This window comes from Oncorhynchus tshawytscha, linkage group LG13 (genome assembly GCF_018296145.1).
Source record: "Oncorhynchus tshawytscha isolate Ot180627B linkage group LG13, Otsh_v2.0, whole genome shotgun sequence".
Classification (NCBI taxonomy): domain Eukaryota; kingdom Metazoa; phylum Chordata; class Actinopteri; order Salmoniformes; family Salmonidae; genus Oncorhynchus; species Oncorhynchus tshawytscha.
In genome coordinates, this window is record NC_056441.1 from 66938006 (window position 1) to 67059901 (window position 121896).

General features: G+C 40.4%; 1 long non-coding RNA gene across 1 annotated transcript; it reads left to right on the top strand.

Annotated features, from left to right (window-relative positions):
• The first annotated feature begins 11033 nt into the window (after nt 1-11033).
• Nucleotides 11034-106235, top strand: LOC112265968. The gene is made up of 3 exons (XR_002955866.1): nt 11034-12290; nt 75301-75352; nt 106117-106235. It is a non-coding gene; the product is annotated as an uncharacterized LOC112265968 (long non-coding RNA).
• The last annotated feature ends 15661 nt before the right edge of the window (nt 106236-121896 follow it).

Below are 121896 nucleotides of genomic sequence, written 5' to 3' on the forward strand. Positions count from 1 at the left end.
TACAATAACGAATTATGTTGGCTTACATTTATGGCACTTCCAAGGCCATTTCATGATGATTATTAAGGTCATATCAATCATGTTATGTACTTAGGCTGTTGTAACAAGGCATATGCCAGCATTGTAGGCCTACTGCCTCTGCCCAGAGGCCGACTGGGCTTTCATGTCAACGGCCGTTAGAGCTCACTTTGCTACGTATGAGCTCTGGTTAGAGTCCCTGTTGCAGCTTTCACTTTCTTCCGCTACATTGGTGGAAGTGTTGGGATCACGCCTAGCGCATGTCTAGTTATGTGATCTAGTGGTGAGAAGCATTCTGTTTTTCAACATTGTGTTGGGTTTAATTACATTGATATATCTAGTGAACAATGGATAAGCAACAATGGATAAGCAACAATGGGCATGAAGGATAGAAGTAGTCACTACAGATGTGATCAAGCCTTACATCAAAGTTGTCTGAAGCTGAATGGAAAGTGCTAAACCCTGACCAGTTATTCAGAAGAAAATCCTCTGTGACATTCTAATTTACATAGTTGATTAACATACCAGCATGGACCCAAAACAAACACATTCTACACATTTACAAACGATCTGTTTAAAGTGTTATTACAACCATGGTGTTCTTTTGTTACTGAAGCTTATACATCTAATAACCTGACAATGATCCACATCATATGAGTAGACAGATAATGTAAGTGTGTTACGCAGCAAAACACAACTAGCCTTTTTTTAGGATGCAAACCAGTAATATGTTGGTCCATCCTGTTCTGATCTAATGAGATGGATGTAGGATCTTATATGGCCTAGAATCAAGTCCTTTCCCAGTCATAAAGGACCAAGCTAGGCCCCTCTTGGTTGGCTAAAACTGAACTCAAGTTAGGGGTTATATGTCAGACATTCCTGTACCACTTTACCCAACATGTTATACCCCAGAGGTTGTAAATAAACCATTTTTAAGCTGATAGAACTTGTATAATTATTATAGGGCTGTGAAACCCATAGTCGAATGGCTTCAGACTGAGCATTTCTCACCATTCATTTACGAAGAGCAATTTCCGTTTTATAACAGGTAGTGTTCATTTAATTACAGTAGTGTGTTGGTTAATTATTACTTTCTTCAGTGGATATACAGAATATGTATAAAAATGTAAAATATACCAAAAGCCAAATCAAGCAGAGCTTTACGACTATTTAACCATAGTATTCATTACTGAAACATGCAAACTACAAACATTTAACCAGTTAAAGATAATGAATACATGGCAACTAGATACAAATATTTTGTTAAAAATAATTCATAAAAAAGTCAAGAGTAGGCTATAACATGAGTATAAAACATAGTGGGTGCGTGTATATGTGTGTAAGTGTTTGTGTATGTGTGTGTGTGCATTATGGTGTGTATTATAATTTCCCATCCTAAAAATGTATCTCCATTTCCCAATCAAATACCTTCATCGATAACACACAACAAAAAAAACGATATTTTTTCTCCAATCTGGCAACCCTCATAAAATTCGACACATACTTGTATAAAATGCATTATGAAAGAAATTGTGTAATGTACATGAAAAAGTGGAGTCTTGTATTAAATACATTATGAAGAAAATTGTGTAATGTAGGCTCCACGAAATCTGAAATGCTTTATGAAGAAAATCGGGTTGGCCTACTGTTGCCTACACGAAAAAGGGCTTTGCTGACTACCAGCGCACTATTATCCTGAAATATTAAGTGAAAATAAGCATAGAAAACAGTATTGGCGTTAATTTAAAAAACAACAATGTACGGTTACTATTATAATTTTTCTGTGACAACCTGGTTGATTAGCAATATTGGGTTGTTAACATGTTTGTTTAAATATCTAAATAAATGTGGGACACAAAAAAAGGCCATGTAGAACACCATTGCCCATCATGCATAAAATACTTTTGTACACATTTGGACGAATTGAGTATGAGATTGTGCCTGGCAGTTAAAAGACAGAAAGATCCCAAGAAAGCACTATTTTCTGGGTGTGTGAAGCAGGGTACGTTTTATGACTGACTAGTATTTCCATAGCAGTGATGGTGTAAAGGCCTCTGAAACAGCTTGTCTCTCTATTTGAACAGCTGAACTAATGGAACCATGCATAGTCTAATGTATTACCAGGCAATTACTAGAGTAGTAGTTTAAGAGAGCGCTGTCTATAAGCCAGTTGAAACAAGACAAATGTCCTTTCAAAATCTGTAGTACTCCATACTGTAGTACTCCTGTAGTTCTCCATACAAGCTCAGTGTAAAAATAATAAATGTGCTCGGTTACCACTCTTGTAATGTTTACAAATGACTGTGAGAAGGTGAAAATGGTTCACTGGCACCTCTATTTCTGTACACACGATGAGCACAAGAATATACTGAGTTATGACTCCAATACCAAGCTTGAAAAACAAGGAACTGTTTTTGCCAGGAGTTAGATTTCAACAGATTTCATGTCTTTCATAATTGTTTACACTCCCACAATCAACCACAGGAAGCTTGTTGCTGTTCACAGATTACTCGTCTCATTATACACTTGCTTGATTTGATTTTGCATTGCATCATTGAGCGTTAGTAATGTATAAACCACAGCCTTGGCCCAGGGGGGATAAAGTCACCATCCCCCACCCTCCTCCACCCGTTCTTCACCCCTGAGCTTTTCCCCTGTGATTCAGTTTGCTTTGTCACTTACCCACTTGCCCTCCTAGGCAGAGGAACAGACTAGTGGCTGTAACCTTTGCTCAACCAGTGATTTAGCCTGCCTGCCTGCACTGATAACACACTCCTCCATCAGAGAGTCATCCCTGACCCTGACTGGCCGCCTGGGTCCCGGGGTGGAAGAGATCAGGGCTGCTCTGCTCCCAGGTAGGGCCCTCTGTCACTGTAGCATTCCCCTGTGTTAGCCAGCATCCTCCTGTACCTTCACCTTGCTCCCCTCTATTCCATACAGCCACTGAACCCTAACAATAATCTATTCTACTGGTCCATAAAACCAGCACCAGGAACCTTAAAGCTCACCTCCACCAGCTCAGTATATAGGTAGCCCCCGCAGTTATCTAATCAACTACAGATATAGGATCTTAATTTGAGCCAGTTTGCTACAGCAGGAGAATAATCCTGCAGTAACAAGACATTTGAATTATTATGTGGATTATTATTAATGGACATTTTTGTAGGCCTTGATACATTTTTCTTAAGGGAAAATTAAGTCTGAAATTAAAATGTGAAAATTCCAAAGTTCAGAAGCCTTTTTAAACCTCAAATGCACTACAAGTTTTACATTTCCTGCATCAAATTAAGATCCTACACCTGTAACCTTTCTCTCACCCTCCAGCTCAATCTGAGATTTTAGGGAAGAAAGTTACGTAGCTCACTTATTAGTAGCGCCTCTCTGAGCCTTAATACCATTTGGATTTTGGAATTTTTATGAGATTACATTTCATTAAGATGTGGATTTCCTCTCGCTTTTCTGCTCTGACCTTAAATTAGTTTTCTCAGAATTTTGAGTTAGCAGATAATAAGCACTTAACTAGAGGGTGTAACATAATTTAAATATTAGAACTGTTAGCTTCAACTGTTACAATTACATACGACCGTAGAAGACCTGTTTTCACTGTGGGTGGTGCAGCCAAGTAAATGCAGAAATGCGCTGTATTTTGGTGATCTTGAAGAAATGTTACTGCAGGTATGAAAGTGATGGGATGACACGGTAATACAGTAGGTATCACTTATTTGACACAAGGCCCTACACTCTCTTCACGTATCATCAGGCGTACATATTGATGCCACCTTCAATCCATACGGTATCAGTATGTTAACTTCAATGCAAATGAAATTGTTATGGACATGACACATGAAACAACTGTTCATCAATGTTGACAAATGCTAATGCTGTTTCCTGTCAAAATCTTTATGGAGGGGGACTTTTAGTAAGCTTGTGTTTCCACTGAAGAAGTCATCAACTGATAATATTCAGCAGAGGGTTGTGTACTACTGACTTGTGTAAAAGATGTTTAAATTAACCGTGGGTGTGTGTGATATTTGTTCAGCCGGCTCTGTGCTGACAGACGGTCTCTGGATCTCAATGTTGTGTGTGATTATTTTTGTCAAGACAACGTTCTGTTTGCCGAGCACTGAGCAGTGAGATTGGATGGGCAAGAGAAGGGCTGCCCAAGATAGACAGCTGGACCGTTATGCTGATAGCCACTTCCCCCCAATGCGATGTGAAATTGAGTTTCTCAAAAAGCACTGCCTGGTCCCGCCCATTCACAGTAGCATGTGCAGGTTTTCATGCTGCAGCAATGCCAATCACATCTCAGTATCCACCTTCCATCGCTATGCTAACGCTTCAGTTGCTGTCTCAGTGTACTTGATGCAACAGCAGCCTGAACTGAGTACTTCATCTAAGGGAAATAAAGATGATGCAGACTTCGTTGACAGAGGGACTATTGCAATAGGATAAAAGGAGAAGACATCAGTGTTTTTGTTAGTCCAGATAAGAACTATGGCAAAATACTTATGTATGAAATCAGGCTCTGTTGCTGTTTCAATTGGGGTAACAAATGGTCTCCCTTGTCATCAGCATCTCCTTCCCTGCTGGTCTCATCAAAATTCTTTTGACTGCCCGGTTGCCATGGTACTCAGAAAAATGTAGTGCTGAGATTTTTCCCTCAGATAGTGATCCTGACTTCTTCTTTCTGTCTGCCTATTTCAGAAACAGACCTTTGGCTTCAAGTTGGGAGGCAGAATTAAAACACAATATGCGAGGAAAGGTAATTAGAAACAAAGTCATTGATGAACCACACCATCAACCGAATACACCTTCTGTTGCTGTTTCCTTATTTAAAATGAATGAGGTATATGTATATGCATCAACATTGTTTGACTGATGCATAAAATTAACATAAATCAACACTTGATTAGAATTATGGTTTGTTAAAAAACAGCACATGGTGTCACTGTGAGGCAGCGTTTATTTAATGTAATTGAGCCATAATCACAGAATCACACAATTAGTAACACAATAGAAGCAATCAATTAACAATAGTAAAATACAAATCTATCAAACCAAGAGAATAGTTCAGACAGTGCTTACAATGTGGTCCTCTGTAGCTCAGTTGGTAGAGCTTGCTTGCAACAAAAGGATAGTGGGTTCGAGTCCCGGGACCACCAAAAAAAATGTATGCATGCCTGGTCCCCGCCCATATAGCATGTGTAGGTAAGTTGCTTTGGCTAAAAGTGTCTGCCAAATGGCATACATCCTCTAAATGGATGCAGAATGTGTTATGTATCTTTTGTGGGTAATTTGTGTTGCAGTAGCTATAGTTTTAATTGGTGTGTATGAGTCATTATCACTATGTCACATGGTTATTCCCAGTTTTAGACACAAGCTAGGAAACCCTGTTGACTGACCGTACACATCAAGCATAATATGGGTCATTCGCATTTTATTGATCCTATTGAAAAACACAATTGAGCTTTTTATTTATCCATCAGGGTCTTGAGGCATGTGCTAACCCACAGACGAAAATCATCAGGACACAATGGACCACATCCAGTAAGGTTGACCATGGAGGATACACACTGTTCTGTTCTCTCTGAGGATGTATTTCCTCTGGGTGTGAACATCGCTGCTGACAAGCCAATTACAGGCTGTTATAATGAAAAACACAGGGAGGCTGCATGCTCTCATCATTATGATATGAGGTTTATGTTGCATTAAGACGAATATCTAACATCTCGCATAATGGGACAGTATTTTGTAGGAGTGATTAAATAGTGTGCTCACTGAGATATAGAAATAGACACATGACAATCACCACCATCTAACGTACTGTAATGATGTTTCTGTTCCTGCAGCTCCTAAACAATGGCTCATCACAGTATTATTTAATAGTCTATATACCTGAATAAAATAATGCTGATCATCATTCAAGCCACAAAGGCCTACACAGGAGAGCATGGGCACAGGAACTGATGCATCTGATTAGGACTCCTTTTGGCTCACTCACCAGGAAGGAATAGGGGACTACAGTGTTCTTAATGGAAATTGATCGAGGGCCACTATGTTGTGTCAAAAATGACATTTTGAGCTGGACCCATATCCATAGACATTAAAAACATATAGTGATAGAGCTGACGCCCTCCACGTATTCCTATGGAAAACTCCCAATGGCGCATGAAGTATATGAATTTGAAACACGCCATATTGCTGAATGAGGCTGAATGGCACCAAAAATCGCTAAGGATCATGGTGAAAGTGGGCCGTAACTAGCAAAGGATCATGGTCGATGTAGATGTTTTCATCCTGCCTGAGAGAGTCAACCCAACACTCCTAGATGATGCCTGAGTCAATACCGGAAGCCTTGGATATAAACAGTCGTGGTTATCCTGTGTTTCATACAGATTTATCACATGGTATGCGATAGTTACATTGTTCAACAGATGTTACCTGCGTTAACATTAATAAAAACATCTAGCTATATCCTATATTGTCTCCTGAGCAGAGCGGTGAGTGGCACAAGGCTCCTGTGTAGTCAAGTATAGTAGTCACAATGGATCACTATTTCATGACATTTCTCAATTTGTAGTGAACTTTAAAATAATTAATAGTGGGGAGGTAACTTGATAATAATAAGCACATTTTAGAGGCCAAAACGGCCATCTAAAAAACATTTGTTTGGCCTTCCTGGCAATCATAAATTACATAGGCTTTCAAATCAAATCAAATCAATGTTTTTTTGTCACGTGCGCCGAATACAACAGGTGTTGACCTTACAGTGAAATGCTTACTTACAGGCTCTAACCAATAGTGCAAAAAGGTATTAGGTGAACAATAAGTAAGTAAAGAAATAAAACAACAGTAAAAAGACAAGACAGACAAGCCCAGATTCACAAAATACTTCTTATGCAAAAACTTAAGAAAAACTTTAAAAAATATAACTTTAGACGATAGTTCGTAAGTGTAACTCCTCAACAATATCTTAAGATTTAATGATTTTCTTACGAGCTTCTCAAATATCTTCTTAGAATGTTCTTAAGATGTGTGTTGCAAGGCAACTGTTTTAGATAGCAATGGCAATCATGTTAGCATATTTCGTACTGTTCTAAAACATGTTCTTTGGTTTAAAATAATCAATACTGAAACTTTCAGAGTAAGTTTGTGAGTGAATTACACATGTTCAACTGCTTCCATGAGCTTTTTCTCTCACTGCCCTGAGTTTAAGACAAGGGTTTAGCTTTGTTGGAATTAAAAACATTTCCAAGGACTTTATTTTCAAGAATCCAATTTCTCCTTAACTTTTTTCTTAAGGAGAAACATAAGAAACAGCATTATTTTCCAAGAACCTTTTTGAGGAATAGCAACTTTGCTTAACTTTCTTCTTAAGTCTATAGTTAAGGAAAAAATGGCAGTTAGGAAGACATTTCTTCTTTAGAAGGTTTTGTGAATCTGGGCCTGGGGCTTTTGGCACCTCTAGATTGCTACGCAGTAGCCGACCTGCCGAGAATGCCCATATCAGGCACATGTGCACCTGTACCCGGGCCAGGAAGCATCAACTTCTAATATGTTCCAGAACATTAAGCACAGCCTCTAAGGATATTAGTGTCTTGGTGGTGAGTTCTGGATCTGTGCGTGTGTATTCGCCTCTTGTATGATCTGCACTTTAGGAAATGGCAAGTTTCCGCATTAGAATAGATGGATAGCACTGACCTAATCTGCGATTACGCTTTCAAAGATCAGTGCACAGTAATTTCATCACGTTGGTGAGTGAGGACAGTTCAGATGGACAATCTCTCAATATCATACCAATCAATCACTTTTACAGTGCATTATGGGGAGAGGGAGCCTGGCCTCATAGGTTGCAGCCTGACAAACGGTGGATTGACTTTCCTTCTTTGCTCTCTTTCTATTTCTATCAGCATGCAGTGCATGAGCCCTATGCATTCATCTACACCATGAACACACATATATTCATGGACTTTAAATTCTGCAGGTTATACAGACTCTGAGTATGCAGATGATGAAAGGATCTCTCTGTTGGTAAAGGTACATGCATGTTAAATCATGCTGGGTTTGCTCTCATTTACAACATTTCATTATGAACAATTAACAAGTAAACTAAAACTGTGCAAAATATCCCAGTATTCAATGGCGCAAATGATTGTTGTTGAGGGATATTAGGTTGTTATGGTTAGATCACTGTGTGAGTATGAGCAACACACCCCACATGGTCTTTCTTGGATTGTTAACATTGGATCTTTCTTTTGAAGTCAATTATTGAAAGGTTATTATAATAATATTTTAGATAAACACCCTTTATACGAAAACATAATGACCACAACGTGTCAAGATGATACTGTAGGTAAATACACAATCTCAAATGCAGTGAAGTATTGTTATAAAATGTCTTATAAGCATGACCTGATGTCTGTCATAATATTTCATGGCAGGTACAGTTAAAGCAGCAAGCCTTTTTGATGAATCCATCTGGCAACAGTGGTTTTTTGTTGCCATAATCCTCGACTTGGGACTTGGGTGTCGAGTTCTGTGGTAAATGACTTTAAAAAATGTATACACATAAAAGACTTGAATAACCACCACAGGAAACACTCCCTCAGTCAGCACTTTCTCCTGTCCCATACAGTTTGTGACATTTAGCTGCTTTACAGGTGAAAAATAGGGGTAGGGTTGTAGAGAATCGATGGAACATGAATGTAATAAGAAATCGTTGGTGCCGGCTTAAGGCCGGTAGCAACCACCACAGAATTTACGGCCAGAACAAGGATGAGGCTGATGACCAAGTTAAGGGGAGTTTAATGGAAGAATGGAAGAAGATGTCCACATTTACACATCACACACACATCTGACCACTCATGGTTCAGACAACTGAAAATCATGTTCGGTGAGAACAGACATTAACTATATGTTCATTTAGATGCATGCACAGTCCACAGGAGGAAAAGTTCAGAAGGAGGGAAAACTGTGGAAGTGCTCATCAGGATGGGGAAGACACGTTTCTGGCCACACAGCGTACTGGGGTCATAGACCAACTGAAACTGAAGTCCCCGAAATCAAGGCTGCTGATAGGCTGAACGAGATGTGGTAATAAGTATGTGAAGTGACCTTGACCAATAAGACACTAACAAAAGCGGGGGTCTTCTGAATAGGAGACGAAGCTGCCCAACTTGAACTAACCATAAAGGATGGCTAGAATCAGTTGACTGAAGCTGGCCATTTTAACAACAGGCATCAATAGCCTTTCCAGATGCAGTTCTTTAAGTTGGACAGAATAGTGTTCCTCATCTTACAAAGAGTGTGTAGAGAGCACACAACTATACATGCTCCCAATTCATTTCACCATGAGATGATGTGGCTGGTGGTATCTCACTTTGCAGCCCTGAGTGGATTACCCATTGTTTTTCTGGTGGGTGGATATTCACGAGGTTGTCTCTTCATGCACTGTTTGGCCAGTTTCATTGATCCAGCACAGGACTGAGTGTGTCAGGAACTATGAAGTGTCTTAGGGTATTTTCACACTTGGTCCCTTTAGGCCAATTTTTGTGAACTCAGTGCGGTTCGCTTAAGGAACTCGGACCCCTCAAAAGAGCCCCCGAAGCGAACCGAACTGAGACCATCTCGAGAGGAGGTCTGGGTCCAGTTCCCTTTTTTAGGGCAAGGTGAACGCAAATCTCCCCAGGTGCGCTTGTCCTTTCTCCCGCACCACACACTAGACTACTGCAACATTGTTTCCCCTTCCTAAACCGTCATATTGGTGCCACAATAGAGAGAAGATGATAATCTGCAGGTTTGCGGGAAAAGAATGTGTGCTGCTTTTGGATATTGATTAACGATTGTCAAGGGTGGTCAAAAATTCCAAAATGTGTGGAGGATTTAGTTCAGATTATTTGTTTACAATATGTGATCTTTCAGCTAACATATCTTCATAAACTGTTTATTGACTGTGGATTTTGAATCATGTGAATAGACAACCTATTTGGTGAGAATCACAACATAAGTTATAACATATATTCTAGCTCTTAAAGGGGCAGTAGCCTACATTGGGTATACAATTTCCAATTACAGCATTATTTATCCTGCAGTTGTTCTGTTGCTATTTATTCTGTTAGCAATTAAATGTACACTACTGTTCAAAAGTTTGGGGTCACTTAGAAATGTCCTTGTTTTTGAAAGAAAAGCACATTTTTTTGTCCATTTAAAATAACATAAAATTGATCAGAAATACAGTGAAGACATTGTTAATGTTGTAAATGACTATTGTAGCTGGAAACGGCTGATTTTTAATGGAATAACTACATAGGCGTAGAGAGAAATTTCTATGTGACCCCAAACTTTTGAACTGTAGTGTACATGTTAATAGTATCTTCTGATTACAATTAATATGTCCCATATTTTAATGAAATGCAATCTATTAGCTTCCAAAATGTAAGTAGCTGTCTGATAACACATTCTGATTGAATGGCTTGTCCTGCACTTTGTAAAAACTAAGAGTGCATGTTGGAAAAATACCTTGGTTCCTTTCTAAACACAGAAATGTGAAAACAAAGAGAACTGAGTTATTTCGCTTTATACCCCCCCCCCCTTCCCCCGTTCACTGTAAAGAGGACTGAGATCGGTTATTTTAAAGAGGACTATATGTGAAAACACCCTTAAGAGAGCATTATGGGGGTGTCAGTGTAATCCTGATCCTGTCCGACATACTTTTCTCAACCACATTTCCATAGGGGTAGGTTTACACCTGTAAAATAAAGATGATGTGTTCTATTTGTTCCATCAACATTCCATGAGATATGGATTAGGTGGAGAGTGACGAAGAAAGGGATGATCATCTGAAAACGAATACTTTTACAATGTGCAGCTCAACTGGCATTCAGACAACCCCCCACGCAGTATCTCATTATGTACTGGTCACAACAGCCAGCCCATCCTGAAGTCCCATCCCATGTCACTTTGGCATCCCACCAATACGGATAAACTCTCCAGAAATCAGAGACCTTAATCAGCATCCCATCCGAGACCAGAATACGCAATGTTTGGTGTATTACCTTAAATTAAATGACATCACATTGCTGCAATGCTGTGCTTGTCATAGAGAATATGTCGCAAAGTAATGTTAACATTAATTCGTCTGTGGGCCACTTTGTAAATATTTTATCTGTTCTGCATTTGTTCAAGACATCATGGTGAGGAAATATCTATTCATTTGTAAGCCTATCAGTCGTGATCCTCCTATTACGCAAGTGTTATGCTGTTGAGTAGAGACGCATTGCAAAATCTTGCCTGCTCGCTCTATGGAATGAAGCAGGATTAATTCTGCCACTACCCTGCCCGGAAAAATCGACCGCATTGTTTTTGCAGAACGAGTGGACAAAGAAGCAAGCCATGTATGAAAACTAATTGCTCGCGTGGGTAAGCATATATTGGCTATCAAGAGAAATACACGCTTTAAACTATGCGTGGGTGGTGTTCCTTCAAACGACAAGGGAAGTTAACGGCCAACATTATCAAGGAGAGCAGGATGTTTGGCAACCTTGATTTGATTATCATAAAATAAAATAAATAGTGGTTATCTATTCTAGGCTGTCATTGTAGTCGTCGACCTTCACAACCATCTCAGACTTTTAGATACGCAGAATATCAGAAACGGTGTGGCTGAATGTAACACCAATCCCAATGCGTCTGTTTCAATCGCGTGTCCGTTCAAAAACACTAGCCTGACAACCCATTGCTTCAAAGGATCCTTAACTGCATGGCTTTCTACCTTCATCATTCATAATGGCAATATTGGTACATGCATATTGCACTATATGAATATACCTCTAATGCAGCCCAACGTGTCTTATTCAAAGCGGCAAGGCTCACTTGACAGGCTACTCATTTGACAGGCTACACTTTCCTGGGACGATAGCTGGATTTCGGATTTGGTTTTTCGTTTGCATATCTTTTTCAGTCTCACTTGGATTGTATTGGGATTAAGGTGGGGTTTTAACCCGATGCAGGTATCAGGGATTTATCTTTCCCATGACATCTGCCTCGGTCACTGGATTTTTGATAATTATGGTTTAAGAAAGGACTTCGCCTAACAATTTGTCGACCAATTTCTGAAGTTAAAGTCAACCCGTTGTTGGTTATACCTTTCTCGTCAATTTCACTCCTCTTCGGCTAAAAATGCTCCAGTAAGACAATGTTTGAACAGTGGAAATAACGCCCATGTGCCTACCCATAAACATCCGCGGCGTATCCTATTAATAACACCCGTAAAGGTAAGTCAGTCATGTATTTTATCTTTGATCACAGCAATTGCATGCTCAATAAATGGCAAATTAGTGTTGTGCTATACACTTTTTTCGGCCTCACACGTTGGTGGATGATTTGATATTGTGTGTAGTGTTTACAGATATCTTGATAGGTATTTAATGTTCAGGTGATGCTAACAGAAACTGCTCTGCCATTTGTCAGTATAGACTATAGGCTATTAATGCGTGCATGCCGCATAGGCTATTCAATTTAAAGTAGTGTCTGACTAATTGCATTATGATATAAATAGCGTCTGATGCTCTGGACCAGTTTTGTTAATTGATTTTGCTGATTTAAGTCACGTAGCCTGTAACCTACATCTGTATAGGTGCAAAAGCGTCCTATCAAGATGATAAATAAGGATGATAAATAGTAGGCTGTTGCCTACAACTAGTGCTGTGAGACAACGGGCAGCCTGGGTAAAGCAACCAACATAATAAGATTGTTGTATGTTGATAGATGACTCATATTAATTTTCATATGAGATGGTTGACATTGTAGCCTAGTAACACACAAAGATTTCAATTGACCTTTCGCAGTATTGGGTTATTCACCTGGTTTGGAATTTAATCTGTGTGGTGGAGAGTCATGCAGCTGCCTATAAGGATATTTTCCTAAGGAATACTTACCCTTATATGGATTCGTTGTAATGGACCCTAATTAGGCTATTTCTACGTGATGTGTGTAATCAAATTACCAGAGGGAACAAAGTCAGATAATAGATTGGTTCAAGGCCGGTCTGTGTCTGTAGAAGCAGCATGCATTCTGCATTCATTATCATATGTTTGTGTTGCTTGGCTACAACCACTGAAGCTGTGTGGGCATTCAGGTCAAAAGGTGCTTGAATACAGAACACATGGGCCACACATAACTACGTCAGTTGAATCCTCCATTGAAGTTGCCAATGTTGGTTGAAAACACAGACCAGTCTGTTTGGAGCGCAAGTGGCACGGGCGTGTCTGCATCAGCACAACGTCGACTTTCTCAAGTTAGCAGCAGCACTGGAGAATGTGTATCACTGTAGAAAATCCCAATGGCCGCTTGGGGACACTGACTGCTAAGCTACAGCCGTCTATTATTCAGTTCAGTACCGACTAATCGAATGCATAAGGAACGAATGTGAATGTTCCGATTTTTATCCATGGGTTGCAAATCAAGGCATGCTTTTCTCATAGACTTAACGTTACCCATAGGCGCGACGTTGAGAAGGAAGCGAAGCCCAATGTAACGGCATTTTTTCTATAAATATATATATATATATATATTATTAATGATCATGAGTAGACTAGAATGCTACAGTGCGGCAGCAGAGCTGACCCTGTGTATTACGGTCGCTGTCCACTGGCCAGTGGTGCTGTACTTCATAATTCGGTATTCCGAGCTCATAGCTGACCATGGTGCTGATTCTGGTTGTAAATTTACAATAGCGCCACATAGCCTTTTCCCACGTAACAAAGTAGCCATAGGAAACTACAGGTTGTATTAGGTAGACTCCTGAAAGCGGCGTTACTATACAGGACAATATGCAAATTAATTAGTTAGCTCACCAATTAATGTGCTCATAAGTGATGCAGTCTTTGAAATGTTTATTAAGAGTTTGTATGTATTTAGTTCAAAAGAGAACATAGGAAATCAAAAAGTAAGTTATTATTTTTTTTTTAATTTTTTTTTATTTAACATTTATTTAACCAGTTAGGCCAGTTGAAAACAAGTTTTCATTTACAACTGCGATCTGGCCAAGATAAAGGAAAGCAGTGCGACAAAAACAACAACACAGAGTTATGCAAACGTTAAAAAACAATGGCAACACAATATTATCTCTAGCAGCTAGCGAAGGTATTATTCACTGTCCAACCACTCTGATGGACCTCAGTTTGAATGTAGTCTTATGGTCAAAAAGGTAGCCATTTTTTTAAAGGATTATTTAAGGATTATTTTCTCCTTTCTCTTTTTCAGGCATTCAATATTTATGTTGTTAGTTTCTGGAATAATAGGCTATGTCTCTGTAGGCAGTCTCCAGAGATAGGAGGTATTTGTGTCCTTGCCAATCCTAGTCTTCAGACTCAGTAGAGGGCTCAAAGAGGTCAGCATGTGGGTTTCATAGGATTATATATTTTGTACACTCAGGCAATGTAGATGGGAGAAATAAGGTGAGATGTCAGATGTAAACAGTGTAGTAGTGAAGGTTGTACATCCATTAAAGAGAGATGGAGGCAAAATATCAAAACACTTACCATTAAATGAGGCATACATCCCCTCATATTTAAATCCGTCCCACTCTCCTTTGACATACCAAGGGGAAACTGTGTACATCGATTCGCTGAGTTGCTACATCAGTAGTGCAGTATGCCGCATGCATTTTACATAGAAGCTTGCAGTGCCACTCCACCACTGGTTAGTACCGTTCACCAGGTGCAGCTGCGTTATCTGCTCATCCATCTCAATCAGGAATGGGACTCCATGTTCTGGCACATCAGGGGCACCACCTCTCCACAGCTGCCCAGCCTGCCCAGTGCAATGAAGTGCTGAGACGGAGAGGAGCTGTCACATGGTTTATGTGTTGCAATGGCCACACCCTGTTGGACGGATTCCTTCAAAGGTGAAGATAAGAGACACACATTCATCACACAGATAAAACAACCTAGCCATGCGTGGAGCAAAGTACTGGGTCCTTTATGGGTATGAAGACTACAACAATAGGAATCAATAGCCCCAGGTTGATAGAGTTTAGGATATCTATTGCTTTGGGTGTGCATGTTGAATATTTGAATGAGCTGTTGAAGCGTTTGTTTCAGTCAGAACCATTGACATTTGAAGCTGCAGCACCAGGTTATGTATTTTAAATACGTGCTCCATGTCTGTACATAATAAGGGCCTGCTATAAGTGGCTTGTAAAGATATCTGAACACAGAGGTTAATGAGGTCTATTCTTAGTTGCGTTAATACGCTTGAGCCCTATTGGATTAGTGTTATGAATAAATTAAACAACAAGTGCAACAGGCCTTCCCACTGGGCAAAGACATAAATTCCATGTCTATTCCACGTTGGTTCACCCTCATTTTATTGAAATGACTTGGAAACAACATTGAGTCAACCAGTGTGTACCCAGTGGATTGTTGTGTATTTAGATTTGGACTATCTATGCAGCAGTTGGGGTGAGATAGGCTATCACCCCTTCTCTTGCTTGTCAGTGCATTGGACTGTGTTACAGTAGATATCCAGGGTTCTGGTGCCATGCCTTTGCCTAATGAAATCAGCCATCATGAGAGCCTCATTATCATACACATTATCATACATACTGTTGAAGTAATATGGCTATAGGTTCTTCTTTCACCGAAAGCCCATTCTTGTGGGAAGCTGCTATAGACCAAAAGCTTGATAATGTATGTGATATCAACAGAGAAGTATATTTTCTGGGTCATTTAAATATTGACTGGCTTTCATCAACTTGCCCACTCAAGAAAAAGCTTCAAACTGTGATCAGTCAACCTATCAGGGTAGTAATAAACAGCACAGGAATGAAATCATCAATATGTAATGATCACGTTGAACTTACTAGCCCCAAGTCGTTATATGTTATTTTTTTCATGTGCATTTTGCTATTTTGCTATTTGCCTCATGACTCCTGCATACTTTGTGACTACAAACTTTCTTTACCCAACCGTGGGACAGTGTCACGTTCTGACCTTTATTTCCTTTGTTTTGTCTTTATTTAGTATGGTCAGGGCGTGAGTTGGGGTGGGCAGTCTATGTGTGTTTTTCTATGTTGTGGTTTTGAGTTCAGTCTAGTATGGTTCTCAATCAGAGGCAGGTGTCGTTAGTTGTCTCTGATTGAGAATCGTACGTAGGTAGCCTGGGTTTCACTTTTGAGTTGTGGGTGTTTGTTTCCGTGTGAGTGTTTGTCACCACACGGGACTGTTTTGGTTTCGTTCATGTTCACATTTATTGTTTTGTATTTCATAGTGTTCAGTTTATGTCTTAAAATAAACGTTATGGACACTTACCACGCTGCGCATTGGTCCTCCGATCCTTCTCGCTACTCCTCCTCAGAAGAGGAGGAGGAATCCCGTTACAGACAGACTATGTTTGTTCTCACACTCGGGACTCTGACTCTCTATTGGCTACACAGACTTTTGGCCTCCAATATAGTAGCCATATCTAGGAAAACCGAAGTTCCAAAGGCTGGGCCTAATATAGTGTATAAGAGGTCATGCAATAAGTTTTGTAGTGATTCCTATGTTGTTGATGTAAATACTATTTGTTGGGCCGTGGTGTGTAATGAGCAGCAAACAGACGTTGCACTTGACACATTTATGAAATGATTTATTTCATTGGCAAGATTAGCAAATTTAGGTATGACATACCAGCAACATCACTGACACTACACATCTAAGTATATCTTACCAAATTATGAAAGACAAGAACTGTAATTTTGAATTCCGTAAAGTGAGTGTGGAAGAGGAGAACAAATGATTGTTGTTTATCAACAATTACAAGCTCCTGGGGTCTGAAAACTTGGATGGAAAATTACCGAGGATGATAGCGGACTATGTGGCGACTCCTATTTGCCATATCTTCAATTTAAGCCTACTAGAAAGTGTGTGCCCTCAGGCCTGGAGGGAAGCAAAATTCATTCTGCTACCTAAGAATAGTAAAGTCCCCTTTACTTGCTCAAATAGCCGACCAATCAGCCTGTTAGCAACCTTAGCAAAGTTTGGGAAAACAATGTGTTTGATTAGATACAATGCCATTTTAAAAAACAAATTGACAACAGACTTTCAGCAAGTTTATAGGGAAGGACACTCAACAAGCACAGCACTTACACAAAAAACTGATGATTGGCTAAGAAAAATTGATAATAAAAAGATTGTGCAAAATCTTTCACTAAACCCTAAACCTCAACTAAATATTGTGTTAAATAATGTGGAAATTGAGCAAGCTGAGGTGACTAAACTGCTTGCAGTAACCCTGGATTGTAAACTGTCATGGTCAAAACATATTGATACAATAGTAGCTAAGATGGGGAGAAGTCTGTCCGTAATAAAGTGATGCTCTACCTTCTTAACAGCACTATCAAAAAGGCAGGTCCTACACTCTTTAGTTTTGTCACACCTGGACTACTGTTCAGTTGTGTGGTCAGGTGCCACAAAGAGGGACTTAGGAAAATTGCAATTGGCTCAGAACAGGGCAGCTGGCCCTTGGATGTACACAGAGAGCAAACATTAATAATATGCATGTCAATCTTTCAAAGTGGAGGAGAGCTTGACTTCATCACAACTTGTATTTGTGAAAGCATGTTGAAAGCACCGAGCTGTCTGTTTAAATGACTAGCACACAGCTCAGACACATATGCATACCCCACAAGACATGCCACCAGAGGTCTCTTCACAGTTCCCAAGTCCAGAATAGACTATGGGAGGCACACCGTACTACATAGAGCCATGACTACATGGAACTCTATTCCACATCAGGTAACTGATGCAGCAGGATAATCAGATTTAATAAACAGATAAACATACACCTTATGGAACAGCAGGGACTGTGAAGCAACACAAACATAGGCACAGACAGATGCATCCACACACATGATAACATACGCACTATACACACACATACACATGGATTTACTGTTGTAGATATGTGGTAGTGGAGTAGGGGCCTGAGGGCACACACTTAGTGTGTTGTGAAATCTGAATGTAATTCTAATGTTTTTAAAATGGTATAACTGCCTTCATTTTACCGGTCCCCAGGAAGAGGAGCTGGATCCATAATAAATACAAATACTGACTACATGGATTTGATATTGATACATGAATACACACAATATCAAGAAATATGTGAGAATGATTTCAAATGACAATAGGGAATAGTTAAACAGATCCACAAGCAGATAGGTGGGAAGGCTGCTGCTGCTTTCTAGGTTGGCAGTATAGGCAGCAGGGTGAGATTAATCTAGCCTCTCTGGCTTCCCAGTCTGTTGCATTGTGTTACAGCAGCTGCTCTGGTTGCTGCTATCATGTGTTAGCATTATGAAATCAGGGCTGATATGGGTTTTATCAGTCACTGCAGAAACGAGAGGAAAGAGACATGCCAAAACCACCATATCTGTATTGGGAGAATGAAAGAAAATCTGGATTTGAAAATGATTATGCATAGCCTACCCACTGTAGAGCTGTACTCAATGAGGTCTGGATGTCAAACAGCTGTATAAAACAATAACATCTGTTTTGTTATGTGTAAGATAACTTCACAGGAAGCAATATAGCCAAATTCATTCACTATTGTACTACTGCTCATAATAGGAGCAGGCACAGTAGATTCAGTACACATTTCATGAAAAAGTACCCATTACCGGCAACTTCTGTTAGAAAAGTGTTAACATGGGCCTCCTGAGTGGCGCAGCGGTCTAAGGCACTGTGTAGCAGTGCTGAAGGTGTCACTACAGACCTGGGTTCGATCCCAGCTGTATCACAACAGGCTGTGATCGTGAGTTCAATAAGGCGGTGCACAAATGGCCAAGCGTCTTCCGGGTTAGGGGAGGGTTTGTCTGGTGGGACTTTCCTCGGCTCTAGGGACTCTTTGTGGAAGGCAGTACCCTGCAGGCTGACCTTGGTTGTCAGTTGAACAGTGTTTCCTCCGACACATTGGTGTGGTTGGCTTCTGGGTTAAGCGGGTCATGTTTCGGAGGACGCATGACTTGACCTTCGCCTCCTGAGTGTTAGTGTTAACAAAAATGTGCATACTGTTAAACTAAAGATTAGTTATGAAACATTGAAACTAGATGATGGTGCTGTTTGACTTGCTCATGTAAAATGTGGTATTCTAACTAAGCAAACAACCTTTAGAATGATCGGTCGGTTGATAGATATTATACCTAAGGGCTTTCCTTTAGCCGCCCCCAAAGTTGAGCTTAAAATCTGAATAAGGGGACATTTCTTTTAGTACCCCCAGGGGACCTGGGTGATGAGCATAGGCCTGGAGCGTGCATCTCGTCCTGGGGCAGACCAGGGTCTCTCTTGGCATTAGCAGATAAACCAGGCTGGGTCCTGGGGCTGGGGAGCCAAAGGGTTGACTTGGTACATGTGGCATGCAAAGCATGAGATGTAGGATGGAGCTCAAGGGCAGCAGAGAACACAGCTGGTCACCACAGTCAGCAGGGAGGGAGCACACTGTAACAGAGGAGCAAAGGACCATTGGATGGAGAGAGGCAGAAACACATGGTGTTTAAAGAACAGAAATCACCTCTATAGCTTGATGATGAGAGTGAGCAGTTGATTGAAGGGAAGCGAAGATGAGGACTCAAGGTAAAACCAGATGTACAGTACCAGTCAGAAGTTTGGACACACCTACTCATTCAAAAAAAAAAAAAAATTGAAAACTACTTTCTACATTGTAGAATAATAGTGAAGGCATCCAAGATATGAAATAACACGTATGGAATCATGTAGTAACCAAAAAAGTGTAAACAAATCTAAATATATTTTATATTTGAGATTCTTCAGTTGCCACTCTTTGCCTTGATGACAGCTTTGCACACGTGACATTTTCTCAACCAGTGTCATGAGGTAGTCACCAGGAACGCATTTCAATTAACAAGTGTGCCTTGTTAAAAGTTAATTTGTGGAATTTATTTCCTTAATGAGTTTGAACCAATCAGTTGTGTTGTGACAAGGTTTGGGTGGTATACAGAAGATATCCCTATTTGATAAAAGACCAGAACAGCAAGAACTACTCAAATAAGCAAAGAGAAATGACAGGCCATCATTATTTTAAGATATGAAGGTCAGTAAATCTGGAAAATGTCAAGACCTTTGAAAGTTTCTTCAAGTGCAGTTGCAAAAACCATCAAGTCCTATGATGAAACTGGCTCTCATGAGGACCGTAACAGGAAAGGAAGACCCAGAGTTACCTCTGCTGCAGAGGATAAGTTCATTGCAGTAACAAACACGTCTCAAAATCAACTGTTCAGAGGAGACTGCGTGAATCAGGCCTTCATGGCCAAATTGCTGCAAAGAAACTACTTCTAAAGGACACCAATAATAAGAAGGGACTTGCTTTGGCCAATAAACACGAGCAATGGACATTAGACTGGTGGAAATATGTCCTTTGGTCAGATGAGTCCAAATTTGAGATTTTTCGTTCCAACCGCTGTGTCTTTGTGAGATGCAGAGTAGGTGAATGGATGATCTCTGCATGTGTGGTTCCCACCGTGAAGCATGGCGGAGGAGGTGTGATGGTGTGGGGGTGCTTGGCTGGTGACACTGTCTGTGATATATTTAGAATTCAAGTCACACTTAACCAGCATAGCAACCACAGCGTCCTGCAGTGATACGCCATCCCATCTGGTTTGCGTTTAACAGGACTATCATTTGTTTTTCAACAGGACAATGACCCAAAACACACCTCCAGGCCGTGTAAGGGCTATTTGTCCAAGAAGGAGAGTAATGGAGTGCTGAATCAGATGACCTGGCCTCCACAATCGCCCAACGTCAACCCAATTGAGTAGGACTGCAGAGTGAAGGAAAAGCAGCCAACAAGTGCTCAATATATGTGGGAACACCTTCAAGACTGTTGGAAAAGCATTCCTCAGGAAGCTGGTTGAGAGAATGCCATTTTTTTATTTCACCTTTTTTTTAAACTAGAGTGTGCAAAGCTGTCCTCAAGGTAAAGGGTGGCTATTTTGAAGAATCTAAAATCTAATATATATAACTCTTTTTTGTTTTCTACATGTCTTCACTATTATTCTACAATGTAGAACATAGTAAAAATAAAGAAAACCCCTTGAATGAGTAGGTGTGTCCAAACTTTTGACTGATACTGTATTTCCAATGACAGGTAAGGTCAAGTTGAGCTAGGTTTATTAGAATCCTGATATCCTGATTCAGATGGAAGATGGACATATTGACCATGTCATTTTCTTTGGAGCATCTCATACTGTACCTTCTGCCACTGCTAAAGAGCATTATTACACCCAAGCTACAAATCAGCCTCCCAGCCTCTCTGTTGACTCTATGGAGCTAACAAGATAACAAGATTACAGGTGGCACCTGTCTCCTCCAAGAACCGCTCCTCTACAATGTGGCTGTTCCTCCATTGGCACAGCCTTAGACTACTGCTACAGGGCATAGATGTCACTGTCTTTATAAGGGAATTACAATGAAGAGATATGATATTATTATCCACACATGAACTAATGTTTGCTGTACTGTAGTCGCCAGCCAAGCCAACCAGTCAAGCTCTTAGACCATATCTGCTTTTTGAATCAAGGAAGGTGACATTGATCTGGATATTCTTTCAGTAGCTGCATCAGATGATATTGATTAGGCTGATATCCCAGACTAGCACTTCTCTAAGCTCTTTGCAGCTCATTCACTGAGGCAGGGGTAGGCAATTCAATTAAACTGCGGGCTGTTTTTTTGGTGGTGCGCATGGTCGGGGGGCCAGAACATTATTACAATAATTAGTACACTATAAATTGACCACAACTAAGCCCAAAGGGAGATTTTTTATCCGTTATTTAACTGGATAAGTCAGTTAAGAACAAATTATTATTTAAAATGATTTTAGTATATATATTTTTTAACTAAAAACTAAAATCCCAAAACACTTTGGGGGGTCAACAAAATTACTTACAGGTCAGTTTTGGCACACGGGCTACCTGTTGCCGACCCCTGCACTAAGGAGTTTGTAGTTACTATGGGCCTTAGTGCTAGGGAGAGCAGGGCTCAAAGCTACCTAGTAAAGGCCCACTAACCTTGACGTCCATGATGCATAAATTGCTGTTGTGGGAATCATCATTTGCAAACACTCTGCATGTTTTATGCTCTCTAATATGTTTGGTCAGCTAGGACTCCTTCGGCCCTATGAGTGCTGCATTGATTGTTAGCGCCAATAGAATTTGATACTACAGTATTGCCTTGAGCACAAAGTAGTGTTGTAGTAAATTCTGTAGCAGACTTTGTAGCAAACATCTCTGCTGACCCTTCCCTGCAGTCAAACCAGAAAAAGCATGAACTATTCTGGGTCAACCAGCCCAGCAGCAACTGTCCGGGACAGCACAACCACTTAATTTCCTCTGTTTGGATCGGATGGCTGTTTGATGTTAAAACAGTAGCCGGTCCAATCTGCCTGTAGAGTTCTTCAGCAGGATAGAAACGACCTCAATAATCTATGCCACTTGCCATACTTTTGCTAACCAATCGTCTCAAATGTGCCCGGTAGTTGTACTGCCTCATCTAATGCAGCTCAGCACACTGAATGTGTTCATACCCACAACAAGAAGTGTTGTTGCTGGTTGAAGGACATGTATAAAGAGATACTAATAAGCTTTTCTTTCATAGTCCCGCCATGTTCTTCATGATTATTCCTTCCTTTTTCATCTTTAATGAAACAGCACATTAGAGTTTGAAGTAGAGGTTGTCAGACTGAGCTTGCATCTTACTGGATAATTATAAAGATTGTTCTAAAATACTCTCTGTAGAGCAAAAAGTATACTTGTGTATATTATGAGTTTACAAGTGCTGTTGCATTGCTGCTATGGACATGCTGTCCTCTGTGGTACCCCATTGAAGAATGATGCCAATAGGCAATTAGTGGATTTGACAATTATAGAGAGAATGCATGATGTAAGGGAATTGATAAATAGCTCAAAGGAACAGTCCTGGAGTGGAGACACTTTTAGCGTAATAACTGAATATTTTTAACAGACCCAAATCCATGTAATGGGTTGTACTTAGTGTGATGTGTTGATGCCTGTATTACTTGATATGTATCTAAAATGCACTTAAGATTCTCCAGCTGATCATTTATTGCTTATAGGAGTGTAGAAACAACAAGCTTGCTAGTTCAACACGCTCTCAGTTCCTAGATGAAGGGTCATGTTTCAAATAAAAGCCTAGAGCTGAAGATCATTGATCAACTGTAGACTGAGCTCATATATAATAGTAGTGTCACGTCCTGTCTTTAGTTCCTTTTTTAGGTCTCTGTTTTAGTTTGGTCAGGGCGTGAGTTGGGGTGGGCATTATATGTTGTGTTTTCTAGGTTTTCTATTTCTATGTGTTTGGCCTGGTATGGTTCCCAATCAGAGGCAGCTGGCAATCGTTGTCTCTGATTGAGAACCATACTTAGGCAGCCTGTTTTCCCACTATGATTTGTGGGTAGTTGTTTTCTGTCTTTGTATGTAGTTTACCAGACGGAACTGTTTTGGTTGTTCTTTTTGTTACTTTGTATTTTTAGTGTTCAGTGCTATTGATTAAAATGACGAACACTTACCACGCTGCATATTGGTCCGATTCTTCCTACTCCTCCTCAGAAGAGGAGGAAAATCGTTACAAGTAGTTCATTTTGTTGCATGACTAACATTCCAAATGTGAATATACAGTATTTTTTAGATACCTACCGTATGAGTGTCAGAAACAAAGTGGCAAATCTTGAAATAAACGCAAGATCTTGGGAGAATTTCAAACCTGTAAATATGTACTCAGTGAGTGACATTCTTGTATTTGATGTATCAGTCTATAGGGAAAGAGTGAGTGGTTTTAAAAAACGATCCTCTCCGTTTACAGGGTACCAAGGGGCTCGAACACAACAGGGGGGATGACATTGACTTGCATGAGATGTGAAATGACAAAACAAAGCACCAACCACCAACTCAGAAGGAATACGCTTTGGAATGCAAAACAACAGTGGCATAACAGGCCCTGTCTGCCCACAGCAAACCTGTCTCTCAAAATGCATTGAGACATGGCAAGCTACCAGTCGTCCCTGTCAGGAGGAAATGTGTGGCTGAATACTGACAAGTATAGGGTCAACCATCATATTGATAAGAGTGACACAAGCATGTCCGGGAGCACACAAGCTTTGTGTTTAGACACCTGAAATTTCTCTATAAATACTTTCCATTATTAGAATACCAAAACCAGAGCAGTCTATATGACATTCAGAACCAACAAATAGTTAAAGATGTGCTTAAAAAGCTGCCCTATGATTTATAGAGGTATATCATGCCTTTTCTCAGAATTGATGGTTCTCTTTGAGATGATTACTTTTTTGTCCAATAAATGACAAACATCCTCAGTAGAGATGCTGGGTGAATGATACATGCACTCAGTCAGTGTTGATGGGCTTTTTATTCACTCACCAGTCCAGTCGTCAGACCATATTTCTACCCCTGACTGGGAATATGGACCTCATTAAGGGGATATATATATGTCCCAAATGGCACCCTATTTCTATATAGTGCACTACTTTTGATTAGGGCTCTGGTCAAAAGTAGTACACTATATAGGGAATAGGGTGCCATTTGGGATGCGGAAGGGTGACCAGGATTAGCAATAATACCTTCTCTCCACTCCACCACACTCCACCACAATCAAACCTACTATTTATGATTATCGACAGGCTCATTTAGTTATTTTATGTTACTAAAAAACGATTTAGCATGTTTATATATTTTTGAAACAGATAATAGATGCATTCTATTTGACTGAACGAAAGGGTTTATAAATTGTCAACAAACTGTTAATGAACTAAACAACTTGCCAACAATTCACAATCAATAACAGCAGTTATTCTGTAAACGTTGTGTTTCCCCAGGGCAATACAGTTTCCTTTAATTGTAAATGTTCCCTCTCCCTGTACATTTCCTCCTATAATTTAATTGCATTGCATTTGCACGTAGCTGACATTTTACCATACACATGATGAAGCAATGGTTCACAATACTGTATGCTGTTTTAGAGAGTCATTGTGAAAATCTATACGTCCTTGAGAAGATGAATGTTCCCAAACAGAAATGTCTGGCTTATCCAGTTAATGTTCTCTCTTCTTATACAGCAGCTGCTCTGTGTTTAGTTTGCTGGATGATTGGATGCCAGGCTGCAGTAAGCTTCTTTATGATGAGAAAAAAGGCTTTCCTACAGGATAAAAAGGAGCTAATGGCAGAGAAATCCTCTAATGGGACTGAGCACGTGGCATTAGCACAGTAATAGCACATGGATACCCCTTTGATGCATGGTAGGGGTGGAGAAGTTGATTAAGTGACCGTGATAGACATGCAGCTGCAGAGCCCCGTCCCTTTATTTTTGGGACAGGCAGGCACGCTGATAGCATTGTTTCATTACCTTTTCTACAGGTAAATTACATGTACAAACGTTGAAATCAATCAATCCACCATTATTAACACAATGGAAAAATCAAATTATGTATTTTTCAAATAATGAATTATCATGTGCGACCAATAAAAATATATTGCTACAATTTAAGGCCAAGTGGCAACAATAAGGCAGTCACTAGGGATGGGGGTGTGAGCATGCGAGTCTGGGCAGATGAGATGTAGTCATTGTCTGTGTGCATTTGTGCAACAAATCAAAATATACTTTAGATTCTTCAAAGTAGCAAGGTAAATGGTGGCTACTTTGAAGAATCTAAAATATAGTTTGATTTGTTGAACACTTTGATTTGTTGAAACCAAAACACTAGTTTTGGTTACTACATGATTCCATATGTGTTTTTACGTATTCACTATTATTCTACAAAGTACAAAAATAGTAAAAATAAAGAAAACCCTTGAATAAGTAGGTGTGTCCAAACTTTGACTGGTACTGTAGGTTGACAAGCAATGAAAACATATCAAATATCTAATGATGGTCTAATAAATAAACTATTATGCACTATTTACTAACATCGTTTTCATGGTGGTCAACCTTTGTTTCTGCTCAAGCTAGCTATGTCATTGTAATGCACAGAATAATCACATCATGAAGCTCTGAGGCCTCTAGTCTGTAAGTGTCTGTAAAGCATGTTGACAGTTCTGCAGAACTTTGAACTTTGACATGACAGTTATCCTCAGATCAGCTAACTGAAGGAGGAAGACACTTGGCAGTTGGCTGTCAGCCCAATAGTTTTAGGGGGGAGAGTCTTCTGCCGATGAGACAGTGAGATCTGCTGTGCATTTTATGGTCTTCAAAGATGCCATTTATGTGGAAATCAGTGTGAGGAGAGGACTGCTGCTTAGCCATCCAACATTTCTATTTCAATATCTCAGGTTTGAGGCATCTGCCTGGGAAAAAAATACTTGAACAATGCGTATCCCCTGTAGCCCTTTGAAATCTACATAGAACTCAGGTGCAATATCAAATTATTCACAGAATAGCAGCCGGTGAAAAGGAGTGGCCACATCTGGGACAAGCTGCACATTATGTTGTGACTGCTGCTCTATAAAAGGTCTGAAGAGAATCAATGCCATTTTGGCTTGATGGATTCATAAAAAGATGACAGATGAAATAATTAATCCAGACTCTTTGGTTTTGGTCAAAAGCCATTGTTGAGTAGCCTCGTATACCACACTGAGCTCGCGAGCTTACATAAATTATACGCTATAAGGATCCGTGTAGCGAATCATTTATGTAAGCTCGTAAGATCAATGTAGTAGTACGAGGCTAAATGTTGGGTGGTCTACCCATTAATGAAGATCATTATTTTTAAGAGCTATAATTTCTATTTTAGTTGCATGTATTTTAAGGTATAGAATCTGTAGATGTATAAATCATGCAATATGATTTGTGATTCTGCAGGTTTTTAAATGGACTGTTTTAGCTACGTACCATTACATTTTGTTTGTTTGATTATAAAAGCTTTTTTTTTTCAAATTATAACCTACTAAAAGTATTGATGATTGTTGTGCTGAGGCTGTAGCAGGGGCAGTGGAAGAATCGTTAAACCTGGTGTTTGCAGGTTTACAGCATAACATCAAACCAAATCTGCCTAGGCATTCAATCAATCATAGACTCTCACTGTACTGCAGGAGAGTGCGTTCTGAGTAGAGGATTTTGGAGCTCTCAGATGGTGTAGCCAGGCTTGCAGGTAGATTACCCATTTTAAAGGACAAGTGAAGTGCTTTTAACAAGATATTGGGGATGTGCATCAGGAGAGATTGTTGGGGTATTTGAGCATGCATAGAAGCACAAACTATGAATAATACATAAATACAAGGTACTACCTTTTATTAAAGTATATTTTCAAATATTCCAGAAGTTTGTTAGTACAGTATAACCCGAAAAGGAAACCCTTCCTGCGTTTGGGCTGTATTTCGTTAAAATCAGCCATTTTATTACATGATTGGCAGTGTGGTCGCATTGAAATTTAACATGACTCATTTCTGAATGGATGCTTTGTTTTAAATCAATTATCACGCTAATGTTGCTAGTTGTGACTAAGCTGATGCCTTTTGAGAGGAGGGTACCTGTTGGTTAGCCAAGTGGACACTTGAATGAATTGTCCCCTTGAATCAGATAAGGACGTTGGAAAGATGTGAAACAAACCAAACAAAAACAGATGGACCTCCATATTTTACTTATGGGATGGTGTTCTTCTCAGCAAGGCTAAGTCCTAATCAGTGCTCTCACCATATGGCTGATGAGCCCAAAGCGACATCATTTTTGCCTGAGCACAGATACGAACACAGCACGGCACTTTTTGGCTTAAATGAAAATGTAGCTTGGTCATACTGCCCTTGTTTGTAATGGGCTCTCGAAAATAGCTTCTCTTGACACTCGGATAACAATAGCTTCCAGTCTCAAGTCAGTCTGATCTCCAGCTTTAGTGTTTGACATTTACATGGTATTTTTTGAGACATTGTTCAGTGACAAGGCAAGGCTGGCATGGAGCTCCTAGACTTTTAGCTTTGGGCTAGATTCAACATTTCAAACCAACTTTTCAGACACATTGAACATTAAATGATGTATACCATACCCTGTGAAAAGTGGTATTGGACTCAAATTATAGAGCTCATCAAGAAACAGCTCTATTCCACCGTGGATGATCAAGAAACAGCTCTATTCCATGTGGATGATCAAGAAACAGCTCTATTCCATGTGGATGATCAAGAAACAGCTCTATTCCATGTGGATGATCAAGAAACAGCTCTATTCCACCATGGATGATCAAGAAACAGCTCTATTCCACCGTGGATGATCAAGAAACAGCTCTATTCCACTGTGGATGATCAAGAAACAGCTCTATTCCACCGTGGATGATCAAGAAACAGCTCTATTCCACCATGGATGATCAAGAAACAGCTCTATTCCACCGTGGATGATCAAGAAACAGCTCTATTCCATGTGGATGATCAAGAAACAGCTCTATTCCATGTGGATGATCAAGAAACAGCTCTATTCCATCGTCGATGATCAAGAAACAGCTCTATTCCACCATGGATGATCAAGAAACAGCTCTATTCCACCGTGAATGATCAAGAAACAGCTCTATTCCACCGTGGATGATCAAGAAACAGCTCTATTCCACCGTGGATGATCAAGAAACAGCTCTATTCCACCGTGGATGATCAAGAAACAGCTCTATTCCACCGTGGATGATCAAGAAACAGCTCTATTCCACCGTGGATGCCAGTTCATATATTTCCTTCTGACGTGACTTTCTTTTTTCTGCATCCCACAGAAAATTGTATTTTGCTTTCAGTTTTCTGATGATGAATGGCTTTCTAAATATATCTACGGTAGATGCCAATTTGTATAAATACTGTTACCATTTTATTCATTAAATTTAGTGGATAAGAAATTAGACTGCCTTTCAGAGATGCTTGCATTACAAATAAGCACATTTTCAAATGATCTGAGCAAAAATATTTTACAGTCAAGTGTTTTAGAGGAATCGTGTTACTGTAAAAACAATTTCACAAGGTTATGAAAAAATATTTATTTCCCCCCTTATTTTACCAAGTAAGTTGACTGAGAACACATTCTCATTTACCACAATGACATGGGGAATAGTTAAAGGGGAGAGGAGAGGAATGAGCCAATTGGAAGCTGGGGATGATTAGATGACCATGATATTATGAGGGCCAGATTGGGATTTTGGCCAGGACACCACTGTTAACACCTCTACTCTTACAATAAATGCCATGGGATCTTTAGTGACCGCAGAGAGCCAGGACACCCGTTTAACATCCCATTAGAATGACAGCACCATATACAGGCCAATGTCCCCAATCACTGCCCTAGAGCATTGGGATATTTTGAAAGAGTGCCTCCTACTGTCCCTCCAACACCACTTCCAGCAGCATCTGGTTCCTCATCCAGACTCACAAATATATAATAAACAAAAATATAAATGCAACATTCAACAATTTCATTGGTTTTACTGATTTACAGTTCTTATGAGGCAATCACTCAATTGAAATGAATTCATTTGGCCCTAATCGATGGATTTCAAATGACTGGGAATACAGATATGCATCTGTTGGTCATAGAAACCTTTAAAAAAATGTCACAGTATTTTTGTGCATTCAAATTGCCATCGATAAAATGCATTTGTGTTTGTTGTCCCAAGCTTATGCCTGCACATAGAATGGCACCGGAGGAGATGGCTGCCATTTATTGGGCTCCTAACCAATTGTGCTATTTTGTGAATTTTTTGGCATTGTCTGTATGTTGTTGTACATAATGTACATTATGTTGTACATAATGTTTCTGCCACCGTCTCTTATGACCGAAAAGAGCTTCTGGAAATCAGAACAACGATTACTCACCTCGAACTGGACAAATTATTTACTCCAGATACCCAACCAGGCCCAAATCCCCATCATTCGCATCCCCATTATGCCGCCCCATTCGCATCCCCATCATTCGCAAATCCGCAAATCCCCATCATTCTACCTAGTGGTTAGAGCGTTGGACTAGTAACCGGAAGGTTGCAAGTTCAAATCCCTGAGCTGACAAGGTACAAATCTGTCGTTCTGCCCCTGAACAGGCAGTTAACCCACTGTTCCTAGTGGGTTAACTGTTCCTAGGCCGTCATTGAAAATAAGAATTTGTTCTTAACTGACTTGCCTAGTTAAATAAAGGTAAAATAAAAAATAAAATAAAAAGAGAAGATGCTGAGAATTAGTCGGCGAGTTGGTAACCCGCCTATCCTACCAACGGCACATTAAAAACGAATATCTTAAGTTTCACCAAGTCGTGGCTGGTTTTTATATGCATCGGGAAGATATAACATCTGCCTCTGATAAGACAAGGGGTGGCGGTCTGTGTCTATTTGTAAATAACAGCTGGTGCACGAAATCAAATGAAAGAAGTCTCAATGTTTTCTCATAATAAGTTATTTTTTAAGGTCCCTGGCCACTAGAAGTGGCGCCTCTGGATGAGCATTTTTTTGTTTGCTTTTGGCTTTATACAGGTCATTAACTGCGGTCATAGTGCCAGCATCGGTTTGTGGTGGTAAATAGACAGCTACGAAAAATAAAGATGAAAACTCTCTTGGTTAACAGTATGGTCTACAGCTTATAAGATGTTTGCAGTTTTAAGAAAAATAAGAGTTAAGAAAAATATATTTACTAAATAAACTAAAGTAAAAAATAAAAGAGCAACAATAAAATAACAATAACGAGGCTATATACATGGGGTACTGGTACCAAGTCAATGTGCGGTGGTACAAGTTAGTCAAGGTAATTGAGCTAATATGTACATGTAGATAGGGGTAAAGTGACAATGCATAGATAATAGATAATAAAGAGTGAGTAGCAGCAGTGTAAAAAAAGGGGATGCAAATAGTCCGGGTAGCCTTTTGATTAGCTGTTCAGCAGTCTTATGGCTTGGGGGTAGAAGCTGGTAGGGAATCCTTTTGATTAGCTGTTCAGCAGTCTTATGGCTTGGGGGTAGAAGCTGGTAGGGAATCCTTTTGATTAGCTGTTCAGCAGTCTTATGGCTTGGGGGTAGAAGCTGTTAAGAATCCTTTTGATTAGCTGTTCAGCAGTCTTATGGCTTGGGGGTAGAAGCTGTTAAGAATCCTTTTGATTAGCTGTTCAGCAGTCTTATGGCTTGGGGGTAGAAGCTGTTAAGAATCCTTTTGATTAGCTGTTCAGCAGTCTTATGACTTGGGGGTTGAAGCTGTTAAGAATCCTTTTGATTAGCTGTTCAGCAGTCTTATGGCTTGGGGGTTGAAGCTGTTAAGAATCCTTTTGATTAGCTGTTCAGCAGTCTTATGGCTTGGGGTAGAAGCTGTTAAGAATCCTTTTGATTAGCTGTTCAGCAGTCTTATGACTTGGGGGTAGAAGCTGTTAAGAATCCTTTTGATTAGCTGTTCAGCAGTCTTATGGCTTGGGGGTAGAAGCTGTTAAGAATCCTTTTGATTAGCTGTTCAGCAGTCGTATGTCTTGGGGGTAGAAGCTGTTAAGAATCCTTTTGATTAGCTGTTCAGCAGTCTTATGTCTTGGGGGTAGAAGCTGTTAAGAATCCTTTTGATTAGCTGTTCAGCAGTCTTATGGCTTGGGGGTAGAAGCTGTTAAGAATCATTTTGATTAGCTGTTCAGCAGTCTTATGGCTTGGGGGTAGAAGCTGTTAAGAATCCTTTTGGACCTAGACTTGGCGTTCCTGTATCGCTTGCCATGCGGCAGCAGAGAGAACAGTTTATGACTAGGGTGGTTGGAGTCTTTGGCAATTTTTAGGGCCTTCCTCTGACACCACCTGGTCTAGAAGCCCTGGATGACAGCAAGCGTGATGTACTGGGCCGTGCACACTACCCTCTGTAGCGTCTTGCGGACGGAGGCCGAGCAGTTGCCATACCAGGTGGTGATGCAACCAGGCTCTCGCTGGTGCAGCTGTAGATCCTTTCAACAATTGGATCATGGTAATCCGTCTGGCCCTGTGGCCTTGTGAATGTTGACCTGTTTAAAGGTCTTACTCACATGCTCTCACACATGCTTCAGTGTTACCTGCCTCAAAGCGCACATAGAAGTCCTTTAGCTCATCTGGTAGGCTCGTGTCACTGGGAAGCTTGCGGCTGGGCTTCCCTTTGTAGTCTGTTCCTTTAAAGCGGAAGCTCTACCCTTTAGCTCAGTGCGGATTTTAGTGTCCCTGAAAATTGAAAAAAAGGGGGGTATCCCTGTGTAATGATCATGCTGTTTAATCAGCATCTTGATATGCCACGTGGTCAGGTGGATGGATTATCTTGGCAAAGGAGAAATGCTCATTAACAGGGATGTAAACAAATTTGTCCACAACATTTGAGAGAATTAAGCTTTTTGTGAGTATGGAACACTACTGGCATCTTTTATTTCAGCTCATGAAACATGGGACCAACACTTTACATGTTGCGTTTATATTTTTGTTCAGTGTAGACGGCTCTGTAACTCTTGACTACAGTGATACTAACCATGAAAGAATCACTGTGATCCACTTGTTTTAGCTTGACTGATTCATCAAAAACACTCACAATTAATAGTAGCCTAACGCTAATCGAATTCTCATACCAAAAAAAGACATATTACATGATGTGATACATGTGATAATTGCGTTGTTTGCTCTATAACCTGTTAATTAATATGCCTTGCGACTGTGATATACAGTATAGGCCTAAAGGTCGAGATAATAAGAAGAGACAGTGGCAGAATAAATTCAACCACACCTTTGACTTATTAACTTTTATCACAAAACCTGATAACAACCTCTGTCCAGTGAATTCCACCAAGCAAATTGCATGTTCAGTCACATACAGTTAGTTACATGACCTACAGCATGGTCAAGCAAGTTAATGTTTCCGACAGTTTTGGGCTACTAAACAACTATTGATTTAGAACCCCAGAGTTACCGCAAGTTGCAATGAAAACAGAAGCTGCCTCCACTATTCCAGCACCATTTCAACTTCAACATTTAAATATCATCAAATCACCTCTGCTTAGTCTATTACAGTGACAACTAAAATATTAAAAACGATTTGGTCCAATCAACGTAAGCTAAATATGATGTGGCTGTCCATGGTTCTGATTTCTGTGTGCGTGTGTGTGTGTGTGTGTGTGTGTGTGTGTGTGTGTGTGTGTGTGTGTGTTTGTATGCGTATGTGCAAATAGAAAAACATTTTGACTCACCCCACTTGTAGAGAAATGCCAATGCCATCCTCTTCTCTTTCATGCTGATGAAACTGTCTATCAATCTGTCATACAGTACACACTTTTATTTTTGTTGTCCTAGGCTACCTGGCTAAAATTCTTGCTTGCTAGCCTAACTTCCATTCATGGGTAACGTTAGCTACTTAACATTAGCCTTTTACATCTAGCTACATATTGAACTTCAATCCTCTCAGTCCAGAGTCACAATGTATGAATTAATGGCTGGATCAGAATCACTGTTATAATCATTGGCCAGTAAGGAGAAGTAAGTAAAATCCCTATTTACATCCATGGCTAATTTAGAAAAAAAGTACATTTTAGCTAGCTGGCTAGCTATCCACCAGAGGACAACAAAACGAGATGCAACAATCCCATTTTTTTTCTGTCAATGACGTATCCTCTCAATGAGACTGACGCCCAATTCAAACTGGCTTCCCTTGACAGTTTTTTTGGTGTGCCAGGACCATTCACAGTTGAGCTCACTTTAGCTAAAGGCTGATTGGCACATTTTTTATACTTTTTTGTCAAGGGAGGCCAGATGCTCGCTGGCTTCCCTTGCCTTCAATGCTATGGGCGGAAACAATGTCATACTCGTTTGGACCAGACAGCATCAGAAAGATGGCCTAAACGTAGAGAGACAGAGAGGCGCTGTTTTGCTCACTTGGATGCTTTCTCCTGTCAGATACTTTCAGCCTCTTACAAATTGAAGGAAGATTATGAAACACAGAGAGATAAAAGGTAAATTATTTTATGTAAAATAAATCTTGGTAAATGTTTTTGGGAAGCATGTCTTCCCTTGGCATCCATAAAGACACACCACTGTATAAATGTGAGTTATAGATCTGTAATTCTTATTGAAAGCAAGTCTAAGAAGTTTTAGATTTGTTCTATGTGCTCTATTTCTATGCTTCACGTTCTTAAGTTTCATTTTTGCTTCATTTACTTTCGGTTTTGTACACCAGCTTCAAATTGCTGAAATACAATATTTTTGGTTATGTAAAATATATTTCACAGTGGTTTAGATGGTACGATGATTCTCTACAGTTTACTTGCTTGTTTTGTCACATAAACTGAAATTATGCAAACTACTAGAATTTTATCAAACAGGAAATGTCGGAGCGATTTCTGCTCAGTGCGCCTTTAATTTGCCTGATTGACTGCATAATGTTTAGGCATGGCAGCAATGTTCAGTCCAAGCTGCACGAGTGCGCACAGTAGCCCGAGACTTCTGCTCAGAATAAAGCAGAATAAATACTGTATGAGCCCCTCGAGAGAAGCACGAGATTGAACTTCACTCAACTTTTTAGAGTTTTCCTTGTTACAGTGCCTTCGGAAAGTATTCAGACCCCTTGACCTTTTCCCCATTTTGCTACGTTACAGCCTTATTCTAAAATGGATTTTTTTTTTTAATTCCTCAGAAATCTACACACAATACCCCATAATGACAAAGTGAAATTAGGCTTCTAGAAATGTTAGCAAATTTATTACAAATAAAAAACAGAAATACTTTATTTACTTAAGTATTCAGACCCTTTGCTATGAGACTCAAAATTGAGCTCAGGTGCATCCTGTTTCCATTGATCATCCTTGATGTTTCTACAACTTGATTGGAGTCCATCTGGTAAATTCAATTGATTGGACATGATTTGGAAAGGCACACATCTGTCTACATAAGGTCCCACAGTTGACAGTGCATGTCAGAGCAAAAACCAAGCCATGAGGCTTCTTCCATCATTCTTAAATGGAAGAAGTTTGGAACCACCAAGACTCTTCCTAGAGCTGGCCGCCTGGCCAAACTGAGCAATGGGGGGGCCTTGAACCCGATGATCACGCTGACAAAGCTCTAGAGTTCCTTTGTGGAGATGGGAGAATCTTCCAGAGGACAACCAACTCTGCAGGACTCCAACAATCAGGCCTTTACGGTAGAGTTGCTGGATGGAAGCTACTCCTCAGTAAAAGGCACATGGCAACCTGCTTGGAGTTTGGCACCTAAAGACTCTAAAGACCTACGAAGCAAGATTCTCTGGTCTGATGAAACCAAGATTGAGCACTTTGGCCTGAATGCCAAGAGCCACGTCTAGATGAAACCTGGCACCATCCCTACTGTGAAGCATGGTGGTGGCACCATCCCTACTGTGAAGCATGGTGGTGGCACCATCCCTACTGTGAAGCATGGTGGTGGTAGCATCATGCTGTGGGGATTATTTTCAGCAGCATGGACCATCCAACCTGACAGAGCTTGAGAGGATCTGCTCTCCACATTCAGGTGTGCCAAGCTTGTAGCATCATACCCAAGAAGACTCAAGGCTCTAATCACTACTAAAGGTGCTTTAAGAAAGTACTGAGTAAAGGGTCTGAAAATGTATGTCAATGTGATATTTCAGTTTTTTATTTGTAACTAATTTGCAAAGATGTCTATAAACCTGTTTTTAATTTGTCTTTATGGGGTATTGTGTGTAGATTGATGAGGGAAAAATAACAATTCAACAAAATGTGGAAAAAGTTGAGAGGTCTGAATACTTTCCGAATGCACTGTAATTAACACTATAAACGTTTCCCTTTACTCTGGCAATTGGGATCGAATCAATGCAATATTAGCCACTTTCAACGCAACATACCGAAACTAAATTAACTATATAGCCGATTTTGTTGTAGGCAGAACGCATCGGAGTAGGATTCTATTGCATTGACATGCGTGACTCAGCCCATACCCTACACAGACCGGTGCGGCATAACCAATCAGAGCTGCAGTAGGCCTATATGCAAACAGACCATTGCCATATATATGGAACTGTGCCATTTGCTTTGATCTGGACTGTCTTTACAGCTGTGGTCATAAGTAGATGTGCTTGTTTTGAGACATTGAACACCACACATTGGCTGCTACTGTAGGCTGAATGACAGAGCAGCTGTTAAAATGTTATAAGATGCTTTTTCTCCATTGTTTTCTATGTTAGGCCACTCTGATAGGCCTGCAGCATGGTCAAATAGCCACAGTAACCTACTTGGCTACTACTTAAACTGTAACTTAAAGCGGGTACAGCCTCAGTGTTCACAGTAAACGAGCACTGGAAGTTGCATAGAACTTTCACAACGTTCAAGTTTGTGCTCAGCAGATGTGAAATGTGCTCAGTGCCGTGAAACATTTGAGGGAACATTGCATGGCAGTATATATTACATACAACCCCACCTCCATGTGTTTCTTCTCCAGTGATTTTATGCAGAAACTTTAATCTACCTCTTAAAATGCAAAATCATTATCATGGTTTTCACATTTTTTCCATACCTTTTTCCATCACAAATGTATGGTTAGGTTCCCGAATAGGTCTGAGGCATACAGTTTCTGCAGTGGGGACATTGTATGCCAGTCCATCCAACACAGTCCACTCATCCTGAAGTGCAGTCACATCACATCAGCATGCAAATGACTCATTTATTTTGAGATCACATCACATGTAACTGCGAGTACGTCTTCATTTTAAACCCTTCATCCTTCGAGTGAAATTAGTTTAACCTGGAGTTTTTGACAATTGCATTCACTTGGCTAGCTAGTGAGCTTCACAATGAATCCTAATGTTCATATGGGAGTTTATTAAATAATCAGGTGATGACCACATTGAGCTGTAAATGTGGCGGCATGACAACTGATAAACTACCTAAGCAGGTAATTCAGTGAGAAGAGGGAGCCTGATATTATCATTGTTGTATGGGCAACGTGACCTGACTGTGAATCTATTCACAGCGACTATGGTGATTTGATTTTTGACTAAAGCTCCAAACAGGCTCTGAGTCTCATTTTCTTGTTGCTTGGGTCTTTTACATGTATTTTCCTAATTTGTGACATGCACGCCAAGTTGTGTCTACCTCCCACCTTTGCTCAGAGGCATATCAGTAGAACATCTGAGTAATTATAAAAGACTAAATGTAGATGTTCAGCTTCATCATGTTTAATGTGTGTTGACTGGATGAAAACCAGTAATTGGTGGTGGTTTCATTTGATTTGATCCATCTACCACACACGTTCCTACAGTATATTTATTCTCTGAAAAGATCTACCACTTCCATCCCAGACTTCTGTGTGTACAGTATTGACTGGGGGGACAAATTGATGACCATAGCACATAAGGTAACCATAAGATTCCACAAGGTCATGCCAGGTTGCCCGTTTAAGCTCACCCTGGGAAGTTCTTCCATCCAGATAACAGTATTTAAATGTCTGGAGCTGATTATGGCAACACATTTAACCAGCAGCCATATTTATGCATCTGATAGTGGGTTGCCATCAGCTAAAATTAGATATGAAATATATTATTGATGCAATGTACCAGTGAAGATCAAAAGTAATTAACTTTTCAAAAATCTCTCTCAAAATGAAACATTGAAAATAAGCAAACAAGCAGGCTAGTGCAAATTCCCAGACTCAGTATTCGGAGTCTATTTGATTTGTGTTGTCCTATCGGATCAGTGATGAGATGGGAATATGTTGAAATGCAAAGTCTTAGGGCCGAGCTAAAAACTCAGTCAGGATACAGCAGATTAACCCATACCAATGTTCATTTTAGCAAAAGTCATTTTGTCCCTTTGAAACAATTGAGATGAAAGTAACGGACTAATGTACTCAACTTTAACTTTTTAAAAGATCCAATGCTGCTGTTTTTATCTCAAGATCAAATCAGTTCTGGGTAAGAATGAACTATCGTACTCTCTTTCTTATTGGTCTATTAACTCATTTAGACCTGATGATGTAACCAGGCAGGCCAAAACGCCATCCCACCAAAACACGCTGACATTTCAGGTGGTCGTTTCAAACACCTCTTACACTAAAAGGGTATTATCATAATTTTCATAGTTATACAGTATTGACCTCATAGTGTGGAAATACAATCACATTTTTGACAGCACTGGGCCTTTAAGGTGTGCCTCAGTTCAGAAAGGTTTTGCTGTGAGTGTGTGGAGTTTGCGAAATACTGTAGATCATTTTAAAAATCTATGTTTATTTTCTAAATCTAGAGGAGCTCGATGTTAGAGACTCACCATCATCAACCAGAGATGAGGGCTGTCCGTGAATAATTAGCTTCGTTTTGAGATTACATGTTAAGAAGCTTAGAAAGGCTATAAGCTACAGCATAAGCTGGCTAAGGGAGGTAAGTCTTGCAGACAAACTATTGACCACATGTTTTTTGTGGTTGTGAGGGTCTATCTATATATTTTGTGTTTTATTGGTGTCTGTGTTATGATCATACATTAATCCATTCAATTGATTAAATATTTGTACTCCGAGTCATGTAACCATGCAAGTGACATGGAAAGGATAGATAGTATCCGAAGGTTTGTGAGTTAGTGACCCCTGCAGTCAGACTGGCTAGATTGAGTTGGAAAAGTAATCAGGGTGAGATTTGTTAAGTGACCCCATATGACTGCAACCCCCATTGCCTTTTAAAGACATCTAGATTTTCCAAGCCATTAAATTTGAGAGATGGACACCATTTGGAGGGTAAAATATCCTGTTGAAGCCGTGTTTCTGGCTTTCCCTCCAGTATCGACTGACACGGAAGGTGCCCTTGTTTTTGTCAGTAAATCAACATTGGCCTACGTTGCAACTGTCTGCTCATGAAGGGGATCATTGGCACATCCCACCCTCAGGTTTCCCTTTGTCCTCGGTGTAGTTGACAGTGTTCAAATTATGGCTCAGAGTGTCAATGACTTTAGTGTGGAATATTTGGGAATATTTGCCATGTTACACAGACTTTTTATGTGTAACAGGCTGTAGACTGTTCCATCGCATATGCAATGACAGTTTAGCTATTGTGTTGTAAATGCAACAAGGTTGGTTATGTTTCCACTTGACACTGCAGAAATATGTATTCAATGTTGATGTATTCATATTGGTTGGTTGAATTTACATATCAATCAGGTTTTATGCCATTGGTCATGCTTGCAGATAGTGGAAGATCGTGAAAGTAAAGTCTTTCCAATCTGATATTGACATTGTCATGCAAGCGGCAGGTCACGTTCTGAAATACTGTATTCTATTTTCATATTTACAATGTGTACAAGTTCCCTATGTACATGTCCTGATGTGTATAATATGTGTACGGTACCTGTTAGATAGTTGGCGCATCCTGGGATGTGTTTCATACGTTATTGTTGTAAGAGTGAGTTAGCTAGCACACTCTGAATGTAATGGTCACATTATCTCCCTGCTGATTCAATGTTATTTCCATGACAACAACATACTGTTGTCCTGCACATCTAATGTGCTTCCTTCTGTCTATCATCAGAATAAACACCAATCCACTGGGATTGCTAGCTGGACAGTCTTTTTTTTTAAAGACAAAGCAAGAGAGTTTACGAAGTACAATCACATCTGTTACACTGGTGCCAAGACCAGTCTTCTTGTCTTCGCTGGACAGCTGTTACATACAGACTAGATTGACCAAAATTGGAACTCATTCAACAGAGTTGCATATGTGCCTCTTTCAGAGTGTAATGATGCTTGGATCATTTTATATACTGTCATATAATTGGTGCATTTGACATCCAAATAAGCAAAAGGAAAATGTATCTTTGAGTAAAGTCATTCATGCAAGAGATTTTGAAATAGCAAACAAAGACCATTGCCATCACTGATTGGTCCATCAGTGATGGCAGTGGCAATGCCCCAGAGAGAGTAATGTTTAGAAGATCATTTCATAGATCTATTCTACGACATTTGGTGCAAGTTCAGTTACTAATTGTTTAATCAGTGATATGTGACTTGTGTTTGTTTTCATTCTCAAAGTTTGTTAAGTGTTTTAGATGAGGAAAAATCCTCCAGGCTCCAGCTAATGTCTGTAGCTAGCTCATTTATTTATACACAACATGGAGTATTTATTTATACACAACATGGAGTATTTACATGCTAACTATTACCATTCCCCTCAGACTGTATCTTTTCCAATATCACACTTAGGAATAAATTATTTCCTTGCTTTCAGCACAGTGTCTTATCAGTCGACTGCACAGCCCACCAATGAAAATGCATCCAGGGTGGGAGTGACGCAGATAGTGCTGCTGACAGAAGACTTGTTTCTGTGTGCATCTAAATTTGGAACAGGGCCAAGTTGTCTCTGTTTATGAACATGCATTAAAGACATACAGGCTCATAGTAACAGGTTTTAACTGCATTGTTGCAACCCACCCACCAATTTGCCTCTCGTTAGCAAAGCCTAGTGGTTAGAGCGTTGGACTAGTAACCGGAAGGTTGCAAGTTCAAACCCCCGAGCTGACAAGGTACAAATCTGTCGTTCTGCCACTGAACAGGCAGTTAACCCACTGTTCCTAGGCCGTCATTGAAAATAAGAATTTGTTCTTAACTGACTTGCCTAGTTAAATAAAGGTAAAATAAAAAATTATTTAAAAAATACAGTAGACTGACAATAATGTGAGGAATCTCTTTTGTACTCTCTGACAATGTCAGAATGTACTGAATGTACAGCAGTTTATTCCATTGTTTGAAACCCCCTAAAGAGTGGGTAAAATGTCAGCGGTTTAGAGAGGACGGTTATTTCCTCCTGATCGTCATAACTGACTGAGAATGGATCCTGTGTCTTTCCTTTAGGATGCAAGTGGTTTCGGGGAGGCTGGCTGCAAACAGTTGTGATTCTTTGCAGCATCTATGGTATAAACTATTAATACCTTATCACATTCCACTGATGTCCTATATCCTGTTGCAGAACCTTTGGGGAGGATAAATTTAACATGACAAAATGTGTTTTTCACGGGAAAGTTGAACGGCACCTAGTCTAAATCTTAGATGGAGGATCAAAATGTGTGTTTGAGCTTGCAAATCCAGTGCTATGATTCAGTGATTTGCAGCTCTGCCGCTCACCCCAGCCATTGGCATATTGTGGCCCTGCATTCATTATTAACCGTATGGTTCTGAAGGACAAAGTCTGGAGGAATTAGCATGCAAAGGGTGCTAATATCACTCACAAGCAGTGGCTCTAATACAGCTGCATAAAGAACAGGACTTTGACTTTCTCCGTTCATTGCTCATGGTGGGTATGGGCTAAGAGTGTTAATAAGGTTGGGTTGGTTAATCAAAGGATTTAATAATATCACTTGTACTTTTTAACATATTCTGGACCCATAAAGATAGAGACCATCATTGTCTGGCTGAGTAAGACTGACCAGGTGAATCCTGGTGAAAGACATGATCCCTTATTGAGATCACCTGTTAAATCCACTTCAATCAGTGTAGATGGAGGGGAGGAGACAGGTTAAATATGCAATATTAGGAAGGTGTTCTTAATGTTTTGTACACTCAGTGTATATGATTATGCATTGTGAGTTGGGGTAATAGACTTTACTAGATGGATCCACTATGATGACTGATTATAGAAGGAGCCATCTATATCAAAATGAACTATAGGCTAAAAGCTGATTTATTGCATGTGGACCAGTCAGCTGAAGTGATGTATGCTATTTCAAAATGACAAGCCATCCATATAGATAGGCCTGCTGGAGTCTTCTTAAGTGTGATTATGCGAATATTTTAAATTGTGAGAGGGCAAGAGGTTCGCAGAACATTTTTTCAATAGAGTTCTCTATCAAAATACGGGAAGTTATTAAATTACAGTGTGGCTGACATGGGTCTAACTAAAGGTCGTATTTCATGTAGAGAGCTTACGTTAAAAGCCAAGGCCCCGTCAGTACACACACTCAGAGGATGACATTCAACTAATGACTCGTCAGTCCATAATATATTCATCACCCGGGTGTTGCTGAGAACATATTGGACACACACACCAGGGGATTTATCAGTCAGCCATCTACACCAACATTACAGAGGTGGGCAAAAGGTGGGCAAAAGGAACGATACCACCATTTTCAAAAAGGAGTGGACACACAGCTAGGAGGAAAGTTTCAGGCTCCAGCCAAGGCACTGCAGTATTAACGGCAGTGTGACATCACCATAGCCCCTCTCTGTGGAAATGGAGTCAATAGAACAGCAGGCAGCAGGGAGGGATCTGGGGGCTCAAGGAAATAGTGCTCTGAAGTCCTCCCTCCAATAGAACTTGACCTAACCCTGAACCTGGTGTGGCACTTAGAGCCGCTCTAGACCCACCCAGACAGAGAAGCACAACATCACATGGTGAAAGTATCCTTTATCCCGTTGAAGATGGTGTTGTCCCTGTCGCCTAGATAATGCCAGCCATCCCTCCCTCCACTGTGCATTTCCAAAAGAGGGGGCATAAAAACTTTTACCTTTCAGGGCTAAATGTACTGCACTTAGTGGTCTTTTGTGGTTCAAGATTTTCTGGAAGGTGGGACCTTACTAAACTGCTTTTACAGGACAACCTCTGACCTATGGCAATTGCAGCCACGGCAGCTATACAGAAATAATCATCTTGGCATTCACTCTGAAGTAAGGTAAGGTTGCAAAATTCCAGGAACTATCAATAAATTCCCTGGTTTTCCTGAAATCACGGTTAGAGGCTTCCCGGAATCAGGAGGGAATCCATAGGAGATCTGGAATACTCTAACCAGGATTTCTGAAAAACCAAGGAATTTCTTTACCATGTTTTTGCAACCCTCCTCTGTAGCCTGCAGTGTACAGTATGTGTAATGGACATCTCGATAGGGAGGGACATGAAGTAAAAGGCATCATGCCATGCAGTAAATCAATTAGATGTTTATTATTAGGCTGAACGTAGCCTTCTGGATACTGTAGAGCAAACATAACCAGAGGAAACTGCCATCTGTCACCAGAGCTGTGTGTTAAGTACCTCAGAGAAATAAGCTCCACCCAGAAGAATCTGAGCTCTGAGAAATCCCCAGTGTTGACCCATTTAGACTCACCATCAACCACTGATTGCAAAGTCTTTGAACTAGCTTCAAAATATATATTTTTCTTTAAGTTGCTTTAATGGGCATGGTACTATTCCCCCCTTTTTCTATTTACTCTAATTAATTTTGAATGCGAGATGGGTTCATTTCGTTTTGATCCAGATTAAATGACTCACTGCTTCCCTCTGCTAGGCTGTTGTGACATTCTGCCCATTTCCTTGTATGATTGGCTCATACCTTCACAGTCTGCTATACCCCACCATGGAAGGACAGAGTTCTCTTCTGTTGCATGTCACCAGGACTGAAGTGGTCACCGGGGCTGGTTTTCTACTTCAGGGAAGGGACTCGTTGCCACTCCAAAGGCCTGTTGGGTGTTTGAGGGTTGCTCTCTGCCTGGTGGCACATACTGTCGCTATGCCCTCCAGCGCAAGACACTTAACCTGGCCAGTTAATCAGGCATGGTAGTGATGTCTGTAGAGAGCTCATATGCCATACATGAGAGAGGACAGGGATGAACAGCTTTCATCTCAGCACCACAGTCAAATCTACATTCATGTCATGGGCCAACTGTTGGCCACTCATTCTCTCAAATGATGGGATGTGGGTTGACTATGAAGAGGGATGCTTCTTCTGGCAGCACATTTTATTATTCCATGATGTGGAATGTTCCATTCATAAACATGGCACGCCAAGCATTTGTAGTTGTAATTTTAGTTTTTTGTGTCTTGTATTTGTACTTTTGCCAAACCTGAATTTGAAGAGTTTACTTACAAAACGCAATATATTTTTCATCAGAAAAACCTTCATGTGTGTGTAAAATATTACTGTTATCGGAATTTTAATGAATAGATTTTAGGAAAATGTTTTTTTGCAAAACGATATACTGTACATCCATTGTTTAGCTGGAATGGAATGTTTGTATCCTGTATATTTGACTGTGATACAGTGGGGCAAAAAAGTATTTAGTCAGCCACCAATTGTGCAAGTTCTCCCACTTAAAAAGATGAGAGAGGCCTGTAATTTTCATCATAAGTACACTTCAACTATGACAAAATGAGAAAAAAAATCCAGTAAATCACATTGTAGGATTTTTAACGAATTTATTTGCAAATTATGGTGGAAAATAAGTATTTGGTCAATAACAAAAGTTTATCTCAATACTTTGTTATATACCCTTTGTTGGCAATGACAGAGGTCAAACGTTTTCTGTAAGTCTTCACAAGGTTTTCACACACTGTTGCTTGTATTTTGGCCCATTCCTCCATGCAGATCTCCTCTAGAGCAGTGATGTTTTGGGGCTGTTGCTGGGCAACATGGATTTTCAACTCCCTCCAAAGATTTTCTATGGGGTTGACATCTGGAGACTGGCTAGGCCACTCCAGGACCTTGAAATGCTTCTTACGAAGCCACTCTTTCGTTGCCCGGGCGGTGTGTTTGGGATCATTGTCATGCTGAAAGACCCAGCCACGTTTCATCTTCAATGCCCTTGCTGATGGAAGGAGGTTTTCACTCAAAATCTCACGATACAAGGCCCCATTCATTCTTTCCTTTACACAGATAAGTCGTCCTGGTCCCTTTGCAGAAAAACAGCCCCAAAGCATGATGTTTCCACCCCCATGCTTCACAGTAGGTATGGTGTTCTTTGGATGCACCTCAACATTCTTTGTCCTCCAAACACGACGAGTTGAGTTTTTACTAAAAAGTTATATTTTGGTTTCATCTGACCATATGACATTCTCCCAATCTTCTTCTGGATCATCCAAATGCTCTCTAGCAAACTTCAGACACTCCTGGACATGTACTGGCTTAAGCAGGGGGACACGTCTGGCACTGCAGGATTTGAGTCCCTGGCGGCGTAGTGTGTTACTGATGGCAGGCTTTGTTACTTTGGTCCCAGCTCTCTGCAGGTCATTCACTAGGTCTCCCCGTGTGGTTCTGGGATTTTTGCTCAATGTTCTTGTGATCATTTTGACCCCACGGGGTGAGATCTTGGGTGGAGCCCCAGATCGAGGGAGATTATCAGTGGTCTTGTATGTCTTCCATTTCCTAATAATTGCTCCTACAGGTGATTTCTTCAAACCAAGCTGCTTACCGATTGCAGATTCAGTCTTCCCAGTCTGGTGCAGGTCTACAATTTTGTTTCTTGTGTCCTTTGACAGCTCTTTGGTCTTGGCCATAGTGGAGTTTGGAGTGTGACTGTTTGAGGTTGTGGACAAGTGTCTTTTATACTGATAACAAGTTCAAACAGGTGCCATTAATACAGGTAACGAGTGGAGGACAGAGGATCCTCTTAAAGAAGAAGTTAAAGGTCTGTGAGAGCCAGATATCTTGCTTGTTTGTAGGTGACCAAATACTTATTTTCCATCATAATTTGCAAATAAATTCATAAAAAATCCTACAATGTGATTTTCAGGATTTTTCTTCTCATTTTGTCTGTCATAGTTGAAGTGTACCTATGATGAAAATTACAGGCTTCTCTCATCTTTTTAAGTGGGAGAACTTGCACAATTGGTGGCTGACTAAATACTTTTTTGCCCCACTGTATGTGGCTGTTTCACCTAGCAACCTTAAGATGAATTCACTTACTGTAAGTCTCTCTGGATAAGATAATCTGCTAAATTACTAAAATGTCACATTTAAATGCTTCACATACAGATCTCATATTACTGTTTTGAAATATTTGTGGAGAACATGTTTAAAATATTGACATCACAAATGTATAATTTGTACAGTTTTTTATTACAAATGTAGTTATTTGCTACATTTGATTGTGTAAAGCCTAGCAGTAGTACTTATTTATTTACAGCATAGTGTCCCGTTTTATGACATCCACCTTGGTTTGTAATATACTTTTTATTTTATTAAAGCGTCTAATAAATAATATTATGGCTTTGTCCCGTCAGCATCAAACAATGCAATATTCACATAATCTCTTAGTGTGCTTCATTTGATCTTAATGTACTCATTCCCTGATCTGTTTCACCTGTCTTTGTGCTTGTCTCCACCCCCTCCAGGTGTAGCCCTTCTTCCCCATTATCCCCTGTGTATTTATACCTGTGTTCTCTGTTTGTCTGTTGCCAGTTCGTTTTGTTCGTGAAACCGAGCAGCGTTTGTTCCCCTGCTCCTGTCTGTTTCTTGCTCCTGTTTTCTAGTCCTTCCCGGTTTTCTAGTCCTTCTTTTGTCTCTATACTTCACAACTTTGGATTTTTTTTTTTTTAAGTTTAGAAATTGCAGCACTTTTTATACATAGTCCCCCCATTTTAGGGCAGCAAAAGTATTGGGACAAATTCACTTGTATAGTAAAGTATTAAAAAGTTATGTATTTGGTCCCATATTCATTGCATGCAATGACTACATCAAGATTTGATTGTAAATACGAATAGAATATGTTTCTAAACACGTCTACATCAATGTGGATGCTACTATGATTACAGATCATCCTGAATTTTATTTTTACTTATTTATTTTACCTTTATTTAACCAGGTAGGCAAGTTGAGAACAAGTTCTCATTTACAATTGCGACCTGGCCAAGATAAAGCAAAGCAGTTCGACAGATACAACGACACAGAGTTACACATGGAGTAAAACAAACATACAGTCAATAATACAGTATAAACAAGTCTATATACAATGTGAGCAAATGAGGTGAGAAGGGAGGTAAAGGCAAAAAAGGCCATGATGGCAAAGTAAATACAATATAGCAAGTAAAACACTGGAATGGTAGTTTTGCAATGGAAGAATGTGCAAAGTAGAAATAAAAATAATGGGGTGCAAAGGAGCAAAATAAATAAATAAATAAAAATTAAATACAGTTGGGAAAGAGGTAGTTGTTTGGGCTAAATTATAGGTGGGCTATGTACAGGTGCAGTAATCTGTGAGCTGCTCTGACAGTTGGTGCTTAAAGCTAGTGAGGGAGATAAGTGTTTCCAGTTTCAGAGATTTTTGTAGTTCGTTCCAGTCATTGGCAGCAGAGAACTGGAAGGAGAGGCGGCCAAAGGAAGAATTGGTTTTGGGGGTGACTAGAGAGATATACCTGCTGGAGCGTGTGCTACAGGTGGGAGATGCTATGGTGACCAGCGAGCTGAGATAAGGGGGACTTTACCTAGCAGGGTCTTGTAGATGACATGGAGCCAGTGGGTTTGGCGACGAGTATGAAGCGAGGGCCAGCCAACGAGAGCGTACAGGTCGCAATGGTGGGTAGTATATGGGGCTTTGGTGATAAAACGGATTGCACTGTGATAGACTGCATCCAATTTGTTGAGTAGGGTATTGGAGGCTATTTTGTAAATGACATCGCCAAAGTCGAGGACTGGTAGGATGGTCAGTTTTACAAGGGTATGTTTGGCAGCATGAGTGAAGGATGCTTTGTTGCGAAATAGGAAGCCAATTCTAGATTTAACTTTGGATTGGAGATGTTTGATATGGGTCTGGAAGGAGAGTTTACAGTCTAACCAGACACCTAAGTATTTGTAGTTGTCCACGTATTCTAAGTCAGAGCCGTCCAGAGTAGTGATGTTGGACAGGCTGGTAGGTGCAGGTAGCGATCGGTTGAAGAGCATGCATTTAGTTTTACTTGTATTTAAGAGCAATTGGAGGCCACGGAAGGAGAGTTGTATGGCATTGAAGCTTGCCTGGAGGGTTGTTAACACAGTGTCCAAAGAAGGGCCGGAAGTATACAGAATGGTGTCGTCTGCGTAGAGGTGGATCAGGGATTCACCAGCAGCAAGAGCGACCTCATTGATGTATACAGAGAAGAGAGTCGGTCCAAGAATTGAACCCTGTGGCACCCCCATAGAGACTGCCAGAGGTCCGGACAGCAGACCCTCCGATTTGACACACTGAACTCTATCAGAGAAGTAGTTGGTGAACCAGGCGAGGCAATTATTTGAGAAACCAAGGCTGTCGAGTCTGCCGATGAGGATGTGGTGATTGACAGAGTCGAAAGCCTTGGCCAGATCAATGAATACGGCTGCACAGTAATGTTTCTTATCGATGGCGGTTAAGATATCGTTTAGGACCTTGAGCGTGGCTGAGGTGCACCCATGACCAGCTCTGAAACCAGATTGCATAGCAGAGAAGGTATGGTGAGATTCGAAATGGTCGGTAATCTGTTTGTTGACTTGGCTTTCGAAGACCTTAGAAAGGCACGGTAGGATAGATATAGGTCTGTAGCAGAATCCTGAATGAATGAATGAATCCTGAATAATGATTAGTGAGGAAGTTTCAGACGCACAAATTTCATACGCCCGCAAAACGATATTTGTGCGTCTGTAACTTTCTTACTCATCATTATTCACGATTCATTCAGGACGATCCGTAATCATAGTAGCATCCACATTCGTATAGAAATGTTTAAAAACATTCTTATTCACAATAAAAGTGACTCCAAAATACCACAATACATTATTTACCATTAATTTCAACTGGGCACAAAATAATCTGAAACACAACCAAAACAAAGAGCAAATACTTCCTAAAAATGTGTCCCAAGCTTGATGTAGTCATTGCGTGCCATGAGTATGGGACCAAATACTTCATTTTTTACTACTTTAATACACAAGTGAATCAGTCCCAATACTTTGGTCCCCTAAAATGGGGAGGACTATGTACAAAAAGTAGTGTGATTTCTAAACGGTTCACCTGATATGGATGAAAATACCCTGAAATGAAAACTGACAGTCTGCACTTTAACCCCATAGTCCTTGTTTGATTCCAAATCCAAACTAGTATAGTATAGATATATAGGATAGAGTATAGATTCTTCACTGTCCCAATAATTACGGAGGGCACTGTACATGTCTGTCATTGAAAATCCTTATGCCGTGATTAGATATTGAAAAAAACCACTATTCTCTTTCATAATTTATTTTAAACAATAAAAGCTCATTTACCAACATTTCTGAAATTGATATGTAGTGTTTTGCCAAAGCCACACACAACTCAATTGAAAGGTATTTTGAATGTAAGACCATGCAAGTGTAGCTTGAAATACCAATTTTCCAAAATAACATGTTTGGAAAGGATACAACGTGCTCAGTGTTTCCATGATTCAGTATGCAACAGAATGCTCAATGCGTTATCACTGCTGCAGAGAAAGGGGCTTAAGTATAGCTTGTAGTGACTCGGATCAGAGCCAAGTTGCTGTGCATCCAAATGATAAGGTTCTGCTTTTCTCCATTTAAAAAACACATTCATCTCTGAATGAACATTTTATATTCGCCTGCTTGACGTTAGTGAGTCTAGGCTATTCCGGCTCATTTTCTGTTTCCTTGGGTTGACTGATCCAGTCATACAAAACCCATGTACAGTATCTCCTCTCACAGGGCTGTCATTACATTAGCTAAAGTTACAGGGGTTACACCTTTGAATCTCATAGAATTTCTACAATCGAAGGCCTAAATGCCTTCTTGTAAGAAGAGGTGAGGATGACATAAAAGAAAGAATAGGTGCTGTCAGGCTTTTGCTAATTTACAAGTTACATAAAGCTTTATGATAGGACATCAAAAGGTCAAGTTGGTGGTGCTTATACCTGTCCTGTTTCACTGCATGTACAAGCAGGTAACCTACACAATTGTGAGGTGTGATTTTTGTTTGTTTTTTGCATAGACAAGCTCCCGCTGAGACACCCACAGAGAGTGGGGTCAAGGCCAGGGATCAGCCATTACTGACAGCAACCCTGGAGCAATTAGGGTTAAGTGCTTTACTCAAGGGCAGATTGACAGATTCTTCACCTTGTCGGCTCAGAGGTTCAAACTAGCAACCTTTCGGTTTCTGTACTGCAACAACACAAGGTTCTAATTTGTTTTGCAGGAACCTCACACAACATACAGTCAAGTAACACAGAGTGACTATGTGAAGTAAGCTACTTATCCACTCGGATTCCTTTTAATCCCAAAGCTTTTCGGTACTCAGTGCTATGATTCTCACACTTAATGTTAAGTTGACCGAATTACAAATAGTTATATGAGATTCTAGGTCTTGGGTAACCATGATGTAATTACTTGCAATGACACAGTAATTATAGTACTGTATATGCACCAAGTTCCTACCTTCCTTCACTCATCTGGGTAATTGCACCCTGGTTATAGAGAATGCAACGCAACCTCCAAAGATATGATGGCACCGAATAAGTTATACAGAACACTTATAGGCAATATCATAAAGGAAGATGCAGCGGCAGCACCAAACCATACTTTACGCCAGGCTCTCCGTGGACCATGTACTGTTTGATGCTGCCACCAAATAGACTATGGACATTTGAATTGAAGTAATGCCTTACTACTCATCATTTTGTATTACTTGGTTTCAGTCTAGAGTCCCATAGTGAAGATTTGGGTGTCCAGTTTGATATCAATCATATCTTCAGGCACAGGAAAATACTGAGGTCAGGACACATAGTACAGTATACAGTATACTATATTTCTATTGTAATCATGTGCTGTCCAGTCCTGCCATACACTGCCAACATATACTGTTACTTGGTTTTGTTGTCACTGTAAATTCACTGGGCCAGGAAGCATCTTTGGCACCCGTACTCACCAGTATAACCCTCACCTCTGCCTCCTCACTCCCCTTTGTCTCTGCAGGCAGCATTGTGTTTTCCTTATTCCTCTTCCACCATGCCATATCACATCCTCTCCTCTTCCTGACTCTCATATCACCTAACTAACTCCCAAAGTTTTGACTGGGAAGTAAAAGTAAAAAAGTTCCACCTCCTCATGTTTTTGTTGTTGTTTTTTGGGTGGGTCAAGTGCAAAATAAAATATAGTAGAGTTGGGGAGGATATGCCAGCCAGAGCTGGTTTCTATGGTAACTGTAATCCTGAATTTAGTGCAGTTTTTTTGTGGGCCCTAGCTCTCTGTTATCCACCAGCAGCAGCAATGAAGAGGGAGGACCATCCCCAAGGGGCTTTGCAACATATCCCATCACTGTGCATCAAACAAAATCTCACAGCTTGGAAAGGGATAATTGTATGAATGTCCTGCCATGTTTGAATAGATTCAGACAACAGACACACATAGGACAACAGGATTGTACAGCAGACATGATCAAATATGTAACAGACATCTTGTCACAAGGCTGCAGACACAAACACTTAACGATGTGACCCCAGCACATAACAGTGCCATTACTGACACTTGAATAGTGCTGTGCTCTGAATCCTCTAACAGCACTGTAAAATGCTGCAGCAGATCGGAAATGCAACATAAATAGGCCTTTTCTATTTAGTTGTTTCTGTTGAAATGCCATGGTGTTCTGCATTTTACTCAATGGCTGTCGCTGTTGTTAAACCAACGTGTACACATGAATACTCGGCCCAGGATATTCCTCCAGATAATGTCTTCCGTTTGATTTATAATGAGTGAATTTATAAGGGGCGTAATATAGTTTTGAGGAGCTCTGGGCTGAGGGCAGGGCTGTATGACTGTGAATAAACCACCCCCAGACTGCAGTGCTGCCATTAATCAACAGGCCAGGCTGACAGGGCTCTGCCTCTCTCTGTGCTGCTCTCCCCTCAGACATTGAATATTTATGTTGATTGTATGCAGCTCCTCTCCTCATCCCCCAACCCACCTCATTTCTCTCTGTCATTAATTAAAAGCATGTAGAGAAACGGGAGTCTTAGCTCCCCTAAAACATTCATGCTAATTCCCCCATAGGGCTGTTTTCAGCTGGCATGCTTTGGCGACTATCAGTCTCATTCTGTGACAAGACTGAACATGCCACGAAAGACACAATCCAATTCTCTTACAATGAGACGCTGGATGACCCCACCACTGCGGCTGAGAAATTAATATATTATTTATTGATGGTTGAGAGACTAACCGTGTATGCTTTGGCAAAGCCTCGGTCTAAATTCTGGATTCAATACACATTGTCATCATCAAGGGATTGCAGTAGCCACTCAGCTTATGGGAGGTGTGATGCAGTGTGCTGAAATGAACTACATTGGCCTGGGTTCAGGGTAAGAAGGAGTGGGAAGACTGTTGTTATATAGGACAAAATGGCTAAAGGAGATGTGTATGGAATGGATGGCTGCCGTGAATAGCTGGAATGGATAGCTGCCATTTTACAGACACCTGACCAAAAACGTGCTATTTTGTGTGATTATTTGCACTGATAGTAAGTTTTTTTATACATAATGTTTCCGCCATAGTTTCCTATGACCGAAAAGAGCTTCTGGACATCAGAACAATGATCCTTAACCTCGATTTGGATTACAATTTCTACTTCAATGAGTCGGCGGCGCAGGACATACTGCTCACCGCGGAACAGGCTCTAATACCAGAGACTCGGAAGAGAAACTACTTTGGCTAGTAAATAAATCGCCTCTACCTTCTGTTCTATTGGTGAACGTACAATCACTGGAGTACAAACTGGACAAGCTTTGTTCAAGATTATCCTACCAATGGGGCCGGAAGAACTGCAATGTCCTATGTTTCTCGGAGTTGTGGCTGAAGGACATGGATAATAAACACAGAGTGTACAAAACATTAATAACATTAAGGGTGAATGGGCAAGGCAAAAGATTTAAGTGCATTTGAACGGGGTATGGTAGTAGGTGCAAGGTACTCCGGTTTGACTTTGTCAAGAACTGCAACGCTGCTGCGTTTTTCACACTCAACAGTTTCCCGTTTGTATCAAGAATGGTCCACCACCCAAAAGACATCCAGCCAACTTGACAAAACTGTGGAAAGCATTGGAGTCAACATGGGCCAGCATCCCTGTGGAAAGGTTTCGTCACCTTGTAGAATCCATGCCCTGACGAATTGAGGCTGTTCTGAGGGCAAAAGGGGGTGCAGCTCAATATTAGGAAGGTGTTCCTAATGTTTTGTATACTCAGTGCATAGACAGGTGTATTTCTTTCTAAATCATGTCCAAACAATTTAGTTGTCCACAGGTGGTTTCCAATCAAGTTGCAGTAATATCTCAAAGATGATCAAAGGAAGTTGGATGCATCTGAGCTCAATTTAGAGTGTCACAGCAAAGGGCTGTGAATACTTATGTAAATTAAATATTTCTGTATTTAATTTTCAATAATTTTGCAAACATTTCTAAAAACACGTTTTCACTTTGTCATTTTGGGGTATTGTGTGTATTTTTTGTATTTCTTGAACTAAGCAAGTCATTTAAGAACAAATTCTTATTTACAATGACGGCCTACCCCGGCCAAACCCTAACCCGGACGACGCTGGGCCAATTGGGATGCCTCTCTGAGATGCAGTGTCTTAGACCACTGTACCACTCAGGAGCCCCAAGTGGCGTAGTGGCTTGTAGATGGGTAAGAAACTAAATCAATGTAATCCTTTTTGAATTCAGGCTGTAACATAACAAATGTGGAATAAATAAAGGGGTATGAATCATTTCTGAAGGCACTGTACATGTTTCAAGCAGACCACCATAGTCCCTATGCCCAAGAATGCCAAGGTAACTTGTCTAAAGGATTGTAATCCCGTAGCACTCACATTTGTAGCCATTAAATGTTTTGAAAGGCTGTTCGTGGCTCACATCAAGACCATCATCTGAGCCACCCTGGGCCCACTCCAATTCGCATACCGCCCCAACAGATCCACAGATGACGCCATCTCTATTGCACTCCACACTGCTCTCTCCGACCTGGATAAGAGGAGCACCTATGTGTTAATTAATTACAGCTCAGCGTTCAACACCATAGTGCCCTCCAAGCTCACCACTAAGCTAAGGACTGAACACCACCACTTACCTACCCTGGGACTGAACACCACCCTCTGCAACTTGATCCTGGACTTCCTGACCGGCCACCCCAGGTGGTAAGGGTAGGTAAGAACACATCCACCACGCTGACCCTCAAAATGGGGGTCCCTCAGGGGTGTGTGCTTAGGCCCCTCCTGTACTCCCTGTTCACCCACGACTGTGTGGCGGCGCATGACTTCAACACCATGGCGATGATGAGACAGCATATGAGGAGGAGGTCAGAGACCTAACAGTGTGGTGCCAGGACAACAACCTGTCCCTCAAAGTCAGCAAGACAAAAGAGCTGATCGTGGACTACAGGAATAGGAGGGCCAAGCATGCCCCCATTCACATCGACAGGGCTGTAGTGGAGCGGGTCAAGAGCTTCAAGTTCCTCGGTGTTCACATCACTAACATGATGACCACACTGCCTCCGCGCGTGCGTCTGCCATCGTGTGTGTCTTGATTTTGTCTTTCCCAACCAGACGCGCTCATGACAAACAGGTTAAAATACCAAAACCAACTGTGAACCAACTATATTAATTTGGGGAGTGGTCGGAACACATAGAGTGCATTTGGAAAGTATTCAGACCCCTTAAGTTTTTACACATTTTGTTATAATACAGCCTTTATCTAAAATGTATTAAATTAAAACATTTACCCATCAATTGACATACAATACCCCATAATGGCAAAGAGAAAACAGTTTTTTAGAAATGTTTGCAAATGTATTACAAGTAAAAAACAGGAATACCTTATTTACATAAGTATTCAGACCCTTTGCTATGAGACTCGAAATTGAGCTCAGGTGCATCCTGTTTCCATTGATGATCCTTCCACCTGTGGTAAATTCAATTCATTGGACATGATTTGGAAAGGCACACATTTGTCTATATAATGTCCCACAGTTGACAGTGCATGTCAGAGCAAAAACCAAGCCATGAGGCCAAAGGAATTGTCAGTAGAGCTCCGAGACAGGATTGTGTCGAGGCACAGATCTGAAGAAGGGTACCAAAATATTTCTGCAACATTGAATGTCCCCAAGAACACAGTGGCCTCCATCGTTCTTAAATGGAAGAAGTTTGGAACCACCAAGACTCTTCCTAGAGCTGGCCGCCCGGCCAAACTGAGCAATCGTGGGAGAAGGGCCTTGGTCAGGGAGGATCAAGAACTCGATGGTCCCTCTGACAGAGCTTCAGACTTCCTCTGTGGAGATGAGAGAACCTTTCGGGAAGGACAATCATCTCTGTAGCACTCCACCACTCAGGCCTTATTGGTAGAGTGGCCAGACGGAAGCCACTCCTCAGTGAAAGGCATGACAGTCTAATTGGAGTTTGCCAAAAGGTACCTAAAGGACAACGACCATAAGCACACAGCCAAGACAACGCAGGAGTGGCTTCGGAACAAGTCTCTAAATGTCCTTGAGTGGCTCAGCCAGAGCCCGGACTTGAACCCAATCTAACATCTCTGGAAGGACCTGAAAATAGCTGTGCAGCGACTCTCCCCATCCAACCTGACAGAGCTTGATAATATCTGCAGAGAAGAATGGGGGAAACTCCCCAAATACAGGTGTGCCAAGCTGGTTGCGTCACATCCAAGAAGACTCGATGCTGTAATCGCTGCCAAGGTGCTTCAGCAAAGTACTGAGTAAAGGGTCTGAATACTTATGTAAATATGATATTTCAGTGTTTTTTGTTTTTACAAATTAGAAACATTTTAAAACATTTTTTTTTGCTTGTGTGTAGATTGATGAGGGGGGGGAAATAATCAATTTTAGAATAAGTTTGTAACGTAACAAAATGTGGAAAAATTCAAGGGGTTGGAATACCTTCCGAATGCACTGTATGAAACATTTGTGGACATTTAGCTAGATTGCTGTTGCTAGCTCATAAAGGATTGGGTCTCTATCGGACCTTATGAAACTATGTTATCGTAAATGCAGAATCTTATGCATTCTAAATAACCGCCCATTCGGAAAAGGAAAATGCAAGAAATATATTTACTCTGAGCTCGGCTTCGATAGATTGGTCGAAGATGGAAGGCTGGGTTGCCCAGCAGAGATCTCCCTTGTCCTTTGAAGAATATTTCCGGGCAGATATGTTGTAGTACCCTGTGGTCTTGTGGTAGAACGGATACGTTGCAGTACCGTCGCCGTGTGGTAGAACCGATACGTTGTATTACCCTGTCATTCTGTAGAGATTGTTTGTCCTTTCCTAGGCCACGCACATTTACAGCTGCTGCTGACAACTCGACGTCTAGGATGTATCACTTCTTAGTGAATAAAAGTTCAAAGTTCATACCAAGTTGACAAACTATAAGCTCATGTTGTGTTCTGGCTGGTCAAAGTCGTCCTTCCAGCGTGGCGATCGCCACCTCCACGTTGAAATTCGCCCTTCTAAATGTATGGACATCAGTCCTCACATCATCGGGAACACAATGTTAATTTTGTTAGGTTGTAGTCGTTCAACCATTCGCAACCAGAGCGCACGTTGAGGTTGGCTTAGTTCGCCGTGAATTGGGTCACGGTCATGTAAAAAAGGGGTTGGTTCATCATTTCCAACCAATGCCTATTCACATGGGCGTGGACACTGATTGATCATATTTTACTTATGAAACCAATTCTCTCATTTTAAAAACAAAAAATGTATTTAATATTTTCACAAATAGTTAAAAATGTAAATTACACAACAATTCCATGTGAATCTGATAACTAGAATGTGTAGACTTTCCAAGATACACTTTATGTCGTCCTATCATCAGTAATCAGTAATAATGTCTCAGACGACAACCGATCTGACATCATATACACAACATTTACACTTTCAACTGGTTAGATTACATAAAGATAGCTCTTTTCCCAACCTTTTGATGTTATAATAATCTCTCTATGTTAACAAAGGGCTTTCCAAGAGTCCATTCTGTAAAGTGGAAAGAAAAAGAGGGAAAGGTATTTATGGGGGATTATAAACCTCCCCCAACAGGGCAACCTCATGATAGGACAGATGCCAAATCTGTTCAGTCTCCTGAGTGGGAAAACATGTTGTTGTGCCCTTTTCGTGACTGTCTTGGTGTGTTTTGACCATGATAGTTCGTTGGTGATGTGGAAACTCTCGACCCGCTCCACTACAGCCCTGTCGATGTTAATGGGTGCTAGTACAACACTCTAACCACTAACCACTAGGCTACCCTGCCACCCCAATGATGGTGTTGGAGTCGTGCATGGCTACGCAGTCGTGGGTGAACAGGGAGTATAGGAGGGGACTAAGCACGCACACCTGAGGGGCCCCAGTGTTGAGAATCAGCGTGGCAGATGTGTTGTTGCCTACCCTTACCACCTGGGGGCGGCCCGTCAGGAAGTCCAGGATCCAGTTGCAGAGGCAAGTGTTTAGTCCCAGGGTCCTTAGCTTAGTAATGAGATTTGTGGGCACTATGGTGTTGAACGCTGAGCTGTAGTAAAAAAAAAACAGCATTCTCACATAGGTGTTCCTTTTGTCCAGGTGGGAAAGGGCAGTGTGGAGTGCAATTGAGATTGTGTCACCTGTGGATTTGTTGGGGCGGTATGCGAATTGGAGTAGGTCTAGGGCATCCGGGATGATGGTGTTGATGTGAGCCATGACCAGCCTTTCAAAACACTTCATGGCTACCGACCTGAGTGCTAACAGGCAGTAATCATTTAGGCAGGTTAATTATAAACGGAAAGCTGAAATGTCTTGAGTCAATAAGTATTCAATCCATTTGTTATGGCAAGCCTAAATGTGATTAAAACCTATTTGGGATAGGGGGTGTTATTTTGACGTCCGGATGAAAAGTGTTCCCAAAGTAAACTGCCTACTACTCAGGCCCAGAAGCTAGGATATGCATATTATTAGTAGATCTGGATAGAAAACACTCCAACGTTTCAAAAACTGTTAGAATAATGTCTGTGAGTGTAACATAACTGAAATGGCAGGCGAAACCCTTTTGACATTACAGAGTATGTTGTGTAGATCATTGACAAAAAAAAGGACTATTAAATACATTTTAATCCCACTCTGTAACATATCAAAATATGAAAAAAGTCAAGGGGTTTGAATACTTTCTGAAGTCACTGTAGTATCCCTGCACAGCAACTCTGAACTTGTACTCTGTGTATATGTCCGAGTTATCGTTGTTCACGAAGCATGTGACAAATACAATTTGAATTGATTTGTAGGCTGGAGGCCATCTGGCTATCATAGTATTCAAATAAATTAATTAGAAAGTTCACATAACAACCAAACTCTAGATGATCAGAAAGAACAGACCTAGTTCAATAAATTGCTCAAACCCTTCTCCGTCTAACAAGAAGAGATACCAAACAGAATACCAAACAATCAAAAAAGAAAGGCTTGTAATCGTGTCGTATTGTAGTTCATGCAATTCACAAACCTCTTCTTCATCCAAAGAGAGTGTGAGGTCAAAATGCAACGGAATAACTCTTTGTGGCTCACTCCTATCCACCAAAACACACTTGGAAGACATTTCATTAGTGAGTACTTCCTTTGTATGCAGGTTGTCAAAAAATGATCTCTCTTTGTAAATCTTGAGTGCAGTAATGAATTCGGCATATAATGTCAAATGGAACTCAGACAGTCAGAGACTGGTGTGGTCTCATTCAGAGGCTCCATGAGGTCCCAACCGTTTTGACACCCCTGTGTGAATGTGGCATAGAATGTGGATTATGTGGCAAACAGATGCCAAGTTACATCCCTTTTATATTCTACAAAGAGACAAAGTAGGCTTAAGATATAAATTCAAAGTGAAACTGTCTAGCCATCTCTTAGGATATCAGCATAGCATATAGATGCCACAGTCACACCTTAAAAACAACTTTTTCTTTTCCATTTTAAAATGGAAACAAATGTGTTTTGGCACCTATATGTTCACATTGTACTATGATTGACTGATTGATGTAACATACAGTATGTGATAGACTAGTGAAAGGCTTTGATTTCGTGTCAATAGATATGAAGTAGCAGTACAATTTACAGTAGTAATCATATACAGTACTATACTAGAACATTTCCTGAGAAGAGCAACAGGGCTCTATTTCATAACAGTCTCAGTACTGTAGCTGCATTCATAGAAGTGAGCATTCCTCCTGAACATGTACTGTAGGTGTGGTGCAGTGGTGGGTGGGAAGTGAGCCCTCAGCTATGAGCAATGAAATGATCAAACAAAACACACAATATAGTCAAAGCCTGCCAATTTTCCATAGATTTCTTGAAGGCATTATGGGAAGGAAAACAACAACACATTTTGGAGAATGTTAAGGTTTATAAAGTACTGAAGTTCATTCAGGGTTCACACTTTCAAGTCATTTATCAGGGAGGGAGGATAAGCTCCTGCAGCAACCCAGCTAGAGGAGTAAATAAAACAAATCAGAATTTACTCTGTGTGCTGTCCAGTTCGAAGAATAGGTCAGACAGTAAAGCTGTCACTATATAGCTTTATCTTATCTTATTTAATGCCACCTACCAGGCTGCCATGCCCAGCACGGCTCAGTGCGGCCTAGCCCCCTCCTCCCACAGAAATGGTGTAAATTTCTGTCCCACCCCCCAAAAACGATTAAAAAAAACAGCTCAAACTTAAGACTTTTAATTCCAACATGATATGTTCTAATTCAATCCAAGGCAAACCTATTGTTAAAAAAATATAGTACAAAGTCATTGTTTATACACTTATTTCTATTGACAGGTGGCTGTCCCAAATGTTTCCTATTTTGTTGCCTTACAACCTGGAATTAAATTAGATTTTTGGGGGATTTGTATCATTTGATTTACACAACATGCCTACCACTTGGAAGATGCAAAATATTTTTTATTGTGAAACAAACAAGAATTTTAAAAAAATGAAAACTTGAGCGTGCATGCATAACTATCCACCCCCCAAAGTCAATACTAAGAGCCACCTTTACAGCTGCAAGTCTCTTGAGGTATGTCTCTATAAGCTCGGCACATCTAGCCACTGGGATTTTTACCCATTCTTATCTCTGATTAATGCCCTCCTTGCCTGGTCCGTGAGTTTTGGTGGGCGGCACCATCCCATTCCTTCTTGGCAGGTTTGATGTGGTGCCATATTCTTTCCATTTTTTAATAATGGATTTAATGGTGCTCCGTGGGATGTTCAAAGTTTCAGACATTTTTTTATAACCCAACCCTGATCTGTACTTCTCCACAACTTTTTCCCTGACCTGTTTAGAGAGCTCATGGTCTTCATGGTGCCCCTTGCTTAGTGGTGTTGCAGACTCTGGGGAATTTCAAAACAGGTGTAAATATACTGAGATCATGTGACACTTAGATTGCACACTAGTGGACTTTATTTAACTAATTATGTGATGGGTTGCACCAGATCTTATTTAGGGGCTTCATAGCAAAGGGGGTGAATACATCACTATTTTGTGTATGTCCATTACATGAAATCCAAATAAAAATCAATTTATATTACAGGTTGTAATGCAACAAAATAAGAAAAATGCCAAGGGGAATGAATACTTTTGCAAGGCAAGTATGCTTATTTGTCATAGTATGGATATAGCTAGTGTGCCAAAAGTTCCTGAATGTTGTGCTAAATTTGCCAAAATACGAACTATACAAGCAGTGGACACTATTTTCGTGCATTTAGGGCACATAATGAAATTCTTCAGAAAATGGGTGGTTTCACGACGTTTTCAGATTTGAAGAAAATGTTGGATAATATGCAGCCAAAGTCCGACAGTGGATACAAATTCATTGCTTTAACTAATTATAATTAATTATAAAACTAATTATAATTAATTAACTCTTATTTTACTCAATAATAATATTGAGCAATGTAATAAAGTAATGACTTTTCAAATATGTTATGTTACATGTTATGTTGGCTGACAATTTGTTAGCTACGCTATCCTTACGAACCTCATAGCATTACAACAGTATGGATCAGTATGTTAGCTAGTTACCTAACGTTAGTTGGCTGCTAATACATCGAACTTGCCAGGCAGTATATTAACTATATGTTATCTAACTAACTACCCAACATTTATTGACTTGATTATTCACGTAATTCTTAGCTAAGTGGTATATATCTCAATGGACATTGTTAATTCAACTTCGATTTCAGAGCACTCTCGTCTGAGTGTGCAAGAGCGCAGAATAACTTGAATTTACAAACGCTCAACACCCGTTGAATGTGGCAGGTGTCAGTAAACGTCTAAAAAAAAGCATAATTTGTAACGATGTGCGCTGCGAGAGTCAGGAAGCAAGTTCAGGGAGTGGATAATTGAATAAACAAATGAACCAAACAAGAACCACGAACAGGAAACAGACAGGAAACTGAAACAGAAACAATGACGCCTGGGGAAGGAACCAAAGGGAGTGACATATAGAGGGCAGGTAATCAAGGAGATGATGGAGTCCAGGTGAGTGTCATTATACGCTGATGCGTGAAACGATGGTGACAGGTGTTGGCGGCTTGGCCAAAGGTGTCAAATGAGTAATTGAGTGTTGGATTCGCATCTCCATCTCAACCAAAAATCTAAGTTAAGGAATAGGACTAAATCAAATCAAACTTTATTTATTTAAGTGCATTTTATTCATATTAATTATTAACTTGATGATTTAATTAGAATTCAACCAAAGCTTGAAACCCTAGGCTATACATACGTCTATTTTTAGTTGAACCCTAGGCTGAATTTAAAACAACAGCTGTTGATGACTTCTCAAATGCTATATAGGCCTGAATAGCATCAGGGATGCTATATGACATAAAGTACTGTATAGTTACATTACATTTGCGCCGTTAAACCTACACTTTGGAATTACTTTGATAGCAACTGTGAATCTATTTAGTTTTTAATTAAGAAATCTCTTACTAATAGTTCTCACGATAGCACATTGGTAGTAGCAGTTGACAAATATCAAACCTAAGCAGGGCTTGGCTGTCACGCCCTGACCTGAGTATTCTTTGTTTTCTTTATTGTTTTGGTTAGGTCAGGGTGTGGCATGGGTGACATTGGGGCGGCAGGGTAGCCTAGTGGTTAGAGCGTTGGACTAGTAACCGAAAGGTTGCAAGTTTGAATCCCTGAGCTGACAAGGTACAAATTTGTCATTCTGCTCCTGAACAGGCAGTTAACCCACTGTTCTTACGCCATCATTGAAAATAAGAATTTGTTCTTAACTGACTTGCCTAGTAAAATAAAGGTAAACAAAAAATGTATGTGTTTTTGTACTGTCTAGGGGTTTTGTAGGTTTATGTGGTTGTTTATCATCTAGGTGTTTATATATGTCTATGGTTTTATGGTTCTCAATTAGAGGCAGGTGTTTATTGTTGTCTCTGATTGGGAACCATATTTAGGCAGCCATCTTCTTTGGGTATTTTGTGGGTTATTGTCTATGTCTATGTCTATTTGCCTGTGTCTGCACTAGTATTATTATTATAGCTTCATGTTTGTTTAGTGTCCGTCTTCATTAAAATATAACATGCATTCAATTCACGCTGCGCCTTGGTCTCCTCCGTACAACGATCGTGACATTGGCTTGGTTAAAACCCTGGTTGGGAGACCAATTGGATAGCTGTAGATTTACTCTCCAGTAGGAGCTGCTGCACAGCCTATTTTTTTTGCTTATAGGGAAACAACGTTGAAGATCTGACGTTGTTTCAAAGGTACTTAGGTTTGACTATGTTGAAAACTGGTTACCATGATGACATAATCCTGTGGTTGAAATTTCACCCTCTAAACAGAAGTTTATGTTAACTTTTTTCAAATCCAGTATATTTTCCACGTAGATTCCATGTCACAATATGTTGATGAAATATGTTGAAACTATATTAATATAACCAGTTTGTGTATGGTGTGAAAGTGTGTGAGTGGTACATATGTCTAGAAATAGGATACAAATTGGAATTCTTTTCCAACCCCCAATTTACAGAAATGTATTTTTACTTCTGTAGAACGACCCATACAGTACATGGTTGAGTTCACCCACAGCGCTGTCAAGATGGACACTGTTGTCAGCGGGATGTGACAAGCTTCATGTTGTTTGCCTAGACAGCCTGCCATCTCCTTAATGAGGCCCCTAGCTCCCTTATGTAAGGTAAAAATATGTCCGAAAATAACTTGTAAATACCTTAACCCATAACAGTCTAAGCTATTCGATTTGGAATTTTAAGACCCTTGGAACTATATAAAAAAATAATACTACTATTAGCTGATACAAACACATTGAATAACAGATTCACTAAATGGAACAACACATAGTCCTCCCAAAAATCAATAGGAAGTTTGTTCCGAAGTGTCTCTCCTATATCTGAGTGATATAAGAAAGATTAGGAAATTTGGCACATAAGTGTCCATATACTCTATACTTCCATAGATTTTTTTTCAATTGGTACTGGGGGACCTTCAGAAGAGTCTTTTGAGGCCTGTGGGTGTCTTAGAGCAAAACAACTGACATGTATGTGCTCGTGAGAGTCTCACCTAATTATACTAGTGTGTAGCCTAAACTGTTGGGACACTACAGACAGAAATTAAACCAACTTCAGACGAGTCCCAAGACACTTGTAGGGGTCGTAGAGTGAAATGGGGGACACCATCGTGTTTCTTCAGAGTCTAATAGTTTATAGGCTAAACCATTTGGATGCTATATACGATTTTGTGAAAACACAGATTTTTGGGATTTCTCATGGTCTGACGCTCTAACTCTGCCACCTTTCATTGCAGATGTGAAAGTGCGGCACAGGCGGATGCAGGGAATTGAAACTGACAGATTATTATGGGAATTTTTGTATTATGCTAATTTGATTTCTGCTGGGGTGTGGCAGGGGCGTGGCCAGATTGTTTTGGGGGGATAGGCCTAGAAAAAGTTGGATAGGCATTTTTTCTACTTATGTATTACATTTATTTTGTGATGTTCACCGTATATTATTTTGTAATACAATCGTTTTATACTAGTGCATAGTACTTTGAGCAACCTTGTTACATATATAAATAATGACCTATCCCAGCATATTAAAATAAGACAGTAACTTTAGACCAGTTGACAACTTGTCAATAACATAAAACTCATCTTCAGGTGCACTTTAATCTCGATGGGCAAACAAGCCTATATTTGATGTTACAATTTATACCACAGCGGGCAGTAGTACTATAAAATGGTACCTTTAGTAGACGTATCATAAGGCATGACCTACATCACAAGGCGCAGACGGTGAGGCTTTAAGTTGAATATGGTGATGATTTCATCAGTTCATGCTCAAAAGAGTGGTTCAGCCAGCCGCTTGTCATTGATGTGCGAAGACAATTTTTTATCCTAGTTGTTGAGAAAAGTCTCTCCACACTGCATTATGTCATTGGAAGTGTGACAATGATCCTTTATATTAGGGAAAATATCATCAGGGCAGCTGTCAAGAACACTCATTATGGAGGAAAAGTCACTCTTTCCCATGTTCATTTTGTTACTCAACTGCTGAATGAAAACAGTGAATTCAGAATCCTCAATTGATATTGCATAATGATCGCATGTGGTCTTCAGCTGCTCTTTAAGGACGCAGGTTTGTGATTCTTTGGAAAAGGATGCTGCCGCTTGCATGATCCCATATGTGTCTTCTTGAAATCTTGAGTTTAACTCAGTAATCGGTCTATCTAGAATATTGTTTCAAAGTTGCCTCAGGTCACTGTCACTCTTGATGCTGGATGTTTTCCCTAATGAAGTTGTGACTACACTGTCTGCCAATGCACTCACATCCCAATATCTAATATCATGCTTAATCTTCATTTCTTCATTTAGTTTGAGAACTTAACCAACGTCTCCTCTATCTCTGAACGTAGAAAAGCTGCTTTTGAGGATTTCAATTAAACCAATACAGTCCGTCAATCCCTTCGTAGCAAAATCACTAGTGTCAAACAATTTCCTAAACGTGACTAACATGAAAAAAAACGTAATGTTCTGGATTTGTTATAAGAGGGCATTGGCTTCTAATTTGGTTTGTCTACAAGCCTCTGAGAAATCTGCAAGAACCTCTAAAATGACATCTAGCAGTAACAGCAATTTACTCACTGACCCTGATTTTGAACTCAACTCAACTCTTTCTGTACTTCTATGAATCCAGCATGTCTGTGGGATCCACTCATATATGTGTGTAGCTGGTTTACTTTGTCAAAAAAAGTATTGATATATCCTGACACTTTTGTCGCGGTTTACAGAACCAAATTCAATCGGTGGGTGTTGCAATGCATATATACCGCTTGGTTAAATCTTTGCTTTAGTAGGATGCACACAGCAATAAGTTCTCGTTTAGATTGATCTTTATATTGATCTGCTAGTATGGCAAAATACGTGGAAGGCGCAGAATGAGCTTCATCTTTTATCCTCCACAGTAACAATGATGCTGCACACTCCAGCAACTCGTTCTGAATTTCGTGGCTCATAAGCGTGGCATTGCGAGGTAGCTCATTAATTAAGGATCGGTGTCCCGTCAATGGGACATTTGTAAATCATGCAGTGCGTTGTGTCAAGATGGCAGATTTTAGAGAAACAACAAATGTCGGTACATATAAGTGTCTTATATTGGCTGAAAGCTTAAGTTCTTGTTAATATAACTGCACTGTCCAATTTACAGCAGCTATTACTGCGAAAAAATGCCATGCCATTGTTTGAGGAGAGCTCTTAACAACAAAACACTTTTTTCACCACTATAGGTTTGATGAATTCACGTCTGAAGGTGAAATGTGTACTTACATTCTGGAATCTTGCTCTGATTTAACATCCAAAGGGTCCCAGAGATAACATGAAGTGTTGTTTTGTTAGATAAAATAATTTTTCATATCCTAAAAAGGTCCATATAGCATGCATGATTGATTTTGTATTTCCACTCGTTCAATTTGCAAAGAAAGGAATCTGTGAAAATCTCACCCTAAACGTTGTTTCAATGAGTCAAATCACGTTCGTATCTATTCCTCAGAGATCCTACAATGTAACAAGGCTTCACTATTTCATTAGGGGTGTAGTATATCCTATAGGACACCATATTTGTTCAGAGAGCACCTTCATAGCACACCGATGACGCGGGCGGCCATCACTTGAATGACTGTATCTTTGTCAAATAAGCACCAATCAGGGTCAAACAAAGCTAGCCAATGAGCTGCGTTTTACGGGAGTATCCGGAAACCATGTATACTTCGTTAAATGTAGCTATTAACCTTGTATGACAACATGCCTTTTCATTTTGGACAAAAATTATAAGGATATTCAGAGTTATGAAGTTATGAAAAGTGGTTGTTTTGCAAATGTTGAACTTATAATATGGCTAGTAATACTTGGAAAGCTAAATCAAAGTCCAAGTATACAGATTTGACGATATTCTTGCAGAAAAATGCAATATGATTGCGAATGTCTGGGGACTTTACACTAAAAGTCTTGTAGTTCAGTCATACTTCGAGTTATCCATCTTTCTCTTGCATTTTAAAGATGGTGGTAGAAAGAGACTAGTTGTTGTTGTTGTTTTTTGTATTTTCTTTTACCAGATCTATTGTGATATATTCTCCTACATTCAAACTTCACAGTGTTTCCTTTCAAATGGAACCAAGAATATGCATATCCTTGCTTCAGGGACTGAGCTACAGGCAGTTAGATTTGGGTATGTCATTTAGGCGAAATTTGGGAAAAAAGAGGGCTATCCCTAAGAAGTTTTAAGCCTGTTTTGTATTTCTGAGTCATACTTTGAGATGAAATTGAAGATTTCTAAAAAGTTACCTTGGTTGATTGCCTCTTCGGTTTCTCTATGCCCTCTGAGTGGAATATCCTGCTTTGCACACATGTGCACAGTTTCTTTCTGTAAAATTCATGTTTGCATCACCGTGTATTTGTTTCAACACAGTCCCATGACTTCTAGGCCCATGGGTCACCTTGTAGGATTCAAATTTTGCAAGAGCACTAGCATGTATTTTGCTATTCTCGTGTTTGCAGCAAGCATTTCTTGTGAGTTTCCGGTTTTTAAATCCATATCGTATAAATCTGAATTCGTCGTTTGCCCCAGAAAAGTGCATATAAAACTTACAATAAATTGCATCTTTTGCTTTACTATACTCAATCCACATGAACTGGTCATACCACCTTGAAGAGAAGCAGAGTAATTTGCCATTGTTCATACTTGAAGGGAACTGCTAGCTTCGGTTGACAGGCTGGTTCATCAACGGCAGACAAATCTGTCGGGTGACCTACTGCAGGTTCACACCCGCTTGCAGCATCAAGAACGAGAGGAGACGGTGGGGTTGGCAAGCATGCCTGGCTCAATGTGGCATTGGTGGTTGTGATGGCGATTGCGGTTGTTTCTATCCTAGAGCCACCTGTTAATGTCTCATTCTGGAAGCTATCGGTATATTGATCCAAAATATTTTCTGGCACACACTCCTTTTCCTCCAGATGTCTTTTTTATTTTTTAAACCTAGCGATCGACATTTGGTTTGCCATTGCTAGAACTACTAAATTACCTTAGCTGGTGAGGCAATTCGAGTAAGCTAGCGTGGTAGAGCTTGCTAGCTTATGCACTACAAAGTTTAGTCACGTGACGTTGTTCAGGTAAACCACTGTATGATCTTTAAAAAATGTAACCAATAGTCGGAAGCCAACTTGATTACCGCAGACTATTTCTTTGTTACATTATATTACAATGACCTATAGAAAATAAATCTCACATGCATTTCTTTTAAAAATGTAATAAAATAAATAAAAATAAAAATGTGTATTGAATAATTTCTGGAAATTTTTAGGTGTAGGCTACACCTCTGGGGTGTGGACATCGACCTTAGGGGGTTAATATATAAATCAATAAAGTAAGGGATTTATTTGTATACAGTTTGTATTGAGAATGTAGGAGAAACCAACCTACGGACAAGAAATAATGATGTTGAGAGAAATGTCAACCAGGAATGTAATCTACCTTGGATGAAAAATAGATTCCTGCCAATGCTCGTGTCTCAGATACCAGTCTACATGTGAGATGTCATGTAAAGTGGGCCTCATTGAACTGTGGATCAGATCTGGCCTGGTGACATGCCAGGGGCCTGGGTAGATGCTACACCTCTCTTGCTGTCTGGTTTATCAATCTCTGACAGCCCACAGCTCTCTGATGGCTCCTGCCGTCACAGGAGCATGCATCATACACTTGTCAAACCACCTCTCCCTTCCCTCCACCCCCGTTCCTCTGTACCAGTCAGCCAGCAACACAGTCTCACCACACCATTTTCATTATGGTGACAAATCCTGCTTAATCTGGCATCCATCTGTGAGGCACGGGGCTTCCTGTTGAGTGACTCAAGTCCCTCATCATCTGCGTTTCACAGATGGATCTCCATGCATGTAGGGTCTCCAGGGGGCTGTATGGTGGCCTGGTGGCCTGGTGGCCTGGTTCCTGGCCTGGGCAGGGTGGAGGACAGAGCCACATGGCCTGAGCCCCAGGGCCAGAAAGGCCATCTCCTCCATAATAGAGTGAGGTTAATGAGCGGGGCTCACACTCAGCTTAGTCCATTAACCTGGGAGCTCACCCCACACAGCTCCATTTCTGCATGGCTAGCTGAATTTCCATTACTGATCCATTCTCTGTGTATGCATATCCCCTTTCTTCTTCCCTTTCCCACCATAGTTCTTCCCTGTTCATATGATGGGATTAACTAGAATGACTCCAATCCGAGACCCGGCTTTGAACTCAATGTGCTGTCTTGTTTCACTGTTTATTCCCATAAGGGATAAAGCTGGCATGGTTACAGTACATAGTTAGCACAGTCTCTCATCCAAATGGATATGATGACAAAATAATGACAAATAATGCTGTAGCCCTTTCATTAGTTTTCTATCCCACCCTAATTAAGCTGCCTCAGTTAATGCTCCCGAGTGGCGCAGTGGTCTAAAGGCACTGCATCTCAGTGCTAGAGGTGTCACTACAGACACCCTGGTTTGAATCCAGGCTGTATCACAACCATCTGTGATTGGGGTTCCCATAGGGAGGTGCACAATTGGCCCAGCGTCGTCTGGGTTTGGCTGGTGTAGGCCGCCATTGTAAATAAGAATTTGTTCTTAACTGACCTGGCTAGCTAAGTAAAGGTTAAATAAAAAAATGCCTTAGGATACTGATAGAGCATGTAATATATATGCTGGGCTGAAAAGTGTACATTGCGCACAGTATAAAGGATAGCTCAAATTAGGGACCTCGCACATATTAACCTGACAGTACAACTGTGCCAAGGATTCTGGGCAAGGGTGTTTACTTCAACGACACGGTTCACCATTTTTGTAATGAATATAGCGTAATCAATTTTCTACACTCGGCTACTGTAGATACCAGTTAGTCTTGCAGATAGCGGTGCTATCCCACAATAATATTTGATGCAAAGCCATTAAGATGGCTTATTGTCAAGCTTGTTTTCCCCCTCATAATCGAATCAACCTGGAACAATTGACCTTGACAGACCAGAAATCCTTTCACAGCTCTCTCTGCCTCATTCCCATGGTGCAACGGGACATTACAAAGCTGTTTCATTATTGGCTTTCTCATTGCTCCCAGGGCCATTAACAATCAACAATCCCTTTTTCTCTCAATATTGTTGCTGATCTGCTCTTTATGGTCAAAAACAGGATAATTGAAGGCCGTATAGCACAGATATCTCACTGTAATAAAGTACATAACACAACGTATGGGTGTTGGTGGTAATCACTAATGGGAATGCAATGGGCTGTATCTAACCACGCTTGCCCTCATTTATTTCAAAATGCTGAACGGTTCATCACTTCAACAGACAAAAATAGATTTTTTTTCAGACTTGGGGCACAAGATCCAGGCCTTAAAAGACATTGATAGATACATTGACAGTCTCATGTTATGGCTGTGAAAGAGAGATGGGCAGATGCAGGTAGAGTGCTGCTGTAGAAATTGCAGAGAGAGGTGGTTCCAAGGACGGATAACAACTCTCCTGTGTACTGTACCTAATCATCTGCAATGCTTCATTGGACAACAGCTGCATCACATAGAAATAAGACTATAAGTAATATGTTGACCTGCGTTATTAAGCTGAGTCATGGTCTTCATCTTTGGAACTGTAGGCAGGAGTGTCTGTTGGTCATGAAGAGCATAAAACCCCTCAAGTAGGTCAAATTATGATTCACCATAATGTCTTTATCTTGTTTCCATGGAAATGTGTGAAGGATGTTAGCTTTGCCTGGTGTGTCTAGTATTAATTGAAGAGGGACATAGTCAACGCGACCGGTTTAATAACTCTGCGCACTGTACCCAGATTATCTCTGTAGTGTTTCTGTCCTTCAAAAATACCAAAACATCTTCATGGATAGAACATAGATCTTTGTGAGTAGGTAACAACATATGAAATTCTTTCTATGTGCAGTATGAAAGAGAATCTCTCTCTATCTTACTGGATATATGCCCTTTCTCTACTGTAAGACAGCTGTGCAAAGGCATTGGGTCGCATCAAATGTTGAAGCCAACACAAGAGCTGATCCCAAAGAGGACTTAAGGATTACGGAACACTACTGAAAGTATTAAATGTAAAACCACCTGAAGCCCTCCCATAACTCACAGCTACTGTTGATGACAACATTCTTACACACATCCCCCTCGATGACTTCCAGCTCAGCTCTTATCGGTCATAGTCACCTTAAATCTCCTCCATGTTTCACGGCACATCATTGCTGACATGTGGAAAGATTCCCCAGTGACATAAAAGTGCTTGGGCGTCCACGGCCGCGTAATTCTGATTCCCAGGAATAGAGAGAGCTGTTTTAAGGATGTTAAGCATTAAATAGTTATCTTTTTTTCATGGGATTATCTGAGCGGGAGGAGTTAGTATTCAGACAGAGCTAACTGGCACTGTGAGATCTGTTCCTATCCAAGTGGAACACATCTCTAGGCATGCAAAATATGCAGGCTTAAGTCACATGATCCCTTTCAATATCAGTTAGAATGTCAATACACTGACATGAGTGGACAAGATGTCTGAGCAGGCTTACTGTTAAAGGACTGGCACTACATAGCATCATTGTATTGTCATTATTTGTACAGGTTACTATTGCTAGATAGTGCAGTTCTTTAAATACTCTGGTGACTGTACACTGAGTCATTGTGACAACAACCCACATTTAAAACGAAGTTGAATGCAGTTGCTCACCGATGGCATTTGGTAAGGAGAATTTTCTTGCCCTTTTCTTATATTTTCCCCGTACACACAGACATTGTTTGTGCAAGGCCTGCAGATATCGACGCAAATAATTGGATATACAACTCTCAGACCCAAGTGCAACTCAGAGGCTAAACAAACAATTGTGCTCTTTCCACATCTGGGTCTTGCTTCAAATGAGGCCATCACTGGAGAATCCTGTGGTATTTCTATCACAGAGTTTTGGGTGGCATAGCACTATCAACATGACTGAGCAAGGCTGTCTGAGCCCAGCTAACTATGACAGTTCTGGAAAGCTGAGGGAACTATTTGATTTGACTTCTTTGAAGTAAATGGGTTTACCCAAGCGTTCAGTTTACACTTTAGTGTATGAATTAGCTATTACATACCAAATGTTTTCTATTCCATTTTCTTCATGCAGAAGATGCAAATGTATATCAAATCATACAAAGGAAAATAAACAAAAGTTGAGTTTGACAGAATAATTCATAGTGTAAAGAGAGAAACCAAACCCATGTACATGATTTGTTTCTGTGTTGTTCAGCCAACAACATCATTGTGTAACACATTCACTCGCTGGGGATTTTTTAAACTAAGCATTTCTCTAAAGCTTTTGGCCTGACTACAATCTGTAAAATACCCTGCTCCTTCTAGGTTAATCCTGAGAGTTGTGAGGCTTGAGGTCATAGAACCAACATTGTGATGATGAGTATGACCCCGACCCTGATATGAGGTCCTTCTAGCCTTCAAAGTCTTCACCCAGGCACTTCAACACAATCAATACAGCCCTCCCAGGGTTTGCTGGCAGCACCAGACCAGAATCCATTATGCTCTCACGCAGTTGTTAACCTTTGCATTAAGGAGTAACATTAACGTTTGTTATGACATGGATATCATCTAGTACATTACAGTAAGGAGGGAAAGACAGAGAGCGAGAGTAATACAGAGAGGGAGAGTAATACACAGAGAGCGAGAGAGGGAGAGAGAGAGAGAGAGATAGAGAGAGATACTATCATGCTGGGAGTAGGCCTACAGAAGTGGATAGTAGCCAGAAGTGCTGTGTTAAAAGAATCCATCCATCCTACACGGACACCCTCTTCTCATACCTACTGATTATTTATGTGGAGTCTGTTAAAGTGCTGAGCATGGCTGAGCGTATAAATTGGACCGTGATCATCATCAGAATCACAGGCTCACATGGGAAGCAAATGGGAGGGAGAGGAGGGGAGAGATCCTATTACCAGAGCGTCAGATCATCAGCTCATCAACAACTGCGGAAAACTTTGATCTCCCTCTCTCACACATATGTGGTTTGCATGTAGGCCTAGGATCTAGCCCCAGCAACCTCTGTGTCTACTGGTGCACAACGTTGTGAAATAATTATTATTCATATGAGCTGACTGAGTGCCTCATCTAATTCCATATTTGACTTGGTTCACTGACTGATGTATATGTGGGAGATGATTTGGGTCAAGTCTGACTTGCAAATACATTTAATTTGTTAGGCAACTTTTTCTAAATAGCCGCATAATCTGAAAAATTATTGGAGCGTACCTGATTTGATCATATTCTTCAAGGCAATATTTGTTATTGTTCAGTGGTACTAACTAGGGTCATCATTCTCTTAACAATGCATTGACTCTCTAATAACACTCTGATGAGGAATCAAAAGGGATAATTTAATCAAATTCCATGGTAGAGGGCAACTCTACTTTCTAACTTTCTAACTCTGAAGAGTCTGAACTCATGCAAATTTGAGTTGTTCTCTCTGGTGGCCGATCTCAGTGGATGCTCTACGTTGCCATCTTTCTCTGGAGGTCATATTGGCCACCCCTGAAGGTATGGGCCTGGTCAGAGTGCCAACTGTGGAGAGGCCTGCTAGGAGAGCCATATGTTATCAGTTAAATCACAGTCAATGGAGGCTGTTACTGCCAAAGTCCTGACTGGTATCTAATGAAAACCATGTCATGCTCCGCTGCCTCTCTTTTTAAACCAGTGATGTGAAGGAAATAGGAAATGACAGAGGAAATACTGCATTCAAACCTCACAGTTTAGCATGCAGCGCATTAAATAAAAATTGGGCAGTATATGGCCGCCTCTCCATTTTCAGTTTATGAAAATGAATACCTCACAGTCCATAACGATCCACATCAAGGGAGAGAGGAGGTGTATACAATCAGTAGTTTCTGTATTATTATCAATAGGCTGGTCTGGACTCGTCCCATCCTTCCCTATCTTACTGGTTCAGGCCAGGGCATCACAGGCCATGATCAAATATGTTATTTTCATTACAGAAGGCTTTATGTTTGAGGTGTGGGCCCTGGCCTCTTAATGTTTGTGTTAGCCTTGTGGCAAGTGAGGTTGACTGACTCATAGAGGAGATACTGTATATGCTGTTTGCCCAGGTTTTCACACAGGGGTTTGAGAAATGTACTGTTCTCAAAGGTGTTTGGACAAGGATGTGATCACTTCACTTTTTACAATATGGGGAAAGGGGACCTCAAAATGGAGGAAGAAAGGAACTTGAAATATCTTTATTGGGATACAGTCAGTTTAATTGTATATTCTAATACAGTACCTGCAATTACCAAAGAGGAATGTCCTCTGCAACGTCCATTTCCTTCAATAATTGGACAAAGAGCAAAGCTTTTACAAAGCATCCGATTTAATAGCACTATATTCTGAGTCCTTGGCGCGGCACCAAACAAAGCTACATATCTGTCTGCCTGAGGGACTGCATTAGTTGCATATGATGGCAGAGGACCCAGACTGGGCACATCTGTAGGAGGGGGAAGCAGAACACCATCCTGACACAGCTATGATTTACTTATCTAATGAATCAACAGCCTTCTATGCCAGCACCTGAAATTACATCATTTTGAAGTGCTGCATGAGTCTGAACACATCTGATGTTTTCAACCATACCATTTATACTCTTAAAGATGCAAAGAAAATCTATAGATTCCTTAACTGTTGGATGGCTCAGGGAACATTAGCAGTGGTTTGACATTTCTGTGAAGTGTGGCATGCATGCATGAAATTGTACTTCACACCCTTGTCCTAGGTCAGGGTAATGCTAGCCAATCGGCATCTATAAAATGTTCCTTTTCCAACAAAGGAATTGCCAAATCATGCTGTATTTGGACAAATCCCCCAAATGTTAGCTTACATGTCGATTTGATGTAATGGAATTACACACACATACTGTCAAGAACTAAATTGATATGAAATGGAAATTAATGTCATCCCAAAATAAAACCGAAGCCCTAAAAAGTGCAAAAATGTTGTTTTTAGTCTGAAAAGTTCAGTTTAGAAAAAGAGAGGAGATTGTGCCCTTGCATAGATACAAGGTTTTTTTTTAAGCACAGTCAAAGGGCCACTTCAATGTCACTAGTCATACTGAGTGATTAACGCAGTATGCTTAGAGTTTGTCAGTCAGAGGTTTGCTGTATAAGCCTGTCTGCATTGGACACAGAATATGTATTATTATGGCAGGTACCAATAAGGGACCACGGTGGAGATCATAATCAAGATGGCTGCTGCGGCAATTACATTTGACAGAGGAGAATTGGAGCAATGCCTTTGTTATCACTATCTCTGTAAAAGCAGATAGGGAAAATAGTCTTCCTTTCTTCATCTCACGAACCTTCAATTAACGATCATTGAGAGGTGCCTTGATCCATCTCAGCCAGCTTGGTGGGGAGGGAGAAAGGAGATGAGTGAAATTTGATTCCTCTTCCTCTTGATAGATTGACCGTGCATATCTTAAAAGGTCAAACATGGGTGTTTACAGAGACTAAATTGTTACTGTAAGAGCAGTCTGAGGTGTTTAACAACATAAATGATTGCTATTTTTTTTACTACATATTGTAGATCTATCACTTTGGTTATTCAGCAGTTATGTATTGTCATGTTGTAGTTCCTCAGAGATTCACTGTACAGACTGTTCTGTACAGATGGTTAATTATCGAATTGGAAAGAGAGACACCAAAGCTAGCTCTTGGTAGCCATGTATTATGATTCAGAAGCACTTCTTTGTATCGCTGAAAGTTGGTAAGTAACATCACTCAAGTGGAATAACATTTTTAAAACAAGAACAAATAGGCTTGTGAAAATATAGTGTTTTTGTTCCTGCAGATTTATACTATTTTATTTGAAAAAGAGCACTGTATAACTGTTTTACTTCAACACGAATGTCAAATAATTTTGTGCTGAGCCCTGTTTGATGGCATTAAAGATTGAACTATAAATTGAACCCTGTTTATGATTGTGACAGCAATACAAGTGGCAGGTTATTCTCCAAATGTTATTTGTGCCAGCACATTAAAGTGTGACTGTTTGTTTTCTCTGCAGCTTGCTTTGAAGTCATCATTGAGAGAGGCAATTGAGAAGACTACAAATACTGGTGAGTGCCACCTTTAAAAATTGAGGCCAATTTATTTACATACTGTATGCAGTTCAGGCTAACCTGGGGGGAAGGGGCGAGACATTGCATTGAGAATGAAGATATACGAAAGAAAACAGGATAATAATAACTAAAGAAAATAGGATAATGGAATGTCCTTATTCCCACTAACGGTTTCTAAAAGCTATTCAAATAATATATTTCTTTAACAGACACACCAGTACTCACGCACACACATACACACACACAGAAGGAGAGAGCTACACAACTCTGTTCCATACAGCAACGTTCACTTCCCGTTTCAGTGCAGCTATTTCACCACGACTGGTTTTTTTATCCTTTCACATAGGCAGGGTTGGGCTTGCGCCACGGCCGTTGCCTCCCAGCCTCCGCAATGGGAGTCGGCTCCATTATCAGAGCTGCTGCCTCGCCACCCTGCAGCAAACCCAGCATCCTCTGCTCCTGCAGATTTAATTTCTTATCTCAATAGGGAAAACAGCCCCTCTGATGAACAGCACAACCGCCCTGGGCTGCTGTGAATATGGCTCCAGAATACATACAATAGATGGTTCTGATGAACTTATGAACAGAGGAAAGCACTGATATTCCTCTCAGGAATTTACAGTTGGTAATAGATTTTCAGGGGGATTTGCTATATAAATAATTATAACTGGGATAGGGCAAGGGGGAACCTCTCTCCAGCATTAATCCAGTCCCGGAACAGCTGAGAGTGATGTTTTATAAGGGTCTGCCATCCATGACATATCAGTAATATGTTGCTCTTGTGTACTCTGTGTTCTAAGACAGCCAGGCTTTAGGTTATTGATTGCAGGTAGATTAAGAAGAGACAGGCAATAATTTCAAAAGAGGATTAGTGATGAGCTCCTCACCCACAATGCTCTCTGAGTTACATTTCCTGCTTCTTTAAAGTGTGTCCATGACACCCAGTGGGGATTTTAGCATTTCAATCTTGATGGGGCAAACTCAAAAAAATATGTTTAGATGCATGCCAGCAAAGCCACTACACAACACAGCACTAAACAATACATTAAAATGCATAACGGTGACAAACGGTGCCCACAAACTGTTAAAAATATATTCTTGACGGGCACATCTAATGTAATATGGCAGCACCCAAGGGGCTTGAATTTTCTAGCTCTACCCGTAAATTTTGCGGTGATGTAGTGTTCCCATGAGTGACAGAACACTGAGCCAATCACGGTGCAACTAGAAAACCTTACCAACCCCTACGCTCCGGATTTTCCGCTGGCTGCCCCACCACCACAGAAAGCACTGATCTAGGCTAAAACACCTGCATTTTGGAGCTGCCTTACTCAAGAAAGGAAAAAAGAGACTACGTTTGTTTGCGGCTTTATTAACTCAATGATTTATTTATTTTGTTTGCAAACTGAAATGTGACACGTATTAATTCCAAAATAACATGCAAAGCATGAAACAACTAAACAACTAAACAGGTGGATTTGCCCACCTGCCCTGAATGACGGGTTGCCGCTGATGTCACCTTAAAAATAACATCTGAAAGGGAAGACTGTTTTACTACTTACAAGACAAATGTATTAACAAATGCTTTGGTGGGATAAAATATGCAAGCTTCGTACTGAGACTAGATTTGCGAAATTGTTTCTATGCTTGCAAGATGCTGTACACTTTTGTCCACAGAGGCCTGAGTCTTTTAGCTGAGCCTAAGTGTTAAACTTTTCCTCTGTTTTTTGTTGCTTTTGCTCACAGCTTCATCAATGTCATGCAGAGCCATAGGAAAAGTAATTGTGTGTCAACACTTCTAGGCCTTAAAACAAAAGTCATTATGAGAGCGGAAAGTATTATGCCCTGATATGCCTTCTGTAAATGAGTTTCCCAATGTAGCCTACTGTATGAGCACCAGTTGTAGTCTATTTTATTTTAGAATGCGATAGCTTAGAGTAGCTTCATATCGCTGGCAATTTCTTCATAATTCTTAAGCATGTGGCCTAACCTCCTCAAGAATAATTTATAGAAATAATTTAAGTTAAAGGGGCAATCAGCAGTTGCTACACCCATTTCTGGACTTAATATAAATGGCTCATGAGCTTTGTTTAATTGTCATACCCCATCATGACTCGAGATATAAGCTGGTTTTACTCTAATGTTTGTAAACAAAGTAAATGTAAACAAACACTATATAGCCTCAAAACATGCTTAAAGCTATACTTTTTTATATCATGGATGGTCTATGAATTTGAGAGCGGTTCCATTTCTCCAGCCCTATCCCTCAGCTTTTTACCGAAGCAAGGGTGGGGAGGATACTATGTTATTGTTTCTACTGTTGAGTTAAATTCCTATGTTTGTTATGTAGATATTTTCTGTGAATCTGTACTTTAAAAGCTTTCCAGATCTTTACAAGAAGAACAAAGACAGACTGTACAACACATCTTAGTAAGCCAGGCCACACTATATATTAGATTTTCCAAGGTTAGGGCTTTGAATTCTGCTCATGGACTAACACATACCTTCCTTCTGGGTTGGCAGAAGTTGCACTTTACATATAATTACTTCAAATCCCGAAATGAAACTATGATATCAAATTGTTACATAACACTCAGTTGTATTACAGAATACATACTTTTACAATAAAAAATGCATACCTCAGATGGTGCATTTGCTTAGTGGTGTTGAGGTAAGTTTGTCAGTTCCTAACGATTACACTAATTAGGCACAGAGGACAATTGCTTTCCCTGCTGATACCTTCAGAGATTGACAGAACAATTAACAGACTGACAGTGAAACCAACCTTAACATGCTGTGGGTGATACTAAGGACAGTGACATTATGTTGTTGACAAGATAAGGAACTTGGGAAACAATTGAGACACAAAACAAATGTGTTTAATTTTAAGTTTTTGTGGTAATGTTTATGCACTTGACCAGTCTAGACTGGAAGGTCCCAGTTTTAAATTGAGCTGAAATGACATAAAATACTTTGAGAAACTGCACAAGCTGGTTTATATGTACCGGTAAGTGAGATTACATCATTTCTTCCTATGAAATAGCCGTAGCCTGTTCTATTCATGGAAAATAGCCTAGAAATACACATTGTTGAAGATTTGTGAGTTTTGCACCATATTAAAGAGGGACATATCGACCCTAGTCTTCTCAGAAATTGGGATTTTGGCTGCAGTTGACATCAACTTCATCATCTGAAAACTCATACTTAGAATGTGGTTTAGTCCCCAGACACTTGTTATTTAAAGCATGCACAGCTGATTTCAATATTCCATAGGAACAGAGAAAGTGAATGTCAGCTCATTTTAGAGTATGCTTATTTTATCCTGATTTAAGTAGAAAATGAATACCTCACTCCATCCCATAATACTCTCACAGAACCTGCACAACAAAGAGTAATGAAACAAACAGTGTACCAGACCTGATCTATATTAAATTAATATGTAGAAACTGCTGGTGGTTTTTCAATGAGCAGCAAATTGACAAATAAATGGGTGAAAATGGTACCATATGCCAGCTAGTAATGCTCTGTGAAGCAGGGGTGAACTCTGGGGTATTTTTTCATTGAATTAGCTTTTAGAAAGTGACAACCCGGAGCTTCTGGTGTGCGATTTTATTAAGATAAGCAGGAAAGTAGATAAGCCGGTCATTTAAAAAGAGATTACCTTATCCTCACTTTTTTTGAGAAAGGGATTATGGTTTCTTTTGGTGATGAATTGAGTGTAGGAAATGAGACTGACACCTCTGGTACCCAATTATTAGGTTTTACAGATGACTGTGATGCTATTCTCTTTTGCAGCCACACTAAAAACAGTCTTGTTTAAGCACCAACACCCTGGCAGAGGCTTCTAGGCAAAACTAATAGAATTAGCTTTTTGATTCATCTTCTTCTGTAGTCTGGTCGTCATATTTGTTTTGCTCATATATCTCTGCCACTGTGAAGCTAGCAGCGTTATGGTGTGCTGTGGGGAATAAGCAATAGCAGCACATGATACAGACAGGTTAGTTCCAGTTATCATGTTGAATTGTGCATATACCTTGTAGACAGACAACTGTCGGCAGATAGCTCTTATTATGGATTTTCTATGAGCTGCATCCAGAGACAGCCCTTAGACTACTCTTGCATACTGCATGCAGTTTATTGAGAGCAGATTGTATCGTCTTAAATGTAAGGCATGCATTTATATTGATTGCTATCTAAGGGTCGCTATTGGGCAAAGACAAAAATGTCGACCATACAACCAACGCATTAACATTTGCTAATAACTTATCAACCTCAGGCAACATAATGTAAACATTTGATTCAGTGCCTTCAGAAATGATTCATACCTATTGGCTTGTTCCACATGTTGTTGTGGTACAGCCTGAATTCAAAATGGATTAAAACACACGCACACACACACACACACACACACACACACACACACACACACACACACACACACACACACACACACACACACACACACACACACACACACATATATATATCTACACATAATACCCCATAATGACAAAGTGAAAACATGTTTTTAGAAATGTTTTCAAAAAACCCCATCTCATCTACAAAACTATGCACACTCCTGAGTCAATACATGTTAGAATCACCTTTGGCAGCGATTACAGCTGTGAGTCTTTCTGGGTAAATCTCTAAAAGCTTTGTACACCTGGATTTTTTAATTTATTTAACCTTTATTTAATTAGGCAAGTCAGTTAAGAACAAATTCTTATTTACAATGACGGCCTAGGAACAGTGGGTTAACTGCCTGTTCAGGGGCAGACGACAGATTTTTACCTTGTCAGCTCGGGGGATTCAATCTAGCAACCTTTCGGATCATTTATAGACAGCCATTTTCAAGTATTGCCATAGATTTTAAGTTAAAACTGTAACTAGGCCACTCAGGAACATTCAATGTCGTCTTGGTAAGCAACTCTAGTGTATATTTGGCCTTGTGTTTTATTGTCCTGCTGAAAGGTGAATTTGTCTCCTAATGTCTGTTGGAAAGCAAACTGAACCAAGTTTTCCTCTAGGACTTTTCCTGTGCTTATCTCTATTCTGTTTGTTTTTAATCAACAACAAAAAACTCCCTAGTCCTTGCGGGTGACCAGCATAACATGATGCAGCCACCACCATATTTGAAAATATGAAGAGTTGTACTCAGTGATATGTTGTTGGACCTGCCACAAACATAACACTTTGTACTTAGGACATCAAGTTAATTTCTTTGCCACATTTTTTGCAGTTTTACTTTAGTGCCTTATTGCAAAAAGGATGCATGTTTTGCAATATTTTATTCAGTACAGGCTTCCTTCTTTTCACTGTCATTGTCACGACTTCCGCCGAAGATGGTGCCTCTCCTTGTTCGGGTGGCATTCGGCGGTCATCGTCATCGGCTTTCTAGCTGCCACCGATCCACGTTTCTGTTTCCATTTGTTATGTCTTGATTGTACACACCTGGTTCCCATTACGTTATTATTATTTCCCTATTTAACCCTCTGGTTCTCATTATGTTTTGTGTGAGTTTGTTATCCCTGCGTGGATTTATTGGCTGTTTATTTTTCAGAGAAAGGTACCTTAATTTACTCAGTTCTGTGTCCTGCACCTGACTCCGTCCTCACCTCTGCACAACTGACACTTGACAGTCATTTAGGTTAGTATTGTGGAGTAACTAAAATGTTGATCCATCCTCAGTTTTCTCCTATCACAGCCATTCAACTCTGTAACTGTTTCAAAGTCACCATTGGCCTCATGGTGAAATCGCTGAGCGGTTTCCTTCCTCTCTGGCAACTGAGTTAGGAAGGACGCCTGTATCTTTGTAGTGGCTGGGTGTATTAATACACAATCCAAAGTGTAATTAATAACTCCACCATGCTCAATGTTTTTACATTTTTTATCCATCTACCAATATGTGCCCTTCTATGCGAGACACTGGAAAACCTCACTGGTCTTTGTGGTTGAATCTTTGTTTGAAAATCACTGCTTGACTGAGGGACCTTACAGATAATTGTTTTTGTGAAGTACAGAGATGAGGTAGTCATTCAAAAATCATGTTTAACACTATTATTGCACACAGAGTGAGTCCATGCAACTTATGTGACTTGTTAAACAAATTTAGGCTTGCCATCACAAATCGGTTGAATACTTTTACATTTATACATACATTTCAGCTTTTAATTTGTTATTAATTAGTAACATTTCTAAAAAAACAATTACACTTTGATATTATGGGGTATTGTGTGGAGGCCAGTGACACAAAAAAGTGGAAAAAGTCAAAGGGTGTAAATACTTTCTGATGGCACTGTAAATGGGTCGTTCCACCAATTAGGTGCCTTTTGAGAAGTGTAACTTGGTCAACAAAAACTTTGAATTTCTCAAAATGTTAACATTCTGTCATAAAGATCACATGTTCAACTACATAAAAAAAATGTTTTACCCATTTAAAAGAAAGAAATTACTATGGTAAATGCACATTAAGTGCCAAATAAAGTAACAGGGTTGGCTGTAACACAGTTGACGATTTCTTCTTAAATCAGCCATAAATCCCCGTGTGACAAGGGGAGTGGAGGCTTGTTGTTTGCATCACAGAGTGGCAATGGAATGCAAGCTTCTATCCTGTCTATCGATGGTTAACAGGGTTGGCAATGGAATGCAAGCTTCTATCCTGTCTATCTATGGTTAACAGGGTTGGCAATGGAATGCAAGCTTCTATCCTGTCTATCTATGGTTAACAGGGTTGGCAATGGAATGCAAGCTTCTATCCTGTCTATCTATGGTTAACAGGGTTGGCAATGGAATGCAAGCTTCTATCCTGTCTATCTATGGTTAACAGGGTTGGCAATGGAATGCAAGCTTCTATCCTGTCTATCGATGGTTAACAGGGTTGGCAATGGAATGCAAGCTTCTATCCTGTCTATCGATGGTTAACAGGGTTGGCAATGGAATGCAAGCTTCTATCCTGTCTATCTATGGTTAACAGGGTTGGCAATGGAATGCAAGCTTCTATCCTGTCTATCTATGGTTAACAGGGTTGGCAATGGAATGCAAGCTTCTATCCTGTCTATCTATGGTTAACAGGGTTGGCAATGGAATGCAAGCTTCTATCCTGTCTATCGATGGTTAACAGGGTTGGCAATGGAATGCAAGCTTCTATCCTGTCTATCTATGGTTAACAGGGTTGGCAATGGAATGCAAGCTTCTATCCTGTCTATCTATGGTTAACAGGGTTGGCAATGGAATGCAAGCTTCTATCCTGTCTATCTATGGTTAACAGGGTTGGCAATGGAATGCAAGCTTCTATCCTGTCTATCTACGGTTAACAGGGTTGCAATGGAATGCAAGCTTCTATCCTGTCTATCTACGGTTAACAGGGTTGGCAATGGAATGCAAGCTTCTATCCTGTCTATCTATGGTTAACAGGGTTGGCAATGGAATGCAAGCTTCTATCCTGTCTTCTATGGTTAGGGTTCCTGTCTATCTATGGTTAACAGGGTTGATGTGTTATTCTATCCTGTCTATCTATGGTTAACAGGGTTGATGTGTTATTCTATCCTGTCTATCTATGGTTAACAGGGTTAATGGGTCTATCTTGGTTAACAGGGTTGATGTGTTATTCTATCCTGTCTATCTATGGTTAACAGGGTTGATGTGTTATTCTATCCTGTCTATCTATGGTTAACAGGGTTGTGTGTTATTCTATCCTGTCTATCTATGGTTAATAGGGTTGATGTGTTATTCTATCCTGTCTATCTATGGTTAACAGGGTTGATGTGTTATTCTATCCTGTCTATCTATGGCAGGGTTGATGGAATCCTGTCTATCTACGGTTAACAGGGTTCGTGTTATTCTATCCTGTCTATCTATGGTTAACAGGGTCTATCTTGGCAATGGTTATTCTATCCTGTCTATCTATGGTTAACAGGGTTAACGTGTTATTCTATCCTGTCTATCTATGGTTAACAGGGTTGATGGGTCTATCTATGGCAGGGTTGATGGTTATTCTATCCTGTCTATCTATGGTTAACAGGGTTAATGTGTTATTCTATCCTGTCTATCTATGGTTAACAGGGTTGATGTGTTATTCTATCCTGTCTATCTATGGTTAACAGGGTTGATGTGTTATTCTATCCTGTCTATCTATGGTTAACAGGGTTGATGTGTTATTCTATCCTGTCTATCTATGGTTAACAAGGTTAACGTGTTATTCTATCCTGTCTATCTATGGTTAACAGGGTTAACGTGTTATTCTATCCTGTCTATCTATGGTTAACAGGGTTGATGTGTTATTCTATCCTGTCTATCTATGGTTAAAGGGTTGTGTTATTCTATGTCTATCTATGGTTAACAGGGTTCGTGTTATTCTATCCTGTCTATCTATGGTTAACAGGGTTAACGTGTTATTCTATCCTGTCTATCTATGGTTAACAGGGTTAACGTGTTATTCTATCCTGTCTATCTATGGTTAACAGGGTTGATGTGTTATTCTATCCTGTCTATCTATGGTTAACAGGGTTGATGTGTTATTCTATCCTGTCTATCTATGGTTAACAGGGTTGACGTGTTATTCTATCCTGTCTATCTATGGTTAACAGGGTTGATGTGTTATTCTATCCTGTCTATCTATGGTTAACAGGGTTGATGTGTTATTCTATCCTGTCTATCTATGGTTAACAGGGTTGATGTGTTATTCTATCCTGTCTATCTATGGTTAACAGGGTTGATGTGTTATTCTATCCTGTCTAACAGGGTTGATGTGTTATTCTATCCTGTCTATCTATGGTTAACAGGGTTGATGTGTTATTCTATCCTGTCTATCTATGGTTAACAGGGTTACGTGTTATTCTATCCTGTCTATCTATGGTTAACAGGGTTGATGTGTTATTCTATCCTGTCTATCTATGGTTAACAGGGTTGATGTGTTATTCTATCCTGTCTATCTATGGTTAACAGGGTTGATGTGTTATTCTATATCTATGGTTAACCTGTTATTCTATCCTGTCTATCTATGGTTAACAGGGTTGATGTGTTATTCTATCCTGTCTATCTATGGTTAACAGGGTTAACGTGTTATTCTATCCTGTCTATCTATGGTTAACAGGGTTAATGTGTTATTCTATCCTGTCTATCTATGGTTAACAGGGTTAACGTGTTATTCTATCCTGTCTATCTATGGTTAACAGGGTTAACGTGTTATTCTATCCTGTTCAGGGTTAACGTGTTATTCTATCCTGTCTATGTTATTCTATCCTGTCTATCTATGGTTAACAGGGTTGATGTGTTATTCTATCCTGTCTATCTATGGTTAACAGGGTTGATGTGTTATTCTATCCTGTCTATCTATGGTTAACAGGGTTGGGTTATTCTATCCTGTCTATCTATGGTTAACAGGGTTGATGTGTTATTCTATCCTGTCTATCTATGGTTAACAGGGTTGATGTGTTATTCTATCCTGTCTATCTATGGTTAACAGGGTTGATGTGTTATTCTATCCTGTCTATCTATGGTTAACAGGGTTGATGTGTTATTCTATCCTGTCTATCTATGGTTAACAGGGTTGATGTGTTATTCTATCCTGTCTATCTATGGTTAACAGGGTTGATGTGTTATTCTATCCTGTCTAACAGGGTTGATGTGTTATTCTATCCTGTCTATCTATGGTTAACAAGGTTATTCTATCCTGTCTATCTATTCAGGGTTGATGTGTTATCCTGTCTATCTCTGGTTAACAGGGTTAATGTGTTATTCTATCCTGTCTATGGTTAACAAGGTTAACGTGTTATTCTATCCTGTCTATCTATGGTTAACAAGGTTAACGTGTTATTCTATCCTGTCTATCTATGGTTAACAGGGTTGATGTGTTATTCTATCCTGTCTATCTATGGTTAACAGGGTTGATGTGTTATTCTATCCTGTCTATCTATGGTTAACAAGGTTAACGTGTTATGCTCAACCTGCTCAGTTTTCCACCACAAAAACACCAGAAAATTGACAAGAAGAGTAGAACCAGCTCACCTGCTTTCACTCTATGATTTAACTATTAGATGTTCAAAGTTTCTTTTCAATTTAAAAAAAGAGGAATAGTTTCATATTAAAACCATATTAAAACGAGAGTTCAGTGTACGTAACAGGGTTGACCTTAAAATGAGGGACAGACATAAATAAATCACATTAAGTAAATAATAATCTTCAGAAAATACTTTGTCAAAGCAACAAAATAACCTGGGCTTTACAATGATAGTGACATTTTTTTAATTAAGTGGGTTCAAATTTTCCTAGAAGTGACACGGGGTTGACAGAGGGACATGTCAAAAGGCAGAATTTGGGCACTTTAGCAAGCCTTCATTCATTTCTCCATGTGGTCTATATTAAAGGGCACTTCATTTGATATAACACACTTTTAAAAATCAATATTGGTGGACAATTTCTATTTAAAATATCAAAGGGACGAAAAGGCACTAATTTCGTTGAACGACCCAAATACTGATAACGTCTTTGTAATCACTTAGTAAATCGGTGTAAAATACGGAAATGGAAGCATAACACGAATACTGGAGTTTCATTTCCTGTGTTAGATTGGGTTGCGGTGTGACGGAAGTGACACAATTTGTTCCTGTAGTGCCTGTCTGCCTGAGATTGATGGAGGGTTAGAGGGAATTGACAGGGGTAGCACTTATAGTTAGGAATTATGTTGCTTTTAGTATAGGGGCATCATTACACAAAAATGTAATAGCTTTTGTCCATGTAAATGTCTGTATTCACATCTTTTGATGACAACAGTTCAGTTGAAGGCTTCAACAATTATCTTATTTTCTTACACTGTAATTAAACAAGGGTGTGTAGGCTATAAACAATAGATGTCAAACAACACCCCGATTACTCACACAATGGAGACCATTTTGGGGAATGTGTAGGCCCCTACCTAAGTATGGATTCATGAAATAGTCCTCATTATCTCAATGGCATGCATGTCTCAAACACACTAGGGAAGCAATTGGTAGAGCAGTTTGTTAAGAAGAGTCGTAATAACAGACCATTTTCATTAACAGGGATATCCCATTAAACGTGTTTATTTGTAGATTATTTGGGCATACAGTTGCATGTCCTAGAAATTTTTTATCAACAAAACATAATAGGAAAACCATAATAGAATATTCCTGTTTTTTACAAGTCTTTGGCTGAGCCAGACCTCTTTGTACTGTGACTGTACCAGGGAATTGTTTTCAATAGAATCATTTCCAAACACATAGACCGGACACGGTGAAAGTTAATAGTCAGTGTTAAGGTCAATTTAGCAGAGTGAATCAATGTTAACATTTTTCGTTTGCTTTTCTGAAATGGGTATTCCATCACAATAACCATAATTTAGTAAACACTGATGTTACAGAGTACTTGTTTGACTCATTTTTCATGTGTCAGTACCTTAGTCCATGCCTACAACTCCTGAGTTGACAACCTCCTGCAGTGATAAACCTTGTTTGTCATCATTAATGTGAATGGGATTAGGCACTCAGTCAGAGATACTCTGTCCAATACAAAAGGAAAGGAAATACAGTACAATTTAAATACAGTACATTCCAAAAAGAGCAAGAGAATCAAACAACAAACCTATTTGTCAATGATTGATTAGTTCACTGAACTACGTCTAGGCTTATGCTTTTACATCATAGGGAGAATGACTGCAGCTGGTGTATTGCATGTGTACTTGACTGACCCTCCATATTTATGCCCCATTATGGTGCATTAGTGTGGTGATTACATTCTAATGTATGGTAAATACTGTTTCTACGCCTTGCATTCTGTAATGGACACAGGATTCCATCGTACCTTCATTTGTCAGTGAAACTACCCTGTAATTTTAAGCTTTGTTTTGGAGCCATGTGTTTCCATAGACAATGATATGGACATAAACAAGGATGTGTCCAATTTACTGAGGTTTGTAAGGCTCAATGGCTGCTTGCAGTAAATGACTGTCACGAACGTCGACTTGAAAATGACCGGACCAAGGTGCAGCGTGTACATTTTTCTTTATTATAAATGTCGCCAACAAAACAAGAAACAACAAAAACGAACGTGTAGCTTACTAGGGCTATACAGGCCACTAACAAAGACAACTACCCACCAAATACAAAAGGAAAAAAGGCTGCCTAAGTATGATTCCCAATCAGAGACAACGATAGACCTGCTGTCCCTGATTGAGAACCATACCCGGCCAAAACATAGAAACACAGAACATAGAGGTTCCCACCCGAGTCACACCCTGACCAACCAAACATAGAGAATAAAAAGATCTCTACGGTGAGGGAGTGACAATGACTGTAATGTGTGTCTAATATGCGGTTGCGTTGGTTGAAAAATGAACATGTCATTTACCAGGGCTGTTTATAATTATGCGTAACATAAAAGAAGCCACCTTCCTCTTGGATTTGTTATCTGTACACCTTAAACAGGGCCACCAATGGCTTAGTAGATTTTCTGGTGAAAACAGACAAATTACTAATTAAATAAATAGCCTAATTTAAATAGATTAATTTGCACAAGGGACCAGGAAGGAAATAATGAAAAAATGACACAATATTAAAAGCTGCACAGGGGAGGACTTTTCTATCCCTGTCTTGGGGTCCTATATCATCACAGTTTGTTGTTCATTGCTCTCCCTGGATTTGGGTGCAGTGCAGGTGAGCAGCTGGGTAATGTGCTTGGTAGGCGTTGTAGCTACTGTCAATGTTCCAGAGCTCGGGGTTAGACACACCAGATCAGTGGTAGCTAAACAAGCATGGTGCTGCTGACAGATACAAAATAATAGAAAGGAAATGGCTGTCTCCACAGAAGAAACATACCCTAGTGATTATGTTAAACTAAAATATTCCCCATCTTATTTATCTGTTGTTTTGAAAATTTGAATCGCTAAAATGTATTAACCTTGGCAGAGCATATTTCAGCAGAAAGGCTTAGAATACCGTGTTGTTGGATCTCCTAAGACAGAGTGGTTGGCTCTCCTGAGACAGAGTGGTTGGCTCTCCTGAGACAGAGTGGTTGGCTCTCCTGAGATAGAGAAGTTGGCTCTCCTGAGACAGAGCAGTTGGCTCTCCTGAGACAGAGCAGTTGGCTCTCCTGAGACAGAGCGGTTGGCTCTCCTGAGACAGAGCGGTTGGCTCTCCTGAGACAGAGCGGTTGGCTCTCCTGAGATAGAGAAGTTGGCTCTCCTGAGATAGAGAAGTTGGCTCTCTTGAGACAGAGCAGTTGGCTCTCCTGAGATAGAGCGTTTGGCTCTCCTGAGACAGAGCGGTTGGCTCTCCTGAGATAGAGAAGTTGGCTCTCCTGAGATAGAGAAGTTGGCTCTCCTGAGATAGAGAAGTTGGCTCTCCTGAGACAGAGCAGTTGGCTCTCCTGAGACAGAGCGGTTGGCTCTCCTGAGATAGAGCGGTTGGCTCTCCTGAGACAGAGCGGTTGGCCCTCCTGAGATAGAGAAGTTGGCTCTCCTGAGACACCCCTGTGTGAAGAGTTTCCAGACATATCTGGTGGATTCTGACACCTGCCATGTTGATACTGTAATTACTCAAGAATCAGTAACAGATGCATTAATTATAAACTCATGCCAGAAAAATTCAGAAATCAAATAAAGTAAATGTAATACATATGCAAATGAGGAGTATAAACATGACACGCTGAAACAGCATAATCAACACCCTGGTCTCTGTGTAGGACATAAAGCCTCCTCATTGTGCTGCAAAACAAGAGGAACTATCAATTATTCAGGACCTCTCTGATGGCTGCCCATTTATAGTCACTTGCTTCAGTCTGGCTGGACACATTCCTTCTGCTTTATTCCTCTATGTTCTGACTGACTTAAAATGGCAGCAAAATGCATGTGGCCACTGAGTAGGACTCTGTCTTTGCTGCCCTAATGTTTAATTTATACTTTACACTACTCTGCCTATATTGGGTATGCTTCATGTAACCCTAAAAGCAAATGGAATATGAAAACAAATATGAATGGGGGAAAGAATATTGAGGATTATTATTGCAAAATGTAAATAACAAAGTGAAGTGTTGCCTCAGATGGTGCTACGGTGCGAGCATAAGAATGAGGATTCAAGGGGCATAGGATGGTGCGTTCATATATCATAATAATGTAAGTTACTCAGTCTACCCCATGAAGGAAACATATTCTTCAGACTGCACAGAAGTCTGCCTGTGATCATGAAAGCATTGTGCTGCTGGCTAGCCAGGGTCAAGTCCAAGATGAAGATGTAACCTTCCCAGGGGTTTATCTTTTTGGGGAAAGGGCACACACCTCCCTGTCTTGCTGAATAAAAGTGTTCAAACAAGCCCTGCATGTGCATGTTCATTGACATTGTGAAACCTTAACGTAGCCTTCCAGATATCTAATAAAGCACCGCAGGAGAACTTGTGAAGAGACAAGGCTTGACATATATTTGGGTATTTGTTAGCAAGCTGGTAGCCGCCTCCATTTAATGTTCAAATTTAATCACCCACAGCCCTTACACTTACTAACATTACTGTACCTGCCTATGATAGTCTATCATATTTACACAGTGCATTCAATCCATGATGTGATACTAACTACTGATTGTGGTGCACAAATATTCAAGGAACTCTTTTTTTATGTAGCACACGATTGCTTTTGTGAAATGCCTTCCTCTCCATCTGGCAAGGCCTGTATTGTGAAATCACTAAAGGCTGTCAGATTGCCACAAGCACTAGATCACTTTCAGAAAATATGATCGTATGATTACAGGCGTAATAGATTTGTGCCTGAGTCATATGTAGGAAAATAAGTTCCTTGATGTTGACAGCCTGTACCCCATTCTATGCTTGACTGACTGCCGCTGAGCAGTTCTTAAATCCTGTTTGTCGTTGAATAGCTTTAGGAAAATATGCAGTCATCAGGAGAGCTAAAGAAACAAATTGAGGCGTAGTCCACTCACTTTGAACAGAGAAGATACCCAAAGACATGGATCGATAATGGCTCTAATCACTTTGTTACTGTGACTCTGACTGCTGAAATCCTTTTCCAAAAGACAAAGGTGAGGAAGTAGCCCAGTGTTTCACACACATTTCCCCACGGGACAAGCATTCAGCAGCATTATTGGTGATTGCTGCTACATCATTGAAATACATTTAAAGAGAAATCTTTCAAAAAAAATACATTAGAATCTGGAATGCAAATTGTGTTTAACAGAGAGCATCCAATCTGAAAATGTGTCCGATCCCTCCTCATATGAAATACCTACAGATGTAGGATCTTAATTTGAGCCAGTCTTCTACAGTAGGAAAATAAACCTGCAGCAAAAGCAAATGTGAAGTATTATGTGGAGACTGACATTTTAGATTTTAGAATTAAATTACAAATGTTAGAAGCCTTTTAAAACGTTGAATACACTACACGTTTATATTTCCTGCTCTGCAGGAAAATCCTCAGCAACAAAAGAGTGATCAAATTAAGATCCTACATATGTGGGCACCAATAATGTACAGTGCCTTCAGAAAGTATTCACACCCCTTCACTTTTTCCACATTTCGTTGTGTTATAGCCTGAATTTAAAATGGATTATGAGATGTTGTGTCACTGGCCTACCCCATAATGTGAAAGTGGAATTTACATACCAAGACGACACTGAATGGCTCACTTAAAGTTTTGACTTAAATTGTCTTGAAAATGTATGGCAAGACTTACCGAGAAAGACTCACAGCTGTAATCGCTGCCAAAGGGGATTCTAACAGTGTACACAACTCAGGGCTGTGAATAATTATGTGAATTAGATATTTCTGTATTTCATTTTTAATACAATTTCATTATGGGGTATCGTGTGTAGAAGGGTGAGAAAAAAATCTATTTAATCCATTTTGAATTCAGGCTGCAACACAAAACAATGTGGCATAAATCAAGGGGTATGACTACTTTCTGAAGGCACTGTATATAAACTCTGGATTGCTGATGCTATGTATTGAGAGGCTTTGAGGCCACCGGTCGGCCATATTGGCACTACCCAGTAGGAACATTCCTCCATAGGAATGAATGGAGTTCTACAGTCGTCTTTCAATTAAATATTACAAGGACTAAATGACATGTACAGTATTTAAGTATTTGTTGGTTGTAGTGGGGACAGTAACATTAGTAAACTATATATTTTTGAATTTCAAATGTTTATGTTTAGCTCACATTATATAATTCATTAAAAGTATGCATTAAGGTGTCTGTAATATAATGTGTCAGAAACAAATGTAGACATACATTTTTCTATAGCTTCCCAAAAATGTTTTAAAATGGTGGGGGAGTGCCAAGACTGTGGCACGGTGGCATCAACACAGAGCCCCCTGTAAGTCATCTAGTGTATATTGACAACCAAAACAGTTTTCTGCTAAAAGTTGTCATGGTAATATGAGCAGGATTCCTTTATTGGTAATTAGCCATGCACCCGTGGCCACGTTCAGCTGTGCACCTCACTCTGAAACAGTCTGCTTGTAGAGTAGAACCAGGCTAAAGCATCTGGATAGCAGGTTGATTAAATTCCCTCTGTACTGATGTTACCTCGTGTCTTCCCCTTTCAACAAATAAATTGGAGGGCGCGTACCTTTCGTCAGATATGCATGGCAGGCTTTGAGTGTTAAGGCTTCAGGAACCAAGCATGTTGACTTCAATTAATCATATTAATGCTGTTACTGTAAGTCACAAACTCTCTGTGGTTTACTGCACCATCCCCAGCTGTTGCTCAGTGTCCTCCACAGTACCCATGTTAAGCTGTGTGGTAAACAACACTAGCCTCTGACCCACTGCCAAACTCACTTAGATTGTTTCATAATAGGAAGGTCCAACGGGGGACTTTTGTTGCACTCAAAAGTAGAACGAGAATGCCTGCAACTTCTGAGTGGAATGGAGTACTTGTGTCGTACTGTGAGGAAGGATAAAATTTGTGAGGTACCGGTATTGAGGGAAAACGCTGGGGAATAAGCTCAGCTCACCATCATATAAGCCCTGTAGCCTACTCTCCAGGAAGCCAGTGAAGTGTGAGGAACTCAGGAATGATATGCTTATATTTCTGGTTGCAGTCAGGCTATTCCAGTGTACACACACTGGTTCATTGAGACTCTTTATGAATGCATTGTAGCAGCTTGATGGTGTGGGACTCGCGGTTCTCCAATATCGATGTTAAGCATGCCAAGAGAAGTCAGCTTGGATACTGTCAAATGTGCTTACACATTTTAACCCATTGATCTTGGTTATTGTTGTGTTGTGTTCATCACTGATTGTCTAGTATAGCATCCACGATTCGTATTATTGATTGGACACTCTATTTTGTTTATGTTTTTTATTGGAAATTACTAGGTGATTTGGTGGTCCTATTTCCGTTGCATTTTTGAGATGCTACTCATTGAGATAAATGTTAGCTTCAATTGAGAACAAGTTTTTTTTACATAACATTTGGCGAACGAGGATAACTGAAAGTATTTCTACAATATCTCAATATCGTCACTCGGGCGAACCAACAATCCTATGGGACAGATTGAAGTTGTCATTTGAGATGTACATGCTAGCTACTGTACTGGATGTGGTCTGCCCTGAGAGGAAAAGGGCCATTCTTCTCCACTGTCTCGGCGCAGAGGGCCTGCGCATCTTCCAAACACTCTGGGAAGCGCACACAAATGACGCAACTGTTAAACTTTTAGATGGACATTTTGCAAAGAAACTTCTGAAAAGGCTGCATTTTTGGCAGCGCGCACAGCACGTGGGTGAGTCAGTGACACAGCACATCAGTGATCTTAAAGGGCTGGCGGAGTCATGTCAGTTTGGTTATCTCAGAGCTGAAATGATCAGAGACCAGTTAATTGAAAGAATCTCAAGCTCACTCATGTGGAAGAGGCTTCTTCTTGAAGATGATGATCGGACGTTAGTAAAAATCTGTAGCCATAGTTTCCCAAGTGGAATCAGTAGCTCACTGTGCAACTAAGATCTCTGAGGCATAGACACATGCTTCCAGTGCTGTTCAAGCTGTGCAGCAGTCTCAGTGCTCAGACTGTAGCTGTCACTCAGACAGTGAGTGAGAGTGCCTCAGTGCAGTTGACGAGAACCCAGGTGCCAACTGTGGTTCCTGTGGACACAATTCACGTGTCCCTGACTGCCTCGCTCATGGACAGACATGTAGATAATGTCAGAAAACAAACCATTTTGCAAAGTGGTGTAGGTCAGCTCAAGCCCAGGCACCCGTGCACCAACGCTCACGCCCCATAGACACACCCCCTGCTGTCATCACACTGTTGGCTCAAACCCAGCTGGGTTTTCCACCTGTGCTGTATACCTAGGTGACTCCTGAATTCCTCTCATGCTACACACAGGAGTGAAGGGGCTGCTCCTCAACATGGCTACCCACGAGCAGTTCTTGTCCCACCTGCTCCTCCAGCCACCCAGCCTTAGCCTGTATGGATATGGACGCTCAGTGATTGATGTCGTCGGCTTTATACACTCACCTGAGCAGTATGCCAACAAGTCCCTGACTCAGTTTCCCTTCCACATCACACGGCTGAGCACTAATATCTTAGGTCTAGACCTGTTCACCAGCCTGGGGTTCTCTCTGTTGGACAAGAGTGGCTCAATAATCCTGCACGTTGCCTCCCCATGGCAAGAGCAATAGCCCACCTTCAATGGAGATGGTGCCCTGACAGCATTCACACAACCCCCTCCTCGACCATACGGTGACTCCAGTCATTCAACCTCTATGCCGTATTCCACTGGCTTTACGCAAGGAAGTCACTAAGGATCTACAGAAGCAACTGGAGGATGGATTCATCGAGCCGGTGGACACCTCCCCATGGGTGTCCGACTTGGTCATCACTAAATTGAGGATTGTTGAGTCTGGAGAGCTGCGGGTCTGCTTGGGTCTGAGAGCGGCCAACAAGGCCGTCATACTTGATTGGTAACCACTTCCGACCATGGAGGAACAGACCACTCACTTCAACAGGTCGAACACGTCTGCAAGCAGCCTTCACAGCGCTCAGTCAACATAACCTCACACTGTTCTGTTGTCCGTCCTAGAGATCGACTTTGTAGGGTTCCGCGTGTCAGCCCGAGGGCTCTCGCCACTGCAGTCAAATGTGCAAACCATCCATCATGTCCCAGAACCTACAATTCCTCTCTGCGTCAGCTGTTGAAGAAGGATGTGTACTGGGCCTGGACACCCGACTGTGGACACTGCTGACCACTTCACCTGTCTTGGCCCACGTTAACCTCACCAGCCCAACTGGTCACCTGTGATGTGTCAGCTACAGCAGTGGGAGCCGTCCTCCCTCAGCTTTAGGATGATGTTGAGAAGCCAGTGGCTTTCGTGTCCCACGCATTGAGCCCTACCGAACAGAAGTACTCCGTTGGAGAGAGGGAGACACTAGCATGCATCTGGGCCTGCGAGTGGTGACACATTTACCTCTACGGACGTTCTTTCACCCTGCGCGCCGACCACCAGGCCCTCACAGCCTTGATGTCTACCTTCGGGTCGGGTCCCAAGTTCCTCCGCATGTACAGCTGGTCAGACCGCCTCCAGCAGTATAATTTTAAGTTGCCGTTTACGCCGGGCAGGGGCAATGTGGTGGCTGACCTCCTTTTGAGCTAAGTTCCCACAGCATCCACCTATGCTTGGGTTGACTCCGAGGAGGACATCATCCAGCTCCTACACTCACCTCTCCAAGACACAGTGTCGATCAAGGAGCTGACCCAAGAATCAGCCAACGACCCCATCTTCACAACCTTGCGGGAACACGTAGCCAATGTCTGGCTGGCACAGCTCCCGTCGGAACTCCAACCATATGCCAGGTTTTAACATGAGCTGTCATGTTGGAATGACACATTCCTGGCTCGTGGAAACTGCACCATCATACCAAGCAGCCAAAGAGGATGATTGTTGGCCATGACTCATGAGGGCCACCTTGGCATTGTGAAGCTGAGGCAGTGCTGTCGGGACCTGGTGTGGTGGCTGGTCATCGATCATGATATCGAAGGGCTAGTACGTGACTGTGCTCCATGTTTTGTCAGTGGAAAGACAGGCCCACTGCAGCCACTAGCCTGGCCCTCCAGTCCATGGGAACATATCTATGAACATTTGCGGGGAACTCTACAATGTGCCACATCACCAACGCTTCTTAGTGGTTGCGTACAATCAAACATGAAAAATGGACTGAGAGCTCACCTAGCTCAGGATCACTGAGTCCTTGTTCACTGAGTCCTTGTCGCAAACTCTGCTACACTTCAGAGCTGCTCACCACTCCACCAACGGAGTCTCTCCTGCCATGCTGATGTTAGGACATGAACTAGAGCTGCCCCTACACAGACTCTCTCTCTATTGGCAACCCGACAGCCAGGAAATTCAAAGCAGCAGTGCAAAGCCAACAGCGTAAAAGTCAGGAGCGCTACAACAAAAGAGCAGAGCTTCCTGGAATCCAAGTGAGGGATTGAGTCAAGGTGCAGCAACCTCATCACGCAGACAAGCTCTGCACCTTCTTGTCAACACCGTGTCAAGTTCAATGTCAGCTGTGCTCAGCTAAATTTTAACTGACTGACGGCTCTCGCTGGCATGCCAGGCGACTGAGGAAGGTGCCACCTCCTGCATGTTTCCACTCTGCCATTGATGTCACCTTGAGTGGTTCACTACCGGTGGAACACGTTTTCTTGACCCCAACTGAAGTACAAGTGCCAGTTGCTGTCACTGCAGCACCCGTTCTGCAGGCTGTATTGGTGCGCTCTCATCCTGCTCACTTTCAAGACTTTATCACCTCCTTTCATGCCTAGTTTAAAAGGGGGGAGTTGTGTTGTGCTGTGTTCATCTCTGATTGTCTAGTATAGCATCCATGATTCGTATCATCGATTGGACGGTCTATTTTGTTCATATGTTTTTTATTGGAAATTACTAGGTGATTTGGTGGTTTTATTTCTGTTGTATTTTTTAGATGCTACTCGTTGAGATAAACATCAGCTTCAACTGAGAACAAGTTTGTTTTTTGTTTTTTAAAATAAAAAACAGCAGTTTTTTAGGTACAGCACCCCGTTCACAAAAATGGTTCCCTCCTACAAACAATAAGTCACGTGGCTGTGGCTTGCTATATAACTCAGGCAGACGGGCATTGAGGCATTCAGTTACTGTTCAATTGAACATTACAATGGGCACAACGAGTGACCTAAGCGACTTTGAGCGTGGTATGATCGTTAGTGCCAGACTCGCAGGTTCCAGTACCTCAGAAACGGCCAGCTTCCTGGGCTTTTCACGCACGACAATGTCCAGGGTTTACAGAGAATGGTGCAACAAACAAAAAACATTCTGTCAGTGGCAGTCTTGGGGGCAAAAACAGCTTGTTGATGAGAGAGGTTGAAGGAAAATGGCAAGAATTGTGCGCGCTAACAGGTGGGCCGCAAATAACTGCGCAGTACAACAGTGGTTTGCAGAACGACATGTCGGAATGCGCAACTCGTCTGTCTTTGTCATGAGGGGGCTTTCGCAGCAGACGACCAAACTGGGTTCAACTTCTATCAGCTAAAAACAAGAAGAAGAGTCTCGTGGGCATGCGATCACCAACACTAGACAATGGAGGAGTGGAAAAACATTGCCTGTCAAGATTTGGCGTAAGCAGCATGAGTCCATGGCCCCATCCTGCCTGGTGTCAAGGGTACATGCTGGTGGCGGGGGTGAAATGGTTTCTGGAATGTTTTCCTGGCACACATTAGGTCCCTTGATACCAATTGAGCAAAGTTTGAATGCCACATCTTGTAGAATCCATGCCCCAAAGAATTCAGGATGCTGTGGAGGCAAAGGGGGGTACGTCCCTGTACTAGATGGGTGTACCTAATAAACTGGCCACTGAGTTTATACTTCCTCACTATCCAAATCACATAGGGAAACCAACTATTACAATCTGAGGAAATATTCATGCCAAGTCATATACAGTACGAGAATGAAACAGCTTGTCTTTTGCTTTCCATCAAGCGCAGAGTCGCAGGTGCAAACACATTATATTGTAGCCCCACAGAGTAGATTAGAACCCCCAAAGCTCTCACATCCAAATCTGTTCTGGATACTTAACATAACCCATTTCATTCTGATGAAGCGACTGTTTTTCCATCACTGTTTAAGGGAATCTCTGAAGGCTTGATAAAGAGTCAAATAATTTCTATTGCTGCACCCCTGTATAACACAATCACAAAAAACAATGAGCATATTCAAAGAGTCCCACGTTAAGATTTCATAAAGGCCCACTATAACCTCCTGGCGGTGACTTGTTCCACCTCACACTCCTCCAAATCCATTATAGATAACTGGCTTGACTGTGGCTCTGTTACATATGTTTACTGTTGAAGTGCACCTGGAGGACTTAGACTGAGGAGCGCTACTGAGATGCTGCATCCTTTCTGAGCAGGATGGATCAGATATGTTTGGTGGAGTGCATAGCATCAGGAGGGATGATACTACTGGATGAATTCTTATAAAGAGGAGGCTCACTTGTAGTCTACGTTGCCTAAAAAAAACAGGATAATACGGTGTACTGTAGAGTGCCTCAGCTGCATCGACAGAACATATACAGAATACAGTACGGTGGTAGTAAGACGTTAAGCTCTGTATAAAGGGTTGAAAACGGGGGCAATCAGATCTATGATAGAAAAGTAGGCGATTGCTTTTTTCCGTCTTTTAAACCAACACCTCTGTTTCAATAACATCTTAGGGAATATTGTGGTGGGTTGAAGTGAAATGGCCTTTGAAATGACTGTCAAGTACATGAAAGCTACCACCCAATTAAACTCAGAGAACCGCAGCATCCTCAAAGTTACAGTTTTTCACTGTAAGATTTAAGCGGTGATTTCAATTTTACTCAGACAAATTAGACCACATGGGCACTTAAGGGACTCATTCTAGTTTCCAATGCGTCTTGTCCTGTATTATTAATTCTCAAATGGTAGGGAGTTAGCACTGAGGGTGCTGGGGATCTGGGTTTTTTTTGGGGGGGGGGGCACTTGCATTATATATGAGCCACATAAACTATGATGCGCCAATAATTACAGTAATGCTGAATTTTCATGTGACGTCTACTACTATCTCATATTTCTGTCACACGTTGTGTAGCTAGCTATGTCAAGTGGGAAGCTAGAGGAGTTTAACTGAGATTGATTAAATTGTGAGCTGGGAAAAACATAAACAATACTAGTTTGGATTGCAAACTTGAAGACAAAGGTAATACGGCTGCTAAAGAACCTTCCAGATCCTGTTCCGGTGTTGTGAGCTAGTGTGTGGGAGGAGAATAAGTAGATAGGGGGGAAATCAGATTGTCGCTAGCTCTACTTTCTACTTTAAGATTAGCTGGCTTTGTTCCTGCTTGGTGTATTGCTAATTATCAGATCAGTGTGAGCAGACTCTGTTCTACCTCTGTGTTCCTTCTTCTTTTTGTCTTGGAAAGACACAAAACCCATGTGCTTTTACAAAAATGCAATAAATATAGAAGTGGACGACTCAAAATTACACAATCCATGAATATTGCAGAGCAGCGAGATGTTTTTTTTGCCTTTTCATGTGGACAGGAAATGAGAAGCTGTTGTTTTTTCCCCAGCAGCATCACCCAGCTTGTCTTAGGTTGGTTGGTGTTGTGCATATGATTTAGTATTGAGCAGTAGCACAGGCTGTCAGTGTGACAGTTCTGACAAAGCACAGGAGCAGCTCTGACATTGTTTACACACAGAGACTAGAAGAGCAGAGCAGGGAGAAATATCTGTCTTCATCAGCAAGGAGGATTAGTTGATACTCTTGGCCCTTGTTTACAGAAATTGTCACATTCATTTGGCAATGCTGGGGCTATGCTGGAGGCTCTGTGTTAGAATACAGTGTTCAGTAAAGGAGTACTACTGTATGAAGGATAACTGACTGTGGAGGGGGACATCTTTAAATAGCACGTCCTTCTGTAGAAACAGTGAAAGTCATTTATTTCCCACTCAACCAGTCTGGTCGTCTGTGAGCTGCTTGGGAATCAACATTCTGTTTCATTCATCCCAGGATTACCCAGGGACACCATCCACCATCCCCAGGGACTCCATCCACCATCCCCCAGTATTACCCAGGGACACCATCCACCATCCCCCAGGATTACCCAGGGACACCATCCACCATCCCCAGGGACAACATCCACCAACCCCCAGGATTACCCAGGGACACCATCCACCATCCCCAGGGACACCATCCACCAACCCCCAGGATTACCCAGGGATGGTGTCAACTGGAGTTGTTTTCAATAATTCTATTAATTGAACAGAATTACAGCTAGTCCCTGCTCAAAGGATTGTACGTAACAGGATATGTCTGACACTATTTTAATGCTAATACTTGTCACACTAAGCCCTGGTAATCTCTATATATGAATTTGTGAATGTGGGGCAATGTCTTTTTGCCAGTAAAGACTGATAGCACAATAGCTTTTTATGAAGAAAACCATAATTTAAATAATAATAGGAAATCCATTCCTATGTCAGTGTGTAAAATAAATCCCATGTTATTGGGTACATGTACACCATAGTCTGTAGTGTAAGAACAAAAACAAGATGGTTGAAAGTACAGGCTGCTATACAATAGGGACTGTATAATATTGCACTTGATTAAATTATTTGAAAAAGATGAACGCATGTTAAATTATGTTGCATGTATTGGCCCTCTGTAACAAATACATTTTCCTGGAAATAGAAGCACCACGCCATATGATTATAAGGAGTCACTGAACCGCAAAATCACTTAAGTATCATGGAGCAGAGCTGCATCCTCAGGTTAAAGCTCAATGGGCCGAGCAAAGGAGTCGTAACAGTACAGGAACTGTCCCGACTTATTATATCAGCGTTGAATATGAAAGTGTGATTTAATTACTGTGATCAGAAAGCATGCTGATGCAACCGACCACACATTCAGACAACAGTCCAGATTATAAAGCCTCAGAGGACATCACAGAAGACTGTTCTTTATGACCGAAAATTCCCTCCTTCTGGCTGATCTCATCTGATTCTTCGCATTGATCCATGCATTCATCCATCGGGCCATGAAAATGAGAATTGTACAATAAATCTTATTTCCTACCACTCTTCGTCCTGACCTATTTTGCATTCATTCACTTCTGCTGAGTTGGTGGAATGTGACAGGAGTATTAATATCAAACCAGGGGGTCTTACATTTCCTTGTGAGAGGACAGAGTAGGGAACAATATACCTCCATTCTGATCAATTAAATAGCTTTATTAGTTAGTGTTAGTGTGGTGGTGCAGTGGTATTTACTGGGAACTACTAAGTAGCCAACCGTTTTGTACTAATGCAGAAGCATAACAGTCATATTTGGAGCATGCGTTCTCTGACATCTGTGCATGTAATCACAAGCACAAGTTTAACAATCCCCTGTAATGTATTTCCACTAACGATCAAAAACCAATTAAGGGCAGAGATTTTGTTTGAAATGTCAAGATACCCCAGATGCATTTTTGGCCTATTGATCTGACAAGAGCATCTCCCTGCAAATCACACTATGCCATGTATCATCACTGTGGTATGGATAAAACTAACCACAGTTTGCGTTTAACATTCAAAGACCGGCCTGTGGAAAGATTACACACACAATCTGTATAGAATTACCAAAGCATCTTCTGGGAATTAGGTAAATGTAAAATATAATCCTCTCAAGCAATTTGTTCTTACATGAAAATGTAGCTTGGTTTATATACGTAAGGACAGAGTGTTGTAGAATTTGAAACTTACCCAGGGGATAACTATACTGTAAACTGGGAGAAAGAGTAATTTTATAGACATACTCAATCGCATGCCAAGTTCTGAGGTCAAAACAGTACTCCCCAGAGACATCTAGAGAACAGTCTTTAATATTTTCAAAAACTATGAGGCCCTTTTCTTTGAACTTATATGCTAAATTGATAATTTCCCATATCTCACAGAATAAACTGGTGAATATAATTTAGAAATTGCACATAAATTAGTTGATATTATGTTAATTTATTGTAACGATTCATTAGATGATTTAAACAGATGCTTTGGATTGTTACCATGCTGGGGTGTTTGTGTTTGAAGTAAGCTATGACCTACTGGCAGAGGTTTACAAGATTTTGGCTGAAATATCGCTGATGCCTGCTTGAATCATTCTCTAGAGTCTTCCAAGGGCACCAGTGCCAGAAAAATGTTAAACATACTCCTCAAGTTAAGAGGAGAAGACAGTATTCTCTGTATGTGCCAAATCTGACACACGCATACACACAAGTATAGCAAAATACGGATTTATACTCAATCTAACCATAACTAAGAATCCAAATTGTCCTTGGGATGCAATTTGTAAAATCCCTTCATGTAGAGACCTCTACAGGGCTCTTAACCCTGCCCCCTGGCCCTGCACCAGATTGATGGCTATTGATTGGCTAGCAATTTAGCCCTTAGCTTTAACTTGACCTTTAATGCCAAAGGTTGGTCAAAGCTAATAAAAAAATCTATTAACCAATCAAACTGCACCTACAAGCAATTTCAGGGGAAAACATATCCTAGTTCCACTTCAAATAAAGATTGGGCTGACAACCACCTTGCCCCTCTGACTTACCTATTGAGACTCATTAGGAACTATAGTGGATTATCAGCACAACATCTACCCAAAATGGCTGCTTGGCCTCAGTAATCATTACTGGTCAGAGGTTGTTTGTCTTCCAGCTTACACCAAGCATTCCGTATGACATAAAACACTTAGCACTTTGTAAGTCATCAGGAAGACATATTTTCTGCTATGTAATTATCTTCAAATGAGAGGGACCGCTTTGAAACAGATTTCAGGTATCTAAATAAAGTAATTTCGGTGGCATCCTTTCAAAAAGTAGTACTTTAAAGTACACCACTGCATTAATCCAAAGTTCTGACATGTACAGTAAAAAAGCCTGAACAAGTAGTAGATGCCCCTTGGAAAATGGTGTTGTTGTTACATTGTGGTTAAGCCTGACTTTACCTTTGCTACAACTACAATAAATACCAAAAGTATGTGAACACCTGCTTGTCGAACATTTCATTCCAAAATCATGGGCATTAATATGGGGTTTGTCCCCCCTTTGCTGCTATAACAGCCTCCACTCTTCTGAGAAGGCTTTCCACTAGATGTTGGAACATTGCTGCAGGGACTTTCTTCCATTCAGCCACAAGAGCATTAGTGAGGTCCGGCACTGATCTTGGGCGATTAGGCCTGGCTCGCAGTTGTCGTTCCAATTCATCCAAAAGGTGTTCAATGGGGTTGAGATCAGGGCTCTGTGCAGGCCAGTCAAGTTCTTGCACACCGATCTCGACAAACCATTTCTTTATGGACCTCGCTTTGTGCATGAGGGCATTGTTATACAGAAACAGGAAAGGGGCTTCCCCAAACTGTTACCACGAAGCACTGAATTGTTTAGAATGTCATCAGCCGCAGACCATTATTCCTCATCCACCAAACTTTACAGTTGCCAGTATGCATTGGGGCAGGTAGCGTTCTCCTGGCATCCGCCAAACCCAGATTCATCTGTCGGACTGCCAGATGTTGAAGCGTGATTCATCACTCTAGAGAACGCGTTTCCACAGCTCCAGAGTCCAATGGCGGTGAGCTTTACACCACTCCAGCCGATGCTTGGCGTTGCGCATGGTGATCTTAGACTTGGGTGCGGCTGCTCAGCCATGGAAACTCATTTCACGAAGCTCCCGAGCAGTTAATGTGCTAACACTGCTTCCAGAGGCAGTTTGAAACTGTTGCTACGTGCTTCAGCACTCGGCGGTCCCATTCTGTGACCTTGTGTGGCCTACCACTTCAAGGCTGAACCGTTGTTGCTCCTAGACATTTCCACTTCACAATAACAGCACTTACAGTTGACTGTGGCAGAGATTCGACGAACTGACTTGTTGAAAAAATGCCATCTTATGACGGTGTCATGTTGAAATTCACTAAGCTCTTCAGTAAGGTCATTCTACTGCCAATGTTTGTCTATATAGATTGCATGGCTGTGTGCTCAATTTTATACACCTGCTAGCAACGGGTGTGGCTATCCACTCATTTGAAGGGGTGTCCACATACACTATATATACAAAATAATCTGTCACTCTATACCATAATACCCCCACCAGCATCACTGGTCCCTGATCATGGCTCATTGTGTCCAGTGCTGAGTCATCCTGACTTTGAGAATGTCCTTTCAGGGGCTTGTGACAGCTGGAGCTGCTGCTTTATTGCTTGTCTTCATTTCAGGCTCCGTCATCACTGCAGTTAGCGAGAGATGAGGAGGAAGACATCTGCTAAAATGTGACAATCTAAACAAGACCTTTTACTAGACCGATTGAAAAACAATGACATTCCGTGATGAATACACAGAATGTGCCTCACTTGGTTATTTCTAAATTGGTTTCCCATTCAGTGAGAGACTATGAGGCCAGGGTCCTATTTTTTGGACGGGTTAGTTCAGAGAGGTGGAGAGTATAGGCTCCCTACAGTGTGTAGGCTATGTACAGTATGTATTTGGTAAAAAAATATCTATAATTGATTTGGGCTTGAAGGCATTTTTTTGTGTCCTTAAATGAGGTCAGCAGGATCTGACAGACTATCACCTGAGGCCTTTAGGTCTTTCCTTCATTAGGAAGAGCCAATATCCCAGTAAATGAAAATCCACTGTCTCTTTTCTCTCTGACAGAAACGGAAGCAGGAGCTACTGCGAGGCAGAATAACTATGCCGTTATTGAAAATGTAAATTTCCCAATTGTAGGCATAGATGCCTTTGTTCTTATCAACAGGGTTTGTTTGGATGCAGCATACCAATTATATACAAATAAATGAATCATTATTATACACCATATTTCACATTTACATTATTCACAGTTAGCTTTAAGCCTTTTAAAAGTTTTTAACGTTGGCTTAAAGATTTCCTGATCAGGTAATCGACATCTGGTTACAGACAGTGCCTATCTATCGACCTGAGACAAAGTGTGTCAGTGAAGTGAGGCTTCTTCTGTGAAGCGTGATTGATGGTCAGAATGTAACAGTGTGAGAGAAGAAGAGAGAAGTCACACTATGGCCAGTTGTCGTACCGCAGTCCTCTTAGTAGGAGGTTTGGCAGACGAGGAGAAACAAAGGGGAAAGACTGCCTTTCTAACATCTGGCTGTCTCAGTCAAGGAGAAGAAGCACATTGTCGGATAACTACTTGACAGAATCTGTCCTTTGGCCAAACGTAGCCCAGCATTGAAGGATTATTTATCTTTCTACTTCATAGGAGGGACTTGTGGGTGGAAAGAAGGTGAAAATCTGTAGGATGGAAAAGGGAAAATGAAAAAGGAGCTGCTTTGATACAGTGAAGGACACTAGGAGACTTGGAGATAAAGTCAGACAGGACGAATTGTCCTTAGCTGACCCTATAGGACTTATCAGTGTGAGCCAGGGGATGGGGTGGCTGAGAGACAGTGATAAAACGGGATATCTGTTGTTAAGCCCATTGTGGAAAAGCCAAGGACATGTTGTTAGAAAACAAAATGACAACTTCATGCACCAGCCAAGGACTGCACTTGTCACACCACTGTAATGTTACAAAGGATAACTAAAGCTGTAGATTTGAAGACGGACTTGAAAATATAGCTGCCAGATGCAGATAATTAGAATAGATAACATGCATGAGGGTATGATTATGAATTATCACCCTCCAAGAGTTTACTGTTCTAATTGCTTTCTGAATAATGACAGATAAGGACATTTGAGGGCACCCACAGTCAGTCTTCCATTGTTTCCTTGTAACCTTCTCTCCTACGTGATGCAACGTCTCTAAGTGGAATTGGATTACAGAAGGTGGGACTGATAGTAACACTCAGAAAAAGCTTCCATCATAAATACATTACTTAATTGGATGAATGAATAGCTGGAGGTGACAACCCTGGAACCCCATTCTAAATACAAATAGATGGCAACCCTGAGTAGAGAATTCTGTTTAAATGAGGGGCTCTGTGCAGACAAATGAGAGCAATATGGTAACCTATGTAGCATTACATGGAACCTCCTCTGCTGCCGTTACGTAGGTTGTTGAACATTTTTGAGTCAAGAGAGAAAACCGAAGACTCACAACCTTGGCAATACCTCTGAAGTTGTTTTATTTGTTTCTAGCAGTAAAAATAGTTTCCTAAGCTAGTCTTTAACACGGGTGTACATTCTCATGGAGTCTGGTGATTTCTCATAAGGGGTGATTCGCTACCGTTTATGGGTATAAAGCCACCAAAGTGAATCACCTCTGTTCTCTTTTAAAAGCTTCATCAGGAAAGAAGAAGAATCAGGGATAATAGATTCCAAGCTCTTGTCAAAATATAATACATTTTTTCATAATGTTCCTCTTTACACTTTGTTCTTCTTCAGCTACAATAATGCAATGAAATATTCATGATGGGATACACAGCCATAGTCATTCTATGTGGAACTCACTTTTTCCCCCTGCTGTTTGTGTTTCTTTCTTCAGTTGTGTCTCATAATAAGATCAGTGTTCACATCTCACCAAAGCTGCCAGGTTTAGAAGGAGTAGATATGTCAATTAAATTATGAATGTCTCACTGCTTGTCTTTGGGAGTACTGTCTTCTTTTCTAAGAATATTGAGTGGCCAGATGACCAACCTCGAATAATGTGTTCAATCAGCCAGGGAAAGTTCCCATGGCTCTGAGCATCAATTTAGTTTAGCTTCAATTACACTGTTTCAAGCAGAGATGTTATCTTGTGTTCCCAGGCCTCTAGGTGTTTCTCTCTAATGCCAGTGGGCGTCGTCCTACTCCCAGAGCTGTGACTGACTGCCAGAGGGACGGGATGCCTATACCCATGTGATATCTGCCATGGAGACCAGAGCTTGATATCTGGTGAGTAGCCTAGGCTGTTTTCAACCCTCCCCACGCCTTGTTTACCGAGCCACTTCAAATTGACTCAAGCAGTTGCAGTCTGTTGTTCCCCTACTTGGGGCAACTTTTCATAGTGCGGAAGTGACCTCTCTCGTTAGGGAGGGAGTGCATCATCACATACCTTCAGAGGCAGGATCATGGAGAATACTAGTAGTCGGGAACCAGCTGTTCCAGCTACAAGAAAAACACAACAACAAACTGTTCCATCATCAAGGCCACCGGTGCATGACCAATTATTCAAATGACCTGTTCTGCTACTTTGACAAAGCCCAAAACAGACCAGGGCTTTCTTTTCGCTAAAAATCCCAACATAAAGGAGAGATGTAAAGGCAGTTAATCACTGTCTAAATAATATGTAATGTGAGTCTATTAATTAAAGCCGTAGTACACCAGAGGATCCAGTTTAATCATCTCTGCTGTGTCTTCAGAGTGCAACCAGCCAGAGATCAGAGTGTGCTTCAAAGAGCTGTGCAATACGTACCTGTTTCTCCCATAACATCTGTTTTCTGACTGGAGTTGGGACAAGCAGACATGTAGCCTGAAAATATAACTTCACACTAACTATTGCTTAAAGTAAATGATGATCCAGTAGGTCTATGTGATGCCAGTAGTGTTGTCTGAGCTGAGGGCATTGGTTTTGTAAGGGAAGGGAGAGCTAGCTGGTGGCCATTCCCACAGGGGGCTGGTGGGGAAGGTGGATTATGCTGTCTACTCTGTGACCCCTTGTGGTCAGAACTCCTGTGGTTCCTGTGGTCAGAGGGGACGCACAATGCTTCTAACAAAGAAATATGATGTCTCCCACTTGTCCTCCCCTGCTCAAAAGGGAATGAGAGGGCAATGCTAATTAGCCAGCTTGTGTTACTGAGCCGAGCTTAGCTAGTGCACACACCCTGCCCTGCACACCCACCCATCCCGCCACACACACACCCCCACCCCTTCTGATAACATGCAATGTCTGCAATAGTCATGCTTTATGGATGCCTCTGCATATTTCCTTGCACCATAAGAATTTCTGATGGGTTGGTGTCATAACAAATAATGCTTCCATGTTTAATTAGGCACTGTCAAGATATGTATATTTTACTGAAATACCCTTCAATCAATTATTTAAAAAAAAAAGTAATTTATTGAATGTCTGTAAGAAGCCATTCTGGTCCATTCATATTCGTTTAACATCTTTGATCCAGCTGTTCTTTTGTCTGCAGTTTAATAGTTGTCAGGGATGATGCAGGTGATACCAACATGCATAACAAGTAGAGGACCTCTCCCAGTTCATCTCTATTCACATTAATCTGAGCCTACAAAGTGCTCTGTGAACAGGTAGTAAATATGAGTGTTTACTCAAGAATCGGAGCAAAGCAGGACTAAGACGGAGGCTAAGTTGAGGTATCACCCCTCAAACACTCCCAATTCAAATGAAGAAGAAAGGATAAGACTCAGCGACATTACATTACCCAGCGCTCTCCTCCTTTTCCTCCTCCCATCTCATGTGTGGTCAGATCTCTCCCCTCAAAGTCATCTGAACCTTTCCCTCTCTGGTTCCTGGAATACCAAGTATGGGAGGCTGAGCAAGGCAGAGTAATAAGCTGTAGAGGGGAGGCTCAAGACGTACTCAAGGGGGTTCAGTTCTGCCATGATGCCAAGACACTCTCTGAATAACAAATTGCACCATCATCCCTTTACAGTGCACTTGTTTTGACCAGGTTCCTTAGGGCTCTAGTCAAAGGTATGGACTAAATAGGGAATATGCTTCCATTTGGGACGCACATACGTTCTCTGCTAGGCTCAATCCCTGTTATTTGTGCACTAATCATCCACCAAATGAAACCATATGACCAGCCGTATCACACTGAATCTCAGCATCTGAGTCATTTGGTGAACATTCCTAGTAGTGAAGTGATGAAAGACATTACTTTTTTTTATTGGATAAAATATGCATCTATCTTAGTCAAGCTTTCAGGTAACCTCAAATCACATGAAAACCATAACACCAAACCAGACACAATGGCTGTGTGACAGAGGCACGGGGAGCTCAGCGGGTTATATGTTTGACCTCCTGCTGTTTCCTCTTAGTCAGTCACAACTGCTTAATATCTGGTCATATGCACAGATTCTCTCTCCGCTGGTGAACACATGCAGAACGTAACGGACTCACTGAAGCAGCCTTATCTGATCCACCACTCACTCATTTAGATGTCCGTTGTCTTTTTCAGATGCACTGTTGACTGTTTGTTTATCGTGTGGTTGTTGTTGTTTTCGTCCTACTCCTCTGATGTTTCTGGAACTCATTCATCCCATCAGACATCAGCGTGAACAGAGACCGTTCTCCAAACTCTTCTGAAGTCCCTGATCAAAGATATGGAAACATGTAGAAGTCCGTTCTGATAGATATCTCTGTGACCTCGTTGTTCTACCGAACAGCAACCACAGTAATAGAACTCCACCACTCTGTGGGACAGATTTGAAATATTTACTATCAAAGTTTCATCATACTACATGCGTGAAAATTTATGTGAATTAATATGAATAATGTTTTTAGATCTAATGGATATCGTTTCAGTAGTATAAAAGAGTCAACTGGCTAATATAACCAGAACTTTGCACTACTATCAAGGAACTGTGGTGAAACATTGCCTTATTGCAAAGACAACCGAAATCCATTTATGCATCAATTCACTTTCAGTTTCAGTGTATCCGTCAACAGAGGTTGCTTTCCCAACAAGATTTGTTCTGTGTTCCTCAGTCAAGTTAATGGCACCTGTGGTATGCCAGCTGTGGATACGAATGTATTTCACTATCTTCACTCTCACTATTGAAAAGCAGCTATTGCTTCTAAAAAACGTTGAATGGCCTGTTCAGTGTATTGGTGCTATGATCAGTGAGAGGGCCAATATCTCATCCAGGCAGTATTGGTGTCCATCTGTGCAATGGAGTAAACAAGTCCATGGAAGGAGGAGCCCAGCCTACTGCTCTCATTTTATGAAGCACTTAGAAGGAGTGGGAGAGCACCATGAGACTGCAGGCAGATGAGCAACAGGTTGTGAGCCTCCTCTCCTTCCATTGTCTGCTCTAGCATATGGGAGACAGACAGAGTGTCCTCAAAGACGCCTGGCAGCACTCCTCCCAGCCTTCATCTGCCTTCATGCCTGGCCATGGAGCAGAGCTCGCACCACTTGAGATTACAGTCATGTCCAAGCTGTTACTGTAATTTGCATTGGCTCATGGGTAGGGGGGAGTAAGGAGGAGGAGCGGCACATGAAGCAGGCCTGATATAAGTGGCCCTGGCAGCACAATGAGCTCGCCTGGCTTTAGCTTTCTGGATGAGTTGCAGGAGCAGGGCTATATTAAAGTGTAATAATGGCATCGAGCCATTGCATAAACACAGGGTGGGGGATTTGAAACCAAATAAATGAGAGTTTAATTCAGGGTTTATTAGACAGAGTCTGTAAATCTGTCCCATGCAAAATAATGAGTCTGAACGTTGTGAACATAAAACAGTGCTGCAGCAACTACTTTGGCCAGAACTCAAGTTAAAGGCTAACATTGGTATTGACTTGTTTTTCACTGATTAGAAACTTTAGGTGCATCAGAAGCAATATTTTCTGTTACTCTAAATCTAAATGTGGTTGTCTTACCAGTATTACCACAACAGAGCTTAAAGGGAATGGACTTGTTGCAGGCGTATTACCCAAGAAGCCATTTAAAATAGAAATATTAGACCTTAAGCATAACTATTTCTTTAATATGCCACAGCGTAGCTGTCTCAGACCATACATCATAACCTAAAGTCACTGTTCATGACGCTGAAATTACTGAAACTTAATAGTCACACTATTAAATCAGCACCAATATTAGCTTGTGGACATAATCCTTTAAATCTTGATTTCATGTCTCCAAATTATTAATTAGCCAGTAACAGAAAATGAGAAGCAATTTCAGATACCCCACACCCCCTCCAAAGATGTTGTGTAAAAGCTATTTGTAGCAGCAGAGCCAAAGGCCCATGTCGCTCCCTCAGGTATCTCTTTTACTCATCCCCCTTTTTCCTCATATATGGGACGTATACTGTATGTTTACTTAAGGTCATATGTTCCCTGCATCAAACTCATGTCCCTTACATTTACCCTCTACTCTCCAATCCACCACCACCCCCCACCACCTTCACCCTCCACCACCACCACCACCCTCCACCCCCCACCACCACCCTCACTAGGCTCACTGTCCTCTGGCGGTTTTATTTTGTCAGTCCAATTTGTAGATTTGTTACATTCGAATAATAGTGCTATTAGAAGTGGGCTAGAAAGGTCAGATGTCTGAGCAATTTAAGTTGTGTTTACCTCCCTAAGGCATTGCTTTAAGACTACAAGCAGCTCATTTCCACGGTAGCTAAAGAAAAATGGTGATGCACTCAGTGACCGACTGTTTCCTGGTGGTTCACAGCCGAAGGGACGATTAATTAATGCAACAACAACCAGTGGACACATGGAACATTGACTGAATACTACTCAGCACAGACTAGACAGCTCCCACTGGCCTCTGGGATTGATATCCACCTCCATATCCCAACCTCGACTATCTCCTTCTTTGTCTCCGGCTGGAGCAGACTACTACTTTTAATCATCATGAATCAATCAATCCTCTATTATCTTCAACAAACAGAGTAGGTTACTATCAGTATTCTTTTTTCTACAGTCCCTTTTTTTATCTGACTATTTACATTGATAGAATAAACCGTGCACAAGAGTGTTTTATTACATCAGGGATCTTCAGAATTCAAGTGGAGTAGAATTTGTTTATCTACTTGCAGTCTAAATATCTCCACTTGATAATTTGGATGTCAATGGTATTTCAGGTGAAAAATGCTTTCAGAATAAACAAAGGGGTAATAGCCTTGAAATTGCATAGTTTTTAGCCCTTTATCATGTTTGCACTATTCCATCTCATTTTAATGTTTATTTTCCAAGTGCCTATACAAAAATAAGTATTTAACAATAGAAATGCATCCATTTCTGACCAATCTTATTGGGATAATTAAGCAGCATCAATCAAATGTGCTATGTTATATCTATCATCGCCTGGTGACTTTGTGAACTTTAAAAATGGTCCAGACAATCAAATAATCATCCACACTCCTACTTCTGGGAAAGTTAAGGACAGGCGGGAAAATGGTATTCTTTTTGGTGAATTTCTTCAACAATCATAACTCCTATACTTAATCTATTCAGCTTGGAAAATGTTAGCAATTTGAAATCATAGAATAAAGTTTCAGTTTGTATTCATACTGTTCCCTTGTCCCTGACATACCTGTGAAAATTTTATTAGCATATACCAGGCGGATAAAAGCGGTAGAGAACACAATAGTGTCCTTGAAAAAAGAAACCGGGAGTTTTTGTACAGCTGCCCACTGTCCTAAAGCTGTATGATAGGATAACGGATAACAGCAACTAGCCTAGAGGACACGTGTTGCAGGAATTTATTTGATATCAGGTTATACAATAACATACAGTAATGTACTTGCTTACTGGGTGGTTCCAGCCCTGAATGCTGATTGGCTGACAGCCGTGGTATGACAAAACTGTAACGTTCTGACCTTAGTTCCTTTTTTATGTCTTTCTGTTAGGTTGGTCAGGGCATGAGTTGGGGTGGGTAGCCTATGTTATTTTTTCTATGTTGTTATATTTCTATGTGTTTGGCCTAGTATGGTTCTCAATCAGAGGCAGGTGTCATTCGTTGTCTCTGATTGAGAATCATACTTAGGTAGCCTGTTTTCCCCATTTTGGTTGCGGGTGTTTAATTTCTGTTTAGTGTCTGTTTACCTGGCAGAACTGTTTCGTTGTCTCTTCGTTGTTATTTTGTGTAGAGTTCAGCTTTCAATTAAAATATGACAAACACTTACCACGCTGCATTTTGGTCCTCCTCTCCTTCCACCAACAATAATCGTTACAAAAACATTTATTTTTACTGCTCTGATTCTGTTTGTAACCAGTTTATAATAGCAATATGGCACCTCAGGGGTTTGTGGTATATAGCCAATATACCACGGCTAAGGGCTGTATCCAGGCACTCTGCGTTGCGTCGTGTCGTGTGTAAGAACAGCCCTTTACCACACCCCCAGTGCCTTATTCCTTAAATATACTGCCCTTATGGCTGACCCCTATGCATTAATTTAACAAAAAAACATTTAAAAAATTAAGTTTAGATGAATTGCTCTCCAAGTGTTCTCAGCTGAGCATTAACTGTGAAATGTTAAAATGCCTTTATTTCTTATTCTTAGCACAGAGCTATGCACAACTTCTCACAGCATACTTAAAATGGGCAAGTGGCCATCTCAAATAAGAGGATTGTCCTGATTATTATACTAATTAAGGGAACTGACGGGAGGAGGCTTTTTGGCTCTGTGGTTACAATTTACGCTTAATTCAGTTTGGCTTGAAAAACACCACATCCAGTAATTCCATTATGCATAGTTTGTCGTTTCCGTTTTCCAAACCATCCTAATGAAGAATTTCATGGACCTAATCCGGGCTTTGTGGAGAAGGATGTATCAGGGTACAATTTGTTTGGTGTCACTTCAGAGCAGGGATTCTGTACAGAGCACTTACTGTATTCAGTGATTGTTGGCAGCCAAGTGGCATTATTTGTTTGTTGAGTATGGGAACACTGTTGTGTTCCTTAAACAATAGAAAACTAATCATTCAATATAAATCAAGCACATCATTTGTCTCAAGGCTCAATCAAGGCTCACACACATTTACTCTTCAAATTCACAGCCTGTTCAAATTCATTGTGGAGCAAAACCATTATGATTTCATTGGATCTCAGGAAAAAGACTAGCAAAACATCAATGTAGGTGTAGAATAAACCTCTGACAATTACTTGTTGTTCAAATAACCATTTAATCCTTCCTACAATTTAGTAGGATGGCAAAGTCTTCCTTCTCAGGAATTTGCTATGATTAAAGGCTGTGAGTCTAGTTAGTACTTTTCAATTATTGTAGTTTTCCTGACAAGTTTTTGGGTGAGGTTCGTAATTGAAAAGACAAGTCACATCACTCTGCATCCTTTTCGCCATTTGCATGTGGCCATAATTATAAAATGCAAATGTTCTCTATTTACCAAGGTATTCACACTTTGAGACGATGTGACCAGAACTCCCTAGGGTTATGTAGCACCACACAGAGCTTGGCTTAGTGGCGGAGATGGAATTGACTCCAATGAACTCAGCCTGTCAATAATTATGCCAGTTTCCTGACGAGAGTCACGGTGGGGTGGCTAAAAGTTCACTGCCTACATTGTCTAATTGGAATTTACTCTCGCCTGACAGTCACATAGGAAAGAAAATAAGCATTGCTTGACCATGTTGTGGGTGTGTATACAATGAGGTGGCCTTTTCTGAACTATGGATAGGACATTGTTTTCCTCGTGGTCAGTTATAATTGACCATTTACAATGTTGCATTCAAATTCGCATGAATTAGATTTTAATTGATATAAATGTGTTGATAGCAGAGAATGACATGAAAAAAATGAAACTGAGGCGCTCTTTTAGCATTGCTGAAAATACACTATGTTGTCTGCTTGCATTGATAATTTTAATAAGAAGATCCCAAAGACAATGGGGAATTTACATTATTGATATTCTGTGTGGATTGGTCAGATGTTTTGATAATACATTTCAAAGAACAACCTTGAGGAGTTCCCTCTTGGTAGGGGCTAATTTGTTAATTAGATATCAGACACTAGTTTTGGAGGTTATTTAACTAAGAAATGTTCTGAATAATTAATGAATGTCGTAATTAGACTTTTAATTGATAATGAATAGGCGTATATTGGAATAATTTAATAGATTAAAATGCAAAATCATGGTTTTAAACACATTATGAAGATTTGACGACAAATTATGGCATAAGTGGACGACAAGCGAATAAGATTTCGATTAAGATATTAATGAGCAAGCGACAACGAACATAGTCAATATAACTATTTGTTCAGCACTTTTGAAATGTACAGCGACATAATTCAGAACATGGGCCGTTCTTAGTGTTCTCCCTGTACCAGTCAGAACCGTAGGGTAAATAAAGGGGGCACATAAACAGACAATGAAAGCTCTTACAATATTTGATGATTACATTTAATTAAAACAGGTTATAGGCTATTTGTGCACCACCAAGTTAGAACAGTAGGGGAAATTAAGAGGTGAAAATATACCAAATTATTAGGGTGAGGCTAATTGAACGCCATTTGGGTCTTTGCGTGTCAAGACATATAACACTATTTGACGCGTTAAATACGCTTTTAATTTGACACGTCAAGTAACACAATTATATTATAGAATGTTGAGTGTGCTGAATTTGCACGTGCAAGCCAAGCACCACAACTACTAACGTTACGTGTTTACAATATCGCGTTGGTGAAAATAGACCAAATTATTAGGGTGAGGCACATGGGCTACTAACAGCTTACTACACAACATACACACTGGGCCGGTTTCACAGACGGTGCTTAGATTAAGCCAAGAGTAGGCCTTAATGTGTACTTGTTAAACTAAGACATTTGAGTAGCTTTCATGAACGTGGCTTAAATTTGGCTTAGTTAGTTAGAGACTATGGAGTCCTGGAGTAAAGGAAGTAAGCCTAAATGAAAACACCTGGGTTAAGCCTGATTAGGTTAAGTATGAGCACATGCTGTTGGTCTAACGGTGCTCATAAAAACCCGGAATGAAATAGGAAAATGTGAATCTTGAGACAAAACAAAAATAATTTGTTCAAAAAACTTTAGTGAGTATGAAAAAACGCTACTAAAACACATTGTGTCAAACCATCTAGTTATTGAAAGTAAAAACCATACTGCTGCTACTGAGCAAAAGAAAGAATGGTTGGGCTGCAATTTGCAGTGAATTCAATGCAAATGAAAATGTAACCACAAGAAGAGTACAACAACTTCAGGTGAGAAATCTTCATTTATCAGTATTTCACATTTCTCATAGTCATATCTTTGTGACATCACTTATATTGAATGATATCTGCCTTTATACTCTGTGGAAGAACCTTAAACTGGCTTTAAAAAAAGATAATGCAGAGATCAGAAGAGAGTGATTTACTACTGGTGGTGGGCCACCAGAAAAAGACAATACTGATCAATTGAGTGACTCTGGATTGTATACCAGACGATGACCATTTGGACAGTTCAGATGAAGAACTGAGCGCAAATGGTACATATACCAAAGACAGTAAAATGGTTGCTTCCTTTGGTAAATATATTCCACTGTCTGTGTCAATCTTTATTATTCTTTCATTCTAAGGACCATATGAGTTTATTTGTGCTTCTAATGGTGTTCTTTTTCTAGAGGAAAGGAATCTGAACAGGTTGGAAGAGCCAGTGTACAGTGAGGGTGTACCCTCCACATCTGCTATAGCATCCCTGAGAGAAGATGCTGCCACCACCTTTCAGCAAAGAACAAAAAAGATGACCATGCATGAAAAAACAAAGGAATTCATGTTATGCTCATGAAATCCTATCTGAGGGAAGAACATGAAATGAAAAGGAGAATTCTACAGGTTGAATTGGATATGAAGTTGGAAGAGAGAGGTATGATCCCAACAATTTACAGTAATGAGACAATTGTGATTTACCAGCCGTGGTGAACAATATCATATGTAAAAAATAAATGTTTTGTCATTTGGATATTCATGAGTGAGAGTATTTTAATAACCACAAACTACATTTTAAACCAGCCTTGGTTTGGTCACTCATTTTGCTGCACACTATTTGAATTGTGTACAGAACAAACATTATCATTATTATTAGTAGTATTTTTCCATACTCCAAACACGCCCGACCATCCCTCTCGTGCGGATATGAGCTCGGTTGGATCTTGCTGCTCAGCTGTTGTGGGATTTATGTATGGAGTGAATTGAAAAGTTACTCTGACCACATCCACTGTCACCAAGTAGTAGTCCACTATGTTGTCCTCTCTGAAACTGAGCACACAATGAAGAGTTGAGAAAAATCCTTGAATTGTGAGTTGCACCTTTCCAACGGGCAACAATGTTTGAAAACTCTAAATTAGGAGTGCATACACCTTGAACATTGATGGAAACCAGTTCTTACAGTTCCTGTACTCCTCAGCATCAGGAGTTGATGGACACTTGATGGGAATATGACATCCATCTATACAGCCAATCACTCCTGGGAAATGCCCATGTTCATACAATTGCACTTTATAGTTGGCTTGGCCAGCAGCATCAGTAAACTTGATGTAATGACTCCTCAGTTCACAAATGGCCCTGCAGACTGAACTATTTTACACACCGTTGCTTCACAGGCACCACACAAATCATCAGTTTCCCGATGAAAGATTCCAGATGCCAAAATCCTCAAAGTGATCAGAACTTGGAGAGAATCGGGTAGAGGCCTTCCTCTTTGAGACCGAGAGGAAAGTCTAGGCTCAATCAAATATATTATCTCCAATGCATTTTCTTTGTACATACAAAAGCGGCCTCGAAAAGCTATTTCATCAACGTAATTGAATGATTTACTCCTATCCACAAGTACTCATCTGGCTGGCCTCTGTAGTGCATGATGGTCTTCCTTTAGATATTCCAAATAGTCCATACTCCATCACAAACAGTACTAAGCAGAAGTTAAATCTGCCTCTTTGAAGGAAATTTTTTTAAAAGAGGGGGATCAGCTTTAATATTGTGGAAAGATTGTTGCTTCCATCAATGTAATTGTCTGCATCATTTCCAATCCCCCATATATTTTGGGGGTAAATAAATAAATATAAAAATATACACACATACCCATATTTGTATGCATAAACATTCATACATATACATTCTTTGAATATACCTTTATTATTCCCTGCAAACCCTACCACCCCTCCCCCAATTGGAGTAAACGAATAAACAATAGCACTTAGGATTCTACCTTCCGTTTATACATATTTTACAGACACAATCTACTTTACAATAGTTACATTTTATTTGTTCTTAGTCCTTCCTCTATTTCTGATGTCCATCCAGTTTGATTTCTATTTGTAACTGTGCTGTTTCACAAAATGTCTGAACTTATATACATTTTACAGATCCCGTATGCTTTACATTGTTTATCTTGTTATTAGTCCCACCCTTCAGCTCCATTCAACCCCTCCCATGTATCTCTTAACACCATCCATTTTGGATTTCTATTTGCCATATATTTTTCAACTGTGCTGTGATCACAAAAATACTGAACCTTTCTATTCTCATAGCTTTAACAGATTGTAAATTAAAGAAACATTTTTGCTAAAACAATTATTATATTATTGATTGATTGACTATGAATTTTCAAATCACCCAGTATGGCTATCTACAGCGTTAGCTGTAGGTAAATGTTGCAATTCTTCAGCCATTCCTGGACCTGTGACCAAAAACGAGCTGCATATGGACAGTACCAAAATAAATGATCTAATGACTCTGCCTCCTCACAGCAAAATCTGCAGAGCTGGGAAGATTGTATCCCCCATATATATAACATTCTATTGGTTGCAAGAATTTTGTATAATAATTCAAATTTAAAAATGTGAAGTTTTGAATCCGCCGTTGTTTTGCGTGTTAATTCATAAACCATGTGCCATGGAATGGGTACATAGAAATTCTCTTTCCAAATATTTTGACATTTTCTTTAACCATTTAATGGTCTTTAATTCAAGGCTGACAGACAAGTTCCTTACTTTTTCCCCCTTCTACTTGCCTCTTCCATTTTTGTGGTAATGCTGCAATTAGTTGGATGTAATTTTGGGTAGAGCAGACATTTCCATATGTCTGTGTTAGCTGCATGTGTTGGTTGATTCCTTTTGATTTTCTCATGATGTCAAGCAAAGAGAAACTGAGTTGGAAGGTAGGCCTTGAAATACATCCACGGGTACACCTCCAATTGACTCAAATGATGTCAATTAGTCTATCAGAAGCTTCTAAAGCCATGACATAATTTTCTCGAATTTTCCAAGCTGTTTAAAGACACAGTCAACTTAGTGTATGTAAACTTCTGACCCACTGGAATTGTGATACAGAGAACTATAAGGGAAATAATCTGTCTGTGAACTATTGTTGGAAAAATTACTTGTGTCATGCACAAAGTAGATGTCCTAACCGACTTGCCAAAACTATAGTTTGTTAACAAGACATTTGTGGAGTGGTTGAAAAATGAGTTTTAATGACTCCAACCTAAGTGTATGTTCTGACTTCAACTGTAACTCCACCAGTCCTATTTATATAATTTACAAACATTATACCTTTTTTTAGATTTATTTTCCTTTCCATGGAAGCAAGATCTTATGTATTTTTGCTAACTTTCTATAAAAATGTATTGGAGTGAGATCATTTCTTTCTTTCAGGATTTGTACACCGAGTACGTCCACATCCCCGGCAGACCATTGTATTGGTAAACTACACGGTAATGTAAAAGTTACATTTTTAGTGATCCGATACGTAATATAGTACACTAATCATAATGTGGTTTTAATCCAGAGAAGTTAGAAAAAGTATCTAGATCCTCTATGAGGCTGTGGAGGGATTCTAATTATGGTTTTAAAAGAAAACATGAATCATCAGTGTACAATGACACCTTTGTTTTTAAGCCACGGATTTCTAATCCCTTAATATTATTGTTGGATCTAATTTTAACAGATAACGTTTCATTGGCAACAATAAATAGATATGCCGATAGTGGACAACCTTGTATTACTCCTCTTGACAGTTTAAAACTTTCTGAGATGTAGCCATTATTTACTATTTTACACCTAGGGTTACCTATACACAACTTTAAGAGATTATAAGAGATTATCCAAAATTTAAATATTCTAGGGATTTATATATAAACTGCTGCCGTACTTTATCAAAAGCCTTTTCAAAATCAGCTATGAAAACCAGGCCTGGTTTCCCCGATATTTCATAGTATTCTATTGTTTCCAGTACTTGTCATATATTATCAGCAATGTATCGTCCATCTAAAAAACCTGTCTGATTAGGATGAATAATATCTGACAATACCTTGTTAATTCTATGCACCAAGCATTTAGTTAGAATTTTTGCATCACAACACTGAAGTGTAAGAGGCCTCCATTTTTTTAAAATGGACTGGATCTTTATATATACCACTTGGATCCTGTTTCAAGAATAATGGAATCAGACCTTGTTGAATGTCTGATAATCTACCATTTATATAGGAATGGTTAAAACATGCTAATAATGGTCCTCTGAGTATATCAAAAAAGTTTTGTATACTTCCACTGTTATGCCATCCTGCTGTGGAGTTCCCAGCCTTAAAGGCTTTAATTGCATCAAGAAGTTCCTCCTCTGTAATTTGGCCTTCACATGAGTCTTTCTGTACAGATGTTAATTTTATATTATTATCAAGAAAAAAAATCCATACAATTAGCTTCGGTTAGTGGAAATGGAGGAGACTGAAACGAAAACATATTTTTAAAGTACTTTACTTCCTCTTTCAAAATGTCATTCGGTGAATCATGCGTGACTTCATCATTTGTAAAGTTTCAATAAAAACATTTTGGTAGCATTTCTATGTTGAAGATTGAATTAGAATTTGGTGCATTTTCCCCCAATATTCCATCCAGTTCGCTTTATTTTTTATAATATATTACCCTGGATCTTTCTTGTATAAGTTCCTGCATTTCTTTTTGTTTTTCCTCTAACTAATTCTGTGCCTCTATGGTACAGTTTTTATTGCTATCTAACTGTACTGTTAGTTCTTCAATTTCCATTGTTAACATGGACTCCTTTGATCTAAATTGCTTTTGTTTTATAGAGGAGTACTGAATTGCATGGCCTCTAAAAGCACATTTAAAAGTGTCCCATACATTAAGGGGATCTGCTGTACCTATGTTACATCGGAAAAAGTCAGTTATAAATTATTCTGTCCTAGTTATAAATAAGTTATCATCCAGTAGGCTTTGATTAAATTTCCAATATCCTCGCCCATGTGGAAATTCTGTAAAAGTAATATATACACCAATTATGTGATGATCCGACCGCATTCTGTCCCCTATCAACACTTTTTAAACTTTTGGTGCCAGAGAGAATGACATAACACAGTAATCAAGACGACTAGCTTGATTAAGCCTCCGCCATGTATATCTCACTAGGTCAGGGTATTTAATCCTCCATATATCCACTAATTCCAATATATCCATGACATTCATGATCTCCTTAAGTGCCTGAGGGTGATAGTTGTAGTGTGATTTCCTTTCCGGTCCATAGAGGTATTTAAGACCGTATTAAAATCTCCCACCATAATAATAGAGTCTAGTGTTGCTTGTAGATTTGATCAATTCTTATATATATTTTCAAAGAAGCTTGGATCATCATTATTCGGACCGTATAGGTTAATAAGCCATATCTGTTTATTGTTCGATAAATCTACCATGATGATGTTTGGACAATTTGCACATTTGGATCAAAATTACTGTTAATTAATATCATCACACCTTTTGAATTTCTTTGCCCATAGGAGAAATAGATTTAGCCCGCCAGTCCTTTTTCCACAAAACTTCATCTAAAATTGTTGAATGAGTTTCCTGTAAACAATAGATATTATATTCCTTCTCTTTTAGCCAGATAAATACTGATCGTCTTTTCTTATTATCTGCTAAGCCATTACAACTATAACTGGCTATACGTATTTCACCACTTACCATAATGAGAAACAAGTTTAAATTCTATTTATCAAAATATATGTTTGTAAATGTACCATTAAAAAGTAACATGATGAATGAGTGTCTATATAGCTGTACCATGATATTTGCATTGCTACTAAGTAAACCCCCAATTGGTCCCCACTATTCCACCCGCTAATAGCCCTCCTCATCCCGAGTTGGGTTGTCATCCCAATGCCCGGCAGACCACCCCGACACCCCGGATCCCATAGCCCCAGAGAGACCGGGACCCATCCTTCGAAAATAGCACACAGTGCCACCAACAGAACAGAAGCAGATCAACCGCCAAATGCATTTCCATCACCCTCACCCCAATTCGTATTATATATAGCTATTAACCACAACAAAAATATAAGTTTACATACACCTAGGTTGGAGTCATTAAAACTCTTTTTTTTAACCACTCCACAAATGTATTGTTAACAAACTATAGTTTTGGCAAGTAGGGTAGGACATCTACTTTGTGCATGACACAAGTCATTTTTGCAACAATTGTTCACAGAAAAATTATTTCATTATAATTCACTGTATCACATTTCCAGTGGGTCAGAAGTTTACATACACTAAGTTGACTGTGCCTTTAAACAGCTTGGAAAAGTCCCAAAAATTGATGTCATCGCTTTAGAAACTTGTGATAGACTAATTGACGTAATTTGAGTCAATTGGAGGTGTACCTGTGGATGTATTTCAAAGCCTACCTTCAAACTCAGTGCCTCTGCTTGACATCATGGGGAAATCAAAAGAAATTAACCAAGACCTCAGAAAAAATGTAGACCTCCACAAGTCTGTTTCATCCTTGGGAGCAATTTCCAAACGCCAGGTACCACGTTCATCTGTACAAACAATAGTACGCAAGTATAAACACCATGGGACCACGCAGCCGTCATACAAGTCCTATATCGA